We start from the raw sequence: 143,845 nt of genomic DNA on the forward strand, positions 1-143,845 counted from the left end.
CTTTTACTGCAAGTGCCTGAGGATTTGTTACTTAGCATCTGTTTCCACATACTCACTGATAGGAGTAGGAAAAACTTACTGGCATTCCCAAATCAATTCACAATTAGAAATGGATGTTCAAACAAGTGTTGGAGAGGATGTGGAGAATGGGGAACCCTCTTACACTATTGGTGAGAATGCCAGTTGGTGCAGCTACTTTGGGATACAGTGTGGAGACTCCTTAAGAAATTAAAATTAGAGCTACCCTATGACCCTGCAATTGCACTACTGAGTATTTACCCCTAAGATACAGATGCAGTGAAAAGAAGGGACATCTGTACCCTAATGTTTATAGCAGCAATGGCCACAGTCATTAAACATTGGAAAGAACCAAGATGACCTTCAATGGATGAATGGATAAAGAAGATATGATCCATTTTTACAATGGAGTATTATGCTTCCTTCTGAAAGGAAGGATACCCAACTTTTGTATCAACATGGACGGGACTGGAGGAGATAATCCTGGATGGAATAATTCAAGCAGAGATTGTCAATTTTCATATGGTTTCACTTAATTGTGGAGCATAAAGAATAACACAGAAGACACTGGGTGATCAAGAGGAGAAGTGAGTGGGGGGAAATTGGAGGGGGAGACAAACCATGAGAGACTCTGAGAAACAAACTGAGAGTTTTGAGGGGAGGGGGCAGAGGGTTGGGTAAGCCTGTTAATGGGAGTTATGGAGGGCACATATTGCATGGAGCACTGGGTGTGGTGCATAAACAGTGAATTTTGGAACCCTGAAAAAAATAAAATAAAAATGACAAAAAAAAAAAAAAAAAAGAAATGGATGTTCAAATCATAAACCTATATGTCCAACATTGTTGAATAATTTTCCTAAAAGTTCCTTATATTAAGTTCTGTCTATATACAGGGTGCCTGGGTGGCTCAGTTGGTTAAGCGACAGCCTTCAGCTCAGGTCATGATCCTGGAGTACCAGGATCAAGTCCTGCATTGGGCTCCCTATTCAGTGGGGAGTTTGTTTCTTCCTCTGACCCTCCCCTGTCTCGTGCTCTCTCTCTCTCATTCTCTCTCAAATAAATAAATAAAATCTTAAAAAAAAAATCTTTCATATAACTCTCTAAATATTTGAAGATGGCTTTAGTTTTACATTTAAAAACTTTTATATAGGGGCACCTGGGTGGCTCCTTCATTAGGCATCTACCTTGGATTCAGGTATTGATCTTGAGATCGAGCTCCACATCAGGCTCCCTGCTCAGTGGGAAGCCAGCTTCTCCCTTTCCCACTTCCCCTGCCTGTGCTCCCTCTCTTGCTGTGTCTCTCTCTGTCAAATGAAATAAAATCTCAACAAAGTAAAAAAATTAAAAAATAAAAATAAAAACTTTTATGTAACCTAGCAATTTGCAAAACAAAAAATAAGCTATTAAATATTCTACAAAATTCTACAGTCCAATATAGTTTATTTTGTGGCTTCTAAGTGTTTAGTTCATTTCACCTCAAACATGCAAAAAATTTGGAAGTCATCACTCTCCATCCTATGACAAGCAAAAAACTGAACAAATCGAAAAGTAATGGTTTGTACCCATTAGAAAACTGAGGGTGCAAGGCTGTCTGCCACCTTGAAATCTATCAAGACGGAAAACCTAGAGTGTCACAGCTATCAGCTTACCTGGAGCAGAAATGCTAGAGTCATAAACTGGTAGGGACCCTTAAATGGTAAATTTGATTAACTTCTGGAGGCTGAGGGTAGACTAACATTACAGTGATAATCTCTTGGGGGCTTAGGCTTAGTGGGGTCTACACTTCTTGTGGTGGGGAGGGGGGTCCCCACCAACTTCTTATGATAAAAAGCCAAAAAAGATTCCCTCAAGACTGTGGCAGGGGAAGGGGAAAAATGACATTGTAAAATACACACAGGGAATTCCCCTACAAATGCCCACTCTCCAGGGGAAGGACTTTACCAGGGATCTAGCCAACTCCAGCCCTCTCTAGGTTTCCCGCCTCACCAAAAATTGTGGGGAGCTAAGAGACACTTCTGAAGTTCACACTGAGGGACATGGGCCCACTAGAAGACTGAGATTTATTTATTTTTTTAAAAAGATTTTATTTATTTATTTGACAGAGAGAGATTACAAGTAGGCAGAGAGGCAGGCAGAGAGAGAGGAGGAAGCAGGCTCCCTGCCGGGCAGAGAGCCCGATGCAGGACTCGATCCCAGGACCCTGAGATCATGACCTGAGCCAAAGGCAGCAGCTTAACCCACTGAGCCACCCAGGCGCCCAAGACTGAGATTTATTAATAAGACTATAGAACACTTCCCTCCCCCTACACTTTATCACCACACCATCAGGGCTTCATTATAAGAACAGTGGGATAGCTAAAAGAGATTCAAGACACAGATTCTATTCAAGAAAGAGTTCTTAGGTAAACCCTCTAACAACAGGAGAGCCAAAAGAAAGAACACTAGAGGGACGCCTGGGTGGCTCAGTTGGTTGGACAACTGCCTTCGGCTCAGGTCATGATCCCGGAGTCCCGGGATCCAGTCCTGCATCGGGCTCCCAGCTCCACGGGGAGTCTGCTTCTCTCTCTGACCTTCTCCTCGCTCATGTTCTCTCTCACTGTCTCTCTCTCAAATAAATAAATAAAATCTTTAAAAAAAAAAAAGAACACTAGAGAAATTTGAAGCCTCCAGCACCTACAGTTACAAATTAAACACAGCCCAAATCCTAGCCAGATTAACATTACAATCTTACACTAAAAGCCTATATAATAATTATTACCTGGCACATAGTGTTTGGCTATTAAAAAAATAAATAAAAGCCATGTAAAAGACAAGAAAAAGTACAGTCTGAAGAGATGAAGAAAGCATCAGAACTACAACTCGGGCATGGCACAGATTTTTTTTTTTTTTAATCAGACAGGGATTTTAAAATAATTGTGATTAATATGTTATGAGATCTAATGGGGAAAAATAAGCAAATATACAGAGGTAAGATAATAAGCAAATATACAGAGGTAAGATAAGATAGAGATGGAAACTCTAAGAATTAAAAGGAAAAACTAGAAATCAAAATGACTCAGTGGGGGCACCTGTGTGGCTCAGTCAGTTAAGTGTCTGCCTTCAACTAAAGTCATGATGCTAAAGTCCTGGGATTGAGCCCTGCATAGGGCTCCCTTCTCAGCGGGTAGTCTGCTTCTCTCTCTCCTTCTGCCCCTCTCCTCCTGCTTGTGCATGCTCTCTTGCTCTCACTCTATCTCAAATAAATTAAATCTTCCAAAAAAAAAAAAAAACCCCCACAAAACTACTCAATGGGCTTCAAGAGATGTCAACAGAAACTTCCCAAACTGAAAGGCAAAAAGAAAAAAAAAAAAGAATGAAAAACACAAGACCACAAGACAATCTAAGAACTGTGGGACAATTTCAAAATATATAACATACACATAATTGGAATACAAGAGGCAGAAGAAATAGAGAATGGAGCAGAAAAAACATTTGAAATAATGATGGTCAAGAATGTTCCCAAATTAATGGCTGACAGCAAACTAAAAATTCAGGAAGCTGAAAGAACACCAAGTAAGAAAAATACTTAAAAATTTACACCGAGGCATGTAAAATTCAAACTGTAGAAAACCAAAGATAAAAAGCCAGAAGAAGATAGAGGCTAACATTATATTATAGAGGAATAAGGATAAAAATTACAGCAGATTTACTAATCAAAAAACATGTAACCAAGTAGAAAGTGGAGTCAAGTATTTAAATGAACAGCACTATAGTAAGTGCTACCAGGAGGAGATGACGTTATCTGGAGCCTGGGTTAAATAACTGGAGAGACAAGATTAACATATTAAAAACAGATAATCCTAAGAATTGCAGCCATATCTAAAAGGTGAAAATTCCTCACTTTATTTCTCTTAATTCTGCTCCCTGGGTAATTCTTTGAAACTGGTGTGATTCCTTCCAAATAATTTTCCAGGCATATAAACAGATTGATGAAGTTTTAACTATATGTATAAATACATACTTCTCTTTTCCTTCCTTCTTTCTTTCACAAAATGGGATTATTTTGTACGATTTTGCAACCTGCAAAATCTATTCATGGCTGTGAATGCAGCTGAATTTTGCCCTCCCCCACTCTTTTCAGCAACTACCTGGCATTTTCCTATTGATGGGAATTCATATTATTTACAATACTACAAATTACGCTACCATCAGGACAATGTGTTTGTGTGTGAGTGTGTGTGTATCCTTGTACAACATTTTCAGACCAAAAAAGCTGTATCACTTTATACCATCATCAACAATGTGCCTTTGTAGTCCTTTATTTTCCAATTCTAGATAGAATGTAAATCTTTCTGGGAGAGAGGAATGGCTCCTAAGGGCTGTTTTCATTAGCAAATCCCTAATACTTCTGGGGAATGAACACTTTTTCAGGTGGTTATTACCTACTTGCATTATTTCTTTTGTAAACAGTCCATTCTCTATTGGCTTATTTGTTAGAAGGCACTTTTTTTTAATTTTTTATTTTTTATAAACATATATTTTTATCCCCAGGGGTACAGGTCTGTGAATCACCAGGTTTACACACTTCACAGCACTCACCAAAGCACATACCCTCCCCAATGTCCATAATCCCACCCCCTTCTCCTAAACCCCCTCCCCCCAGCAACCCTCAGTTTGTTTTGTGAGATTAAGAGTCACTTATGGTTTGTCTCCCTCCCAATCCCATCTTGTTTCATTTATTCTTCTCCTACCCACTTAAGCCCCCATGTTGCATCACCACTTCCTCATATCAGGGAGATCATATGATAGTTGTCTTTCTCCGCTTGACTTATTTCGCTAAGCATGATACGCTCTAGTTCCATCCACGTTGTCGCAAATGGCAAGATTTCATTTCTTTTGATGGCTGCATAGTATTCCATTGTGTATATATACCACATCTTCTTGATCCATTCATCTGTTGATGGACATCTAGGTTCTTTCCATAGTTTGGCTATTGTGGACATTGCTGCTATAAACATTCGGGTGCACGTGCCCCTTTGGATCACTACGTTTGTATCTTTAGGGTAAATACCCAATAGTGCAATTGCTGGGTCATAGGGCAGTTCTATTTTCAACATTTTGAGGAACCTCCATGCTGTTTTCCAGAGAGGTTGCACCAGCTTGCATTCCCACCAACAGTGTAGGAGGGTTCCCCTTTCTCCGCAACCTCGCCAGCATTAGAAGGCACTTTTATAGTAGCAATATTAATCTTTTGCACATGTTACATAAAAAGGGCTCAACATCACTAAGGAAATACAAATCAAAACCACACTGAGATATCATACTTGTTAGAATGGCTATTATCAAAAGACAAGAAATAACAAGTATTGGCAAGGATGTGGAGAACAGGGAACTCTTGTGCACTGTTGGTGGAAATGTAAATTGGTGCAGTCACTATGGAAAACAGTATGGGGTTCTTCAGAAAATTAAAAATAGAACTATTATATGATCTAGCAATTCTACTTTTGAGCATTTATCCAAAGGAATCAAAATCACTATCTTAAAAAGATACCTATACTCCCATGTTCACTGCCACATTATTTACAATAGTCAACACAAGCAAACAATCTAAGTGTCCATTAGCTGATGAATGGATAAAGAAAATTACACACACACACACTCAAGAAAATTTTATTCAGCCCTAACAAGAAGAAAATCCTGCCATTTGCAACCACATGGATGGACTCTGAAGGCACTATGCTAAGTGAAATAAGTTAGAAAGACCAATACCGAATGACCTCACTTATAAAATGAAATCTTAAACAAACAAACAAAGCCCCAATTCACAGATACAGAGAACAGATTGATGGTTGCCAAGGATTGGGAGCAAAGGGGAATAAACACAGTTGGCCAAAAGCTACAAACTTGCAGTTATAAGATATGTAAGTCCTGGCGATGTAATTTATAGCACAGTGACTATAGTTAACAATACATGTGAAAGATGTAAAGAGATTAGATCTTAAAAGTTCTTATCAAAAGAAAAAATGCAGTGGTGAAAGTTAACTAAATTTATTGTAACCATTTCACAAGATACACGTCTATTAAATCGCTATGTGGTACACCTAAAACTAATACAACGTATGTCAAACGTATCTAATTTTTTAAAAAAGATTTTATTTATTTATTTGACAGACAGAGATCACAAGTGGGCAGAGAGGCAGGCAGAGAGAGAGGAGGATGCAGGCTTCCCGCTGAGCAGAGAGCCCGATGCAGGGCTCGATCCTAGGACTCAGGGATCATGACCTGAGCTGAAGGCAGAGGCTTTAACCCACTGAGCCACCCATGCGCCCAAACATATCTAATTTTTTTAAAAAAAGAATCCAGCTCTCTCCACATCATGTCTCCAACAATGACAAAATAACAACAAATGATAACTCTAATTGATAAATCTAATTGTGTACTAGAAACTTTAAGTTGAAGTAGGCCATCAGTAAAAAAGAGAGATCAAGAGGGCTGGGGTAGCCATGAAGTCTTTATGGAAGAGAGAGTTTAAACTGGGCCTTGCCTTGATGTGTGAATGATATGTGTATTGTTGGGAGGAAAAGAACAAAGACAGGGAGGTAGGACTATGCCTGGAATATCCACTTGATAGTAAGACTGACTAGATCACAAGTATCCTGGAAGTAGGATGGGTCATTCACAGAGAGATGTTGCTAATGCTATAAGAACAATGGATTTTTCTAAATGTAAAGCAGAGGAGTCCAGTCCTTCTTTAAAAGATTTGCTCTCATTTTAAATGAAAATGACTCAGGGTGGGGTACCTGGGTGGCTCAGTCATTAGCTGCCTTTGGCTCAAGTCATGATCCCAGGGTCCTGGGCTGGAACCCTGCATAGGACTCCCTGCTCGCAGAGGAATCTGCTTCTCCCTTTCCCTCTGCCTGTTGCTTCCCCTACTTGTGTTCTCTCTGTCAAATAAATAAAATCTAAAAAAAAAAAAAAAAAAAAAAAAAAAAAAAATTTGCTCTTTACTTCCTTTAACCCATGAGATCAAGAGATAGGAGCTGGTGGTCTCTGGTAAATTGGAAGAGAAGTGGCACAGCCAGCTATGCTCTTCCTCTTCCTGATGGATATTCAGAAAAAGTGAAGATAAGGTTATCAGGTGGCAGCTTGAGATCCACCAATCAAAAGTTTGAGATCTGCTGATCAGAATATCAAGGACTGAGTTTTGAACACAATTTTTTAACTGTGAGGGGCATGAAGCAGAATGACCATGAAGTCAAAGGGGGAAGAGTAACAGAAACTAAGGAAGTTTTCCAGAAAGTGATGATCAATACCATCAGTTGTAGCACAGATGTCAAAGAAAAGGTACTAGATAAAAATCTATTGGATTTGACAAAGTTCTGGTAGCTCTGTTCTGTTTTGCTTATAATGTCCCTCCCTCCAGTTGGGAGCTGTTCTCTATCCTCCTCTCAAACATACACATATCTTGAACCCAATTGTTCTATTGGTAGCTGCCTGTCATAGAATTGCAGCCAAAGTGGACATGCTAAGCCAATGATAGGATTAAAGTAGAAATGACTCTGAGAAGGGACCCACAGAATAGGAGGACCAGAACTATTACTGGTGGTTTCTTTCCACATTTAGAAAACTGATCTGTATAGGAGAAACACCACTAACATACAGAAAGCTATCAGGAAATGAGCATGCTGGTGACATTAAAATTTCTGGTTCCATTTGTTTCTGACATCCAGCTGCATGCCTATCCTTCTCTGGTCTATAAAACCAACGCCAGTATCATTGAAAACCCCCTCTTCATATAAGCTACTTCAAGGCAGGTTCCTGTAATCTGCAGCCCAAAATAGTTACGAATAATATGAGTTTAAATGGAAATTAATGGGGGCACCTGGGTGGCTGGCTCAGTGGGTTGGGGCCTCTGCTTTCAGCTCTGGTCATGATCCCAGGGTCCTGGGATCGAGCTCCACATCGGGCTTTCTGCTCAGTGGGGAGCCTGCTTCCTCCTCTCTCTGACTGCCTCTCTGCCTGCTTATAATCTCTGTCAGGTAAATAAATAAAATCTTAAAAAAAAAACCAAAAACGTTTCTGCTTGGTTGATTCTAGGATTATTTGGATAATTTTCTTCCAAAAGGAAAGAAAAAGGTATTTCCTTTGTGCCTGGTAGTTCGTGTTTCCCCAAAAGGGAAGAATAACATGATTCAACACTTTGGCTGTATAATGTCATGAGGCAAGAGGAGATAAGTGAAGGGGAGGTGCCAGAGGACGGTGAGAAAGACTCAGTACTCAAAGGAAAGTACTCCTTTCCACAAGTCCAGATCAATTACTATACTAACATTACTTCTCAGTAACCTCCTTTGACATATTGTGGGTTTCCAACCATTGTAATAAAACATAGTATTTTAGAAAATACGTCCTTTTGTTGCTCTCAGAAAGAAAGCAGTGAGAGCAAAACAAAGCAATAAAATAAAGCAAACATTTTATGGAACTGATATGTGATTTCATTTTTAAAACATATTTAAGTTAACCTTCACATTTTTACAGATGAGAACTTTGAGTTCAGAATGGTTAAATAAAATTTACAGCCAAATTTTACAGTTTCATAGAGTAGGATTCAACTGAAGCCTAATTCTAAAGCATAATCACTTTGTTTTATGCCATATTCCTCTCAAAGAAAAGTAACAAGAAGAGAAATGCAAATATATTAGAGTTTAAGCTAAAATTTGTAGCCTGAATACTTATTTAAGAGTGGTTATCTCTTGGGGTGTCTGGGTAGCTCAGTAGGTTAAGTGTCTGACTCTTGGTATTGGCTCAGGTCATGATCTCAGTTTTGAGATGGCCTAGGCATGGAGCCTGCTTAGGATTTTCTCTCTCCCTCTCCCCCTGGCCTTCTTCCTGCAGTCTCTAATAAATAAATTAAATAAATTTTTAAAATAGTGGTTATCTCTGGATGTATTTTGCGGATTTTTTCCCCCTCGTGCTTTACATATTTCTTGGCTAATTTTCCTTTTGTTTCCTTTTTGTTATTTAAATGAATGTACTTCAGCAAAAAGAACATTAAAGAGATACTAAATTATGTATGTAAAACTGAACTAGACTAGTAAAAAGGAACTTAATGATTATCTAGTGTTGGTGAGAGATGCAGGGAGAAGAGAGTGTACCATACACTGTTGATGTGTAAACTGAGATGAACTTTTTGGATGGTAATTTCTTTCTTTTTTTTTTTAAGATTTTATTTATCTATTTGACAGAGAGAGAGATCACAAGTAGGCAGAGAGGTGGCAGGTGGGTGGGCAGCAGGCTCAGTGCCAAGCAGAGAGCCCGATGCGGGGCTTGATTCCAGGACCTTGGGATCATGACCTGAACTGAAGGCAGAGGCTTAACCCACTGAGCCACTCAGGTGCTGTGGAGGCTAATTTCTACCAAAATGCATAATGAACTTACTTCTGACCCAATTTTACTTCTAGAAATCTTGCACAAATATTTGTACCAGTGCACAAGGATCCACATGTATGTTCACTACACCACTGTTTATAACCCAAGGAAGTGGGGGGGGGGGGGGGAGAAGGGGAAGGTTGGGGATGGGAGGAGAGGAAAGGAGAAAAGCCTAAACTCATTAACAAGGGACTGATAAAATAACATATAGTAAAACCATATCATAGACTATAACATGATCATTAGAAAGAATAATGAACATCTATGTGCAATGCCATAAGGGTATGTATTTGTACTGACTAGGAATATATATATACACACTGATGTGGAAATTAATATAAAATATAAGTGAAGAAAGGAGGTCAGACTATGTATGTGATACCATTATCTTTTTAATGTATAAATATAAGGTTTAGATACATAAAGATATATATATATATATATGAGCAGTAATGTAAAATTACAAGGATTATAGTGACCAAAAAGACTTCTTAATAATTTTAATGTTTGTTGTATTTTGAAATAATATTTGCATATAATGGGTTCAGTGAGATAGATTTTTGTTGAATCTCACCTGTTTCTTTTCATTTGTTTAATACGGCAGTTAGAAAATTTAAAATCAGAGATGTCTAGGTGGCTGGGTCGGTTGGGCATCTGACTCTTGGTTTTGGCTCAGGTCCTGATCTCAGGGTTGGGAGATCAGCACTGTGGCAGGGTCCATGCTCAATATGGAGTCAGCTTAAGACGCTCTCCCCCACAGTGTGGAGATTCCTTAAGAAATTAAAAACAGAGCTTCTCTACGACCCTGCAATTGCACTCCTGGGTATTTACCCCAAAGATACAGATGTAGTGAAAAGAAGGGCCATCTGTAACCCAATGTTTATAGCAGCAATGGCCATGGTCGCCAAACTGTGGAAAGACCAAGATGCCCTTCAACGGATGAATGGATAAGAAAGATGTGGTCCATATATACTATGGAGTATTATGCCTCCATCAGAAAGGATGAATACGCAACTTTTGTATCAACATGGACGGGACTGGAAGAGATTATGCTGAGTGAAATAGGTCAAGCAGAGAAAATAAATTATCATATGGTTTCACTTATTTGTGGAGCATAACAAATAGCATGGTGGACATGGGGAGATGGAGAGGAGAAGGGAGTTGTGGGAAATTGGAAGGGGAGATGAACCATGAGAGACTATGGACTCTGAAAAACAACCTGAGGGTTTGAAGGGGTGGGGGGTGGGAGGCTGGGGGAGCCAGGTGGTGGGTATTATGGAGGGCACACATTGCATGGAGTACTGGGTGTGGTGCAAAAAACAATGAATTCTGTTATGCTGAAAAGAAATTAAAAAAAAAAAGACTCACTCTCTCTAGTAAATAAATAAGTAAATCTTTAAAAAAAAGAAAATTTAAAATCATACATATGGCTCACATTGTATCACTCTTGGACAGAATTGCTCTATATACTTAGATATTATTTTTAGCTTGTTTTGCAGTAAGTTTCTATTACTTTGATAATTTTAGTAATACTAAGCTGACATCAATAATTATTGCCTGTAATCTACAAATCAAGTATTTATAATTCACTATAACTTGAGAAATTATATTGTTACTTTTTCTAAGGAAATAATTTTAGCAAGTATAGGAAAGAAACACCTTTATCACTGCTCTCTTAACTCTACTTACAGTCACGTAAAACTTCCAAACTCTCTGCTGTCCTTATAAAGAAAATGTATACAAAACAAACATCAAGTTGAATAGTAAGTTTATAAACTTTCTATAGATAGCCATCAAAATAGTGTGACTGTGTAATAATAGTCTCATTAACAATAGCTACTCAAACACTGCATAAATTCTGATCCATGATCAACCTTGCAAAGAGGCAGGAAAGCATTATAAAGAATTTTTTTGAGATCTCTTTCCCCACTCCTTTTCAAAATATTTTTCACTTGAATTCACTGCAATGTCAATCATACTTTAAGTTCTCTTCTATTATAACTATTAAATGAAATAAACACTGAAAGTTCATGAACTTGCCTCACACATTAGCAACATTAATAAATGTTCATAATTTAGGATATTAGCCTTATTCTTCACCTTACAAATGGGCTATACACTAAAAAGCTCATTAGTAAATCAACTGTTTAGAACTTGGCCTGTATTCTCATACATACATATATACATACATATATTCATACACATACACAAACATAAAAACATAAACATAATTTAAAATAATAAAGTGATGCATATATACATATAAAAGTAACTGTTTCAAGATCAAGAAATGTACGCCAAGTTTCTGCTCTGGTATAAGGGAGGTTCTCTTGAGAGGCAGGGCGGGGAGTCATGGGGAGAAGGGAGGGGAAAAATGAAACAAGATGAGATCTGGGAGGGAGACAAACCATAAGAGACTCTTAATCTCAGAAAAACTGAGGATTGCTGGAGCGGAGGAGGGTGGGAGGGATGGGGTGGAGGGGTGATGGACACTGGGGAGGGCGTGTGCTGTGAATTAAGACTGATGATTTACAGACCTGGACCTCTGAAGCAAATAATATATTATATGTTAATTTAAAAAAAAGAGAGGCTCTCTTTCCAATTTTCTATAGCATTCAGGACATTTTTAAGCATTTAGTAATCACTTAACAAATTATTGGTTAATATAATTGTCCATGTTCATTTCAGATTTTTTTGTTTGTTTGTTCTGGGGGCTTTTGTATGAAAAGGAGAAAACATAAGAAAATATGGTAATAATATATCTTCTTATATTTAGAGGGCTTTATAGAAAATTATAGAAAAAGGCTAGACTTACAATTTAGCATGAAAGGACTGAATTAGATACAATTCTTATAAATCACAGTAACTTAGTTAGCCTCAGTATAAGAACGTTCTAATATCAAACAGTTGAACACTATTGTGGTTTTTAGGAAGTCTTTGAAAAGTATGGAATTCATTCCTGGAATATTAGAAGGCTACAAACCCGGATCATATTATTTTGCTCCCATCTTTCATTCAGTTACCTTAATTAAATTGATTTGCAGCTGGGGTCTCAAATTTTTGAGGAATGGCCACTACAGTGAGCCAACCTTAAGGAATAACTCCATCTGCTATAGAACTATTAAGTATTTTATAATCAGTGTTCCTCATGTGAAGTCCTCCATGAGGAATTTCTAAGTGAGGTGTTAGGTAATGCCTCTTTCCCTGAGGAATCAGGTTTTTTCTTCCTAAAAATAAAAAAGGTGGAAACTGGCTTTTTCAATTGATCACTGGAAAGCTTCGTGTGAGTTTCAACTACACGAGGTTCAGATTCTCACTAAATGCTAAAAGCACAAAAATATATTTATAAATTGCCTCATGTCCTTTATGAATCAATGTAGAGGAAGAATAAATACATAATTAAGCTTTTCTCTATTGCATCACATAATTAATTCATCCTGAGTCTCTATGTTAAAATATCTATGTAAGAGAGGGGCACCTGGGTGGCTCAGTTGGTTAAGCATTTGCCTTCAACTCAGGTCATGGTCCCAGATTCCTAGGATGGAACCTTGTGTTCCCTGCTCAGTGGGGAGCCTGCTCTATCTTAAATAAATAAAATCTTTTTAAAAAATATCTATGTAAGAGAGATACAACTTACTGCTTGAACACATAGAAATATAGCAATCTATGTGTAGAAAAAAGCTAAGGACTCTTCATGATTAGACGTACTTGGTATGAAAAGTGTTTGATTTTTGTATTTACATTTGTTAACTTACTACCAAGAAGTTAAAGGCAACCCCATTTGGAATACTGAATATATAGAACATTCTCCATTACTCTTTTTCAAACAGGTATAGTATAGATACTCCAGTTTGTTCATTCAAGATCCATGACTAGGTATTCATCATTTCTGTTGGAGGGGACTGGAGGAGATTATGTTGAGTGAAATAAGTCAAGCAGAGAGAGTCAATTATCATATGGTTTCACTTACATGTAGAGCATAAGGAGGACACTGGGAGATGGAGAGGAGAAGTGAGTTGGGGGAAATCAGAGAAGGAGATGAACCATGAGAGACTGTGGACTCTGAGAGACAGACTGAGGGTTTTGGAGGGGCTGGGGGGTTGAGTGAGCCTGATGGTGGGTATTAAGGAGGGCATGTATTGCATGGAGCACTGGGTGTGGTGCATAAACAGTGAATTCTGGAACACTGAAAAGAAATAAAATTACACACACACACACACACACACACACACACAAATCCATGACTGGGGCATCTGGGTGGCTCAGTCAGTTAAGTGTCTTGCCTTTGGCTCAGGTCATGATCCCAGGGTCCTGGGATAGAGCCCCACATGGGGCTCCCTGCCCAGCAGGGAGTCGGCTTCCCCTTCTCTCTGCCCTTACACTCTGCTTGCGCTCTCTCAAATAAATTCTTTAAAAAAATATAATAAGATCCATGAACAAATAATCTTTTTGCCACATAAATATTTTTCATGAGCAGAGCACATACACAACACTTGGACTTACTAAACCAGGGATTTATGTGAATGATCTCAGAGGATACCAGAAACCCCAGGCTTCTTTTCCATCCTCCAGTGTCTTTAGAAGGCAATTTCTAAACTACCATTTCTACCAACGCCCTTTGAATCTCAGCAAATTGTTCATAAGAGCTGCATCAAGGCAGTCTGCCATCAATTATGTTCACAATAGTGGCTCAATCATATATGCACTATCACTGGTTATTCTAAGGAAATACTACATTTCAGAGAATTAAGTCCAGATGAAATCATCACACATACCAGACTATTTATAGAAAAATACAATTTCATATATGAAAGTTTTCATTCAGATCTTTCAGAATATTTTATGTCTTCAATGTAAGGAAATAAAGCACAAATTAAAACAATAATAAAGTATTTCATTATGTAATTCCTAGAATGACAACTATGTACAACATTCAGACTTAAAATACCCTTCACAGTTCATATTTATTTATCCCATTAAGAAGTGAACTTTAAACAACTGCAAGTTCAATTTTAAACTTTTTTTTACTGTATAATTTTATTTTTTTAAGATTTATTTGAGAAAGAGAGAGAGAACAAGCAGGGGGAACAGGAGAAGCAGACTCCCTGCCAAGCAGAGAGCCTGTCACAGGTCTGAGGGCCTGATCCCAGGACACTGGATTCATGACCGGAGGCAAAGGCAGAGGCTTAACTTACTGAGCCACCCAGACACCCCATTTACTGTGTAACTTTAAAGTATTTTGCCCATTGAAGTTTGCCATTTATTCTTATGGCTAAGTTAGTTGTTCCCCTTTTTAAAAAAATTTTATTTGATATATACACTTTTTATTTTGGAAGAGATTATTGCAAATGTTTTACATTTCTTCTACTAGATAATTCTATATTACCCTGTATGCCAATGATAAGTTCCTTTCATTCAAACTGGTACTTATTTTCTTAAGCAATTCTTTTTTTTTTTTTCAAAGATTTTTATTTATTTATTTGACAGACAGAGATCACAAGTAGGCAGAGAGGCAGGCAGAGAGAGAGATAGAGAGAGAGGGAAGCAGGCTTCCTGCGGAGCAGAGAGCCCGATGCGGGGCTCGATCCCAGGACCCTGAGATCATGACCCGAGCCGAAGGCAGCAGCCCAAACCACTGAGCCACCCAGGCGCCCCCTTAAGCAATTCTTATTTGGCATTTTTGGCCAAATTTCAATAGCTTTGTAGCTTATAGCATTTTTCTAAAATTTTCATTATTTCTAGTTCAATTTAAAACCAGCCTGAATCACTTTTTCAGTATCAACCTGTTGACATTCCCTGCATGGAAATCAAACTACCTTCTAAAATTTAGTGTTGTTTTCCGTTTTCAAAAACTTAATAAATATTAGGTTTACTGAAGAGTCAGATGCCATTAGTAGATTACTTCACAAACAGATTATTCAGTTCTTCTCAGACTTTTATCTGTTCTGTTCTCTTTATGGCATTTAATATCTTTATGTCATTTAAAGTAGATTAATAAAATTATGTATATATTTTAAAGCAAATCACTGAACCAATAACTAAGTTGTTTAAAATCTACCAAAACTGGGTTGCCTGGGTGGCTCAGTAGGTTAAGCGTCTGCCTTTGGCTCAGGTCATGATCCAGGAGTGCTGGGATCGAGTCCTCATCAAGCTCCCTGCTTTGCAAGGAGTCTGCTTCTCCTTCTGCCCTTCTTCCCATTTGTTCTCTCAATCTCTCCCTAATAAGTGGGTAAAGTCTTTAAAAAATAAAAATAAGTTAAAAAATAAAATCTACCAAAACTCCTACTGATTTGAGGTGAACACTAGCCTATTGCTTCAAACACAGTTCTCAACCTAGAATGCAGAGAGATATATACAAGTATCTGTAAATATATCATCAACATTACTGGTACACAGGACAAAAAAGGATAAAGTTGGGCAAATTATTCTAAAATTATATTATCATCATAGTTACTTCTTCCAAAATGTATATAGTAAAACTCTAATAATAATAAATGTAACACATAATTTATTAAAATGTCAAAAATGAGAATTTCTCCTTCAAGCGATGGCAACAAATAACCCAATTATACCCAAGTTAGGTGTAAAGACTCTTACCTTCCTTGATAATTACAATTCAATTTGTAAATGTAAGGTGATACACATCTTTAATGGGACTTGCTGAGAGAAAGAGATTTTACATTAAATTCACTGAGCCTCTTATGGAAAAATTGAGGGTATATGAGAAAAAAGTTACAAAAATCTGTATTTTTTAAAAAGCTATACGTATGCCCTCTAGTCAGGTATAAGGCAGAGATATGGTTAAACCTTTAGAATGACTAGCTCTTTCCACAAAATAATAGAAATATGTTTTGCCTAAAATTCAAAGAATCATTTTTTCTTATAAAAAAGCTATTTAATGACCTTCCAAAATATGTAAAAATATGTCAAAGATACTGTTCAATGGAAATGTTATATTCTAAAAAGTCTTTTTTTTTTTTTAATTTATTTGTTAGAGAGAGAGAGACAGAGAGCGAGCACAGGCAGATTTAGAGTGGCAAGCTAGAGGCAGAGGGAGAAGCAGACTCCCTGCGGAGCAAGGAGCCTGAGGTGGGATTCAATCCCAGGACACTGGGATCATGTCCTGAGCTGAAGGCAGCCACTTAACCAACTGAGCCACCCAGGTGTCCCTATTCTAAAATGTCTTAAATTTTCTAGGTAAGCAAGGCACAGAAGTAAACTTGTTATTCAGAAATAAAAAATGGGGTGCCTAGGTGGCTCAGTTGGTTAAGCAGCTGCCTTTGCTCAAGCTTCCGGCTCCCTGCTCAGGGGAAGCCTGTTTCTCCCTTCTGTTTACCCTGCTTGTGCTCTCTGTCAAATAAATAAAATCTTAAAAAAAAAAAAAAAAAAGGGAAAGGAAAAATATATTTCAAAACTGCCGTTGTTTTCACTATCATGTATTTTATTGCTCTAAAAAAATGTTTTAAAACACACAAAAATTTGGGGCACCTGGGTGGCTCAGTGGGTTGAGCCTCTGCCTTCGGCTCAGGTCATGATCCCAGGGTCCTGGGATAGAGCCCCACATTGGGCTCTCTGCTCTGCAGGGAGCCAGCTTCCTCCTCTCTCTCTGCCTGCCTCTCTGCCTATGTGTGATCTCTGTCAGATAAATAAAGAAAAAATCTTTAAAAAAAAAAACACACACACACAAAAATTTAAATTTCTACCTCAAGCTCATAATCCCAGGGTGAGAGAATTATGACATACTGGTCAATTTTCATATATTTACATTCCTGATGTAGCCTAATGTTATACTCTATGGAGACTGTAAAAACTAGTTTTACAGCTTGACTCCAGAAAGATAGGCTTCTGGTTTTTGTTTTTCAGGAATCAACTGGACCTTATTATTATGATAATTTCAACAACAATATCATCTTTAATACCTACCATTTGTTCTCACATTGTATTTATAGCCATCAACTTAAAATGTGTTCATTGGTCAGAAAACTATTTTCAAAAGTACCTGAATCTTAGGAAACAGTAACTCAAGATTTTTTAATAGGAGATAAATTGCAAAAAGTTTGCATTTTGTGGAGAAAATATGAAAGGATGATTGCAGAGATGAGGTAAGGGTACCAAGTTCTCTAGCCTCTCCTTGTTCTCTCAAGAAGAGACCTTACATTTCTCCTCAGCCCTAGGCCCTAGCTGTACTTCAGTGTACCATGGAGAGATGGACTGAAGATTCAGAGAGGGAAGTAGGGCAGAGAGGGATGCAAGTACTGCAGAAATCTTACCTCTGTTGTACCCCATTGGAAGACGGAAAGAGAAATAACAAAGTCACATTAATCCAAGTGTAATATTATCATAAGAGATTCAAGATAATGAAATGAACATTTAAAACAAAAGGTCTTTATGACTAAAAAGAAATAAGAACCAAATTTCAGAAATTGATGGGAATCAGCAAAAAAATTTTTTTTAAGATTTTATTTTTAAGTAATCTGTACACCCAATATGAGGACTGAACTTCCAACCTTGAGATCAAGAGTCCCACACTCCACAGATTGAGCCAGGCAGGCATCCCAGCAAATTTTTTTAATTTTTTAAAACTTTTGTGTTTTATTTCTATAACATTTTGTTTCCTCTTTATAATCTCAAATTTTGCTTCAAAGTACTATTCTGACATGTTTCTTTATTCCTTCTCTACTGTATTTTAAAGTTACTTCCACAAAATGGGAATTTTACCAATCAAATAATATCACAAATATTTTAAACCAATCACAAATGTAGCAAGTGTCTCATTTCTAAAAGTCACTTACTATCTTGAATATCAAGCAGAGAGTTATATTTTCAAACATAGTATGTCTTTATTAGGAAATCTGGGACACATAAGAAATCTATTTGCTAGATAGAAAAGCGACGATTTAAAGAAACATTTCCCTTTAAGTACTGGCTGGATATGTCAGAAGGTTTTTCAACTTTTCTCGGGGCCCCTTTCTCTGAGCTTCTCACAACAGCAAATCCCAAATCTGGAAAAGGCTTCTACTTCCGAATTTTTTTTTTTTTTGCAAAATATCTTTAGACTTAAAGTTAACTAACACATCAGATAATCTCAATAAATACCACATTTTTCACATTTTTGTCCAAAGCCAAGAGATCCCACTGAAACTTTTTGTCTAGGAAAATTTTCTATCTTTGCCAGAGCCCATTTATTTCTTAAGTTTCCAGTGCTAAATGTGATGTGTAAAATTACAAAAACCTAAACTATGAAAAGGGCAAGGTACCAAACCATATAAAACATGTTACACCTAGTGTGTAAAATGGTCATGTTTCAAATTGTACAGACTATCCCAGGGGGAAGGGGGAAGGAAAAAAACAAAACAGGGAAAAAGGGAAACTGAGAGGCTGGAGGAGAAGAGTAGGAGGGCCATCTCTTTTCACTGTATTCCCTTTAGTGGTATTTGCTTCTCTCCTCACCCCACCCCTCCCCAGCCTGCCAGCATTGTTTTTAAGGAAAGCAAACTCAACAAAAAACTTTCTTTAAAAATACATTTCCTATGAAATCCAATTTAGTCGATAATATTTAAGAAACTACGGAGTATAAATTTCCATACATAATTGGGACAGACAACAATCTGATGAAGTGAATTTGATGAAAAGCTTTAATGGAATATCAAGTGGACTGTTTTAATTTGTGTCTGTATATAAATGTACATATACATCCTCTAGACATCATCTGCACATATCCAGTGTTTCCAGCATGAAAGTATGTCATTTCTAGAATGAGGCACAAATAATTGATAAAGAGAAATGTCAAAGATTGTGATTTTTTTTTTAACTACTGACCTCCAGTGAAAGAGTAACATTCAGGGTATCAAGCTCTCCAGCAGCCAGTAAGTGACTCTCTGCAGAGAGCCTCCAGATATGATAAAGTACTTTTTATTTAAAAACGGGATCCTTCCATATGTAAATGAACCTGTAGCAGGACTCAGTACAGCTGAAAAACAAAATAAGCAACAACTTGCAGTATAACCACTTCATGGGAAATGCTATCCTGTAGTTCTATAAAACAAATTACACTAGATGAAATGTATAACCTGAAAACAGACTAAATAATAACTGGGAAAATGTAATTATAAACATTCTTCAATTTGGGTAACTAATTAACATGAACATTATGACCAAAGGTTTCATTTCTGAGACATGTTTGAACTTGAAAAATAAAATATAATGGTTCACATGGACTTTTTTTATCCATAGATGCCATCACACAATGATTTTTGCTTCCTTGTTGTCTCTGATAAAAGTTTGAAATGTATTTCTACTTTCTTTTGTTTCAAACTACAAGGAAACAATTTAATTTTTAATTAAAACAAAATTTAAAGCCAAACTGCAGTTTCAGGGTTCCAACAATCACCTAAGTACATATATAAATGCTTCTTTGTGTGCCACCAATTTTTTAAAAATTAATAGGCTCTTCCAGTTGCAGGTGAAGATGAAGACCTAGCCCAAGTGTTTCAAGTTCAGCACAGACCTGTAAAAGTAGTATCATGTTAAAATTGTAGCAATACTAACCTTGCTAAATCAATTAACTGACAACTACAAACAATTCATGTAACTTTGCCTTTTGTTCCTTTAGCATTTTAAAATACTCCTCTACACACTTGCCTGGTTGATACTTTGTTCTCACAGATGACCATACTGGTCCCTTCCCACCCCCTCACCCCCAGAGAGAACACATTCTTTGCAAAACTGGTTGAAATGAACAAAACAATGATTAAAACAGTAAGAGCAAAACTCTGGAAGACATTCCAACCAAAGGGTTAAAACCAAACAGGAAAAGGAATAGGTAACACTGTTCTTGTCTTCAAGACAGGTACTGCTAAGTTAACCTAGAACGTTTTTCACACATTCTTTTCTTCTTCTTTTTGAAGAATAAAATTTCGCTTAAGAAAGCATACCCCTTGTTCTTTTTCCTGCCCCACCAGTATGCAGGAAAACTTAAAAACTGTATTCTCATTTCCCCATTTTCATTTTTTTAACTGCAAGATTGTTTTCAACATTTATTCACTGTGCTTTGCACACTTCTTTTGTTTTGTCATGTTCAGCATTTGGTGGAGAGTTCACAATGTCTAAGTTCTTTGCTCTGCAGGTAAATTTGAAAATTAAGAAATGACAGTTTTTTAAAAAAAATCAGTTATCTATGGTTTTCTATTTTTCAAGACAAACTATCTTTTTTACATGGTTTCTGCATCCATTTCATATTCCTTAAACAAATTACATATTTTCTGACAACAACAAAAAGATCCATTTTAAACAGCTAGAAATACTTACGTTTTGGGTTTTTTTCTTTTCTTTCTCTCTCTCTCTCTCTCTCTCTCTTTTTTTTTTTTTTTTTGATCATGGCAGTGATAGGAGAATAAATCCTAAATTGAATATTTACTTGAGACAGAGATATGAGGCGGGAAGAGAGAAAAAAACGGGGAAGGAGGGAGCGAAGAAGAGAGGAAAAGAGCAGCAGCAACGGAAAGAAAATTGTGGAGAACTTTACTAGTGTAAAGTGAACATGAAACCTTCTAACAAATAAAAATGTACCCTCTTTCCCTTATCCAACCTCCACCCCCACAGATTAAAAACAGAATACTTACAAGTTAGCATCAGTGTATCTGTGTGCATGTTTTCTCTCTTCTTTGGATTTGGACACTTTGAACTAATTTGGAAGCGCCCGTTTGGCTGCGCACAAAATGATGCTTAAGGGTCTAAAGATGCATAAATTAGAAGTCCTGCAATGGCAGATGATGGTCATTGTACCTCATCTCTTTATGCGCTTTTACGGTGGGACCCAAGAGCCTTTTCTTTTTTCTGTCTTTCCTTCTCTTTCTTTCTTTCTTTTTTTTCAACACTTCGGATGATGGAGCGAATGAGGCGCTGGTCGCTGTAGAGGACCAGGTGAGCCCTGCATAACCCCTGCAGCTCAGCACCCATTCCCGATGCCCAAATATAGTGGACTTTGCTACAAAGTCCCTTTAGGGAAACTCCGGTCTGGTAGGAAAGAAGCGTTGAGTTCTTGACGTCAAGCCCCGACGCCGACCTCGGAGTTTCTAATTTCTGGTGCTTGAGGGCTTGGGTAACTGCTGAGGATGGAGGCGGGAAGGATGGAGAAAGCAGAGGGGTGTGATCTTCTCAAGAAACACCCAACTGCCCCCTTTACCTTTTTTGCCTCCATTACGGGGGTGGGGGGGGTAGAGAAAAAGATGTCAATGACCATTGTTTGCTCGTTTGGGATGTTGCTCCGCCCCCCGAGTCTGTCGTAAACCTGGCGGCGGACTAAAATAAACCCCAGATCCCGCGGCTCGGGGGCTCGCCGCGCCGCCGACTCCTCGTCACAGGCGCTGCCGCCGCAGCCGGGGTGGCGGCGACGAGCGGCCGCCGCGTCCCGCCTGCGCCCGCCCCGGGCCCCCCTACCTGGCCGTTCGCCGAGCCATGTCGTTGAGCCCCAAGCACACGACGCCCTTCTCCGTGTCCGACATCCTGAGCCCCATCGAGGAGACCTACAAGAAGTTCGGCGGCGCCATGGACGGCGCGCCGCCCGGCCTGGGGGCGCCCCTGGGGGCCGCGGCCGCCTACCGTGCGCCGCCGCTCGGCCCCTCCTCGCAGGCGGCGGCGGTGGCGGGCATGCAGCCGCCCCACGCCATGGCGGGCCACAACGCGGCGGCGGCGGCGGCGGCGGCAGCCGCGGCGGCGGCGGCAGCCGCCACCTACCACATGCCGCCGGGCGTCTCGCAGTTCTCGCACGGCGCCATGGGCGGCTACTGCAACGGCGGCCTGGGCAACGTGGGCGAGCTGCCCGCCTACACGGACGGCATGCGGGGCGGTGCGGCCGCCGCGGCCACCGGCTGGTACGGCGCCAACCCGGATCCGCGCTACTCGTCAAGTGAGCGGGGCGGGCAGCGCGGGACTGAGGGCAGGCGGACGGCGCGGGCTTTGCCCATCGCAGCCCGGTGCGCGCGCGGAGCCGAGGGTCCCGGGCGGGACGGGCGCGCGAGAGGTCCTGGGACGCGGCTCGGGCGCGCGGGGCGTCCTGGGACCCAGCCGGGGGCGCGCGGTGGGTGCCGGGCTCCTGGGCGCGCGGAGGGTGCCGGGACCTGGCTGGGGGCTCGCGGAGGGTGTCCTGGGACCCGGCCCGGGGTGCGCGTAAGGTGCTGGGACCAGCGGGGGTCCCACCGGCGTCGCGGGCCGCGCGGTGTGAAGAGCTTGGGGCGGCGGCGGGAGCAGGATCCCAGCAGGCCTGGCGCTCACCCGGCTTCTCCCCTTGGGGCCCTCCCCAGTCTCCAGGTTCATGGGGCCATCAGCGGGCGTGAACGTAGCCGGCATGGGGTCGCTGACGGGCATCGCGGACGCCGCCAAGACGCTGGCGCCGCTGCATGCAGCTGCGGCGGCGCCGCGAAGGAAGCGCCGCGTGCTCTTCTCGCAGGCGCAGGTCTACGAGCTGGAGCGTCGCTTCAAGCAGCAGAAGTACCTATCGGCTCCCGAGCGCGAGCACCTGGCCAGCATGATCCACCTGACGCCCACGCAGGTCAAGATCTGGTTCCAGAATCACCGCTACAAGATGAAGCGGCAGGCCAAGGACAAGGCGGCGCAGCAGCTGCAGCAGGAGGGTGGCCTGGGACCGCCACCACCCCCGCCGCCGTCCCCGCGTCGCGTGGCGGTGCCCGTGCTAGTCAAGGACGGCAAGCCGTGCCAGAACGGTGCCAGCACCCCGACACCCGGCCAGGCCGGCCCGCAGCCGCCCGCCCCGACGCCGGCGCCTGAGCTCGAGGAGCTGTCACCCAGCCCGCCAGCGCTGCACGGGCCGGGGGGCGGTCTGGCGGCCCTGGACGCGACCGCGGGGGACTACGGCGGCGGCGTGCTCGGCGCCAACCTGCTCTATGGCAGAACGTGGTGACCGCGCGGGTGCCCCGGGGCGGGGTCCGGCCTGCGGCGCGCAGGCTGTGTAAGAAACTTCGAGAACGGATGGGGGAAACACACCGAAGCGGACTCTTACGTACACGGCTATCAGAAACTAATGAACGGGTCGTGGAGAGGGGCAGCCTCGGCACCTCTTTGCTGGGGGTGGGGAACAGCGACAGTCCCGGGACTGACACCAGGAGGCTGTGAGGTGGTGATTTACTCCTTCAGAAGTTCCTAAATTATTCGGAAAGCTGGCTGAGTCCACATCCACCACGTCCTAACCAAAGCTCTCAAGAGTTTTAAAAGTTGGAAACTTTGTTGGTGTTTGTAGCTCAAAAAACCAACCCAGCTTTAATAATGAATTCTTTTTTGGAGTGGAACTTGAGAGATTAATTTTCAAAGGCCTCCCCATTAAGTGCAATTTCATTAATGTTTGATTGAAAGTACATTGTAGCTCAAGATGGATCATGCACATAGCAACATTATTGCAGGGGAATTATTGCCATTTAGGTAATAGAGAAATGGAATAAAAATAATCAAAATAACTGCTTATATGGATTGATAAAGCTTTTTAAGTTTAATGGCGATTTTAAAATGTTTTGATCGTTATTTGGCAAATGAGTGTTTCTACATTACTCTAAAAGAGGATATTTCCTACCGTAAGAAGCGGCTCATAAGAAGGAAGGATTGTAAACTACTTCTTATGTGGAATCTGGTCTCCCAAAATCAGCTGATAAAATAAATGCACGCTGTCTTTCCGTAGATCTGTTATTTGCTCTAAGTTATTTGCTTATCTGAATTTGAATACCTTGATAAAATACTAGAACAAGCAAGCAAATTTGCTAAAATTGACATCAATCTCTATATTTCAAAGCATGTCAAGAAGGAAGAGAAGGTGATTTGTTGAATTGTAATAAGAATGTAAAGAGTAAGAATTATTTATAATTTTCCCATCATATTTACAACTTAATAGGGGTTGCACACCGATTTTGTTGGTGTTTTATTGTACAAATAATGTATTTACTCTTTAATATGGCAATTTATATTTCTTATGTTTCAAATGAATATTTAAATATAACTTAAAAGAATCTTAAGTACTTTTTTGGTTAAAGTCAAGTGGTCATTTCTTTTTCACTAAGTTGTATAGGTTTTATTTTGGTTTGGCTTTTTTCTCCACCCCCACCTCCTGGCATGACATGACACCGCAGCTCAGTTTACTCATGATTTAAATAACTGGTATTGGAGTTAAAATACCAAAAGCAAGCTGAAGATTGTTAGCTTATAAAACGAATGAAAATTAAAGACCTAACATGGATGAATTGTGATTTATAGATGATCACAACTACTTAACAGAGACCCTAAAACTCTTACACATTTGAAGTTTTAGAATTAGTTTGAGACTGAAACATTTCATTTCACTTCATTGTTTGGGTGTTTTTCTGAATGTACAAAGTGAATCCTTCAGAAGGTGTTTTAGAAATTAAACCTGCACTTTCTCTAAACTGTATTTTACATAATAATAATAAAACTCCAGTCCCTTTCACAGAGGGAAAAAACAACCACTGAACAAGTAAGGGATCAGCTTTATCAACGGCATGTGAATGCATTTTTGGGAAAATGAGAACTAATTTTTTTAAAAAACTATTTACATAAAAGGAAATAATTTGAGCAAGAAAATAATATAAAAATGATGCAATACACCTACAGAAAATTCTCCCACTTTGGGTTTTTGCATATTGATAGAACTGACTTTCAAAATTTTTGCCAAGCTAGCGTAATTATTACTGATATGCCAAATTTCAAAATGCTTTTCTATATTGATTTGATTCCCTCACATCAGTACCAGAATTCTGAAATTTAACTTCTAGGAAATGTGTTCCGAAAGTCCACATGGTTTGCGATATATATACCTATTACAACCCAATACTTACCAATACTAGCTTATGGACTAAAGGCTCCAAGTAACATTTTTAAAGAAAACAATCTTCATGGACAATTTTTCCATTGATAATTTATTTCTGGAACAAAGAGTCCCTTAGATTAAGTGAACTCTGTATCCAAAAGATCATTAAGAAAAAACAGCCTTCTTTATACAGTATTTTCTAAAGTGTATTTGCTGTAGGCATGTTTTTTCCCTTCAGCATTCCTTTAAGTAGTAAAGGAACCACTGCCAGAAGTAATCGCTGCAGATGGCTTAACATCCTACACCCAGAAATTCACAGAGTTTATGTGTGCACATTCTGAAATTAGGATAAGGTTTGGTTCTTGAAACATTGGAATAGAAAATGTTTTTACTATAGAATTCTGCATTCTGATTAATGCAAAGCAAGAGCTTTTTTTCTTCTGTTGCAATTAGTGCTTTGCAGATCTTTTATAAAAACACAAACGGCCAGACTAGGTGAAACTCATTAACTGAAGAGGAGGATAAGTGTCTTCACAACCAAGAGGGAGGGCCGAGGCAGGGTCTGAGTGGAACAAAGCCCTCTCAAAGTTTAGCAGAGGCCAGAGCAAAACTGGGTTCCAGAAATGCTAACTGCAGATGTGATATTTTCCTAAATGTTTTGGGGTTTCACAACAAGCTTATCTTTTCCAGTTGAGGCACAGAAACAAAAACCCAGAAGCAAAGTTGCAGAGAGGAACAGCAGGGATTGCAGGTACTTTTCTGTAATCTTCATTGGGATATGAATTGAAGCTTTGAATGTGTGGCAGTGTGCAATGTTGAAGGCGCAGGAATGGTGTTTTGTATAGAAAGCATAGAGGGTGTAACCCAGTTTTCTATTTAAGGTTTTGCTTAGAATTAAAACCCGATGGTCAAAACAAGTAGCCAGACTTTTATCAACACAGATGTTGTGTCCAAACTCCATTCTGCTAGCAATTGTTTACTTTCAATTTAAAGCAAATCAGAACCTCTATCCTGGTCACTAAATGCAAGCACCTTCCAAAGAATGTCTTTGTTAGCTGCATTGAATACTGCTGATTTAAAAGACTTTCGGAGTAAATTTGCGAACCACAATCACAAAGACCCATGGACTGGGTTTTTAGATATGAATTTGTGCATAAATAATGCATTATGTAGTGGCAGTACAAGTTTCAGATGTTCAAAGCATGAATGATATTGCCCAATGATTTAACACAACAGTAGCTTGTGTGAAAACAACCCTTTATGTTGACATTTTCGGTCCAGTTTTTTAAAATGCTGCTACTTGTCATGCCCAAACCCAATGAGACAGGGAATTAGGATACAATTTACTAAAAAAAAAAAAAAAAAAAAAAAAAATTTAGATAGTTTTTTTTTTTAAACTGCTAGTGAGAATGCTAGTGAGAACTGGTGAGCATCTGGAGAAGATTCAGAGAAAATGCCAGACAGGCTCTGCATTCACATTCCATCAGGAATTTGCTCTCCCTAGTAAGTACTTAGAAAACTTTGTGATTTCAGGATCACTTTTATTTTATCATTTTTCATTTTGGGGTAGTGGAAGCTTCTGGGAGAGTTTTTTGGTTTCATTGTTTTTGCTTTAGATGTATACACGCAACTCGATGAAATGTGTACCCAAAATTGAATGAAATGCCTTTTATTTTATTTTTTAAATCCCGTGTAACCTCTATTTCAGTTATTGTTTAGGTAACTTCTAATAAAGGTTTAACCACGAACATTGCGTAACTCTAAGTTGTGCTATTTTGCAGTAGTGAATATAGCTCTATTCCCATTTCACATAAAAAAAAATCAAAGCATGTTTCCTTTTAGCCCTCCTCATTCCGTAAATACGAAATCCAGAAACAAGCAACACAAGAGATTAACTTTACCCTGAGTGGAGGAAAAATCTGTCGAGAACGGGCCATTTCTTATTTTATTGTTTGTTGACTTTTTTCCTAATTAGAAATTAGAAGAGTCTGGCGAGAACTCCGCTCCCTGACCCTCTGGAGCGATCAGAAAGAGGCGTCGGACTAGCGGGACGGAGCCTGGCAGCTCTCAGCAGTCCGGGAATGGGGAATCTTAGCTGACTCTTAAGAGAATGTCTGAACTTCAGATTTCTAAGCTTAGCTAGGTTTGGTTTACGCTCAGACTTAGAACTTAAAACTGCAGCCTTGGAAGGAAGAGCTCCGCTATCCCCTTACAGGCTCGGTGTTTGCATTTCGTGCAGGGAGTTGAGACGCTAAAACGAGCAGGTGAAAAAGCTGCAGCGCCACTTCCAGGAACCGAGGGCTGCGGCTGCAATAATTCACTTTGAGCTTGGCGGCGGCGGAAACCACACTTCCAGACTGCGGGCCGGGGGTTTGAACTTTCCTGTGCCCACCATACTAGACACCGGCGGCTCGCGGGGCTCCCGAGCCGGCGAGCGGCTGGACGCGGGGTCGGAACGCGGGCGCGAGAGGCAGCGGGCGCCGAAAGGAGCGTGTGGATGGGGTGCGCTAACTCGCCCCGCCGGCGCGCCTGCCCGCGGGCCTGGGACCTTGCCTCAGAGCCCGTCTGTCCCCGCCGCGCCAGGCCAGTGGCTCCCGGACGCCGCCACTGTCCCGCCCGGCTGCGATGTCACCGCGCCCGGAGGCCCTCGACTCGGTCGGAGGTGCGCCCCGCGGAAAATGGAAGCTCACAACCCTCAGCTCCACCCCGGCCCGCCCAGACGTCCCTCGCCCTAGGACGAAAATTAACCATAGCTCATTACACTCAATTTGCCTTTGTAACGCCAAATGGCAATCTAATAGTTTGTGGATGGCTTTGTTATTTTAACGTGCATTACCTCATTTGATCCTTAAAGGGAAGACAACTGCTCATTAAGGGCCCTTAGAGCTACAATAGTATCACTGTTCCATGTTCTAAGATTTTTAAGCATCTTTAATAGAAGACCCTGAAAACCTGTCTCCTACTTAGATAGTATGAGTAGTTATTTAAATGGGGTTCATTAACTATTTTTATATCCGAATATGGAGGGAATGCTTATAGCTTTAAATATTCTATTTGAAGTTCTAAGAAGCCTTCATTTGTTGAAATAATGGGACATTTTTCTGGCAGATTCAGACTTGGGGAGACAAGTTGGAAGGAGAGGAAGGAGGAGTAAGGAGCAAAAGGAGGGAGCAAGGATGAAGGAATGGAGCAGGCCTGTCAATGAGGGTTTATCTAGGGGGAAGGTGTCCTCCAGGACACCTCACCAGGTAGAGGGAATCTAGCTGGCAAAGCTTTTCCACAGGCTTTTGGCTTAGACGCCTTCAAAATACTTTAAACATTCAAATTAAAACATTTTAACAGTTATATGTAACTGTGTATAGGCCAACCAAAAACAATTATTTTATACACATTTATAACAGCTAAAAATTAAAAAAAAAAAAACCAAATCTGAGAAAATATAGGTTCTGTGGAAGTGTGGGTTTGAGGTATCTATGAAGCTATAGAGAGTAGGACATTTATATGGGCTCCTCTGGAATATGAAATACTTGATTTAGGTGGCTATCCATTTGTAGTTTTTGGAACATAGAGAAATTTAAAAGGTGTTATCACTTTAACATATTGTGAAGGTTATAATGGTTGTGTTGTTAATTCCCAGCAGAGAGGCTTTGTCTTAACAATGAAGGACGTCACCAGCAAAGAACTCAACAGCTTCAAAATACCTTCTTATTTAAGATTAAGGTGGCCTTTTCTCTGCATAGGCTAAGATTAACAAGTGTGCCTTAGTTGAAGTATTAAGCGAAAATGTCCTAAATCAGAAGGTCAAAGAAAAACCTTATTCTACAATCTTAGGCTAGAATAAGCAAATAGTAACAAAGCAGCAAGTCTTTACACATGTGTGTAAATTTGTTGTGGCAAACAAATGAAAGTGCATATGAAAATGCCATGTATGAACATCAAGAATAAATTTAAGGAGTAAGTGTGCTGACTAGCAAAAAAAAAAAAAAAAAATGAGTACAAACTGAAATTATTACAAAATAATGCAAAAAATACACTAAGGAGCACAGGCTAAGTAGCTACAAATTAAACTTTTCAGCTTTTCTTAAAGATGTAAAACAAGCCTTAAAACTGAAGGACAAGTCTATATGAAATTTATAAAACATAAGTAACTTATTCTTAGCCAAGTCAGTAGCTCACATACTAACATAAGAGTTCGTTGGGTTGTCTTCCTTCTTCATTGGTGTTCTTTTGACATCTAATTATAGAAATGATTGTCTGAAAAAATGACTTAAAACAACACATGGCCAAGATTTTCAATGTTGAAATTCTATAATAAGGACACAAGACACCAGAGTTTTCAGTTTTTTGTCTTTTTTCTTTTTTACTAAAGTCCCGAAATTTCCATAAGACAAGTACATTAATGAAATGTTTCCAAAGAAATACTGAACAATATATACTCTAGTTAGTTGAGGGTTCCAGCTCAGGAGTTCATACCTAATTCTTGTGCATTAAAAATCAGCATGGATCTTAGATGATCTAGAATATACTGTGTTTTAAAATCCACAGCTGGTTTGATTTTAACCATAATGAAAAACCAGTATTCCTATTCCATCAAATGTGTTTTACAAGCAATAATAAATTCAGATCCACTGTATTATGCAACACACATCTTTGGAAAGCAACATAAACAGTGAGATCAGGTCAGTAGAAATATACACAGTTAAAAGAAATACACAAAGTACTGTAGTTTTATTAAAAACTACTACTTGAGAAAGAAATCTTTCCACAAATAGCATAGAATTGTAGAATGATGAAAGGATTTGGGAAAACTTTACAAAAGCCTAATTCCAACTGTATCTTCCTGAGGGTGGTGGCAAAGGGTATTTCCTTCCTTCTCTGGGATATCCCTGTAAATAAGCAAAAGCAAGAGTTTATCTTCTGGATTAACACCCCTTCAAAGAAATTAATTTTATATCTCTCTGGAAAAACACACCATAGAGAAGCTGAATAGGTCTTAAAAGTATTTAACATGGAAGGTCTTTCATAAATAGAAACCCCCAGTTTCATGCAAAGCTTGCTATAAATGGTACCACTGAAAACTACCCAAAGGAGCTATAACATGCACTTAAGAAACTCCTTAAAATGCACACAAATGAACTACAGTGAAGGGACCTGTGTAAAAGACTAGTGGTTCTCAATCTTCCCTGCCACCCCTAGCAGTAATTCAAGTCACATTGTGGTAAGATGTCCACATCAACTTTAGACATACGCTGGAAAAGTCATTTTGTTTAACTAAGACAAGAGCTTGATAAAGCAGCTGAGGCCTAATGAACTATTAATTTTAGGGATTTTTTTGGGGTATGTTTAGCTATAAATAGTAGAGTATTAAGTAACACATTAGATTATTACATAATTACTAGTGACATTCACAACATATCCTAGTAAGTTTACAAATAAAATTTCTGTACAAAAAAACTCCCTCACAATTCCCTTTCTAGGCCTCTAGGATTCTGAAACAGACTCTCCACCCCACTCCCTGGCCCAGTGTTGTCATTCAGTGGTTTAAAAATTAGAATGAGTATGTGTAGACCATTAAGGCTTTATTTTTAGTCATATAAACATCACTAAATAGAGTGGTCATAATTACACTTTTTTAACAATGAACTTCTGCAATTTAATAGTACTTCAAAACCCGTGATTTAAGAAAAAGTATTTGTAAAAAAAAAAAAAAAAAAAAAGAGTGAGAAAAAGAAATGTATTTGTAAAAGGTCCTAAAAGAATTATAATTTACCAATTGGTTTGTATCTTCTAAATGAATAACGATTTTACCTGCTGTAAAAACAGAGAGTTTCTTCCAGGGAAGACCTTCTCTGAAGGAGATGAGAAACCAGAGGAACTGGGTTCAGAAGAACCCGGCAGCCAGGCCACAGCTCTGCTGCCAACGCTGTTTCCCACTTGGAAAATGAGGTAATCGGACTAAAAATTCTCCAGGGTTTCTTCTAATTTATAAGTATGTCCCCATTTCAGTAATACTCATTTTGTAGACTGCCTACTATCATCCCATCAACTCTTCAGCATAAAATGGCAAACTACTGATATGATTTTTAGACCTCTGGGGCTGACAGTAATTCAAAATAAAATTCTATGAACAGATTTTAATAAATTTTAACAAAATTCTCTCAAAAGATAATTATGATGATTATTTTCTTATAAAGTGAATAGCCTTGTAAAAAGATAAACAAAAATGTGTAGAAAAAAAAAATATCTTTCTAAGCTGTCAAAAGAGAGGTCTTACACAAAGGGACCACATGCCAAGAACCTGTGTAAAATTAATATTTGAAGCAATGCAAAAGGCCTGTAGGCAACACCAGGTAAGCAATTTTAAATCCACTTCAAATCACCACAGGTGCTAAACTCCATGAACATTGCACACACTAAATCGTAGCATTCTGACCCTGTTCTCTGGCAAGGATTTGATTGCAGAGCACGTAAATACTAGCCAGGCGTCAAATGGCTGGGGGGACAAATAGACTGAGGCAAACAGACCTCTGTCTTAAATTCTGCTTAAACTGGATACTTTACAGAGAAGGAAATGAAGCTCACACATGCTAAATAAATTTGTCTAGGAATTGTTTTACTCGTTGTAAAGCTATTTAAATTTAGCTAAAAACATATGTGGGAAATAATGAAGGAGATATTTCTTTCCATGAAAAGGGGTATCCCAGATGAATCAAGACAGAGGAGACTTCTAAGATGAATAAAGGTAACAGCTAAAAGGGTAGACTGTTACTTTCAGTTTCTATAAAATTATCTACTATGAAATCTAGTTTCTACTACTACAAAGAACATCCTTAAAGGATAAAAAAATGTTTTGGCAACTGACTCTATTTGTGCTAAATATTACTGACCGCTATGATTAAAAGAGCTCTGGGGCTGGAAAACCTTTAGCATCTTCAGGGTGTAGCAGATATAGTAAGGTATAGACTCACTCTATATACATTTTAAATTGAGGGAACCAAGTTCAGCTGACCGACACTACCAGTATCTCATCCAGAAATGTTCTTAAGAAAATACAGTGTCCTGAGAAGCAAGGCTAAGTACCAAGTGTACAGCATGCTTTTCATCCCACAGCCCACACTGTATCACCTGTCTCCCTCCACGATCATCGCGTCTGGGTGGATACCCGCCAGGTCCAGCTAGCATCTGGTACTGGTTTGGCTGGAAGGCTGCATTTTGGGTTTGGAGCATCCGGTTCCATGGCAGCAGAGGTTCAGCCCCAACGCCTCTGTGGAGAAGTATTATGTCTGCATTATAAGTCAAACCTGTTACATAGCTCAAAGTCTCAAACTGGCTAGCATCATCTCCAACTCTTAGGACAATCAAATTTGCCTGCATTTGTCAAATGGGACATACAACATCAGAGCGATCTTTACGCCCCTCATATTCAATGTAGTCTAACATGTTTAAGTATCAGCATTTAAAGAAGAGGGATCTAAACTCGAATGAATCAGGAACGTATGACTTAAAATATTTTGTTCATTTTCAACTATGAAATTTCCTTTTCGGTCACTTGAATATTTGGACCCAAGATCACCAAGTTGGTTACATTTAAGATGCTATCCAAAGAGTAAACATGTACAAGACAGGAAAATGGGCTTTATTTTTAAAAATGTCTAGACTCGTTCTTGGAGTCCATTCTTTCTATTAATTGCAGGTTGCAAATGAATTCTTACTGCTCAGTATTTTGAATCTAGGGTAGGGGACTTGGCTGTTTTTTCCCATCCATTATTCTGCTCAATATGTCAGAAGGTCTGATCGGGAGGAAACCTTTTCAAGTTCTATTGATGCAGTTTTCAATTGACCATGGTGACCTAGCAACATGAGCACTAATTGGCATGGGCTGACTGGCATTTGGTGTACAGTTTACATGGGAACACAAATTCAACAGCTATTAGAACCCAGTTTGCCGGCCCGGATTACTAGTCAAAAGAAATGTTTTAATTGTCTTCAAGTGCCTATTTTAACTTTGCAGATACAAAGCAACAGGTATGAAGTATTAAGTAATAATATAAAACTGTCACATAAACAATGTAGCCAAGATACACCTTCTAAAGATAATCACCATGTAAGAAACAATTTTATCGAGGCATTTTCAACTTCCATTTTACAGAACAGTCACTATAAAGAATAGAAGCAAAATTCTCCAATATATTTTAACACCAGATGCTTTGAGGCCATTACAGATTTTAGGAAAAATCACAGAATTCTAAAATTGTTAAAGCATTAACTGCAATCATACCAGCATATGAATTTCACTTCCCAGGTGCTGGGGGTGGGGGGAACAGCTTGAAGTTGGGCTCACTGGGTAATGCTGGGTAATGCATTCTTCTCACAGCTATTCAAACCTGAATCCATCCTCTCTACCCTCCCATTTTCTTTGCCTTCACTTGGAGCTGTTTTTTTTTTTGTTTTTTTTTTAAATACCAAAGATAATTCTTTTTGTGTGATGACTCAAAGAACAACTCCTTGAAGAACTATAGAGAAGCCAATACTATTCTTCACAGTTAGTGGTGAAACCAGAGCTTTAACCAATAAAATCTGCTGTACTCAAAAAATATATTTCAGAGGGAATATCCATATATTCAGGGCTTTTATTATTTTTCAGGCTCATTACTAATACAAATATATTTTAGTAAGAGTGTCCCATCTCTTTGGAAAGAACAATTATGCAGAGAGATAGGAATGTTCTCTTCTGCTCTCTAAGGAGTGAGGGGTTAATGTTTTGTACTGTAACCAAGGAGGCTTATCAAAACTGGGCCATTAACATAAAGCCCACATAACATACCAAAGATGCAACTCACACATTGTGTTAACTGTAATCAATTTTTATTTTCAGTTCTGCAATGATCAAACTCACTCAACTGGGTTTCTGGAAAATCTGCTGGTATGGACGATATTATAAATGCAATTTTACATTATTTTATATTCTAAAAATAGGTTAGAAACAAAGCCACAGTTTAAAAGCACAAAGTCCTCTTTTTGTTCAAAATAATTACTTAAAATGTTTTTGAAAGATAATTTTTATAAAAATATTTAAATTGAAATTAAATAAAAAGAACAGTAGGAGACACAGGTACCATCCTCTTTTGCTTTTTACTGGCAGTCCTTTCTTTTCCACAGGTCTACCATATTTCTATACTAATTGTATTAATTTGCAAGTAGTTACAAGTAAATTTACCTTCAAAAATACACTTTAAATCTGGGACCAAAGTACTGAGGTTGACACATTTTACCTTTTTTAAATTAGTAGCTATCTACTGAGACAACTTACCTGAGGCATTTGGCATCATGGATGGCAACTACATATATATATTTACATTACTGCCAACATTCGATTTTCTTTTTTTTTTTTAATGTTTTTTTAAAAAAATTAATTCCAGTATAATTAAAACACAGTGTTAGTTTTAGGTGTACACACAGTGATTCAAAAATTCCATACATCACCTGGTGCTTATCATGACAAGTGAGTGCCTTAATCCCCATCACCTATTTCACCCATCCCCCACCCACTTCCCCTCTAGTAACCAGCAGTTTGCCCTCTATGGTTAAGACTCTGTTTTTTGGTTTCTATCTATGACAACAATATTCTTAAGTTTTGGGATACCTGGGTGGCTCAGTCGGTTAAGAGTCTGCCTTCAGCTCAGGTCATGATGCCAGCGTCCTGAGATGGAGCCCCTCATCAGGCTCTCTGCTCAGCGGAGCCTGCTTCCCCCTCTCTCTGTGCCTGCCCCTCTGCCTACTTGTGATTTCTCTCTCTGTCAAATAAATAAATAAAATCTTAAAAAAAAATTCTTAAGTTTCTAAATTCCCATTTTGGAAAGTAGCTTACAATATGAAGTCACTATGACCAATCTGGATATTTGAAATTTACATATATGGCAGTTTTTAAAGATTTTCCATGACTGACTAAGCCTAATGCCCATAAGTTAAAAAGTAAATGGCCACCTTGGATATGGCCAGAAAAGAGAAGTCTTCCCTGGCAAGAATTACACACACAACAGGGCAGAACTCTAGCGAGGAAGAGAACTCAAATACTCTCTACCATTCACTCAGTTTGAGCTGGCTTGTCTCTGCATGAGAAGGCAAGGGTGAGGCAGTTCCTGTTGTATTTTTTTTTTTAAAGATTTATTTATTTTTGAGAGAGACAGAGAAAGAGAGCATGAGTGAAGCAAGGGAGGGGCAGAGAGACGGAGGGAGAAAGATATCTCAAGGAGACTCCCTGCTGAGCACGAGCCTGAGGTAGGGCTCCATCCCACAACCCTGAGATTATGACCTGAGGCAAAATCAAGAGTCGGGAGGCTTAACCCAATGAGCCACTCAGGTGCCCCCTGTTGTATTTTTAAATGCAATGAACATATGGAGTATAGATACTACTTCAAACTAGGAAAATTCAAGAAACAGTGTATTTTAGCAAAAAAAAAAAAAAAAGTACATTCAACATTTTCTTTTCTAGTAGGGTTCTCAACCAAATACCCAAAATAGTGAAATGGGCAAGTACTGAACTAATAAGAAGGATCAGGGCTGCCTGGGTGGCTCAGCAGGTTAAGTGTCTGCCTTTAGTTCAGGTCATGATCCTGGGGTCCTGGGCCCAAGCTCTGGGTCAGGCTCCCTGCTCAGTGAGGATCCTGCTTCTCCCTCTCCTTGCTGCTCCCCCTGCCTGTGCTCTCCCTGTGTCAAATAAATAAATAAAATATTTTTTAAAAAAACAGTAAAACTGGTTCCAGTAAGAATTCTACTACTTACCAGTTGTGTCACATCTCAGTAAAGTCAAAGTGACTACAAGTTTTTATTTTCACCTCTATGCTTTGTGAAGTCAGAATGGTTAGACACACTTGTCAGTCTGTATCTGCTAACAGGTTAATGGACAAATTTCACGTGGCTGAATTCAAACTTTGTTTTCTTTATGAATGTTACGTTTCTTAAATGACATGGTCTAAGAATTTTCTTATGCTCACATTTAACTTCTGCTTTAAGGTAGTATTTCAAGTTTCCAAATGAAACTAGACCAAAAATGAATGCTCCACAAAACTTGTCCCTAACCTGCTGGGTTCACAAAGACAGTCAGGATACAATACAAGTACTTGGCTAGGGCAGAAGAACAAAAACCTGATGGAAATCAGGACAATGGTGATGATCTTAGGACATCTTTCAGTGTCTAGAGGGAAGCAAAGCTACTGGAAAGGAAGAAAGAATGTCTCAAAAGTGGAAGGAGATCCTTTATTTCCTCTAAGTCCCTACAGCTTTACTATAACATTATGTTCACACAGGCATTCTAAAAAGTTCTGTTTGTTCAAGTCAAAGTTTCTTAGTAAAGAATGGTACAAAAGAGAAATGTATGGAAACTGCTCGACTGCTGTGTACCTAGGTTTCCTCATCTGTAAAAAAAACAGCTACTTCAGAGGCTTGCTAGGAGGAATAAATGAAGTCTTTTCTAAAGGCATGTTCGCTTACAGTGCTGACACTTCGTAGGCAGACTGTAAAAGTTCGTGATTATTAACAACACGGGAGAGAAGCAAGCAACAAAGTAGGGAAACTGAAAATCAAACTCAACAAACTTAAAGCAGAAAGACAGTTATTTAAAATGAGATCAGTTCCAATGTGGTAATTTGTAATTTAGGAAAAATTTACGCCTTACTCATTTTCTAATTTGTCTGAAAATGGTCGTATCCCAAAGATGTGGAAGTAGGGTATGCTTGGGGCACTTACATTGAAAACAATACATAAATTCAGGCATTGTATGAGTCATCTTAAATTTAAAAAGCAGCTTGCACTAAGTAGTTGCTACTATTAATACATAATTTAGTAACATGATTTCTTTTATCTTCTTGAAGAAAATCGTGAAATGAAGTTTGGGAATCTCCAAAGAAAGTTTTCTTAAAAGGGGAGCAACATTTATAATTCCGTTCATAACAACACTTTTATTCATTTCAGATGATCAGACTGCTAAAACAGTAAAAGAGAGGGGAACAAAACAGATTAGAATTGGGAAGGCAAAGAGGGAAACGTTACTATAGGTTTAATTGGTTTCAGCATTTACTGATGCTGGCAAACCAGCATAAAATGATAGGTTTGAAAGCTGCCTTGTAAAAAATTATTCTACAGATGTTAATATAATTATTCATAATATGCCTAGCTGTCTTGTCATGTAGAAACCACCTGACTTAGGAGCACACAACTTATCAATGAAAGAACGTAAGTCAAACATCCCTCGTTATTAAACCATGTCACACTCTTCCTAGTCCCCAGTACTTATTAGACTGCAGATCCCATAATCCTTTTCTGAGTCCCTTCTGCGTTTAATTCAGTTCAGTCTTAAGCAGTTAAAGAAACTGTTTTCAGTGGCAACTAATAACTACTGACCTACAGTGACACTGCCCTACAATAGGCTTGTCAGCCCTGAAAAAGTTGTACCAAAGAAGCTGATTAGGACTTCAAGAGGTCTGTAGCAAGAATCAATGGTTGGTCTGTACTAATGCGGTGTTGCCCGCACAGAAATGATAAAAGTGGAACACCATTAGTTATGCCTCATTAAGCTGCACAAGCCTTATAAAAAGAAATTTGTTTAGCCTGACCAAAACCTAATACAATTTTAAGCCCGCTGTGTTGCATTTTTCAGGCCACCTTAAAACATTCACTAAAATAAAGGCCAAGGACCAAGGGAAGTGGGAAAGTATATAAAGAGGAGTCTTTTAATTCAATGTGTTTGGCATCTATTTTCCTAAAAGAAGCACAACATAAACTGTTCAGAGGGAAGAAAGTACATTTCAAACACTGGAGAAAGCCCAAACCTCAAATGTTGATGTGGAAAAATATTTAAAAGTCATGTTTGCTTTAATATTACCTGTCAAATCTTTGCTGCTGGAAAAGAGGAGGAGGACCCCGCCAGGAATCTTGCGGCCTCATATCTGGAAAATAAACAGGGAAGGGTCAACAGAAGATTTTAAGTAATCACAACCATAAACATCCTAGAAGAGAGCACAGGCAGTAATTTCTCTGACACAGGACACAGCAACATTTTTCTAGATAGGTCTCCTGAGGCATGGGAAACAAAAGCATAAAATAAAACTAGTGGGACTACATCAAAATAAAAGGCTTCTGCAGACTGAAGCCAACAATCAAAACTAAAAGACAACATACAGAACCAAAGATATTTGCAAATGATATATCTGAAAAAGGGTTAGTATCCAAAATATATAAAGAACTGACACAACTCAACATCAAAGAAACTCCAGAATTCAATTAAGAAGAAATCACTATTCAGCTACCCATATTATAATCTTATAAATAAAATTTCTTGAAACAAAAAAAGACAAAATACAAACTAAATAAACTAGCATAATTATACAAACTACAAATGTAAAAAGATACAAAATCAACAGTAAATTTTTTATTATTTTTCCTTTGATAATGAAACATAGTTTCAGGAGTCTTAGTCATTAAACGCCCACATTTCTCTCTTATTACCTATGTATGTGTGTATGAGTATGTAAAGGTATGTTTTTCATATTTTTATTTTAAATGCTGTGCAAAAGAAAGGAATTTAGGTTCTTTTCCATAAATACAACTGAAAGAATAGTAACTTCAATAGAAATCCTGAGAATTTCCCCCTTAGCACGGAAACTGGAAGGAACTCTGGCTTACCTAGCTATCACAACAAAGTGGAGGGCACACATTTCTCCAACACAGGCCAGAAGATGCTAATAAAGGGACCACCCACTTTTCCATGGTTTTCTGAGACTCAAACTTCCTCCTCTAACACAAAGCTGAACTGGCAACATCTGACTCCAAGGAACAACTAAATGGCTGCTACTCCTGCACGTAGCTGAGCTGAAAGGAGCAGCCCCAAACACCGGTCAGGCCGGCACTCAGCAGCTCAGCAGGTCATGTTAACCAAGTGCTGTTCTGCTCCGGTTTCCAGTCTTGCAGTCACCTTGGCCACCCTTCAGCAGGGTCTGTGTGTGACCTAATTAAAACAGCTGGTTCCAGGAGTTGTCTAATGAGTTCACTGTGTGAGGACAGTAACCTCCTCCAGACTCCTGAGACCCAAGGACAACAAGGCTTACCATAATGTATTCAGACTCACATTTTAATGGAAACACAAACTAGAAACATGCTTTTCAAAATTACTTCCTTAAAGGAAAAAAGAAATGAAAGCTTATCTCTGGTTAGGAACCAAAAAAATGCAATCTGGGTTTACTTATAAAAGGGGGGAGGTGGAGAGAAAAATGGAATTATGCTTAAAAGCCCCACAAAGGAGAACATGGGACAAGCAGAGGATCTAGCTGTTCACATGATTATGGTGTGAACAACTACTACTACTGTTTTGGGCTCTCCCCACCTCAACAAGGCTGACATTGCCCCCTGAAGACAGTTTTCCTAGAGACAACCACCCTTGGCCAGAGCAGGGGGGCAGCCAAAGCGCACTGCGCCTCGGCCAGCATGAAGTGTCCAGCAGCCAAACCCACAACAGATGCTTTTCTTGGAAAGCAGCAGGAAGCCTTCACCACCATTATTTTCATGCAGAGACCCATTCTGAATTGAAAGGTGGCATCTCATTAAAAAAAAAAAAAAAGAAATCTTGCCATTTTCAACAATATGGATGGATTACTTTAAGGTAATTACTTAAGAGGGTATTACTTTAAGCGAAATAAGTCAATCAGATAAATACAATTATCATATGATCTCACTGATAGGTAGAATCTGAGAAATAAGACATAGGATCATAGGGGAAGGGAGGGAAAAATTAAACAAGATAAAACCAGAGGGGGAGACAAACCACAAGAGACTTAATCTTAGTAAACAAACTGAGGATTGCTGGAGGAGACGGGTGGGAAGGATAGGGTGGCTGGGTTATGGACACTGGGGAGGGTATGTGCTATGGTGGGCGCCATGAATTATGTACCCCTGTAACAGACCTGTACCCCTGAAACAAATAATACATGTTATATGGCAATAAAAAATCAATAAATAAAAATAAAATCTAAAAAAACATAAAAAGGAAGGTGGCACCTCTAGTCGATTTCAGTTAAGACCCTTTCCATCTCTTAAAAGCCATTACTAGTAGAGGTCAAACTGAGGAACACTGCTGAGGAGTTTTCATGCAGTCATTAGATATTCCAAACCTGAATGGGGACACGGGGGTTATCACCACAGAACCCACAACCAACAGGGAAAGAAGGATCCCTACAGGCCCAGAATAATTTCTGAATCATTTCTACAGACCATATATAAATAGGAAATCATAATCATTAGAGGTAAAACCAGAAATTCCTACAAAAACAGCAATGATAATGTGTGGTTTATTACTATGGAAAAACGTGAAATACACTTACTTCAACACATATATGATTTTCAACACATTACCATTCATGAGAAAGCAATCTACTGAAAGTAAAATAAATGGTTAGGCCACTTTTTCTTTTTTTAAAGATTTATTTGAGAGAGAGTGCAAGAACGAGAGTGAAAGAGAGAGAAAACATGCACGGAAGGGAGGAGGAGCAGGAGCCCAATTTGGGGCTTGATCCCAGGACCCTGGAATCATGACCTGAGCCAAAGGCAGACACTTAATGAACTGAGGCAGACACTTAACCGACTGAGCCACCCAGGTGCCCTCTGATCATTACTTTGTTAAACATGGAAGTCCACTGGTCTATTCAGATGTTGTACACAAGTTAGTTTCATGAGAACTGGTTAAAATGTTTCCAGAAGTATATTTTATTTTAGTGTCTTACATATATAAAATTAGTTAATTTAACTAACCAAAATCAAAAGGAATACAGTGAATTTCATTTGGACCCCTGTCTAGCTCTGTATTTCTCATGTCCCGGAATCACTTATAGTCATCCTGGACACATGCCTCTTTTTACCATGAAGACTTAATTCCATGATTTTGGTTCCATGGGGTCTCTATATACATGGTATCATCACAGAATACATACTCTCCATGGTACCTGTAGAAGCTTCCAAACAGGATCCCTAATAAATTTTAAATCAAGCAAAAATAAGATACATCTAAATCAAGAAAAACCTCAAAAATGTTTCATGAAAAATAAAGGCAGAAAAAAATCTTGTATATTTTCTCCTAGAAACAGAACAAATAAATGGAGGGAAAGTCACCATCATCCAGAATACATATTCATTAGATTCATATATGCTTCATGTTAGATTAAGCACAACAATATTTCTAAGTGGAATTGGAATGTAAAGTTCATTAAGTACAAATACTGTCTGTAGAGAGAAGGAATCCTTCTTAATAGTCTACCTACGCACCTGCCTAGACAAATGGCAAAAGTCCTTATTTCCATTTTTAGTATGCCAGGTACTTCACACTCTATTTTGCTTTTACTATTTCTCACTTCCAGAATAACTGCTTTCACATAAACTTAGCACATGCAAAAACTATAGTTTTTGTTAAAACCTAAGCAAATTTCCTAGGATGTAAAAATTCTGTCACACACTTACTAAAACATCTCTTGCTTTCAACCAAGAAAAGAAAAATAAAAAGGATCAAAGAAAACCTTCAAGGCTACTTTTAAACAAATCTCTTCATGTGGCTCCGAGAAATATATATAACCCTTAAGTATTCATAAAGCAGAAATATTTCCTGGCTGGTAAGTAATGAAGTAGAAGGTAAAACAAACTTATTATCATTCATTTGTATGGCTCTAACAGAAGATCCATTGAGAGGAAGAAAAAAAAATTCTGAGGTAGTGAATTGCACTTCAGAAAGGTACCAGCGAGAGAGGGAAAATGACAGTTAATTTTTTCCTTTGGTCTTTAAAAACTTATCCCTTTTCTAAAGCTCTAAGGCCATATAAACCAAGGCTTCGCCAATAGCTCCTCAAGTGACAATTTACCTAATCAGCGCGGCAATCACAGGAAAGATTCCATGTTTACTGATTGCACTAATCAAAAATCACTTTCCAAATGCAGCTAATTGACAAGTTTACCAACTGAAATGAAGAGAAGTGACATACTGGGTTCTCTGGGTTACAGAAATGAAATGCTTTATTCACATGGAGCACTCAAGGCTGCACTTGACTCCAGCAAGTTATCAGTACCCAGACAATTACTCATCAGCCAAAAACTGACACATCAAAGACAAATCAAAAACCAACAGTGAAAAACACCTATAGCAGACACAGAGTTTGACCAAATGGCCTGCCTTGGGTGTTATTTTGTACCACATAAAGAAAATAGCTATGATACTACAAACATTAAAAAAAATTAAATGGCTTAGATCTCAATTTTACTGTAACTACTTCTGACCAAATTTCACAGTTCACGATTTTATAAAAAGGAAAGCTGATCTTTTAATATTTAATGCCCTCATAGCACTTACTGTGTGCTAGGCACCATTTCCAGTACTTAATAACAAACTCCTTTATTATGGATATTCTGTGAGAGGGGTATTCTCAGTACCATTTTAGAAATGAGGAGGGGGGTGGCGGGGATGTCACAGGGCTCCTAAGTGGCATGGTAAAAGCAGGGGCTATGTTCTCTTAACCACTCTACATGCTACACTATGCTACTCCACAGTTCAGATGAACTTGTGCTGTTGGTATAGGTGACTCTCCAGGTTACTTCAGGAAGATCAGATGAGAGCCACTACCTTAACCAGGAGGCTCACAAGCTTAGGGTTTGTGAAGGCAGGATCAGGGATTTAAAACTACTTTCAACATTTCAGAAGTTTTGAATTAACATTATTCCACACATCTAATTAAGACAGGAAGGAAAAATAAATGTACTTAACACATGCACTTTGGTTACCATCTTGACTGATTTATGGGGAGAAAATCAGAAAAAAATTTTGGCTAAAACATCTGAAAATGTTAATTAAATATCAGCAGAAGACCACTACCCATCCAACAGAATGGCTACAGGTGTAAAGACTGACAATACCAAGGGCTGGTAAGAATGTGGAGCAACTGGACCTTCCTTGCACCGCTAAAGGAAGGTAAAATGGTATAAACTGAATTTAACTTGGGAAATGTGTCTGGCATTTTTATTCACAAGAGCTGAACATGCATGTGACCTGAACGTGCACGTAGCCTTGCGATTCCACTACTTATACATACCTACCCATCAGAGATGTTTACTTATGTGTGCTCAAAGACACAGGAATTTCATAGCAGTACTACTCCAGAAGCCCCAAACCGGGAACCAACCCAAACACTATCCCGAAGAGAGAGAAATGACGACATAGTCACTGATGGAGCAGGGGAAGCATGAGAATGAACGAACTGCTGCAGAAACAATGCAGATAAATCTCAGAAACAAAATATGGAACAAAAGAGGGCAAATTTTCAAAAAGGTCAATCGTGTTAAGAGTCCATTAAACAAACAGATGAAACAAATCTATGACATTGAAGTCAGGAAAATAATTACTTTAATGGGCTGGAGTGGCACCTGGGCCTTCTGGAGACTGGTCACTTTCTACTTTTTGCTCAAAGTAGTGGTTACATGAATGTATTCATTTCATAGAAATTAATCAAACTTCACACCTGTGACTCAGAACTTTATATGTTACATTGTAGTAAAAAAGCATATGAAGATACATGTATAATAATCCAATTTTCAAAAACTGCATGTAAGAATATAATGAAAGAAACTACTGCTTTATTGCAGGACCGTGGGATTACGGGTGTTTATATTTTATTATCTGCCATGTTTCCTTTAATTAACATGTATTACGGTTAAAATCCATTTAAAATGTCACTAGAAGTATGGAGGGGAAAAAAATCAGCTTTCCCACCCTCATAATTGGTTCCCATTTATGCTCCCAGAATTTTGTACTAGTTATTCTAAGCTTTTCTTTTTTTTAAGATTTTATTTTTTTATTTGACAAGAGAGACAGCAAGAGAGGGAATACAAGCAGTGGGAGAGGGAGAGCCCAATGAGGGGCTTGATCCCAGGACCCTGGGATCATGACCTGAGCCAAATGCAAACGCAGAATTGAACCACCCAGGCGCCCCCAGTTATTCTAAGCTTAATACCACCTGACTTTTTGCCATATACCTTAAACTCTTTTTTTCCCCCCCATCAAGCCAGAGTAGCCCAAATTCCCCTCAGTAGGCTCAGTTTGAATAGCACATTCTTGCTGATTTTTTCCCATAAACTTTTTCATTCCTACCATTCGCATTCCCTTTGAAAGTCCCAGCATTACACAAGTCACCAAGCAGAGAGGGACACTCATTTCTTGCCCTAAATCAATCCCTACTTTACAAAACATATTCCCTATTTTTAATGATATAATTAAAATAGAGACTCTGAATGAAATAGATTCTAATTAAAGTCACTCATAAGACCGGTAACAATGGCAAATGAGAGACTCAAGGTAATAAAAAGGGAGAGGTGACCCTACTATTTGAAATAAAATGCACAGATGCTAATCTGGTAAGAGCTGACTGTTGATGAAGATGACAAACTTAAGAACTATAAAAAATTACAGGCCGTGAAAGACATGAATTCTTTACCTCTGATGTGACCTTGATAAATAAAAGACCTTCCTGACTTTCTTCTTACTCTTACTGTTGGAGATGGATCCTGCAGGATGAAAGGGGGCCTGAGAATGAAGCACTTGGATTTACATGAACACCATACTGAGTGAGTGACTTATTTTCTGTGAAGGCAGTCCATGGTTTTTATAGATTCCCATATGGGTCTATGATTCCCTAGAAGATCTAGGGAATATTTCCCAAAGTGTGGTATGCATACCACAGGTGGTATATAAGATCAGTTTCTGGGGAATGTGAACAAACATTTTATCTTCATAATTACATACTTATTTTTATGTATATCTGAAAAAATACAATGTCATATCCTTTGATATAATCTTATATTTAAAGTCAATCAATTTAAGTGGAAAAAAAGGATTCTAAAAGGCTTTAAGTAGTTGTCTGGGTGATAATCTGGATTATGATGACAGCAGGTCCAGAGACTGGGCCTTAGGAAACATGAAATGAAAGGAAGCTACATAATGGAGAATACCTGCTTTCACCTTTGCTGATCAAACCTCTCTCCAAATTTCTCAAAGTTTACTAAATGGAACAACCTCAGAAATGCCTCATAACCATCATTTTGAGAAATACCAGCTAACCTAAGCCATAGAGAGTATACTTGGTTCTAGCACTCTGCATCTCATTTTTTTCTTCCTATTTGGAAGCTATGATACCATTATGGATAGAAGTACATGGTGAAGAGTCATAAAAAAAAGGAACTAAAAAGGAATATGTCAAACAGCTGGCTTTATCAAAAGCTGGATATGCTTTCACCATTTACTAGTAAAATGTCAGGGCATAGGTGACTCTTCCAGAGTAATTAGACCTCTCTGTTGAATGTGGCATAGCTTGATATATATATGGAAATATTCAGAAATGTCATTTGCTAAATCTTAGGGGGAAAGCAGCTAAGTAAACTACTGCATAAGCAGATCCCCACAAGGCCCATTAAACTCTGTGCCCTTTCTGTGTTTCACTAAGTAGAATAAAACCTCTGAACTCCATAGTTGTCATGTAGTCTTTTTTTTTTTTAAAAGATTTTATTTATTTATTTGACAGACAGAGATCACAAGTAGGCAGAGAGGCAGGCAGAGAGAGAGGAGGAAGCAGGCTCCCTGCTGAGCAGAGAGCCCGATTCGGGACTCGATCCCAGGACTCTGAGATCATGACCTGAGCCGAAGGCAGCGGCTTAACCCACTGAGCCACCCAGGCGCCCCTGTCATGTAGTCTTAATGTTGTTCCATTCAATATCATAAAGCCACAGAGAGAGAGAGAGACAGAGATAGGCAGAGAGAATACACTGAAAAGAGAGAGCTCTAAGACAGAATGAGACCTTCAGAACCAATTTCTTCCTGGATACTGTACCAGGAAAATGTGGGTAGTATTAAAAAAAAAAAAAAAAAAAAAGTGGGCCTGTAACTTAATTAGCATGAAATCAGTGGTAGGCACATAGGATAAATACTTCCCAACAATCTTCACATTAATCTGGTATTTCTTTCACAACTACAACTTTGGTTTAAAAAAGATTTCTCAGAGCAGCCCCCTGTTTTTGTTAATTTAATTTGGATGAAATATTTCCAACAATCAGAAAGAAACTTAATAAAATAACACTTAGATTTAACAAAGGTTTAGCATCTTGCCACAGTCACATGTCCTGTCTCCCCCACCACCATGCTGTCCCAGTTTGGTTGGGCAGCAACCAGATAATCAGGAATGGAGAAGCAAAGGCTTTATGAAGAAGATGGTTTTTAGAACCTGGCACATGACTTGAACACAGCCACAAAACTCAAAAAATAACAAAATGGGGACACAATTTAAAATTAATACAAAATCTATAAAAAGCCTAACATTTAACTCCTTCTTCTCCTTTTCCAATATAATCCAAATGCCATGTAATTATTTTCAATGGGTAACATTTCTGAACCACTTCTATCCACAAAACAGGTTACAAGGGGTCAGGGAAAGGCCAAGATTTTCAGAGAACCACGAAATTAAAGGAGTATTCCTAAACCAATACCTGGCTTTATCTTAACATGCATCACAATATACAATGTGCATCATGAAAGGGAGATACTAGTGCCTTTCAGTTGATTAAGAGGTTGCAATTCCGTATCTACTGCACCAGATTTAACTGCCCCAGTACTTGTATTAATGGAATAAAAAGCAATTCACTCCACACACCTCCTTCTGCACAGGTTCACTGTGGCATATTTATAGATAAAAGTAAGAAATCCAATTCATATTATTTAATTAACTATATACAGCCAAAATAAAAGTATCTGAAAACTTTACATTCCCTTATAATTCTTCTAAATTATATGTTTTTATAGTCCACGATCTCTGCCCTGATAAAATACATCTTTCTAGCAATGAGATTAGAAACCAACCTTTGCTGTAATATTTCATTTAGCATGTCAAATATCAATTTGTAAAAACTTACTTGACATAAGTTTTGGAATCTGGGCTTGTCCTCTCAACAGCGGCCTGTATAAGTTCCCTTGATAAGTTGCAGGTGGTGGTGCAGCATTTCCATAAATGCCAGCCGCTGAGCCTCTTGGCATAACATGGCTGTAAAAGGATCCCACCAACCAGAAAAAAATTTATAGACAGATTCATTACATGACAGCTGATATAAATTAAATAAATGCTAGTAGTTGTCCCTTTACTACTAGATCTGATAAAGATAATACAAACTTAAAAGATTTATAATTATTGGGGAGGGTATGTGCTATGGTGAGTGCTGTGAAGTGTGTAAACCTGGCGATTCACAGACTTGTACCCCTGGGGATAAAAATATATATTTATAAAAAATAAAAAAATTTAAAAAAAGATTTATGGTCAACAAAGTTTAAAATAGTACCAATGGTAAGGGTGATAGCGTATGTTTGTTTGCCACACCAAGATTCTTAACTGATAATTAATTATTAATTAATTACTTCATGTAAAGAGGGAGTCTACTTTTCTTTTTTGTATCATATTTAAATCTTGCCCTCAGGGACCCATGCTATTGCTATCACTACATATACTTCTGTTCTATAACTTGCCATTTTCAATTCTATGAAACATTTCCCTATATTTTTCGTTGGCTTCATAATTATAGGATGTATACCTATTGAGTACTTCACTATGGTGATGTCTCATTTTATTAAATTATTCCTCTCATTTAGTACTACTATTATTAATAATGCACTATAGATTTGGGCATATAACTTTATGCCCCTCTAAAATTATTTTCTCAAGATAAATTCCAAAAAGTAGGAATATGGATCAAAGTTGAGTTATCTTCATGTACTGATCATATACTTTATTATGTACTTGTTATGTACTATGCATCATATATTGTAATGTATTAACACTTTATTTTTTTTAAAGATTTTATTTATTTATTTGACAGAGAAAGACAGAGAGGTAATACAAGCAAGGGGAGTGGGAGAGGAGAAGCAGGCTTCCTGCTGAGCAGGGAGCCTGATGGGGGGCTCAGTCCCCTGGGATCATGACCAGAGCTGAAGGCGGACGCTTAACTGACTGAGACACCCAGGCACCCCTTGATTAACACTTTAAACAGATTCTGCCATATATTAATTCAGCTAAAACTTTCTTGAAGGTAAAGAGAATGTTTTATTCCTTTGAAAGATCTGTCAGAAAGACAGGAGAACCTTTTAAGAAAAAATAACAGAATTCTCAAATGACACATAAAGCATAAACCAAAGAAACAAAAGTGAATTTTAAAAATGAAGAGCATGAGAGTATCAAAGTCATTAAAATATTTGCCAAGTAGTTTCAATTAATGGTCTCTTAAATATTTGTAGGATAAATACTAACTTAATCCTTGTGAATGATTCAAAAAAAGCAAAACATACAAAGGATAGCAACCTATTACTCACCCCAAAGTCCTAAATGCAGCCTGATCCAGGTGGACAGGCCGCCGGTCCCGATTAAAACCAAGCTGGGGCTTCCACTGCCGTCCATTGCTGGACTTTTCCCAGTCACTAGGTTTCAGTACTGGTGCTGGTTTTCTGACCATTTGAAAATACAATATTTAGTACTGGAATAAACACTGTTCATACAAAATAAAATGAGATAGTTCATATTTTATAACCGCATTATTGTTACCTTGCTCCTGGAAGCATTACAGCTTTAAAAATGTAGTCTTCAGCAAACTGTGGGTCTTTAAAATTAATACTAGGAGAGAGCAACATACAATTTAATGACTTCATTATATTCCCTTGGCTCAACTATTATGTAAACTGAGGTATTTTTCATGTTTAAAAAGAGTAACTAAAATTCAAAAGTCTTCTCTCCAAAAATTATTTTAATCAATAGTTTGACCAAAGAGCTAGGTATCTTTTTCACCAAACTGCTGCTAATCCCTAGTACATAGCCTACATGTAAATTTCTCTGTGGGAAAAACCATGCTCTAGCTAACTGTGGGTGATCAGAGAGAAGAAACAGACACTGCTTCAAATCTTGAGCAATTCCAACAGGATACTGGAGACAGGGGTAAGAGGTTTACAAACAACAAAAAGACAATAAAAGAAATACCTTTTTTTTTTTTTTTTAAAGATTTTATTTATTTACTTGACACAGAGAGAGACAGCACAAGTAAGCAGAGAGGCAGGCAGAGAGAGAAGGGGAAGCAGGCTCCCTGCTGAGCAGAGAGCCCGATGTGGGGCTGGATCCCAGGACCCTGAGATCATGACCTGAGCTGAAGGCAGAGGCTCAACACACTGACCCACCCAGGCATCCCTAAAAGAAATACCTTTCATTTTGTTTAGTGTGGGGCAAAGACTTACCCTCCAGCACCTTAGGGAAAATTAGTTCTTATGGCAAGAAAGAAAAGATGCAAATGCCACTAGAAATACTCACAAAATCAGAAAGTGAACACAAATAATCTATGGGGAAAAACGTTAAATTTCCCAGTTGGAGCCCTCTATCGTGCTCTCTTAATGCTTCCCTTGTATCAGGAACAGTCACAATTTGAAAACTATACAAAAGGCTTATTGTATTTTATAAATCTGTACACTCAGACTGTTGAGTATAAGCTGGATCAAGCTTCCTTTCTGGTGGGGTTTGCATGTCCCGAAAGCTGGTAAATATTTAAGTTTTCCTTTTGATATAGCAATGCCTCTTCTAGGATTTTGGATCTGTACTCAAAGGTTTATACCTAAGGATGCTCAAGATATTTGTATTCATGCTGAAAAACTAAAACCTAAGTGTGGGATTTAATAGTGTACTGGTTAAAGAAACTATGATTCTCCACAAAAATGGAATCCTCAATTGACATTTCAATATGTATACAACAGCCTAGGCATATATTCAAAAAAGTAATCAGTGATATGCTCTGTATAATTATCTCCTTTCCTTCTTTGTGCTTTTTATTTTCTAAAATTCCTCCATGATTACACTTGAAAATGGTTTTATTCGAGAGTCCAGATGGGGACCTGCAACTCTATGGTCAAATAATCTTCAACAAAGAAGGAAAAGATATCCAGTGGAAAAAAGACAGTCTCTTCAATAAATGGTGCTGGGAACTGGACAGCTATGTATAGAAGAATGAAACTCGACCATTCTCTTACACCATACACAAAGATAAACTTGAAATGGATAAAAGACCTCACTGTGAGGCAGGAAAACGTTTCTACTCAAGAAGGTTTTATTGAATTGGTTGACATTTTAGATAGCTAATTTTTTCTCTTCAAATATTGCCACTTTAAATTATTAGGACCTACTTTTGTAGCACTGGGATTTAACTACATTTTAAGTACACAAAAATAACTTCATTTATAATAAAAATGCTGATCTCAAGAGTAGCTAAACAATACTTCATTTACTGAATCAATTCCTCTTACAATTCACTCTTCACTGGCAACTGTCTTTATCTCAAATGTTCTCTACTGGGCAAAGTGGCTTAGGGCACTGTTACAGGTTTAAGAGGGTGACAAAGAAAATGGTAGTTAAATATAGAGGTTCGTTAGGGCCTTCCAGATACAAAGTAAAGAGAGAAAATCAGTAATAAAAAGCAAGACTTGCAACTAGAATGTCTCAAAGCAGTTATCTTTGTGTCAGGAGAGCTTTTCAGCAGTTTACCAAACAAACTTAAAGAGTTCCCACAGCATACACAGTCTCAGGGTGGGCGTGGGGATACAAATCCTGGCCAGGCATCAAGCTTGTCTCCCCTTCTGATAAAGGAAATAGGAAATATTTAATAACATTTTCATAAGAAAGTGGAAAAGGCAACAACAGACACAGAAAAGATGCTGAGTCAAAGGATGTGTGTACACATACCTTCCACTCATGTCTTTGTTAATATGGGATAAAAGCATGTGTGCAAGGGGGAGAGGGAAGAGGATTCTTTCACCTGGGACCAAGGAAAACATCATCCAAGAGGTCATGATATAAAGTGAGACAGGATTGGTTACAGAATGGGAGGAAATAAATGTAACCAAGACATGGAAAGGGCTTCCAAAGGAACTAAGGAATAGCTCAGTTTAATTGGAGCAGCCTTCTCAATAGGGATCTGGGAGAGAAGCCATCCCTATACAAATGATCTAAGTGATTACATCCTAAATTCTCCCAAGAAAGACATATAACTACTCCCATTCTAAAGGAATAAGACACAAACTGACTGGTTATATGAAATGAATGCTTTAAGTTTGAGAACTGGCCTGAGGGCCTTTTAGAAATCATTTATCTATTTATTTATGTAAAGATTTTATATATTTGAGAGAGAGAGGGCACAAAGGAGGCAAGGTTAGAGGGAGAAGCAGACTCCCTGCTGAGCCGGCAGCCTGATACAGGACCCGATCCTGGGACTTCCAGGATTGTGAGCTGAGCAGAAGGCAGATGCTCAATTGACTGAGCTGCCCAGGCATCCAGGACTTTTTTTCTTTTTAAATTTAAGTAGAGTTGGGCATGGAACAGGGCGTGGAGCAAAACACAGGAGACAAACACATGACCCTGAGATCAGGAGACGAACTCATGACCCTGAGATCCAGATCTAAGCTGAGATCAAGAGCTGGTCACTCAACTGAGCCACCCAGGCATCCCAACGTCTCAAGCCTTAACTCCCAAGTGAAACCTCAGCTGAGAAGAGCTAGATTGGAGCAAGCAAGTTTGTGAGCAGAGGTGAGCAGGAACATAGGCTGGCCAAACTGGGTTAATATCATTGACAGCCAGTTCTACCACAATGTGAAATCACTTCAGGTAGTCAGTCAGGGAGTAAACATGATCAGGAATGCAACTCAAAAAGAAATTCCTGGCAACAGTGTGTAAGAGAGAGCTAAAAGATCATCGACACAGTCTAGGTAAGGGCCTTCAATAGGCGCTGGAGGTGCAAATGCTGGGCAGGCAAAATAAATAGCAGGGCTGGAACTAGAATGAAGATCACATTCAGGTGAGGGCTTGAGATGAAGATCTGTAAGTGATGTACAGAAAAATGGAAACTAAATGAAAGAAACAGTCAAGGTAATGGGTTCCCAGGCAGAGTAGAGAACCCCAGGTTTACAGGGATAATCTCTCCTGAAGGATAATGGTTACAAGAAACATAATAAGACAGCCGAAACCAGTGTTTGAGAAAACAAATCCATTTATTTATGAAATATGTGCAGTTTACTGTCAACTGTCCCTCAATAAAACTGCTTTAAAAATTCCATCATTCATGGTCATGTTCTAAAAGGGAAAAAATTTCCAAGATAATGGGAAAAAAAATCTCCAACATCTCCCCTACTTACCCTCAGAACCAAACTCAACAGAGTGATCTATATACTTCATAGGAAACAAACTATTAGGAGACAGAAAAGGAGCATCTAAAAATAAGATTGGAGATTGGAGGTCCCCACTGAAGAGATAAGTGATGCTATTTTTGATCTCAAAGATTAAAGCATTCTTTTCCCTTGGATCTTGGAGAACAATTTGAAGACTTATTCTCTCCTAAAATGAGTTAAGCTTTCATTGATTCAGGGTGGGTTTTTTTTTAGTAATTTATTCCCAAAAATATATACTAAGAACTATTATATTTTTAGAAAATAAAACAAGAAAAGTACAACTCAACTGTACTTTTCCAACGTGAAACACCAGCCACAACTTAAACAAACCTCTCCAAAAACAGAAAATACAGGGATGCCTGGGTGGCTGAGTGGGTTGGGCCTCTGCCTTTGGCTCAGGTCATGATCTCAGGCTCTGCTCGGTGGGGAGCCTGCTTCCCCCTTTCTCTGCCTGCCTTTCTGCCTAACTTATGATCTCTGTCAAATAAATAAATCAAAATCTTAAAAAGAAAGAAAAAAAAGACAAAAAACAAAACCTGAAACACATAAACCAGGCAGGAGCCCATTAGTCAAAGTCCCAAAGGGGAACTTTATTGAGACCCAACCTTTCAAATTTCCTTCATTTTTTTCAGGTTTATGTAATTAAAATTCTTATAAATAGAAAAACTAAAATAACAAAAATGATGTTATTATAATAAAATACATAAATAAAAATAGAAATAATAAAGAAGAAAAACAAGATTAATCTTTGACAATTTCTACCACCAGAAACAAAAGAGCTTAACTGTGGAGCTAGTCAGGGGAGAGAAAGCAGTAACACTGAGATAACACAAAAGCACCTTCAGGGAGGAAATGAGTTAACAGAACAGCTTATAGATTCAACAGGTGGCCCTTCTGAGGTAAGAGAACTGTGTTTAGATGTGTACTGCTCATCTAACTCTGTAAACACAAGTGTTTTTCACTACTTCTTCCAGGTGGCACAGAGCTGACTTACAAAGCCTAGGCTTCTATCTACCAGACCATCATGTCCAGGAGTAGCATAATGGATCCTTCCATTGGTAGGGAACCTCCCTGTTATTTTAATCACCTAATTGTCATCACAAGCACATTAAGGACAGAATATAAAAACTATAAACCTAAGCATGGTTGAAAATAACAAAACTGAGCAGTGCTTTTATTTGTATTACAAGTAGTACTTTAGACACCATTAGTAAGAAGAAAATACTATAGCAAAGTCTCAACAGAAAAGGAATGGAATGTACAACACCCCTTTCCAACTCAATTCACTTTAAGAATTAGCCTTAGAAATGCTATTTTAAGTACTATTACTGCTTGAGTGCTAGCACACTTCACAAAGATAGCAGAAAACTCCAAATATCAAGTTACATATTTTTACTCTACCTTCCCGACATTCCTTAATTAATGCTAAATCAGCATACCAAGGCAAACTGCTCTTGTAAAAAAAAAACTTCATGATTCATATACTTGACATTTTAAAGCACTTAAGTTTATAGGACTTAACATATCTTTTCTGACATTCTATCAGAGGAGGCTAACCAGGCAGTGGAAATTAAGCCCTCCCAAGAGCTTTCACCATCAAATCTGTGACTGACTGTATATATTCTCCTTCCTCTAGGCTTCTGATTTCAAGTTATCTGCTTGCCAACCATGAGTCTTACAAATACTGCAGTAATGGTTACATTAAAAATTCACATTTTTAGAAAACCTCCTTGAAGAGATAAAACATTCTACCCCTTGCCTGATTCATAGAAAGTCTGAGAAACCCTCCTCTGAAGGAATAAGCGTTGCTGGAAGATGATGGCAAACACTGGGCTTTGACACTATGAACACTATGAACACCTGGGCTTTTACACAAGTTTAGAACTATGCCAGGTGCTAGGAGGAAAAAAACCAAAACCAAAACCAAAACCAAAACCACCAAAATCTTAACAGTGCTACGGATAAAAATAACATATAAGACTAAGTAAATTTCAGATTACATTTCAGAAGAGAAGAAAAGCTATGAAAGATAGGATATAAAGGAACGAACATTCCAAACAATGTAAGGAAGGCACAAAAGTCAATGGGATACTCATGGGAAGAGCCTGCATTGAAGGAGGAGGCAGGTGTCCTTGAGGAACTGTGGGGATTCAGGCACAGAGCTATAGCTCTGCCAAACCAGGACAGGCCTTCAAAAAGCAAAGAGGTATAATTCCAGTGACAATACAGAGCGAAGATTTCTGAGGAGCGGCAGTGTTTAACAAAGATAAGCCTCATAGCATATGCCAGTAGATTCAGTGGGAAGGTGGAATCAAATAAATTAGCTGGGAGATCATTACAGTAATTCAGAAGAAACTCAAAATAAAGGAAAACAAAACAAAACAAAACAACAAAACCCCCTAAAACACAGGCTCACTGGGAAGAGCCAGAAACAAACAACAACTGGGAAAAAGAAAATCCAGAGCAGTAGTATAGATATAGGAATTAAGGTAGAATGAGAAGCCAAAGCACATAATGTAAGAGAGCAGAGCAGCAGGACGGTCAGGGATAGAAAGGGGAGATCAGCTAGGAGAATTGATGGGGGGCACTGGACAAAGAAGGCCAGAACGCTGAGTCTGAGGTAAAACAAAGGGTGAGTGTGTGTGTGTGTGTGTGTGTCTGTCTGTCTGTCTCTCTACTCCAGATGAACAGAAAACTGTGCCACTGCAGTGGGAAGAAAATTTAATTTTAAGATCATATGAGGTTTTATATATATAAAGCCCCCCCCCTCCAAGATTTTATTTATTTGAGGACAGGGAAGAGCACAAGTAGGGGAAGAGGCAGAGGGAGCAAGAGAAGCACATTCCCTGCTAAGCAGGGAGCCCGACATGGGATCATGACCTGAGCTGAAAGCTGACGCTTAACTGACTGAGCGACCAAAGCGCCCCTATATTTGAAGTTAACAAAGAATTAGTCTAAAAATATTACATCTAAGCAAATTAAAATGGTGAAGAATGGGATCAGGAAAAATAAGGGAGATAGCTCTATTCTATTCAAAGTTAAGCTACTAATATGTTGGCTGATTTATGGAATCAGAATTGGGGCAGAGGGAGATCTCCTAGGTCACAGCTGACTGTATTTTTCTAAGAGTCCTTCTAGGAACTTAAACACTTCAATAACCTCTTATCATATGCCTTTTTAACACTACAGGTAAGAGCTATGTGGTAGGAAAACCCACCTAAACTCAACTTGAAGAACTTCTCAAATATGGGATGGAATACTGGATGCATACAAACAGAGAAGGGAAAAAAAATTTGACAGGAGTCAAAATGGAAATAACCAGCAATTGGAACCAAAGCCTGCATTCTCAGATTTTCATTTATAAAACAAACACAAGACTGGGATGAAAAACAAGCCCCCAAACACACACACAAAAACTGCAATAAACTGGATCAACCTCATTACCCCTCATAGGAAACACTGAAAATTAGCTTATAAGGTAAAAGTTAATGTGGTCTTTCATAAATCTCTAGGACATTAACTCAAATTGATTTTATTATAAAGTTTTCAACATATGTCTGAATTTCTACCTAGATCTGGTATTTGTCTTGTTAAGTTTAATAATCTTAGGAGAACACAAGGGATACCAAATAATACCAAAGGCCTTCTTCAGGCTCAGAACCAACCAGCCAACAATAACACCAAAATACACACAGAAGTTAGAGGATTTGCCAATTTTATAATTCTTCCCTTGGACAAGTCTTTCTGTCCTAATTGTAAAGTTAAGTAGAAAAAAAAAGTTAAGTACTTCTAAAGGGCTGGGCAGAAAGGCCCCTGAAAACATGCAGAACTGGGGAGCATAAGCAAGCATGTGACAATCCAAGGAGGGAACTGGTAGGATTAACTGGCCTGAAGCACTGTTTCAAGGCAGAGAGATCCCATGGGTTAATAAAATGTCCACACTGGATCTACCTGAACCAGACTATTTGTGATGGGTGCAAGAGCATGGCCCACAATTCTAAACTCCACCCTTAACAGAAGAACCCAAAGACAGAGAGCCAGAACAAATTACATGTAAAGATAAATTAAAAATGTGTGTAAAGATAAAAGCAACTAATTTAGAAAGATTTTCCAAATTCATGACAGTTTTCTTTAAATAAAAGCTCCTCTAAAGTGGCAGTTGCTATCTATCTAAATCTATTAATAGGAAAATAAATATGCTCACACTTTAGAATGATAAATTTAAATAAAATCCAAAATACTTCTGAAGAGTAAGAGAAATAGTAACAATGACTTGGAGAGAAGGATTCAGTAACAGTCTTCGCAAGCAGGCTTTTACAAAATCCTTGAATTACTAGGATGTGTTTTCCTTAGTCTTGCCCAAAGACTGAAGAAAATGGTAACATAAATCCTGCAATCGAGATTTGTAATTACATATAAGAATTAAGCAAATGAGTAATAAGTGTGTTGGTTTTTATTCAAAACAGTCACATTATATTTTACACATACAGAATGCTGTATGGCTGGGTGTTGGACACTGGGGAGGGTGTGTGCTGTGTTGAGTGCTGTGTGTTGTGTGAAGACTGATGAATCATAGACCTGTACCCTGAAACAAATACATTATGTTAATTTAAAAAAATTTGAAAATAAAAAAGAAAGAAAGAAAGAAAGAAAGAAAAGAAAAGAAAAGAAAAGAAAAGAAATGAAATACATTTTTCCAGGTAGCAGAAATGATCTAATTTTAGTTTATAATAATTATTGGTAAACATTTCTGCAAATTTATTCTATCTCAACCAAAATAAAGTATGTAATGTTTTGTTTTTAAACGCTGCAGGGCCACACCTGTAAATATAATTAAAATAATCTGTTATAACACAAGAGAAGCTGTGTGGGTCTCTGGGGTAAAGAGGTCTGTTTGCTCCTACATAGTAAACTACTCTTAGAAACTCCTACTTTCTACCTCCTACTTTCCTAATCCAGGAAGAATTAAGAGGTTGTCAGGGGAAACCAGTAAGCAGAGAAGCAAGCTTGTTAAATCAGTAACCTTAACAATATACATAATTTAAAGTCAAGAGGCTCTGTTCTGAGGTCTGCAACACAGGGACTCTCCAATCTCAAAACACTGGTGGAATAATAGCTGCCATTTCCTTGTGATTCAGGGATCTTCTTAAACTTATCTGGAAGTTCAGAGCTGTGTTTTGATCAAACGACATTAATTTTTGAAGACTTACCTGATTGCAGTGTTCTGTGTCAGATCCCTTAACATGGGGACAGGAGAACATACTATCCTAAAGAGAAAAAAGGGAGTAAGTTGTAACCTTTTGGACAAGTGGAATTAAAACGTTGCTTTAGGAAAGAGAAATCATTAAAATGTACCAACAAAAAAATGACACAACCAATTACATCTTTAAAAAAAGGACCCTGTCTTCCTTGCTTGTAATCTCAACAGAAAACTATTTTGGGCAAACGGTTCATATCAGAATTTGTAAAGGATACAAACAAACCAGAAAGGGGCACAGAAGAACAGAACAGGTACTTGGTAAATGAGGGAAACCTAATGGCTAATAAATATACCATATGGCATTCAATTTCATTAGTAATTAGAGAAATGCATCTATAAGACACAAGGTGCCAATAAGCATCCACTAAACTGACAGAAATTAAGGTCATGACAATCAATTCCAAGGGTTTGCAAGAATGTAGAGCAACAAGATCTCTCACAAACTGCCACTGAGATTACAAAATAGTATAATCACTTTGGAAAACCACCCATTATCTACAAAAGAGGAAGATATGACCGACCAGCAATTCCCAAACAACTGATCTCAGAATCCCTTTAAAACATTTCTAAAAATCAAGGACCTCAAAGAGCTTCTGGTTATGTTGGTTATGTGTATCAATATTTACCTATTAAAAATTAAAACTAAGAAATTTCTAAAATACTAATTTAAAGATAACAGTAATAAACCTATTACATGTTAACATAAATAACATTTTTAATGAAAAACTATTTTACAAAGCAAAAAAAAAAAAAAAGAAGGTCATTGTCTTACATTTTTGAAAATTTCTTTAATATCTGGCTTAATATCTATCTTAATAGCTGGATTCTCTTATCTGCTTCTGATTCAATCTCTTGAGATAGCTACCACACTACATTCAGCTTCTGGACAACTCCACTGTACACTCAAGAGAGAAAGAGAATGAGAAAAGCAAATAATATCATAGCATCTTAGTATTATTATAAAAATAGCCGTGAACTCATGGATCTCCTGTAAGGGCTTTAGGGACCCCCAGGGGCTCCCTGCACACAGTGATACAGCTACTAGGCTGAAGAGGTGGGCTCTGACCCCAAGTATTTTTATAGTCCAGCAGGTTCTCTGTTGTTTTGTTTTCTTACTATTACTAGAAAATAAAACATTTGGGCAATAAGGAAAAAATGCTAGCTAAACTTCCTCCCAGTCACCCCAATGTGCACAAATGAATGCTTACTGATCTGGAAGAACAGCTTCTTCATCCAAAGAAAACTTTCCTTGAATCCCATGACATAGTTCAGGTGGTACATCCACTGGCTGTAGAAAAATACATTCCTGATCATAAACCCAAAAGAATGGAAAGCAGGGATTCACATATATACGTGTACACCAAAGTTCAGAGTAGCATTATTCTTAAAAGCCAGGAGGAAGAAACAACCCAAGTTTCCACCAACAGATAAATGGACAAAGAAAATGCAGTGTATACATACTATGGTCATAAAAGGAAGCCCTAATACGTGCTACAACATGGATGAACCTTGGAAACATTACACGAAGTAAAATAAGTCAGACACAAGAGGACAAATATTATAGGATTCCATTTATTCCACTTCCAAAAACAGGTAAATTCAGAGACAGAAAGTAGAAGACAGGTTATCAGAAATAAGGGGAGAGAATGGAGAGGTATTGTTAAGGGATAACAGTTTCTATTTGGGATGATAAGTTCTGAAAGTGGATAGTGGTGAATGGCTGCTCAACACTGTACATAGATTTAATGCCACAAAATTATATACTTTTAAAATGGTTTTTAAAGATTAAAATGGTACATTTTCTTATTTTCCTTTTTCTTTTTTTTAAAAGATTTTATTTATTTGACAGACGGAGATCACAAGTAGCCAAAGAGGCAGGCAGAGAAGGAGAGAGGAGGAAGCCCGCTCCCTGCTGAGCAGAAAGCCCATTGTGGGGCTTGATCCCAGGACCCTGGGATCATGACCTAAGCCGAAGGCAGAGGCCTTAAACCACTGAGCCACCCAGGTGCCCTCTTTTTCTTTTTGTAAAAGATATTATTTATTTATTTTTGAGAGAGAGCAAGCATGTGTCCACGAGCTTTGGGAAGCGGTAGAGGGAGAAGCAGACTCTCTGCTGAGCAGGGAGCCCAATGTAGAACTTGATCCCAGGACCACAGGATCATGACTGAGCTGAAGGCAGAAGCTTAACTGACTGAGCCATCCAGGCACCCCACTTGTTTCTATTTTATCTAAATTTAACAAATGTGGGGCGCCTGGGTGGCTCAGAGGGTTAAGCCTCTGCCTTCGGCTCAGGTCATGATCCCAGGGTGCTGGGATCGAGCCCCGCATCGGTCTCTCTGCTCAGCGGGGAGCCTGCTTCCTCCTCTCTCTCTGCCTGCCTCTCTGCCTACTTGTGATCTCTCTGTCCAATCAATAAATAAAATCTTTAAAATAAATAAATAAATAAATAGATTTAACAGATATATTTCTGATGAATTAACCGATTATACTGTCTAAAAGCACTTCATGATGGAAAAAGAGACCATACCTCTGTGGAACCTGTCTGGTAGAGTTCTAAAATGAAGTCATGGAGTGGGTGATGTTTGCCCACAAATAAGATGTCACCTCCAAGACTGTTTCTTTTAGCTGGGGGGAAAATAAGGAAAGAAATAAGATCAAACAATTATATCTGCAAGAGCAACTTTTATGAGAATAAAATAAAAAGAAACATCTAAATTTTAAAAACTTTAGTATAAGGTCTACAATAAAATACACTTTTTATTTCTTAAAGATTTTTTTTTATATGACAGACAGAGACACACCGAGAGAGGGAACACAAGCAGGGGGAGTGGGAGAGAGAGAAGCAGGCTTCCCACTGAGCAGGGAACCCGATGCAGGGCTTGACCCCAGGACCCGAGATCATGACCCGAGCCAAAGGCAGACAGACACTTAAGAGCTGAGTGTCCCTACAAAAAATAATTTAAAAGTGACAGACCTAAATGTGTGAGGTCTCTGTAGAAGAAAAACAAGTTTGACATTAAGGTTTCAAAGATCAAAGACTGTCAGAAAATATTATCACTAAAACATATTTCAATATAGTACTGTAAGATAAGGGATAAACTTATATAGAACTCAATTTCTTACTGTAAGAAATACATAACCATTTCCTGAGCAAACCCAAACAAATTACACCATCTGATAACAAAGACTACTCTAAGGATGGCTGACAGAGAAATTATTTCTATAGGTTTATTATACTGGTATTAAATAAATTTTCCAATAGAGTCTAGCTTTGCAATTTTCCAACACTTTTAACTGTCAGTATTTTAAATGCGACTCCATACCAATAACATTTCAGATTAGCATACTAAGTAAATGCCTTTATTTCAACATAGCTTTTCAAACAAAGTTAACTTATTGGAGGGGATGAAGGAAAGAAGGGACACAGAGGAAATTAATACACTCACAGCATGGAAAATTAGTTTTGTGTGTGCATGTCATGTAAGAATCAAAAAGTCAAGGGGCAGGCACTTAGGTGGCACAACTGGTGAAGTGGCTGACTCTGCATTTCGGCTCAGGTCATGGTCTCAAGGTCCTGGGATTGAGCCCCACGTTGGGCTCCACACTCAAGGCAGAGCCTGCTTGAGGATTCTCTCTCTTCCTCTCCCTCCTCCCCTACCCCTGCTCATGCATGCTTGCCCTCTCTAAAATAAATAAATAAATGTAAAAAGGAAAAAAAAAAAAAAAAAAAAAGGAATCAGAAAGTCAAAGGATATTCCTGAAACGCTGTTTTTGCGTGTGTGTGTGTGTGTGTTTTTTAAAGCAGGCTCGACAACTAGCATGGAGCCCACTGTGAACTTTGAACTCACAACACTGAGACCAAAAAGTGAGCTGAGATCAACAGTCAGATGCTTAACTGACTGAGCCACCCCAGTACCCCTCAAAGTATTGCTTTTTAATAAATCTAACACTTGTAAGTTAAAAAAAAACAACAACTGTATTTACTATTCAATTTGGATAATGCATTTTAAGAAGCAAAGTTGACTTTTCTTATGAAGAAGTAAAAATCAACAGTTTATGCCCCTTGTATGTGAAATTTGACAAATGGAAAAGAGAGTCTAATACTATACAGAAATGTAATGTCTGTAAGATACAGACTCAATGTTGAGACCAAGTGGAAGCAGAGTTCTTACTCTCTTCTGGAGTGAGGTCTGGGTAAACCTCTTCTAGAGCAGCTCGCAGCCTTCGCTCGTCCACAAAAGGCAACAGAGCAACACCTGGAGAAAGAAACGCACACCAACCACTGAGCTATTAGGATCACCCAAATTCAACTTATTACTCGTTCAAATAAACGATTCTAGTAGAATATCCCTGTTGGCGTAAAAACATTTTGGAATTGAACTCTATTCAAAACTCAGATGCAAATACTTTCCATGTGTTCAGAGAAGAAAGAAGTTTCATATATTTTCCATCCTTAAGATAGCTCATATAAAAAACCATGTTTGCAGAATCTTAACTCCATGATGATAAAACTTTTAAATTAAATGAACAAGTGGCCACCTGGACACCAGTCTATGTTCTCTTGCCTTACTTATGAGGATGTCCTTGAGCAAGCCAGTTAATCTGCAAAGAGTCTGAACTTGTCCTTTCATCTTTCTAGGACTTTGTTTTCAACTAAAATATTCAGAAGGTCTGTTCAATGTGAATAAATACATGGAATGTCTTCCAGCTCTAAAACTGCACAGCATTCTGTTTTTTACATTTCAAAACGTTATAACTAATTTAGATATAAAAAGTGTTTAAGGACTTCCTTAAGTAATCTTGGGGGCTGGGTAGGATCCAAGCTGTTCATATTCAGGCTGAAAACTGTCCTATGGAATGTGCTGGAATTAAAGTAATTGTTTTGTTTCAACCTACATTCATAATTTTCAAAGCAGCACACCAGTAATACAGTATCTATTTCTAGAAAGATATACAAAGTTATTGAACCACATGTATATGTTATACTGTATACAGTAGTCTTTTGACAAAATAAAAAGTGTAAAATAAACAGCAAAGAGAAATGCTAATTAGAGCTAATTTTGAAACTATTGCCAGTCCAAACTGCCACAATTGTGACTGTTCCCTTTAAAATGAGAGAAATGAAAGGTTCCCAAAGTTGTCATTAATTATTTAGCTACCATATTTTCAAAGTTTAGAAACAGGTTCAATTTCATTATCTAGAAGGGAAATATGCATTTTTTAAAGTTTAAAAGAAACTAAGTGAATTCTGAAGGGCCTAAAAAGTGATTTCAAGAATATTATCATCTATCACCAAAGTTAGGCTGTTTCATCTACTGGTGAACATATACATGGAAAAAATGCAGGGAGTTGTTCAAGTTTTGTTTAGTCATACACTTAAGACCTAAACAAATTATCAGAAAGACTGTCCTACAATATCAACTCTAAAAGCCAGCTCCAACTGGTAAGCAACTTGCAGTGCTAATGAAAGCAATAAGGTTACTAAACAAAAAATCAGCCCTACTGTGCAAGACAGAAAGAAATGCCTTATACCCAGATGTGATAAATTTAGTTCTTGAGTGAGCTGATAGTAAAAATGACATTTAAAGCTAATTTCTCCTGAGTACTTATTTATTACGTTAACATGCACTACCTCAACAACATAAGTAACCCAAGTAGTGACAGCACTTAGGTAAATACACAGTAGTCACACTCCCTGGGTCCAATCTTAGTTCAGCCACTGTGTGACTTTGATCAAAGGACTTAAAATACTCTGTTCATAAAATATGTAGCATTAGAAATGGGTATTCTATATTCCTCTTACATATATTAAGGAAATACTACAAAAACACAACATTGCAAGAGTTCAGTAAATGTCAAAAAACTACCCAGATATATTTTATCTTCTATCATTTTAAGATACATGCAACTTAGGTAAGAACTTAAGTATTACCATTACTTTTAACAAGTTTTAAAGACATGGGGAATAACTATAACTCCTCACAGTACTAAATTTGACCTCAAAAAAGTTATGTTCTTGCTGCAGTCTAATAACTGAAAATACTTACATAAAATATAAAAGTATTAAAGGTCTGAGTTTCAACTCATCCTAAAATTCATTTGGAATCTCAAGGGCCCCCAAAGAGCCAAAACAACTTTGAAGAAGAAAAATAAAGTTGGAGGACTCCCACCACTCGATGACAAAACTTACTAAAGCTACAGTAATTAAAACAGTTTGGTACTGGCGTAAGGATAGGCATATTAGGCAGTGGAATAGAGAGCCCACAAGTAAGCCCTCAGATACACAGTCAAATGATTTCCAATAAGGGTGGCAAGATTGTTCAATGGGGAAAGAGCAGTTGTTTCAACAAATGGTGCTGGGGAAAATGGATATCCATAGCAAAAGAATGAAGATGGACTCTAACCTTACATCCTATACAAAAGTAAACTCAAAATGGATCAAAGACCTAAATGTTAACAGCTAAAACTATATAATTCCTAAAACGCGCGGGGTGAGGGGGAGTTTTATGACACTGGATTTGGCAATGACTTCTTGCATATAACACCAAAAACACAGGAACGACAAAATAGTCCAACAGAAACTGAATCTCCCTCATAATTAAAAACTTTGTGCATCAAAGGACACTGTCAAACAGAGTAAAAAGACAATCACAAAAGGGAAGAAAATAAATACAAAATCATATATAAGAGACTGGTGTTCAAAATATATAAAGTACTCCTACAATATAAAAACAAAAACCGGGGTGCCTGGGTGGCTCAGTGGGTTAATGCCTCTGCCTTCGGCTCAGGTCATGATCTCAGGGTCCTGGGATCGAGCCCCACATCAGGCTCTCTGCTCAGCAGGGAGCCTGCTTCCCCTCGGTCTCTGCCTGCTGCTCTGCCTACTTGTGATCTCTCTCTCTCTGTGTGTCAAATAAATAAATAAATAAATAAATAAATAAATAAATCTAATTTAAAAATGAGCAAAAGACTTGAAAAGACATTTCTCCAAAGATACGGAAATAGCTAAGAAGAACATGAAAAAAATGCTCAACATCACCAATAATTAGGAAAATACAAAAGCACAGTGAGATACTGCTTCATTAAAAAAAAAAAAGATACTGCTTCATACCCCTAGGATGGCCATTATTAAAAAAAAAAAACAGACACAAATAAATGGAAAAGATATTACATGCTGATGGGATTGGAAGAATACTGTTAAAATGTCCATACTATCCTAAGCAAACTATATATTAAATGCAATCCCTATCAGAATACCACTGGCATTTACCATAGAACTAGAACAAGGAATCCTAAAATTTGTATGGAACTACAAAGACACCAAAGAACCAAAGCAACCTCGAGAAAGAACAAAGCTGGAGGTCTCACACTCGCTGACTTCAAATCATACGACAAAGCTATAGCAATCAGAACAGTATGGTATGACATGAAAACAAACACATAGATCAGTGGAATAAAACAAAGAGCCCAGAAAAACCCCCAAATATATACAGTCAATTAATCTATGATAAAGGAGGCAAGAATATACAATGGGAAAAGACAGTCTTTCAAGAAATGGTGTGGGGAAAACCAGAAAGCTACATTCAGAAGAGTAAAACTAGACCATTTTCTTGCACCATGTGCACAAATAAATTCAAAATTAAAGACTTGGATGTCAGACCTAAAACTATAAACCACAGGCAGTAAGCTCTTTGACATCAGCCTCAGCAATATTTTTTTGGACCAGTTTCTTCAGGAAAGGGCCACAAAAGCTAAAATAAACAAATGGGACTACATCAGACTAAAAAGCTTTTGTTTCAGCAAAGGAAACAATCAACAAAATGAAAAGGCGACCTACTGAATGGGAGAAGATATTTCCAAATCATACATCCAATAAGGGGTTGATACCCAAAACATACAGGAAACTTACACAACTTAATACCCAAAAATAAATAAATAAACCCAATTAAAAAATGGGCAGAGGATTTGAACATTTTTTTCCAAAGAAGACATCCAGATGGGCAACAGACACATGAAAAGGTGCTCAACATCACTAATTACCAGGTAAATGCAAATCAAAACCACAATGAAACATCACCTCACATCTTTAAGATTGGCTATCACCAAAAAGAAAAACAACAACAAAAAAGTGTTTGTGAGGATGTGGAGAAAAGGGAACTCTTACACGCAGCCACGATGGGAAGCAGTTTAGATGTTTCTCAGAAAGTTAAAAATAGAAACACCATTCAATCCAGCATTTCCACCCTTGGATATTTATCCAAAGAAAAGAAAAATAGCAATCTGAAGAGATAAATGCACCCCTATGTTCCCTGCAGCATTATTTACAATAGCCAAAATATGGAACTAACCCAAGTGTCCATCAACAGACAAATGGATAAAGATGCGGTGTGTGTTTGTGTATACACACATATATGTGCATATTGAAAATGAAATATTACTCAGCCATAAAAAAGAGAAAGCTTACCATTTCCAACATCAGTGAACCTACAGGGTACTATGCTAAGTGAAACAGGTCCTGACAGAGAAAGAAAAATACCATACAATTCACTTACATATGTAATCTAAAAAACAAAACAAAACAAATGAACAAACTCACAGATAAGGAAACAAACTGTTGGTTACCAGAGGGGAAAGAATGTGAGGAGATAGGCAAACTAGGTGAAGTGGATTGAGAGGTACAAACTTCTAGTTATAAAGTAAGTCAGTCATGGAGATATAATATACAGTATAGGGAATATAGTCAGTAATACTGTAGTAACTTTGTATGGTGATAAATGGTTATTAGACTTATCATGGGGATCACTTCATAACCTATAAAAATACCAAATCACCATGATGTACATCTGAAACAGGATATTGTATGTCAATTATACTTCAACCAAAAACACTTAAATATATAAAAGCCATTTACTGAATAAAAAAAGAAAGTAACAAATGTTGGCAAGGATGTGAAGAAATTATAACCATTGTGCACTATCTCACTTTTCCTCTGGATGATTATATATAGAAAGCAAGACATCGGCATGTTTATATATTTACTTATTTATTCGACACTTACTTATGTACTTACATTTTTACTTTACTGCCTCTTAGCCCTTTCCTTCTATTAATCAAAATACCCTCCACAAAGCACCTTAAAAACAACCTAAGACTCCAACCAATTTACATACAATAAAATATGACCATAGAGCACAATACCTGCTAACCCCAATCAGTGGGCTGCATTTCCCATTATCAATCCACTAAAGTAGTATGAAATTTCCTTTACTACATAAACCCAAAATCAACCCTAAAATCTCATAAAATGATTTTCAATTTGTAAATTATTACTTATCCCTCCTCCCATCTCACAATTCTCTGAGTCATGTTACCAGTCATCTATACCACAGGAAATAACCAAGCAGGAAGTAAAAACATGGTTTTCCCAAATGAAATTATCTTAGAAAAATATACAGTGGAAGCAAAGTTTAAAGTGATTTGCTGAAAGGGCTTCTGGCATGAAATAATAGTGGACTTACTATGTGTGAGACTTCTTTATTGTGTTTTACATTGTCATCATCACACATGTGCTGAGTGGTAAATAACACATTAAATTTAGTAGTAATTTAAAAATGACATTCTTATAAAAACTGTAAACCTGTATTTCTCAGCAACCTTACAAGGTGCCAATGAGCTACTAAATGAAAGCAATTCCCAAGTCCCATTAATTAATCAGAGAAGACAAAAGAACGATCGGTCTACTTTAACTCTATTTACTGTTTATCAGAATGTTACTATTAATCATTGCCAATGCCAGGGTAGATAGAAAAAAAAAATCAAATTTTGACATCCAAGTCTTAAAATATTTATCTTTTACAGAAATTCTTTCATTACCTAAATCATGTTCATTTACAGTTTACCAAAAAGTGGAAACTGTTTTAACAAAAAGGAATAATGTCTAAATTTTACCTTGCCATGCATATTTCTTCCCATTCAAATCAATAGCAAAATCTTCTGGGTAGAAGTCAATTATACTAGAATCCTATGTCAAGGAGAAAAATAAAGATTCAAAACAAAAGTCACACATGTCTGAGTTTTAAAGAATCTGACATTTCTTTCATTCATGTTATCAGGCCTGATGAGAAAATACGGTTTCATTTCTTTAAAAAATGTTAATAAGATTTCAGGTCATTAATCCCAATAGTAAAACAAAATTAACAATTTTATTTTTAAAAAATGAAAAAAAAAAAAGGGCATTTTTAGAGAGGGATTTTATAACTGACAACTGTGAACCCAACACAGTCAATGAAGAGTTTACGGACTCTAACGATTCCTACTTCTTGCCTGGCTCTCCTTTCTATCTGGCACACAAAATAAGCTCAGAGATGTCTGAACAATGGTAGCCACCACACATGGCTGGAACAAAAGAAAAAAAAAAAAAAAAGACTTACAGGTAGGCTTAGAACAAAATAACAGTTTTAAGAATTGCTCCTAAACACAAATTAATTTTATTTATACCAGGTAGTGTTCTCACAGCCAAGGAAAGTAGGGGGGGGGGAGGTGAAAAACATACAGAAAAACTCAATACTTTCACTTTGTTTTTGGACTTCACTGTTTTAACTATCAGATGCAAAAGCACTTGTGACTAATGTTCGTGAAACATGACAAAAATCCAGTTACTAACATACTAAAAATACTAAGACACTAACGGGATCACTCATGAGCTTCCGCCATGATGGAGGTAGAAAGTTACCACTTGCAGCTGGAAAAACTCCCATAAGTTGTTCCAATGGTTTAAACTGCAAGAAAGAAAAAAGGTTTAAGATAAGACACACAATTTTTATCTAAGCCAAAATTCTATGAATTTCATGACTCTAAATAATTAAGCTTACTGGTTTAGTGCCCTTCTCAAAATCAGATGGCATGTCTGCAATACCTTCAAAGTCTGAAGCAAATGGTGCATAATGGAATGGATAATACCACTTCCAGGAAGCACAGCCCTAGAATCATAACAAAAAAGAAAAACCAAAAACAAACAAAAAAAAAAACCAAAAACAAAAATCTACGTTCAATACGGACACAGAAAAGCAAATAAAAATTAGAGTATTAGCCTATAAAATACATAACTTCCAGTGTACATTCCATATATTTTTTCCCCATGAGTCCTAAGAGTTGTTTTGATTAACTGAACTTTTACTTTGTATCAATAGCTCCTTGATTTAAAAACTACTGCAAAGTGTCTTTAATAATCAGTAAGTTAATACCAAACTTTGTAAATACAATTTGTATAGTACAATTTGGTGAAGATTTTTACCCTTAAAATGTGCTTGGTTACATTTATTTCCAATTTTACAGCAGCCATTATCAAATAAAATGAAGAGCAGTGATAGCTGGCACTTACTTACTTAGCATATAGATGGGAAGGGACATCACACTGAACAGGGACTAAATAAAATTACCGAAAGTTTCATTTTATAATTCTTTATTGTATTTTATTGTGACAATTTTCTCTTTATTATAAAAATATTTAAGTAAACCCATCAAAAAGTAGTTTTTACTGATAGAAAAAACAACTCTTAATATGTATTTTGATTCTATGCCTAAATGAATTAAAATCCTGAGAACAAAAGTAAAACATGAATTTATTATTATACAGTTGACAATACATTAAATTATACTCTCTACTTAATAACAAACTTCATCTTTTCTTAGATCACACCAAACTTAACTTGCCTTGCTCTCAGAGAATGAAACCAGATATTAACAACTAGTGTTAAAATCCCCTATATATCTACCTAATCTCTCACCAATCTGACATCTCAATTATCAAAGGCTTTAAGTCAGATACGGATTACTCCAATTAGAATGCATTTCATGTAACATCACTACACTACACAGAGGAAATTTTATCATTCAAATGCCTTTCAAATTCTTACTAGTATTTTCTAGTCTTTGTCCTTTGTTCAGTCATTAGTGACTATTATTTTTTACTTCCAATTAAAAAACCACCATACTTAATTATATTAAGACAAAGTACACTCAACCCACACTACTTGATGCTGAAATCCTTAAGCACAGCAAAAATTATCTTTACTTATATATTAACACCTGAGAAGTGTAAAAGCCTTTATAAACAAATATTTAAGGTAATGAATTTCTGAACAGGAAGCTTTAAAAGAATGAGTCTGGATTTAATTTCATTAAAGCTCAATAATACACAGAAATTATGATCTTCCTAAAATGATTAGCTAGGTTTAGAGGAAAATATTCTCTCTGTACCTGGTAATAATATCGAAGAACCCAGCAGAGCCCCTCAACATAAGACTGTACAACTTTACGACGGAATTTCTCATCAGCTGCATCGACGTCAAATTTGTTCTTGTAGTACCGCTGCTTCCAACCAGCTTCCCATAGCCTAAAACCCAGGCAAAGCCGGTTCATGTTGAATTAATACTTTCCATAATTGTCCACTGGTTTATCACCCAAATCATTTTATACTTAATATCCAGGTGAAATGTGAATGAGTTAAACAGTAATGCTAACACAGCTTCATTTAATTATCTAAAAAAGCCCACTTTCACAGAATTTATTAAGACAATCAAACATCAAAAATCCAAACACTAATTCTAATGAGACCATTATAAAACTACATTTTGGAAAAAGAGAAAAATACTACTAAAGGAGATACTGAACACTTGTTTGCTCAAATTTTAATACTGTTTTACTTGTTTTTGATTGTAGACCAATTCTCAAACTATACCGTAAGATTCAAATATTGAAGATATTTTATGTAAGTTCCTCAGTTTGTTAAAATACATCTAAACTAAACAAAGCAGCCAACCAAATTACTTTAAAAAGAAAAAAAAAAAGTTTTGCGGGGTGCCTGGGTGGCTCAGTTGTTACATGTCTGCCTTTGGCTAAGGTCATGATCCCAGGGTCCTGGGATCAAGCCCTGAGTCTGGCTCCCTGATCAGGGGGAAGCCTGCTTCTCCTTCTCCCTCTGCAAGGGCTTGGGTTCCCTCTCTCACTGTGTCTCTCTCTGTCAAATAAAGAAATAAAATCTTAAAAAAAAAAAGAAGAAGAAGAAGAAGAGATTTGTATGGGTAATTTTTTAAAAGATAAAAAGTGGTTTGTAAAATAACATTCCAGGAACCAGGCAGAAAATTATGTTTATACCAATTCTCCCATCCTTGGGCCTCATCCCTCTTTCAGCTAAGAGTTGTTGGCTTAAGTGAAGGAAACATACACACATGTTTGTATGTTCTGGTAGAACTCAGAAGCAGTCAATACACTAAATTATTATTAATCACTGAAAATACATGTAAAGAACCACTTTTTCAAAATGCTTTTTTAAGTACTCATTATTCATTCTCTAAAAGATTTAAACATAACACAAAGAAGCCAAAGAACACTAAAGAAACAAATTAGGACAGATCAAGAACATCAAGATGATTCTCATTAAGGACTATTTTCCACCATGTGCCACATCTTACTAATTAATTACAGTCATGTTCCAGAATACACCACACCAATTTTAATTCCCTCCCCTGCCCCAATGCATTCACAGAACATCAATTAGGAGAAATATCCTCTATGATGTGGATTATAACTGTTTTACAGAAAATAATGAAATACACGTCAAGTGTCTCGAGCACTTTTTGACAGAAGCATTTCTACCTTGACTATTCTCAGCACTGGGATTACACAATGAAGTACTAAAAAATCAATTCAACTATTAAGCTGGTATTGATCAAGATGGCTACCCAATAAAACAGATAACATACTCCAAGAGGAAAATCCAGACTTGCAGAAACAGAGGATAAGGAAAATGTTCAATCACAAGCCATCAGAGATCTCAGAATCTAACTTCAAAGGACATTAGGAAAATACAGAACCATACACGACACCTGAGAAGTTTCTCATCATAAATGCAAACATACCATCCATGTCCTATAAAAGAAGCACGAGTTGTGGACCACCATTGTTTAATTTTGAAATATACCATTTTGCTAACTTCTTAATGAATTACAATTGTTAAGATTATTGGCCTTTTGCATGCGGAACCCAGGGTTCAAATCTGGATTTAATTATAAAAGAGATTATTAATCTTATATAATGATCTCAAATTTCTGGATAAAGAATCAAAGTTTCCTATTAGAAATTTTAAGTATATAGCTAAAGGGAAACTTCTTTGTCATGAAATGTAATTGTATACACGCACATTTGTGGTTTTAAAAAATATACATATTTATCTCTTAACTGAATGACTTTTGCATATTTCATTTGAGGAAGAACCTTTCCAATTGAGAAGATTAAAGTAAACTATGTTAAGTATCCAAGTGTAACTGAACTTCCTGTGTTAAGCAGCTTGAAAATTTAATCTCAAAACAGTAACATTCAGATCACATAGTCAGAGCTAAACACCGCATGTCTAGCTGATCTAGTGCCTGGTCTCAGAGGGAAAAGTGGCTTGGAGGACAAAAACCTGCACGCATACTAATCTAGATACTTAGATTTAACAGATATAGCTTACACATCTCACTGGAATTTACTGACTATTCTAACCCTCCACATTAATTACTGGTGGATAAAAAGATCACAGGCAAGCATCTGAAGGCACTGCTGCTCTAAGCTAAATAGCATTAATTAGACAGCATCTATTTCAGCAATTTCATAACAAAGTGTTACCAAAAAATGGTTTCACCTGACGTTATCCTCAGGCTCAGGTTCACTGTCACTGTCTTCTGCTTTTCGCTTAATTCCTCCTATTGGAGATGGGGAGCCATCAGAAGTGAAACTCGTATTAGGAGATACTGAAGGACTCTGCAAACAATTATGATATTACAGAGGAAGGATTTAATTATTCATTTCACATAAGAAGTTACATCCAACTGCTATTATAATCATGCTTCATAATACAACTCTTAAAGCTATTAAATAGATATGGTAAGTACATTTAGAAAATATGAAGACTGTTCTTGGCATACTCCTTCAGAAAAAGAATTATATAGTTCTAAGCTTCCTATGCTTAAATTCAAAAGAATCTGAACATTATTAGAATAAAAATTATTTCAGAAGAAAAAAGAATTTAATTTTATAGATTTTTAAAAATTAAAGGATGGGAATTATTTTTTTCTTCGGTGGTTCCCTCATGTTATGAGTTTGTGATCAGTTTCTACCAATCAAACAGCAAAGCTATAAGGAGGAAAATACAAATGTATTAATTATAATACACAAAATAGTGCTGGTGAGAATGAAGTTAAATGGTAAATGCTCAACCTCACACAACCATCTGGAAAGCAAAAGTTTGACAAAACTCTGTCAGATAACTGCTAAATTATTTTATAGATAATGTTTAAAATTCAAGGTCCAAGTAAAAATGTATTAGTAACTTAGAAAAATGCAAACATTATTTCAAAGACTTAGATACCACTTTAAATTCACTATTTTCTTCCATTTGTAGCCAATTCAATGAACACAGTTAACACCTGAAAATATTTTAACATTTAAGTAAAAAATTCAAATTCTCTGCAACTTTAGTTTTATGTTAAGAGACCAAAACCACAAGTGGCAAAAAAGGTTTTCATGATAAAGTTTCTCTTCTATTATTCACAGCATATTAGATATTGTGATTAAACTGAATTATTTTTAAACTGAGAGCTTACGAGGCTACTTTAATGATACTACAACTAAAAACTCAGTATGAATGTAGTTCACACTATATGCCAAAAAAAGTTACAACAAAGCAAAATTGTATTTCTCAGTGAGTTTATAACTTATTTTTTAAAAATGTGTAATTTCCATTTTATTCCTGACACTTTATGGTCAATACTGTTCAAAAAAACCCGAACTACAAAACATAAATTCAGGAAGCTGCTATTGTACTTGAAAATGAGATGAATATTTTTAGTCAAATCTGAGTTTGACATTCCAACTCTAATCTTTACTGGTGTGTGGCCTTGGGCAATTTATTTAACCTCTGTCAGCCTCAACTTGAAATGGGGATTATGTCCTCTTAGTTGGTTACAGCAAGGATTAAATGAACCGATATGTATACAGGATCAACAGCAAGATGAAGGTGTGGCAATGGTGGCTCACCTTTCAGTAAGTTATCACTAATTTCTAAACCATCACTAAATCCATTTGGATTAAACGATGAAAGCAATATTCCTATCAATTGTCTAAGTACAGAGAAGCTGGGTAAAAAGCAAACTTTCCCAAACTGACAAAAATGATACAAACTATCTTTATCTGGTAACAAAAATAATATACTGGCAAAGGAAAACAGAAAGTGGTTTTTTAATATTAAATCTTTATTGCTCTTTTCTGCTCTCCACCAACCAAGTCTTTCCTGAACATACCACCCCAAATGATTCAAATTCCTTTTTATTTATTTATTTTATATTTATTAAAAGATTTTATTTATTTATTTGACAGATCACAAATAGAGAGGCAGGCAGAGAGAAAGGGAGAGGCAGGCTCCCTGCTGAGCAGAGAGCCCGATGTGGGGCTCGATCCCAGGACTCTGAGATCATGACCTGAGCCGACGGCAGAGGATTTAACCCACTGAGCCACCCAGGCACCCCTCAAATTCCTTTTTAAAAAGCTCTTTTTGCAATTACATTTTATGAAATGGTCACAGATATAGTCAAACTGTATTTCAGAATGCAAAATTTAAAAACACATTTATCAGGAAACAGAAGCCAGCTAGTAAAGCATTAACAGTATAGACCAACAGGCAGACACTACTCAGTACTAGATACTAATATGCCCAACAGCTCAAACAAACAAAACAACAATAAATCTATAACTTTAAAATCACCCTTGAAATGAAGTGGTAATTAGGCTTGTGATTTCCTTAAATTCATAATATTCTAGATGAAAATCCCTCTATGCAAAGACTGCAACAGAAATAATTATGTCAAGGGGAATTAAAACAGGATCAAATAAGCAACTTAATCATCAATCTCTCTATTCCTACTTCCATGGCAGACATTATTAATCAACAATGGGTCTAGTCCTGTGGAGCCTCAATATAATACTGGAAACCTTCTCAAAGCAAGCAGAGCTGGCAAAGTGTAAACCTCCCTGCCTTCCTGAGATTAAGAAAAAGCATCAGCCTTTTCTGTTCTATTCAAGTGTCTCACTGCAATCCCTTCACTGACCCTCCATATCCCACTGTTAATGGTGGAAGGAATAAGACAAGAACACAAAAATCAAACAGAACAAAAAACATAACAGAAACCCAGGCTGCTTCTCTCAGGAGATGCAAATTCTCATGAATTCTCAAATTCCATAGCTAAGGTCCTAAAATTTCAAGATGGGAATTTGCAGGAATATAAATCAGTCTCCTGATACGGCAAAAGTTCCATATACAGGATTGCCTTGTAATAAAAGATGTGGGGCATCAATAGGGTAACTGTTAGAATAATGAAATATCAAAACACACAATTTCCTTGAATATATCAAAACAAAAATTTACATTAGATATCAAACTTTACAAAATATATTTCCTCTCTTTATAACACATACTCTCTCTTATGCCTACCAGCCTGAAATAAGCAATAGCTTTGATTATTTGCTGTACATCAATTCATTGTCTGTTCCCTCACCCCTGTTGCTGCCCTGCCTTGTGCTCTGAGCTCATGGTGTGTTACCACTACAACAGGAAGCTACTGGACAGACTACAGCCTTGCTGGCTGAGATGATCTGCTTCTTCAGTCTGGTTCACTAAGTTCAAGCAAGGAGGGATACCAAGTGGCAGACCCATTCAATTCCTGAATTTCTAAGTACAGAGCAACCAGAATCTGCATAGTGAAAGCTACTTGAAAATATGTATTCAAATCTATTCCATGCCTGAGTTGGAAAGCAAGAATTTAGGCAGTGAGGAATACCTGTATTTGACAGACTGAGGAATATATATAATAAAATGCCCATAGCTGATCCCTGGAAAGAAAGGGGAAAACCCACCTTTCTCTCTTACCCCAGCTATGAGATACTCAGATGTCCCCATCATGCTTCTAGCACCCAGTACCTTTAGGGGAAGGGGGAAGCACTGTGGCCCATTCGCATTACAGAAACTCTGCTGCCACTTAGCTATATATATTTACATGCATTTTCTTTTCTTTCATAGCATTTAGATATTTACATATTGATAATCATGGATGCAACAAAGTTAAAAATATCTCAAGGAAAAAGAAATTGAGAAAAACTACAACACAAAACAACTCCAGACTTAGTAACAAAATTCACATACAACCACAAGAGACCTCTGATGGTCTCCCCTTTTCAGTGCCACGTAAAAGTCAGTCACTTACAGAGTTATTCTGCATCCTCATTTCATAGGCTGCTTGTCTCGGATTACTGGCTACTTGAGAACCTGGTGAATTTCTTGAACCCAAGGCATGAGGGGTTAATATTCCACCAGGAGAGAAAGCTGGTTGATCTCTCTAACGTAAGTGGAAACAAATGTAGAAATTAAAATTAAATCACAATACAGTCAGATGACAGGAAGAAAAGATGGTACGGGAATAGAGTCCTCACTGTAAGCACATAAAGGAGGAACCAGATTTCTGTTAGCATTTACAGGACTGTCCAAAATTTGATTTGATGGTAACTCACCCTGCAAACAATACTCTGTAGTATTTAATAATAACAGTTCTAAAAGTACATATAATAACAATGTTCTGATACACAGAATCTATTCAAGCCTCAGTAAGCTATTCCATTATGTTTACTGACAATTTCAGAATACATTCGACAAAGGATTTCAGGCACATAAAAATAATATAACAACGAAGGTTAAAAAACTAGTCAAGAGTTTGATTTATAGTTAAGAAAACCCACTTTTATTTACCCTTCACCTTGCTAGAATAAACTATTTCCAATTAATTAGAGCTATAATCATAGCTGGAATCGATGACCATTGTGGCTGACTGGTAAAACATACTTTTTATGCAGATATTGACTTAAAGAAAATAGTAATACATAAGGTAGAAAGCATATATTCCCCTCTCAACCTAACTGGTTTTGAAACTACGTGTAACAATAAATAACTCTACTTTTTTCCCTTCTAAGTTCCCCAACTTGCTTACTTCTAATAAAAGGAAATACTGTAAGTTTTAAATCCAGTTAGGACAAGAAAAATAAGAACTAAAGAAGGAACTATAGAACATTATGCAATGAGGTAAGAAAACAAATACCACAAGCAAGAAGCAGTGAAGTTCAAAGAAAAGGACTGCTCATCCTCGACTAGGGCCAAGGCCTCAAGGGAGGCCCCAGTGGAAAAGCTAAGATGTGAGGGAGTCATGAATTCCACGCGGAGCTGGCAAATATAGGTAACACTCTGAGTCGGGAGGGATGTGGTACATTTAGAGGACAGCACAGAAAAGCTCAGTGGCTAATATCGGACCATATCAGACTACACTCCACAAGCCAGCTTGAGAGAGAAGTGGCTCTAAGGGGACTACAAAGTCGCTTGTCATATCCAGACAAAGAAACAAGAGTTTCAGGAAGATTAATCTGACAAAGATGTAGACAGAATGCAGTAACTTAAAAGACTGTATAAAGGGTTGACAATTTTTATTGCAAAAATACCTGATTATCACAAAAAAAGTCAAATAGCTAAGCACCCCACACGCATCAAGTGCATCTTTTCAGACTCCAGAGTTTAGAAAAGACTTGACACCAGTATTCTTCCTCTGGGCAAGAAGGCAGCTGGGTAGACATTACACCCCTATTCAACTCCTACAGGATAAGGAATAAAGCTGCTGCAATAAACATCTTTCTCCCACACCGTAAACTTGTGCTATTGCCAATCTTATGAAATTAATTAAAACTCACCTTCATTCTCTTTCTTTTTTCTTTCTGTCGTCTTCTAAAACTGTCCTAAAAGTATAAAATCCACATATTCTGTCAAATATTACATACACAAAAAGTGCCAGAGATAAACATTACCAGGAATGATTTGGGAAACAATTCAGGTTTTAAAGGAAGACCCCAGAAACGTAGGTACATAGTTAAACTAGGCAAAGGACTATATGTTCAAAGTGTGTTTTATCAGAACTTCAGATGGATAGAGAGCATTCTAAACGAAGTTTAGATGTAATTTAACTGTTTCTCTTAATATTTTCAGATAGTTTTTGAAATCATTTCATGAAAGAATACAAGAGTCATGACAAAGACTCTTGGTTTTACCCTGGAGTGAACAGGCTGCCAACATGGAGAAGATACAAATAAAAGAAAACAATTCTTAAGTTTTAGCTGAATACAGTTAATAACCAAGATAGCCATTAAAAAAAAAAATTAACAAGACAATTTAATAATGAATTTGTTACCTAAAGAGGGCTCAATAGTTCCTAATTCTGTAGCACCCACAGCACCAAGTGGGTAAAGAGAGAAGTGGGGCTCTGTGCAAACATGACCCCCGCCCCCACCCAACTGCGGGGTCCAAAAAGTCAATCTCATGAAAGAAAGGAAAGAAATTCAGATGTTTATACTGCTCATTCTGAGCTACCTTAATTCACAGGAAAGGGTCCAGTTTGTATTGATTCTTCCCCTCCACTCATATTCAAAATGTAGTCATGGTTTCAATTAAACAGATTTGGGACTTATCTTGTTTCCCACTAACTGTTCGGCCATTCAAAGGCCTCCCTGGTCCCAGAAAGCACTCCTTCCATGCCCAAGATTCCTTGAGTATCAAGGCACTGGAGCAACTAAGGTCCTACAATAGCCCAAAACAAGGGCCAGTAGGTACTATACTGGCTGCCACCTGACTAGCTGGACTTCTATCCCTTTCAGGTCAGTAATGCCAAATGCAAAATAACACCCTTACTTAAGGTCTGAAAGGTATACTTTCTTCCAGAAGAAAGGCTGAATGTTGGATATATGGTGAATGGCTACCCTAAAACCTACTAAGATATGAAATCCACCAATTTCTTTAATCAAGCTTTTCCCTCTATCTTTAATTGAAATATTCCTTATCTAGGGTACCAACAAGCTGCAGACAGTGAAAGCCATTAGTCAGTTTTCAGTCCTTATCTGACCATGACTCTTTGGTCTTGAATCACGCTCTTTTCTTGGCTTCAAAACCACTACACTCACCTGGTTCTCTTTTTTCACTCTTGCTGTATGCCTTTGCTCCATGACTCCCCAGCCTCTCAATGTTAGTGTTCCTCTGTGCCTAATACTTAGACTTCTACTCTTATAAGAGTAATCATCTAGTCTCATAGCTTTAAACACCATCTATATCTATATAGTGATGAGTCTCTAACCGGGACCTCTCCTCATTCAACATCTCCAATTGGCTGTCTCAAACTTAATGTGCCCAAAATGGAATCCCCACCCCCAACTCAGCACCTCCCAGTCTTCTTCATCAGTTGCTCAGATCATTTTTCAACTGCTCAGACAAAATGCCGTGGAGTCATCAAACCAGCATTGAATCTATTAGCTAATCCAGTAGTTTAACCATCAAAACATATTTAAAATCTAACTACCTCTTATCATTTTCACTGCCACCATGCTGGCTCCCTTGAATGGCTGCTAAAGAGCTTCCTAACTGGGCTCTTGGCTTCCATCTTTGCCTCCATATAGTCAATATCCTGGGTACATGCCCTAGAGCCTCTGCACTGGCTATTCACTCTGCCTGAAATGCTCTTCTTGCAAACACCTACATGGTTTACTTCTTCATATTCTCCAGGTCTTTATTCAAAGTCATCTGTTGGTGAGGCCTTCGCTAATCACCTTTTCTAGAATCACAACATCTTCACCTTCCCAGATATTTCTTCACCTGCTTTAATTTTCTTCACAGCACTCATCACTCTAACACAGTACACAATTCACTCAGTTTTTGTGCTTATTGTCCATTTCAGGAAGAATGTAAGCTCCATGAGGTCAGGAATTTTTGTCTGCATTTTTGTTTTTCTTTTATATCAATGACACTCAGAATACTATCTGGCACACGAGAAACAATAAATGTTTACTGGATAAATGAAGGACATTTGCAAGACAAAGGGCAAACATCAAAGCTTATAATATAAAAAGCATCACTCAGTTTTAATAACAAATTCCTTTTCTACTATTTTGTGCTATGAACTCCTTTGGAAATTGGTCAAATGCCACAGACAGTTTCCAGGAAAACACATAAACGTAGATAATTTTACGTTGAATTTCTGAAGGTTCATATATTTCTATCAATGCCCAACCTTGCTGATAGACATCATTATGATGTCAGAACACCAAAAAAGATCCAAAGAGCTTTAAAATGCCCTCTCTGCTAGTCCAGTTGGAAACCATATTACTTAAGCCTGAAGCACTTTGGTACCTATCAAATCTCATACATCCTTCTCTAATGCCAAATATCACCAATATTTATTAGTACAGAGTCTGCTAAAGCCACATAAAAGGGCTGTTCTAAGGTTTTTATATCAAGTAGTACACAGTACATGCGTATAGTTTTTTTCTTAAGCATAAATGCAAGAACCAACTCCACTTGTTGAAGTCTCAGTTCAAAATGGCTACACTGATAGACATTTGATATCCCAGACAAAGTCAGTTATGTTATTGGAAAAAACATTAAAAAAAAAATTCTTGTAAAAAATTCTTGCTGCCATAGTGGATTACCAAGAACCAAAGGTTTTGGAAAGAATTACAGTCCACTCACTCTGTTACATAAAATGGTACTGAAAGTTCTAAGAAAGAGACCACTAGCAATAGTACACAAAGTTGAAGAAAATATAAAAAAATGATATGTTTTAATCTTAAGAAAATTATGAAGTAAAGTAGCAATATTTGCACAAAATAGGCATATGAATTTTTTGTTAAGATCAGTTTAAGGATTTCCTTCACTCTCTAAGAAGCACTATCTGTTAATTCTACCCACTTCTTGCCTCCTTTGACCCTCTCCCACAATCAACCTCCACCCTGCTTTGGCTCCAGGCTACTGCCCCTCCACCCACTGACTCCCCAGAGCCTCCGAACCTCTGGCCATGTACTAGGGGCCTGTCCATCTTGCCCTGACAAGACAAGAGAGCACCAATGGCTTCTCTCTTCAGGGATTTCCTCCCATCTCTCTACAACCAGCTCCTCTTTTTCCATAAATGTCCATGTTTCTCAACGTTTCTATTGGAGGCACTTTCACTACACACAGGGTCCCAGGGACTTCCAAGTTCACACTGACAGCTTGAAGTACCTACCCTCTACTAAGGGTTCTCAAATCTCCTTTCAAAAGACTTCTGCTTGAGCATTACACAAACCCATCTAACTGCTTCATGGACTTTCTTCTCTCCAATGTTGCCATATGGCATCTCAAACTTAGTATCTCCAAAATTAAACTCTAATTCTACCTTGTCCCCCACCTCAACCTGCTCTACCCTAAGCGCTTACTATCTCAGTGAATGGAACCAGCAATCTCCCAACTACCCAAGTCAGAAACCTGAACTTCTCACCAAGTACTCATCCTATTATATGTAATCATTTCCAAGTGCTTTGTTATTTTATTTCTTTCATGTATTAAATTTCCTACTCAGAGCTGCAACCCGCTGCCTTGGCTGATGCAATCCAACCCTGACCCCCTATACTCTACTACCAGAGTAGAGAACTGCTAAGTCTGAAACTATCTTCCAGGGCATAAATATTTCCTATAAAACATGGCAGCCACAAGTTCAATCCCAGGATTCATCTGGCCTTGGCACCCGCATCTCACAGCCTACTGATTAGACAGGTGTTTGGATTTTTATCTTTATTAAGATTATGAAGAGAGAAAAAAATTACAACCAACCACACAGTGTGCAATACATAGTTCCACACAGCAAGCATCACCACCTTTATAAAATAATCAAAGCACTGACCACTCATGATTACATTGGTGTTAGATACACTATAATGATATAACAACGCACTCAAAGAGGTTAAAAGTACAATCACAAGATCATCACAGCCTATTAGAGACAGGAGCAATTTAGCTACTGCAATAGAAACACTTTACCTCATCATCCTTTCTCTTTTTAAAAATGCTATCCTCAACTTCACCAACTGCTAACATGATCATCTGTACTCTTTGCAGATTGACATAACCACTTTCTGTAAGGTAACCCTGTAAGTGATAAAATACATGTAAAATGATCTTCTAATAAAAGCAAATACTTCTGTTTTGAAATTATTCAAGAGTTAACTTACCCCAGTTTTGTGTACCACATTTTTGTATATGTTAACCAAACGGTCAATTGCACCTTCCCTGCCACCAGGAAACAAATATTACGCATTAGGACCAGTGTGTACTATAAAGGCAAGAAGGCTAAAACACTAGTTTGAAAACCCATACAAACACACGTACCTAATTTCTAATGATGGCAAGTGAGGAAGGAAGTCATTTCCCACAAAGAAGCACATGAAGACCCAGTCATCAATACTCCTCTCAACATCAAATGTAAACGGCAGGCTGGCCATGGTGAGCTCTCTTTCCAAATACTACAACCAAGAAGGAACGTTGCCATTGTAAGTTATCAAAAGCCACCCTGCTTTAGAGAACTGATCCCCATGTTTATTACTACATACCTCACGAAGAACATTAAGACGAAGGAAGATAAATTCTCCTTCTGCACAAGGAAGACTATCTGCCAGTTCATCATGCTGCAGGAAAGGGGAGTCAAGATTAAACAAGTCTACTTTAAACCCTGTAACTTTTTCCAGTGAAGTAAATATTGTGAATTTCTCTAAAGCAAAATCCGTTTTAATATTATAAGAACTACCAAAAAAAAAAAAAAAAAAGAGAACTCCCCAAACCATTTTAAAAATAGAAAATTATCCATAATCCCAATCATACCTGACCAGGGATCAGCAAATATTTTTTGTAAAAGGCTAGATAGTAAACATTTTAGCCTTTTTGGAGACACATATGGTCTCTGTTGCATATTCTTTCATGTTTTGTTTTGCTGTTACAACTCTTTCAAAACATAAATACCATTTTTAGCTCACTGGTCAAATCTGGGGGGCTGGGGCTGTAGTTTGCCAACCCCTGACTTACATCCAGCCAATATTAAATTTCAAGGTATATAATTCTAGACCCTTCTCTATGAATATACAGTGTATTTATTACCTTTTTTCCCCACTCAGCATGTCTTTTAAAGAGGCACCATATTCTTAACCAGATGAAAACACACTCAAAGGGAGCTGGATATAATCAAGTGAACCCAAAATATATAGGAACTAGGAGTAACTTAAAAGTATCAAGCAAATTAATGTATTTTATTTATATTGTTGTAAAGAAAAATAATCATTTGAAACAAATACTTCTACAAACAAATCATGTGCAAGAGGCATTACTAACTAGGAGACCTAAGCTTCATGTAGACATAAGCTGTATCAGAAGTCAGAGGTGAAAGACAAGTGCATGCATGCTTTTGAATGTGTGTTCACTTTAAAGGGCTATGAAAGATACATTCCTATGAGGGCTAACAGAGCAAGTGGGTAATACAATACAGTCTTCTCTTTATCCATTCTAAAAATGAAACAATCTGAATGAATATACTTAAAAGCCACTAAACTGTAAACTTATAAATGGTTAAAACAGTATATTGTATGTTAAGTGTATTTTATCAAAACAAAAAATAAAACAGAAAAAATTTGAATGTGAGGCAATTACCATTTCAAAGTTCCTACCTTTCCTTTCTTTTCTCTTGGCAAACCTTCACAGTCTTTGACCTCATGCCCAAACTGATTACAAAGTCCACATGGTTTGGGTTTATTTGGTTTGAATTCTTCTCTAATGATGGTAAAGTTGGGTTCATGTGTAGCAAGGCCAAGCATAATGAGATCAGCTACCAACCAACAAGGATAAAACAATGAACAGTGAACACTCTGAGAAGACCCTACCACAACCAATGATAAAGGACACCACTGTGACACAAGATACAACACAAAGTAAAGCCGAAACAAGCACATAAATAAAGGTGATAAGGCTAAAAAACCTAAAATTTTTTAGTTTTCAAGCAACAAGCTGTCCTCCAGACACATGGGCAACGAAAATCTTCCAACTTAAAGGTATGCAATATCAAAAGGTTGAAAAATATTTTTAAAATTTAAGATAAATGAACATGAATCACAGATTAACCTTAATACCAATTCCTTCTCAAACATAAAATGAGCAAGATATATTAGAATTTCCAAGAAACCAGGAATAATCCACTACTACACACGAAACCATCAATTAGCTATGGTTTAATCCAAGAGCATCAAATCAAATGGTAAGAAGAAACTTACCATCTGCTCCACATAAGCAATGATGAGTATTTGGGTCGTGGTTAGGTTGGGCTAAAGATGGGAGAAAGATACATTGTATTTATATAAATGTATTTTACAGCCCAGGAATATCACATTCTACCAAATATTTCCTATATAATGGCTTGACTTTTTAAATAGAAGATATAATAAATATTTGTAAGGGAATTTTACCTCTTTGTCTTCTAATATAATCCATGATTTTATGTTCTCCTTCACCAGGAGCACTAGCATCAGATAAAATAACCTATCAAAACAGTTTTTAACACTGTCAGTGCATCCCCAATTTTCTAGCACAAAAATCAACAAAACTGAACAACTTAAAATAAATTAGGATAATTCCATTAAGACAGTGTTATTTATTAGAAATGTTTCATAAGGTACGTGTTAAACACCAAAATTAGTTTCACTGGTTAATTTACTACAGGAATAGAAAAAAAATGAAACGTTTCAGTCAAATTTAGCCAGAAGAACTAATCACTTTCTAGTATACTCACTGCTACCCAAAGATATAGCCCCAAACTACATAAACCCTGGGAGTAATCAATAAAAAATACCCATTAAATATAATTTACATATCTAGTTTATAGCAAAATAGGCCTTGAATTTATTTATTTTTTATTTTTATTATTTATTTGAGTGAGAGAGTGAGCACACATGAGCAAGGGAAGGGGGAGAGGGAGAAGCAAAATCCCCGGGGCGCCTGGGTGGCTCAGTGGGTTAAGCCGCTGCCTTCGGCTCAGGTCATGATCTCAGGGTCCTGGGATCGAGTCCCGCATCGGGCTCTCTGCTCAGCAGGGAGCCTGCTTCCCTCTCTCTCTCTCTGCCTGCCTCTCTGTCTACTTGTGATTTCTCTCTGTCAAACAAAAAAATAAAATCTTAAAAAAAAAAAAAAGCAGCAAATTCCCCACCTAGCACGGAACCCAATGAGGGGCGTGATCTCAGGACCCCAAGACCATGACCTGAGCAGAAGGCAGATGCTTAACTGACTGAGCCACCCAGGTGCCCCAACAAGCTTTGAATTTAAAATTACATGAAAGTACAATACAATTTTACTTAAACACGTAGGAGAACACAGCTATTCTTTAAAGACAGCCCCATGACTTTAATCTGGCTCTATTTCAATTTCTAACAGTAGAAATTTTCATTTAAAATTTACTTTCCTATATATACATATTTAAATGTAATATAAAATATTATATATATATTTTTAAATCATGGGTCCTGTTTTATAGCTTCAAAGTGATGGTAAGAAGACAAAATTGGCACTGAGAGAAAATTCAGCAGCCTAAAACTGGACCATGCAGGGCATCCCATCTCTAATAACCTGGAAGCTTCTCTTTCTTCTGACAGTCAACTAGCATTTTATGGGGTATCAGTCATATCAAAGTACAGCCTAAAATAATCACCCTTATCTTTCTGAAGTACCAAAATGTGAAACTTACTGTCAAGTTTTTCCACCCAGGGTCATTATTTAAACGATCAGCTATGTAATAGCGAAGGCATTTAGCAAGATTGTCCATGAACTCAGTTCCCTAAAATGATAGAAAGAAATAAATTAACCTACCATTTAGGAGTTAGCAATAGCTGGCAAAGTATGAGACTACTTACTGGTGTAATACAGTTGCTGTCAAATCTTTCTTTTATTTCTTCTGGAGGAAGAAAGCCACCTAAAGGAAAAAGAGGCAATGTTTTGTTCTCTCCATAAAAAGTCAGGTAAATTACTCAGTATTAAGCCAGAACAACAAAACAAGTCCAAATACAAAAGAAAGGGAAATACTGTCACCTGAGGAACAAATGCTCCCCCTCTGGGAAAGAAAATAAGAGTCATCCTCTCAAATTTAATATAAGCTTTAACATGACCATCAAACAATATATGGTATACAAAAGATACTATAGTTACACAGAAATATGGAAATTATGATATTCTTCATAATGCCCTCTGCAGCAGAACACACATACACATACACACACATACACAATTTAGGAGTTTTCTTTTGGATAGTAATTCCTGAGGTAAAGGTATCTTAGAAAAACAAAATTAAAGTGCTGAGTTTTTTGTTTTTTAAAGATTTTTATTTATTTGAGACAGAGAGAGGGCACGCATGTGTGTGCTCACGAACGAGTGGAAGGAAAGGAAGAAGACCAAGCAGACTTCCCCTCGACCAGGGAGGCCGACACGGGGCTCAATCCCAGAACTCTAAGATCATGACCGGAGCCAAAGAAAGATACACCCACTGAGCCACCCAGGTGCCTATAAACTGCCAAGTTTATTACAGCCTTATATGATAAGAAACAAAATCACCAGCTGTGATATAAAAGTCCTATTTGTTCTCTATATCACTGATTAGCTTTTTTAAAGACAAATATATTTCAAAATATCTTCAAGAAAGAAGACCTCTTTAAAATCAAAGATTATCTTTTGTAAGTACAAACAGGCCTTAAGCGCATTATGAGCTGCAGCTAAAGTAAATATATAGTCGCACGCTTCTAGCAAATTAAAACAGAAAATGTATCCTAATTGTAGGCCTGAGTTGACTACACTATGGTATCCTTTTACCTGCAAAGTACAATATCTTGAGCCAATAAATTGTTGCTTTTCTGGTCTATCGTACTGACCTTGTAACAAAACACCAAACAAATCACCCTGCCACTAAAACACCCCATCTCACAGACAGAAGCGTCTTAGGAGAGAACTGGTCCCATGGAGTATCTGGACTCCCTGACCTTCCGTCCCTCTGAGACTTGATCAAGGTCCACCTATTTATCCAACAGGAATTTCAAGCTCTGGGGAACTGCAAAGATGATCACACCCCACAATTTCCCCAAGTCAAGGGAACCCTGGGTACTTCACTGCCTTCGTGCCTGCTGCATACTCTTCTATTGAAGTGTGTCTGACTTTAGTGAAAGCCTGAAGATATGGATCACGTCATCCTGGGCCTCCTTTTACAGACCTTTGAGTTCTAAGGGAAAGTAATAAGCAAGCTACTCAGACTGATTTAAGGAAAATGTTTACGGAATTGTAGCTTTCTAACAGGCCCCATTGAAAAGAAAAGTAAGAGGCACTCTTAATATATTCCTCCTTTACAGATACATCAAAGTGAGCTGAAGAGCTGCACTTGCCTTGAAAGGGGCTGCCAAACAGCTCTCCCTACCAGAATTCCCTCCTTTTATTCCTAGGTTTCCCTTCTACTACAGAGCTGGGAAAAGAAAAGCTTGTTAGTGGGAACAAAGGATTCCATTAACTACTTTTGGACAGTGAACATAAATTTTCCTTAGATATTCTAGATCCCAATTAAATTAAAACCATACCTACTATGACAGAAAGCGGACACCTCTCCCTCTTTCTATATACATTTCTTAAGAAGTCCAAGTTCAAGATGCGCATTATTTACCTTTTGCCAATATTTCTTCCCTGACTCGCTGCTTCTCCACTGCTGCTTCCATTCCTTCTTTTGATGCTCTAAACCTTCTGGAACGCTGCTGGTTCATTTTAGCACGTGGTGCCTGAAAACATTATTAGATAGTCATACCATACCATTCAAAATACATGTAATAAAATCTATCCATTATTTTCAATTAGTTGTTCTTTTAAAAATAATACACTAAAATGGAAAAGTAATATGCCTAATATCTAATATATCTAATAATCTTTTCATGACAATAAATCCTGAGAACTTAAATTTGGATGAAGACCTTAAAAGCTGGCCTCAGTCATGTACATGAGTGACAGGTAAAATGGACAAACATCCTAACAAGCCACTTAATACTATAGAGCCCACAATCCAAAGCCATTTCTACTGGGCTATGGTGCTTCAAGGCACCCAAGGACAGCTCACTTTACTCAAACACCCAGCCAGCATAAAATGAATAGATACTAGCACAGAACCAGGATCAAGAAGACCTTATGTCCATGCCTAAAAGGAAGAATGGTCTCCAAACGAGATTCACCATGTCCCATAAAAACTAAAGAAAACAACTTCTTAATCTGTAGGACTTCAAGGTACTTCTATATTGTATGTCCCACAATAACCACTCTGTCTCTACAAGAAAGCAAAGCAACTAGAAAGGGAACAAGGTTTTAACTGAAAATACTTTTGAATTACTCTGACCAAATATAATTTAAAATCACTAGATAAGCTTGAATGAAATGAACTGGACTCTAAGATTTTGAAATTCCTGAACTGAGTTTTGGAACTGGAAGGGATTCAAGCATCCTGTCTACATAAAATAAGTTATTTTAAATTCTCTTTTAAATAGTTCCTTTTCCTATAAAATAAGACCACCTAACCTAACTCTTTCAAGTACCATGTTCTTTGATCCACACATCTATTTCAACAAAAACATGCTACGCACCTGAGCATACAGACAGACAGACATACAGACGCTCATACAGGTATGCATACAGTTTATACTTGATCTAGCAGTAAGGGAACACTGGATGTAAAGTGACAGATTTTCTCCAAGACCTTTCACTAATATGAATGGAAATAAGCACCAAATAAAATATTCCTGTTCCCTCTATTCTTCACTGCACTTCAACTGCAACTTACCAAGTTATCAAGTAACTATGATTTTTCATTGTATAAAGAGAACCTCACAGAAAAATTAATCTTCTAGATTTTTAAAATCATTCTATTAGCCACTAGGATTACTAAATCTAAAAGAAAGATAATCTGTTTGTGTATAGCTAAATAAATTTAAGGGTTATGATTTACCTTAATTTTCCTTGAATGCTGATATATAGTTTGCTGGTTATTTATAAGCTAAGCTAGTTGATATGGGACATATCACCCTAGGTCAGTAAATTATTGCCCTCTTAAAGTATTCTGAGGACTAGTCACTGCCCATAGGAGAAAATACAAACTCTTAAGCATGGCAATAAAGCCTTCTCAAGACATTGCTCTACTTCCCCTTCCAATCTAAAACAACTGTAATTGCTCAAATGTGTTAGTGTGGTCAAAGGCATGGGAAGTATATTTACTGGGCCCATTTGAGAAATCCAGAAGCTCTTCACTCTTCCTATCTATCTGATCCCCCTCCACTGCCCACCAATCTCCCATTATTCTTTATGCTTCAAGAAATGGGACAAAAGTCACCTCCTATCTCTTAGCTCCCTTAGTAGCACTGATTTCCTCTTCCCTCAGTACTGTGCACGTGTTATCTAATACCTATAAAGCCCACGAGTAACTACCTTGCTCATTTTAAGCCCTTCAAAAGAAAGGGCAGTCACCATTATCCCCAGTATCTCACAATATTTGGCACAAAACAGGTACAAGAAATGTCTGAATGCATGACTGAAGAATCAGGCTGCCTTTCTCAATTTCACCACAGTCAACATTTTCGTTATTTAGTTGACTTTAACTCTAGACACTCGGGAACACAGCAAAAACAAAAACAGCGGATTATAAGCTAACTTTTTCTTAGCACTTACCACTCCATCTATTGCCATGTATAGAAGTCGTCTTGGTCTTACAATATTGAAAAGTCTGTCAATGTACTCAAAAATTGCAACCATCATTTCGTCTTCATTTTTTGGTGCTGGTCTATAAGGACAAACAAACAACATAACAGAATACAATACTCCCCTGTAACTTCTGCTATCAGTGACAAAAATGGATTACGTACTTGTCTTCAGGATGAGTACAGGGATGGATGATTCCATTCATATCCAAATACAGATTATCAAACTCCACATCATTTGGATTTGGTTTACTGGCATCAACAGGGATCTTTACACCATTGCATTCTTTTGGCTACGAGAAAAGTGACAATAATAGTTTGATTGTTCATGTCTAAAATATCCTAGGCTCAGTATAAACCCATTTCACTTCTGAACTGGAAGTAAAACAGTTTAAGCCATCTTTAAACTATAAGGTAAGAAAAGATTTTCCTCCTTAAAGCAAACTAATGCAGATATCTGAACTGTGGAAAGTGGATAGTTTTCAACACAAGTTAATCTCAACTATGTGAAGGATATTTATCAAAATCTCAAATTGTTCAGTTGTCCAAGTGAGAAACCATGGGAATCATCTTAGAATTCTTCTCTGCCCCCAACCCATTATCAGTAAGTCCATCAATCTAACCTGAAAAAAAGGCCTCTCCACTTCATTTCCTCAGTCCCACTGCTATGACCATCACTGCATCATCACTTGCCTCAAAGACTGACCCTTACTAGCCTTCTGGCCCACCACAGTATCATTCAGGCCAACCCTATCTCTTCTAAGTTCCTAGAAAACCCTCTTCCATCTCCTGCCTCTGTGTAGTTTCTCCTTCCTGCCCACATCCACCTTCTGAAACCTTGCTGATTTTCCACAGTCTAGACTGAAATCAAATGTCACTCATTTTATAACTCTTCATACACATCCCTCAGAAAACTAACTGCTTCTCCTTCTGCATTTATTTACTTGAGAGAGAGAGAGAAGGCACGCGCGCAAGTAGGAGGAGGGGCAGGAGAGGGAGAAACAGACTGCCCACTAGCAGGGAGCAATCCCAGGACCCTGGGATCATGACCTGAGCTGAAAGCAGGAACTTCATTGACTGAGCCACCCAGACACTCCTCAATTTTATTTTTGTAATGAATATTACCTTTGTTTTTTCTTCCAGAGCTTCAGTGAATAATAAGAATATGAGACTAAATTTTTACTGTCAGTAAGTCATTAAAAAAAAAGTTCCCATAAAGCATATAAAAGCATCATTTGTTTTTTTTTTTTTAAAGATTTTATTTATTTATTTGACAGAGAGAAATCACAAGTAGGCAGAGAGAGAGAGAGAGGAGGAAGCAGGCTCCCCGCTGAGCAGAGAGCCCGATGCGGGACTCGATCCCAGGACTCTGAGATCATGACCTGAGCCGAAGGCAGCGGCTTAACCCACTGAGCCACCCAGGCGCCCTAAAAGCATCATTTGTAACAGCAAAACATTGTGAACTTAAAAGCCATCACGTACATCATGGATGAGCCTCAAAAACATTTTAAATGAAAGCCAGTCACCAAAGACCACAGAAGATTCCATTTATATGAAAAATCCAGGATAGATAAATCTATAGAGATAGAAACAGATGAGTTTCAATCTGGGGGTGGGGGAGGAGAAAAGTAATAGGAAATGAATGCAAATGGGTGCAACATTTCTTTGGGAGTGATAAAATGTTCTAAAATTAGGTAGTGGTAACAACTCTGTATACAAGCCACTGAATTGTACATTTTAAACAGGCAAATTTTACGGCATATAAACTACATTTCAGTAAGACTATTAAAAAAAAATTGAAAGGTCAACTTAATTAGTGGGAAAAAGAGCCCACAGAATGGATTAATGTTAAACTGTGGATGTCATATACCAGAATGTCAGACACAAGGGAGAGTCAAAGAAATAAAGGACAGTCACAAATATATTTATACTGAGCCAAAAACAGATAAACAAAAAACAAAACCAAAATCCACCAAGCTTCAGAAGAATAGAAACAGTACCATTTATAGAAAGTTCTAAAACAAAAAAAAAAATAATAACAGGTATTGTTCAGGGCTGAGTACAACATACACAGTGAATGCATAAGAAGAAAAGCAAGGGAACAATTTTGAGACCCTGGTTGTTATCTCTGAGAGAGGGAAAGAAATGAGACTGCATTTTAATGTACATTTATAATTGCGAGACAAGACAATCACAAAAGGGATTTAAGGAAGGAACAGAGAGAGCAGCAGCTTTCAGATACTGCTCTGTACACATATACTTGTGTATCAGGAAAAAGGGCCTGATCAGAATGAATACGATAAAAATGGTAAGGAAAGTAAGAGGTCAATTTTGGTGGCGTCTATTTCAATAGAGAACCACCTGATAAACTCTCCCCTCAAAAAACAAAAACAAACTCTACAAAGGCAGTCAGCTATAACCTCTCCATCTAGCCTCTACACTCCAAAGTCCACACATTTCTTTCTCTGCATGAAGCCAGATACCACTCTCAGGTGAATCAAGACTCACCATTTTTACATTCCCCAGGAAATCAGGTTAAAAATATTTTAGACTTGGCCATATGATATCAGTTGCAATAACTCATATCTGCTTTTACAGAGTGAAAGCAGCCATAAACAATATGGCTTCATAGCCAATGTGTTCCAATTTAACTGTGTGTACAAAAACAGGAGGCCACTGGCTTGCAATAGCCTCTGCCCTTTGTCCGTAGTACACCACTAGGCATATTGCAGCTCCTCAATGAATGCTGAGTATATAGCTGCATGAGAATTTCTATTTATACTACCTAGAAAATGAAGCATGTTTCGGGGAAGCGGGGGAGGAGGGGCAGGTGGGAGGGTGGCATTAATTTTGGGGAAATAAAGAGGGCATTCCAGGAATTTCCAGTAAGAAGACTGTGAATATATTTTCCTCTCAGAATTACTGCAGATATATTCAACATGCTAATTACACAAATTTAGAGTTTCTTCAAGAGAAGACTTTGATGCTCAACAAAGGAATTCACTCCTTAAAAGCCTTGCCAAATACAATGCCAACGTGTCTCTTGCTGGTTAAAGAGAGATCTTAATCAAAGGGCAGATAAAAGGAGCCACTCTGAACCCCAAAATCAATTAATGAAAATTATCTTTTGGGTTTTCCAAATGATAGACGGAGCATACACTGCAGGCTTCCCTTTCTAACCCAAGACCATGAGACTAACAACAAACAAACATCCACAACTCAGAATCTGTGACAGAAAACCAGAGTTCTCTGTGGCTGAAAACTTGTGAGGGATATCTGAAATGTGGAAAACTAGAACATCTGACAACTAAAACATGCAGACAGGAGCTTTCCTGCCAAGAAGTGGGTAAACACAAAAGGTCTCCAGACCCAGAGAGGGACTCAAGGGTCAGCTTCTGGATAACCCATCAGCACCAGCAGCACTAACAGCCAGGAGAGTCAGTACCCTGCATTCTCCCCCTTCCTTACCACTCAGGCCCCACAGGGACCAAGGAAGATGGGTGCTTGAGGAGGAAAGGCAGTGCAGTACCCAGGCTGACTCACTTGTCCCAGAGAAACAAGTACACCTACCCAGAAGGCTGGCAGTCAAGGCAGTTCTTGCCTAGCAAGAAGCCTTCTCCTTTTCATGGAAAAAAGGGTATATATATCCCAAATAGGCAGTTTGAGAAATCATCCTATTTGTTTGATAAAGATCCCAAGCAATCAAGGTAAAGAAAATATTTTATTTTTTTTTTTAAATAGAAATTCTTTTTTTTTTTTTTAAGATTTTATTTATTTATCAGAGAGAGAGAGGGAGAGAGAGAGAGCACAGGCAGACAGAATGGCAGGCAGAGGCAGAGGGAGAAGCAGGCTCCCTGCTGAGCAAGGAGCCCGATGTGGGACTCGATCCCAGGATGCTGGGATCATGACCTGAGCCGAAGGCAGCTGCTTAACCAACTGAGCCACCCAGGCGTCCCTAAAGAAAATATTTTAAAAAGTAAAGATAGTACAAAGACACAAATAGTGAGTATGTATAAAAAAATATTCCACAGGAGCACCTGGATGGCTCAGTCCTTAAGTGTCTGCCTTCATTCCGCTCAGGTCATGATCCCATGGCCCTGGAATCCAGCCCTGCATCAGGCTCCCTGCTATGCGGAAGGCCCACTTCTCTCTCTCCCACTTCTCCTGCTTGTGTTCCCTCTCTCACTGTGTCTCTGCCAAAAAATAATAAAACCTCAAAAAAAAAAAAAAGATACTCCACAGGTTTTAACATAAACCACTCAAAATTAATTTCACACCAACTTACTGTTCTACTTAACCTTACAAGGCTTTCTGGCTCCTCAAACGTGAGGCAGAAACCACTACTTTTAGTAATAGCTAAGTAGATGCAGTTCTGCTTAAGCCTGCCTAATATTTAACAGCAGCATTAGAAAAATCATGAATCCTAGCTGAGGTTCCACTGTAAATAAAGTTCCCGCTATTGAAGTCAGATACCAAACTACAGAACTCAGTTTTAGATTCCCTTAGTTAGATTCCCCAGCCAGCTAGTTTGAGAAGAGAACCAGGGTATAAGATAGCTGGGAGGAACCTTCGTTTGGTTGGAACAAATACCCCATATTAACCTCAGAAAGTAATCCCTGGAAAGAACCTGTTTGACTGGATTGTCTATAGAGAAACTTATGTCCCAGGGCAATAATGAAAACAAAAGAGCAAAGCGCCAAAATTAGCGGAGTTGAACGGCTGGGTGTGATCAGAGAAAGTGGGAGAGAGCCCCCTACCTGTACCACAGGTCATCCCAGGATGGCTATGGGCAGGCCCAAAACTATACCTCCCTAAGGAGGCATCTGATCTTTTAGAGCCATGTAACACAGTGAGAAAGAAAGGTAGTTCACTACACTAATCTAACCAGTAAGTAAACTAGGAACACATAACAAGCCCTGGAGTGGGGCAGGGAGGGGGCACCAGTACCCAGAAGTGCTACAGTATATTATCTAAAATATCCTGTTTGCATCAAAAATCTACTAGATATGTAGAAAAACAGAAAAGAATAAACCACAGACCAGAAAAAGACAAGCAACAAAAACCATATATACATATCCAGATTTCATAATGAACAGAAAAGATTTTAAAGTAGTTATTATAAAAGTATGCCTAAGGGGAAAAAGGTAGGATTACAATCTGTTTCAAATAGAGAATGTAAACAAAAATAAAAATTAGGGGGCGCCTGGGTGGCTCAGTGGGTTGAAGCCTCTGCCTTCGGCTCAGGTCATGATCTCAGGGTCCTGGGATCGAGCCCCGCATCAGGCTCTCTGCTCGGTAGAGAGCCTGCTTCTTCCTCTCTCTCTGCCTGCCTCCTTGCATACTTGTGATCTCTGTCTGTCAAACAAATACATAAAAATAAAAAATATCTTTAAGAAAATTAAATTAAAATTAAAATTAAAAATAAAAACACTGTAATTCTGGAGTTGCAAAGAACAATAACTTTAAAACCTCACCTGAGACACCCAACAGATTTGAACAAGCAAAAGAATTGGAAAACTCAGATAGATGAATAGACATTACACAAACCAAAGAGCAGAAGAAGAAAAAAAAGAAAAAGAAAAAGGAAAGAAAACCTGAGAGAATATGGGACACAATGAAATCATGAACACACATGTAAATGGAGTACCTACTAAGAGAGAGGAGAGAGGAACAGAAAAAATATTCAAGAAAATGATAACCCCAAAAATTCCCAAATGTATTGAAAAACAATAGCCTGAACATGCAAGAAGCTCCAAGAGCACCACGTAAAATAAAGAGAACCACAGATGGACACATCAGAGTAAAAATGCTAAAGATGAAAGATAATGAGAAACCTTTAAAAGAATCCACAAAATGAGTCACTTACAAGGGAACTGCAATGAGATCAGCAGCTGGCTCCTAGCAGAAATAACAGAATCAAGAGAGGGCAATGGGATAACATAAGTCCAGAATGCAAAACCTGTTAGCCAAAAGTCTTAAACCAAGGAAAGTTACTGCTCAGAAATGAAAGTGAAGAGACTGGCTGGCTCAGTCCTTAGAGCATTCGACTCTCAATCTCAGGTTAAGAGTTCAATCCCCATGCTGGGTGCAGAGCCTACTTAGAATTAAAAAAAAAACAAAACAACAACAACAAAAACGGAGACTGCCAGATAAACAAAAACTGGGAGAATCTGTTGATAGCAAAACCAACTTAAGAAAATAGGCTGAAGTAAACACAATAAAGGTAAATACGCATATCTTTAATCCTTTCTTTTCTTAACTGATTTAAAAAGCAATTGGATTAAATGTACATTAATGTACATTATTATATAATGTACTGAGGCTTCTAACACAATGTAATGTAAGTGCAATGTATTTCCCAGTAACAGCACAAATGGAGATGGAGTGGGAGCAAAGATGCCACGGGCTAAGAAAGTTCCTGTAAATAGTATAGTCATAATTATAATAATGCACTGTTGGGTTTGTAACATTAATAAGTCTAATATGTATCACGGCAATACCACAGAAAAGGGAAAGTGGGAATCAAGCTATGTAGCGGTAAAGGTGCTATAAATTAAACTACTGTAAGTCTAAAGGTGATAAGATGTACAACTGACCCTTGAACAACATGGGTTTGACTGCGCAGGTCCACTTATACAAGGACCTTTAAGAGTGGAGAGCAAAAGCTGTAAAACATTTATTTACAAATGCCCACCGCAGTCTTCATGGGACCAAACTGAAGGTGACCTGCTGCCCTCTGAGTAGCGGAAGAGGCCAGCTAAGCCTGTCAGGAGAGTCCCAGGAGAGCCCTCAGAGAACCCCAGGACCAGGTAGGGCTGCAGGTCACCACATGTGCTGATGGGGTGGTTGGACTGAGTGCCCTGGGCTGGCAGGCATGAGGTCAGACCCAAGCTGAGGAATCCACCCAAAGGGCAGGCACGATATTGCACAGGGAGCAGTCTTGTACCTCAGGCCCCTCTTGCATCAGGCATAAACTCCTCCCCACAGCTGTTGCCCCACTCCTGTGGCCTCCCAGAAGTTAGTACACTTACATATGGCCACAGCTATGGCCACAGGCTGGTGGTACACCCCCAAGCAGATGAGGCAGCTTTTCTGGGCTTCCAGATCATTGTTGCTGCTCGTAGGCCTGCTTGGTGGTTGCTGCTCCTGAGCCCAGGCCACCAGGCTGCAGAAAATCAGCATCTGTGGGCCAGGCCCACTTATATGCAGGTTTTTTTCAGTAAATATAGGTATGCTACTATAAATGTATTTTTTCCTTCTTTATGATTTTTCTATTAACATTTTTTAAAAGATTTTATTTATTTATTTATTTGACAGAGAGAGAGAGAGAGAGAGAGAGATCGATCACAAGTAGGCAGAGAGGCAGGAAGAGGGGTGGGGGGGAAGCAGGCTCCCTGCAGAGCAGAGAGCCCTTCCTATGTGGGGCTCAATCCCAGGACCTTAGGATCATGAACTGAGCTGAAGGCAGAGGCTTTAACCCACTAAGCCACCCAGGAACCCCTCTATTAACATTTCTTTCCTCTGGCTTACTTTACTGGAAGAATACAGTATATAATACAGACACAAACTATGCGTTTATTGACTATTTGTTATCAGTAAAGCTTCCGGTCAAGAGTAGGCTATTAGTAGTTAAGTTTTGGGGAATCAGAAGTTTATAGGCAGATTTTCAACTATGTGGGGGGCCAGTAACCCTAACCCTCAAGTTGCTCAAGAGTTGAGCAACCCTCAACTCTTGAGTTGGCAAACCCTAGAGCAACCACTTAAAAAAACACTCAAAAAAATATAGTGAAAAAAAGTCAGTAATGAAAGTTAAGTTTTACATTATAAAATAAATATGGAAAACAGAAAGTAAAACAATAGATATAAATCCAACTACATCAATAACATTAAATGTAAATGGATTAAAGAATCCAATCAAAAGTGAGAAACTGTCAGACCGGATTTTAAAATAAAATCCAATTATGTTATATATAGGTACAAGTGCTTACAGGAGACACACTTGTAATTCACAAATAGAAAATGAAAGTAAATGGATAGGAACACCATGCAACAGCAACCACAAGAAAGCTAGAATTGTCATATCAGTATCAGACAAAATACACTTAAAAAAAAAAAAAGTTACCAGAAATGGTATTTCATAATGATAAGAGGATCAATCCATCAATAATTAAAACAATTAAAAACATACATGCTCGTAGTAACAGAGCATCAAAATACATGAAGCCTTCCAAAGCCAGTGCAAGAAAGGAAACAATAGAACAGAATAAATCTAGGAGCTGGTTCTTTGAAAAGATAAACAAAAGAGATAAACTGTTAGCCAGACTCACCAAGAAAAAAAGAGAGAACTCAAAATCTGAAATGAAAAAAGAAAACTAACCAACATCACACAAAGGATTATAAGAGAATAGTGAAAAATTATATCCTGACAAACTGCAGAGCCTAGAAATTGGTAAATTCCTAGAAAAATATAAACTACCCAAGCTGAATCAGAAAGAAATAGAAAATTTGAACAGACTGGTTACTGGCAATGAAACTGTATCACTAGCGATGCCTGAGTGGCTCAGCAGGATTAGTGTCTGATCCCTACTTGCTGGCTCAGGGTTGTGAGATTGAGGCCAGAGAGGCTCTAGGATGGGTCTGGAGTCTGCTTAAGATTCTCTCTCTCCCCCTCTGCAGTCCCTTCCTATCCCCATACTTAAAGAAGAGTTAATACCCATTCCTCTCAAACTATTCCAAAAATAACAGAAGAGGAAGGAAAGCTCCCAAATTTATTCCAGGATGCCAGCATTACCCTGATAACAAAAGCAAATAAAAACTCTACCAAAAAATAAAACTACAGGCCAATATCTCTGGGGAACATAGAAGCAAATATGCCCCAACAAAATATTAGCACACCAAACGAACAATATAAAAAAAAAAAAATCATTCACCATAATCAAACAGGATTTATTCCAGAGATTCAAGGATTCAAATGTGATTCGATATTCATAAATGAATCAATATTATACATCACATTAAAAATATATATATATATTATACATCACATTAATAAGAAAAAAGAAGATATAAACCATACAATCATTTCAATAGATGCAGAAAAAGCACTTGATAAAGTATAACATCTACTGGTGACTTAAAAAAAACCCAAAAAACTCAATAAAGCAGATTTAGAGCACAACTCCACGTAATAAAGACGATATGGGGGTGTCTGGGTCACTCAGTGGGCTGAGCATCTGACTCTTGATTTCAGTACAGGTTATCTCAGGTCTTGAGATCAAGTCTTGCATTGGGCTCCGTACTCAGTATGGAGCCTGCTTGGGATTCTCTCTCTCCCCGCCACTGGCCCTCCCCTCTTCAAATAATTAAATTAAAAAAAATAAAAATAAAAAATAAAAACCATATATGAAAAACCCACAGTCAACATCATACTCATGGATGAAAACCTGAAAGCTTTTCTTCTAAGATCAGGAAAGAGGAGGATGTCTACTCTCACCGCTTTTATTCAACATGATACTGGAAGTCCTAGCCACAACAATCACACAAGAAAAAGAAATGAAAGGCACCCACACTGGTAAAGAAGTAAATCTATTACTGTTTGCAGATCATATATTATACACAGAAAACCCTAAGGTCTCCACCAAAAAACTATTAGAACTGATAAATAAAATCAGTAAAGTCACAGGATACAGGACACAAAACTAATATATAAAAATCCACTGTATTTTATGCATGAATAATGAAGTAGCAGAAAGAGAAATTTAAAAACTCATTTATAGTTGCACCCCAAATAATAAAATCCCTAAGAATAAACATAACCAAGAAGGTTTAAGGCCTTTGCTCTAAAAACTACAACGTATTGATGAAAGAAACTGAAAATGACAGATATTCCATTCTCAGGGACTGAGAAAACCAATACTGTTAAAATGTCCACACTATCCAAAGCAATCTACAGATTTAATGCAATCCCTATCCAAATACCAGTAACACTGGTCACAGAACTAGAACAAATAATACTAAAGTATGTAGTAGATCACAAAAGACCCCAAATAGTCAAAGCAATTTTGAAATAAAGGTGCAAAACTTCGGGTATCATGATCCCAGATTACAAGATGTACTACACCAAGCTGCAGTAATCAAAACAGTATGGTACTAGCACAAAGAAAAAGAGGCACAGATCAATGGAACAGAATAGAGAGCCCTGAAATAAACCAATGCATACATGGTCAATTAATCTATGACAAAGAAGGCAAGAATATACAATGGGGAAAAGACAGTCTCTTCAACAAATGGCGTTGGAAAAACTGAACATCTGCATGCAAAAACTGAAACTAGACCATTTTCTTACACGACGCACAAAAATAAACTCAAAATGGATTAACAAAGGACCTAAAGGTGAGATCTGAAACCATGAAACTGCTAGGGGAAAACACTTCCAATAATTCTCTGACACTGGCCATAGAAATAGTTTTCTAGATACATCCCCTCAGGCCAGGAAAACAAAAACAAAATTAAACTGCTGGGACTATACAAAAATGAATGCACAGTGAAGGAAACCATCAACAACAAAAAAAAGACAACCTAGCAAAACAGAAGACATCTGTAAATGAGATGTCCTATAAGGGGTTATTATCCAAAACATATAAAGAACTTATACACCACCAACAACCACCCCCCAAAATAATCCAATTTAAAAATAGGCAAAGGCCGGGGGCACCAGGGTGGCTCAGTGGGTTGAGCCTCTGCCTTCGACTCAGGTTGTGGTCTCGGAGTCCTGGGATCAAGCCCCGCATCAGGCTCTCTGCTCAGCTGGGGGGGGGGGGTCTGCTTCCCCCTCTTTCTCTGCCTACTTGTGATGTCTGCCTGTCAAATGAATAAATAAAGTCTTTAAATATATATATATAGGCAAAGGCCCTGCAAAGACATTTTTCCAAAGAAGACATACAAATGGCCAACACAGGAAAAGATGCTCAACACCACTAATTTTCAGAAAACTGCAAATCAAAATCACAACAAGATATTCCATATCTGTCAGAATGGCTAAAATCAACACAAGAAATAACAAGTGCTGGCGAGGATTTGGAATAAAAGAAACTCTTCTGTACTGCTGGTAAGAATGCAAATTGGTGCAGCCACTCTGGAAAGCAAGCTGGAAGTTCTTCGAAAAATTAAAAACAGAATTACCATATTATCCAGTTAATTCCACTACTGGGTATTTACCAGAAGAAAACAGAAATGCTAATTTTAAAAGACACATGCACCCCTATGTTTACTGCATTATTTACCACAGCTAACACATGGAAATGACCCAAGCGTCCATCCACAAATGAATGGATAAAGAAACTGTGATACACACACACACACACACACACACACACAATGGGATATCACTCAGTCATTAAAAATGAGATCTTGCCATTTGCAACAACATGATAGACCAGCAGGATATAATGCAAAGTGAAATCAGTTAAATAGTGAAAGACAAGTACCATATTTCACTTGTACATGGAGTACTAGGAGCAAAACAAAAAACAAACACAAAAAGACCATCAAAAAACAGACTCATCTAAGAATACAAACTCATGGTGGCCAGAGGGGAGATGGGTGAAGGGATGGGTGAAACATAAATGGGATTTATAATGCATTTTTCCTGACGAGCACTGAGTAATGTACAGAATTCTTGAATCATACTGTACATGCAAAACTAACAATGAGTACATCTGAATACCACTGTGTTCTAATTACACTTAAATTAAACAAGAGCTATTATAAAAAAAACTTTTTAAAACACAAATCTTTTAATAAATGACAAAAGTGAAAAAATAGACAATTCAACAGTAATAGCCTGCTTCCCCTGCCCCTCCTGCCTCTGCCTACTTGTGATCTCTGTCAAATAAATAATTAAAATCTTAAAAAAAAAATAAGGATACAGATGACGTGAACAACACTCTTCCTTTTCATTTCTTTAACTAACATGTAACATTTTATTTGCTTCAAGGGTACAGGTCTGTAAATCATCATTCTTACACAACTCTACTTACACAACGTACTCTCCCCTGTGTCTATAACCCAACCACCATATCCCTCCCTCCCCACCCCCCAGCAACCCTCAGTTTGTTTCCTGAGATTAAGAGTGTCTTTAAAGTTTGTCACCCTCCCTGGTCCCATCTTCTTTCATTTTTTCCCTCCCTTTCACCATGACCCCCCGCCCTGCCTCTCAAATTCTTCATATCAGCGAGACCATATAATAATTGTCTTTGACTGACTTATTTTGCTTAGCATAATACCCTCTAGTTCCAACCACGTCGTTGCAAATGGCAAGATTACATTTTTTGATGGCTGCATAGTATTCCTGTGTCTGTGTGTGTGTACACATACAAACATACATACACCCCACACTTCTTTATCTGTTCATCTGTTGATGGACATCTAGGTTCTTTCCATAGTTTGGCTATTGTGTACATTGTTCCTGTAAACACTGGGGTGCACATGCCCCTTCAAATCACTACATTTGTATCTTTAGGGTAAATACCTAGTAGTGCGATTGCTGGGTCATAGGGTAGCTCTATCTTTGACTTTTTGAGGAACCCCCATACTGTTTTCCTGAGTGGCTGCACCAGCTTGCATTCCCACCAATGGTGGAGGAGGGTTCCCCTTTCTCTGAATCCTCGCCAACACTTGTCATTTGCTGACTGGTTAATTTTTGCCATTCCAACTGACGTGAGGTTGTATCTCACTATGATTTTGATTTGTATTTCCATGATGCCGAGTGATGTGGAGCACTTTTTCATGTGTCTGTTAGCCATCTGGATGTCTTCTTTGCAGAAATGTCTGTTCATATCTTCTGCCCATTTCTTAATTAGATTCTTTGTTCTTTGGGTGTTGAGCTTGGTAAGTTCTTTACAGATTTTGGATACTAGCCCTTTATCTGATATGTCATTTGTAAATATCTTCTCCCATTCTCTCTGTTGTCTTTGGTTTTGTTGACTGTTTCCTTTAATTTGCAAAAGCTTTTTATCTAGATGAAGTCCCAACAGGTCATTTTTGCCCTTGCTTCCATTGTCTTTGGTGATGTTCCTAGGAAGACTTTGCTGTGGCTGTCAAAGAGGTTGCTGCCTGTGTTCTCCTCAAGGATTTTGATGGATTCCTGTCTCACATTGAGGTTCTTCATCCATTTTGAGTCTATTTTTGTGTGTGGTCTAAGGAAATGGTCCAATTTCATTCTTCTGCACCTGGCTGTCCAATTTTCCCAATACCATTTGTTGAAGAGACTTGTCTTTTTTTCCATTGGACATTCTTTCCTGCTTTGTCAAAAATTAGCTGACCGTAGAGTTGAGGGTCCATTTCTGGGCTCTCTATTCTGTCCATTGATCTATGTGTCCGTTTTTGTGCTAGTACCATACTGTCTTGATGGTAACAGCTTTGTAACAGAGCTTGAAGTCTGGAATTGTGATGCTGCCAATTTTGGTTTTCTTTTCCAACATTCCTCTGCCTATTCAGGATCTTTTCTGATTCCATATAAATTTTAGGATTATTTGTTCCATTTCTTTGAAAACACTGATGGTATTTTGATAGGGATTCCATTAAATGTGTAGATTGCTCGAGATAACATAGACATTGGACCATTTCTCCATTTTTTGTGTGTGTGTGTCTTCCTCAATTTCTTTCATGAGTACTTCATAGTTTTCTGAGTACAGATTCTTTGCCTCTTTGGTTAGGTAGGTTTATTCCCAGGTTATCTTATGGTTTTTTTTTTTTTTAATAAAACTTTTTTTAATGATTTTATTTATTTGTCAGAGAGAGAGAGAGAGAGAGAGAGCAAGCGCACAAGCACAGGCAGAGAGAGTGGCAGGCAGAGTCAGAGGGAGAAGCAGGCTCCCTGCGGAGCAAGGAGCCCGATGTGGGACTCGATCCCAGGACGCTGCGATCATGACCTGAGCCGAAGGCAGCTGCTTAACCAACTGAGCCACCCAGGCGTCCCTATCTTATGGTTTTGAGTACAATTATAAATGGGATCAACTCCTTAATTTCTCTTTCTTCTGTTTTGTTGTTGTGTATAGAAATGCAACTGATTTCTGTGCATTGATTTTTTATATCCTGACACTTCACTGAGTTCCTGTATGAGATCTCGCAGTTTTGGAGTGGAGTCTTTTGGGTTTTCCACGTAAAGTATCCTATCATCTGCAAAGAGTGAGCGTTTGACTTCTTCTTTGCCGATTCGGTGTCTTTTATTTCTTTTTGTAATCTGACTGCTGAGACTAGGACTCCTAGTACTATGTTGAATAGCAGTGGTGACAGTGGACATCCCTGCCATGTTCCTGACCTTAGGGGAAAAGCTCTCAGTTTTTTCCCAATGAGAATGATATTTGCTGTGGGTTTTCACAGATGGCTCCTAAGATACTGAGGTATGCATGCTCTAACCCTACACTGTGAAGAGTTTTGATCAAGAAAGGGTGCTGTATCTTGTCAAGTGCTATTTCAGCATTTTTTTAAAGCGTATCATATGGTTCTTGTTCTTTCTTTTATTAATATACTGTATCACACTGATTAATCTGCAGATGTTGAACCAACCTTGCAGCCCAGGAACAAATCCCACTTGGGGAATTTGTGAATCATCCTTTTAATGTATTGTTGGACCATACTGGCTAGTATTTTGGTGAGAATTTTAAAAACTGTGTTCATCAAGGCTACTGGTCTGTAATCCTCCTTTTTTTTGGGGAGGGGGTCTTTGTCTGGTTTGGGGATCAAGGTAATGCTAGCCTCATAAAATGAATTTGGAAGTTTTCCTTTCATTTCTATTTTTTGGAATGATTTCAGAAGAATAGATATTAATTTTTCTTTAAATGTATGATAGAATTCCCTTGGGAAGAGGTCTGGTCCTGGGCTCTTGTTTGTTGGGAGATTTCTGATGACTGCTTCAGTCTCCTTACTGGTTATGGGTCTGTTCACGTTTTCTATTTCTTCCTGGTTCAGTTTCGGTAGTTTATATGTCTCTAGGAATGCATCTATTTCTTCAGATTGTCAAATCTGCTGGTGTATAGTTGCACATAATATGTTCTTATCATTGTATTTCTTTGGTGTTGGTTGTGATCTCTCCTCTTTCAGGATTTTATTCACTTGGGTCCTTTCTATTTTCCTTTTGGGAAGTCTGGCCAGGGCTTTATCAATCTTATTAATTCTTTCAAAGAACTAGCTCCTAGTTTCATTAATTTGTTCTACTGTTTGGTTGGTTGGTTGGTTAGTTTCTATTTCATTGATTTCTACTCTGATCTTCATTATTTCTCTTCTCCAGCTGAGGTTAGGCTTTCTTTGCTGTTCTTTCTCCAGCTCCTTTAGGCGTAGGGTTAGGTTATGTACTTGAGACTTGTTTCTTGAGAAAGGGTTGTATCGCTATATACTTTCCTCTCAGGACTGCCTTTGCTGTGTCCTAAAGATTTTGAACAGCTGTGTTTTCATTTTCATTTGTTTCCATGAATTTTTTAAAATCTTTAATTTCCTGGTTGACCCATTCATTCTTTAGTAGGATGCTCCTTAGCCTCCATGTATTTGAGTTCTTTCCAATTTTCCTCTTGTGATTGAGTTCTAGTTTGAAAGCATTTTGGTCCAAAATATGCAGGGAATGATCCCAATCTTTTGGTACCAGCTGAGACCTGATTGGTGACCCAGGATGTGATCTATTCTGGAAAATGTTCCATGTGCACTAGAGAAGAATGAGTATTCTTTTGCTTTGGGATGGAATGTTCTGAATACATCCTTGATGTCCATTTGGTCCAGTGTGTCATTTAAGGCCTTTATTTCCTTGTTGATTTTTGCTTGGATGATCTGTCCTATTCATTTAGGAGGGTGTTAAGGTCCCCTACTATTATTGTGTTACTGTCAATGTGTATTCATTGGTTTATATAACTGGGTGATCCCATGCTAGGGGCATAGACATTTAAAATTATTTGATCTTGCTAGACAGACCCTTTAAGTATGCTATAGTGTCCTTCCTTATCTCTTATTATAGTCTTTGGCTTAAAGTCTAATTTATCTGATATAAGGATTGCCACCCCAGCTTTCTTTTGATGTCTATTAGCATGGTAAATTGTTTTCCACCCCTTCGCCTTAAATCTGGAGGTGTCTTTGGGTCTAAAATGAGTTTCTTGTAGACATTATATCAATGGGTCTTGTTTTTTAATCCATTCTGACACCCTGTGTTTTTTGATTGGGGGCATTTAGCCCATTTACATTCAGGGTAACTACTGAAAGATATGAATTTAGTGTATTGCCTGTAAGGTGACTGTTACTGTATACTGTCTCTATTCCTTTCTGGTCTATTACTTTTAGGCTCTCCCTTTGCTTAGAGGACCCCTTTCAATATCTCCTGTAGGGCTGGTCCAGTGTTTGCAAATTCTTTTAATTTTTGTTTGTCCTGGAAGTTTTTTTTAATCTCTCCTTCTATTTTCAATGACAGCCTAGCTGGATATAGTATTCTTGGCTACATATTTTTCTCTTTTAGTGCTCTGAATATATCATGTTAGTCCTTTCTGGCCTGCCAGGTCCCTCTGGACAGGTCTGCGGCTAATCTACTATTTCTACCATTGCATGTTACAAAATTTCTTATGCCAAGCTGCTTTCAGGATTTTCTCTTTATCGCTGAGACTTACTATCAGATGATGGGGTGTGAACCTATTTTTATTAATTTTGAGAGGGGTTCACTGTGCCTCCTGGATTTTGATACTTGCTCTCTTCGCCTAAGTAGGGAAATTCTCTGCTATAATTTGCTCCAATATACCTTCTGTCCCCTCTCTTTCTTCTTCTTCTGGGATCCCAATTATCCTAATATTGTTTGTCTTATGGTATCACTTATCTCTCGAATTCTCCCCTCGTGGTCCAGCAGTTTATCTTTCTCAGCTTCTTTATTCTCCATCACTTGGTCTTCTATATTACTAATTCTCTCTTCTGCCACATTTATCCTAGCAATAAAAGCCTCCATTTTGATTGCACCTCATTAATAGCTTTTTAAATTTCATCTTGATTAGATTTTAGTTCTTTTATTTCTCCAGAAAGGGATTCTCTTCTATGCTTTTTTTGAGCCCAGCTAGCACCTTCATAATCAACATTCTGAACTCTAGATCTGACATCTTACTAATGTCTGTATTGATTAGGTTCCCAGCTGTCGGTAATGCCTCGTTCTTTTTTTTTTTTTTTTTTTTTTTTGAGGTAAATTTTTCTGCCTTGTCATTTTATCCAGGTAAGAACAGATGGCTGAGAGAACAAAATACTAAAAGGGTAGCAATGACACCAAAAAATATACACTAGCCAAATTGGAAAAGACCCAAAACCAGGGAGTGGGGGAAGAATTTTTGGGTGTGTTTTGGTCTGTTAGAAGAAAATACTCCCAAAATTTTAAAGAAAGAAAAACTTACATATACACAAAAGTAACAGTAAGCACAATTAAGGGATGAAATATGATTGTAAAGATGAAAACATAAAAAGATTCTAAACAAGAAAATAGTAAGAAAAAAAAGTTGAAAAAAGAAGAGGAAAAGAGGAAAGAATGTGATCAGGCTGGAGACTAGAACAAAGCCATGTGCTAGATTTAGGGTATATTTTGATCTGTTAGAAGAAACTGTATTCCAAAATTTTAAAGAAAGAAAAACCTCTATGTATACAAAAAATAAGGCTAAATACAATGAAGGGATAGAATAGAATTATAACAATGACCATTCAAAAAGATTTTTAAAAAGGTATTGATAATATAGAATAGTTAAAAATGTTAAAACAGGAAAGAGGTAAATTTTTTTAAAAGATTTATTTATTTATTTATTTGACAGAGAGAGAGAGAGAGAGAGAGAGAGAGATATCACAAGTAGGCAGAGAGGCAGGCAGAGAGAGAAAGGAAGGGAAGCAGGCTCCCCACTGAGCAGAGAGCCCAATACGGGACTCGGATCCCAGGACCCTGAGATCATGACCTGAGCCGAAGGCAGCGGCTTAAACCACTGAGCCACCCGGGCGCCCCGAAAGAGGTAAAATTTTAAAAAATAGAATAAGAAAAGAATAAAATTTAAAAAATTTAACTTTGAAAGACTAAAGAATCATGGGGGAAAAGCCATGAATTAATTCTATGTGCTGTATTCCTGTAGCTCTGAAGTTTTGCAGTTCTCATTGATTGGTGAACTTGGTCTTGGCTGGATGTTCTTGTTGACATTCTGGTGGAGGGGCCTGCTGCATTGATTCTCAAATGTCTTTGCCAGAGGAGGAACTGCACCACCCTTGTTAAGGGCCAGGCTAAGTAATCTGCTCAGTTTTGTCCTTTGTGGTTTTTATTCCCTGAATGCTTTCTGTACAGCTTTGGAGGAAGGGAATGAAGATGGCAGCATCCCAATCTCCAGCCCTGTAGGAGGTGAGAGCTTGGGGCCCCACTCCTCAGAGAAAAAGCAGTCAATCACTCCCATGTCCCCAGTCTCCAGCCGCACTCTGTGCTCACCTAGCCTGTGACCTATTGTTTTTATTTCTGGCACAGGGCCGTGTTTAGAGTCTCCAAACCCAGCAGATTCCTGCAGCGCACTCCTGTGCCACTTCTCCCAGAGAAGGAAGGAGGAGGTCTCCCCCAATCTACCACACGTGTGGTCCTTGCTCGAAGAGAAACGGCCAGACTGTGCCTTGGGTCATGATTTAAGGTAATCCTGAGCTGAGAGCCCACTCCTTGTCTCTGTCTCTGCAGCCAGCTTCCCCACTCCAATACCTGGGAGCTCTTCCACATTCAGGCACCCCTGGTCTTTTTGTGACCCCACAGGTCCTGAGACCACACTGTCTCAGCAAGGGCTCCATCTCCCACTTAGCCTCTAGAGTGACGTCTCTCAGGGGAGCAGACTTCTTTAAAAGTTCCAATTTTGTGCTCCGCTGCTCTACCGCTTGCTGGAAGCCAACCCCTCCCCCTGCAATGTGTCTTCCCATATATCGCCTGGGATTCACTTCTCCGCATGTCCTACCTTCCAGAAAGTGGTCGCTTTTCTATTCCTAGAATCGCTGCTCTTCTTCTCTTCAGTCTTCTGTTGAGTTTGTAGGTGTTCAAAATGGTTTCATAACTATCTAACTGAACTTCTGGGACCCGATGATATTTAGGTCTATTCCTATGCCATCTTACTCCTCCTCTCATGAACAACACTATTAACAAACCAGATCTGACAGACTTCTATAGAATACCCCATCCAACAACAGAACATACATTCTCAACTGCATATGGAACATTTTCCAATGGACCAAACGCTGGGCCATAGAACAAATCTCAAAAAATTTAGAAGCATAAAAATAATTTAAAATATGTTCTCCAGCCACAATGAAATGAAATTAGAAATAACAGGAGGAAATCTGGGAAATTCATAAATATGTGGAAATTAAACAACACACTCATGAATAAATAACCAATGAAATGAGAAAATCAATAGAGAAATCAGAAAATACCTTGAGATAGATGAAAATGAAGATAAAACATACCAAAACTTATGGTATAGAATCGAAGCAGTGTTCAGAGGAAAATCTACAACTGTAAATGTCTATATTAAGAAAGACTTCAAATCCACAACCTAACCTTATAGGTTATGTACCTTAAGACACTACAAAATAGGGGTATCTGGGTGGCTTAGTCGTTAAGCATCTGCCTTTGGCTCAGGTCATGATCCCAGGGTTCTAGGATTGAGCCCCTCATCAGGCTCTTCTCAGCAGGAAGCCTAATCTCCCTCTCCCACTCCCCCTGCTTGTGTTCCCTGTGTCTCTATAAAATAAATAAAATCTTTTTAAAAATACTAGAAAATATATGTACTTTAAGACACTAGAAAAATGATAGCAAATTAAACCCAAAGCCAACAAAAGAAATGATATTAAAAGAAAAATAACAAAACTGAAAATGAAAAGATTAAAAGAAAAAAAACCTTTGAACCAGAACTTGTTCTTTCAAAAGATCAACAAACATTTAGTCAGTCTGACCTAGAAAAAGAGAAGATTCAAATTATCAGAATCAGTAATAGAAGACAGGATGTTACACCACCTTTATAGAAACAAACTAAAAAGGTCATGAATAGTACACCAAAAAATTAGATAGCTTAGATGAAGCATACAATTAATAAAAAGACAAACTATAAAAATGACAAAAGAAATAATCTGAATAAACCTATATGAGGCAAAACCAATTAAAAAAAAATTAGAAAACAAAACTACCCACAAAGAAAAGCCCAAGCTTAGGGATTCCTGGGTGATCCAGTCAGTTAATCATCTACCTTCAGGTCAGGTCATGATCCCAGGGTCCTGGGATTGAGTCCTACATTGGGCTCCCTGCTCAACAGGGAGTCTGCTTCCTCTTCTTCTGCCTGCCACTCCCCTTGCTTGTGTGTACCCATTCGCTCACTCTCACAAATAAAATCTTAAAAAAAAAAAAAAGTAAAGCCTGAGCCTAAATGGTTTCTCCATTCAATTCTACCAAACACCCAAAGAAGAATAAAAATTCTTGGGCTCCTGTGTGGCTCAGTTGGTTAAGCGACTGCCTTCAGCTCAGGTCACGATCCTGGAGTCCCCGGATCTAGTCTCACATAAGGCTCTGAGCTCTTGGCAGGGAGTCTGCTTCTCCTGCTGACCTTTCTCCACTCATGTTCTCTCTCTCTCAAATAAATACATAAAATCTTTAAAAAAAAAAAAAAATACCAATTCTTCACAAATTCTTCCAAAAACAAGAAAAGGAAGAAACATTTTCCAACACATTTTACAAGGCCAGTATTATCCTGATAACCAAAACTACACAAAGATGTCACAGGAAAACAAAACCACAGACTCTCTAATGAACAGGGATATAAAAGCCCTCAACAAAATACTAGCAAACTGAATCTGACAATACATGAAAAGAATTATATAGCACTACCAAGTAGGATTTATCCTAGCAATGCAAGGCTTAACATCAAAAAATCAATTAATAAAATGTAGCACATGAATAGAATGAAAGACAAGAATTACACGACCATCTCAATAGATGTAGAAAAAGCATCTGAGGATATCTAACACCTTTTCATGGTAAAAACAGAAACCAAACAACCACTCAATAAATTAGGAATGGAAGATAAGTTCCTTACATAAAGGGCATCTACAAAAAAAAAAAGTTAATATCATACTCAATGGTGACGAAGTAGGTGGTCTCCCTTTAAGGTTAGAATTGTCATGGAGGTTCTACCCAGGGCAATTAAGTAAGAAAAAGAAATAAAAAGCATCTATATTGTAAAGGAGGAAGTAGAACTTTGCATGATGTGATCCTGTATATAGAAAATCCTAAATTAACTACCAAAAACTATTAGGATATATGAGTTCAGCAAGATTGCAAGATACAAGATCAATATAAAAAAAATTTAATTTCTATACACTTGCCATGAACAATTGAAAAAATAAAACAATTCCAATCATAGTAGTATCCTAAAACTAAAGTTAATCAAAGAAATGTAAAATCTACACTATGAAGTGGATTATAAAATTCATATGCAATTGCAAGGAAGTCGAATATACAAAGTAATCCTCAAAAAAGAATAAAATAAAGGACTTAGACTTCCAGATTTCAAAATTCACTACAAAGCAATGGTAATCAAGACACTATGGTAGTGGTACAAGGATAAACATATAAATCAAAAGAACAGAAATTAAACACAAGAAATAAACTCATACCTCTATAGTCAACTGATTTTTAACAAGGTGTCAAGACCATTCAGTTAGCAAAGAACACTTTTCAACAAATGGTGTTGTAACAACTGAATAGCCACACACCAAAGAATGAAGTTGGACCTTAACCTCATACCATATGCAAAAGTTTACTCAGAATGGATCATACATGCACATTTAAGAGTTGGAAGTATAAAGCTCTCAGGGGAAAATACAGGCATAAATCTTCATGACTTTGGATTTGGCAATGGATTCTTTGATGTGACAAACAAAAAGTCCAAGCAAACAAAAAGTAATTTAGATTTCATCATCAAAAGTAAGAACTTCATGCTTCAAAGGACACTGTCAAGAAAGTGGAAAGACAACATAAAACAGGAAAAAAAAATTTGCAAGTCATATATCTTTTAAGAGGCTTGTATTCAGAATATGTACATTTTTAAAACTCTTCCAACTCAATCAAAGGATGACACAATTTGAAAAACAGGCAAAAAATATGAATAGACATTTCTCCAAGAAAGATCCACAAAGGGCCAATAAGCTCATGAAAAAAGATGCTCAGTATAATTTAGTCCTAAGGTAAATATAAATTAAAACTACAGTGAGATATCAACTTCATACCCATTAGGATGGCAAAAATAAAGTCAGATAACAGGTATTAGTGAAATGTGGATAAATTAAAACCCTGAAACACTGCTGGTGGGAATTAAAATGTTGCAGCCATTTTGGAAAACAGTCTGGTAGTTCTTCAAATAATCAAACACAGAGTTATCCTATATCAGAGTTTCCAATTCTAGGTATATACCCAGTAAATGAAAACATGTCCATACAGAAACCTGTATGTGAATGTAATACCATTACTTATACCAGTCAGAAGGTGGAAACAACCCAAAAGTCCATTAACACACAAATGGAAAAACAAAATGTGGTATATCCACACCACACAATGAAGCATTATTTAGCCATAAAAAAGAATGAAGTACTGATACATGCTATAACATGGATGTACTTTAAAAACATAATGTTAAGTGAAGGAAGCCAGCCAGGTAAAAAAACATGATAGACTACATGATTCCATTTACATGGAAGTCACAATAGAGACTCTACAGAGAGACAGAAAGTAAACTAGTGGTTGCCTATGGATAGGAGTAGCAGGGGCAGGGGATAGTGGGTTGATAGCCACAGGGTATAGGTTTCTTTCTGAGGTGATGAAAATGTCCCGAAACTGACTGTGGCGATGGTTACTCACATCCATGAATATACAAGAAACCCTTTAATTATAAACTTCAAGTTGGTGAATTAAGCTACCTAAAAATGTAGTAGCCATCTCCCCCAAAAGTATTATACTGATCAAAACTGCATGCAGAATCAGGGACCAACAGCCATCCTGTTCATTATTGTCCCTCCTGCCCTTAAACTAGAGCCAGTCATAAAAAAGTACTCAATCAAATGGAAGAGAAAAAAAAAAAAAAAAAGGAAGGGTAGAGTACTATCTTACACTACACAATATTACCAAAAGTTAGACACAAATATATCCCCAATTTTGCTTGGACATAGAACTCTTGAAACTTAATTTAGCAGTAAGATTCTGAAATACCAAGTGTCTATACAAAGCAATGTTTGAAACAACTTAACTTGTATTAATTGATTTAATTCACACAACTACCTGTGTGGCATATATACCACTGATCTTCATTATTCATGAATTCCATATTTGCTAATTCACCTACTTACTAAAAATCTTTTGGTAACCCCTAAATCAGTATTTGCAGCACTCTTAGTCATTCACAAACATGAGCAGAGCAGTGAAAAATTTGAGTTCACCAACATGCACACTACCAGCTGAAGTCAAACAAGGCAACACCAACACTACCTTGTTTCAGCTCTCACAGAAATAACCAGAAAATAGAGACCGGAGGGAGCCGCGGAGTATAATGCAGAAATCACTAGTTCTTTAGAGTTTAGGAGAGTTTAAAGAATTTTTCTTTCTTTCTTTTCTTTTCTTTTCTTTTTTTTTTTAAGGTTTTTATTTACTTAATGACCCGGGGTGGGGGGGGACGGAGAGGACAAGCAGGTGGAGCAGCAGGCAGAAGGAAAGAGAGAAGCAGGCTCCCCACTGAACAGAGAACCAGATATGGGGCTCAATCCTAGGACCCTGGGATCATGACCTGAGTCAAAGGCAGAAAGATGCTTAACTGACTGAACCACCCAGGTGCCCAAAGGCATTTTTCTTAAGAGTGTAAAGCTAATGGAGCCCTATATAAGCCAAGGACACAAAGTGAAAAACTGATGGTTGAATGAATAAATAGTTAAACCAAAGGAAGAGATAAAATGAAATGAAAAAATACACTCAATCCAAAAGAATTGGAAAATGAAAACAAAAACTGGGTATGACAGAAAACAGCTGACAAATTTAAATCTAACCATACCAATACTCACGTGAAATGTAAAAATCCTTAATACCCTGCTTACAATGCAGACTAGGAAAACAGTTTGACAGTTCCTCAGAAAGGTAAACAGAATTACCACAAGATCCAGCAATTCCACTCATAGTTATATACCCTAAGCATTGACATGAATACAGATAATTATACACCAATGTTGATAGCACCATTATCCACAGTAGTCAAAAGGTAAAAATAACCCAAATGTCCAAACAAAATGTGATCTAAACATACAATGGGATATTATTAGCCTTAAAAAGGAATGAATTTCTGGTACATGCAAACATGCGTAAGTCTTGAAAACATTATGCTAAGTGAAAATCCAGACCCAAAATGACAAATATTATATGATTCTACTTTCATTAGGTACCTAAAACAGACAAATTCACAAGGCAGAAAGTAGGGGCTGAGGAAGCACAGAGAATTATTGTTTAATGGGTAGAGTTCGTTTGGGATGATGACGAAATAAATAATGGTAATAGTTTCACAATATTGTGGATGTACTTAATGCCACTGCATTCTACACTTTAAAAAGCTTAAAATGGCAAAATTTATGTTACGTGTATTTGCCACAATAAAAAAGGGAAGAGATCATCAAACAGCATATAAAAAAAAAAAAAAAAAAAAACCAGCGACACCTGGGTGGCTCAGTGGGTTAAAGCCTCTGCCTTCGGCTCAGGTCATGATCCCAGAGTCCTGGGATTGAGCCCCGTATTGGGGTTCTCTGCTCAGCAGGGAGCCTGCTTCCCTTCCTCTCTCTCTGCCTACTTGTGATCTCTGTCAAATAAATAAAATCTTTGGGAAAAAAAAAAAAAAACTGTATGTTGCCTATAAAAACAAACACTTTAAATATAAAGACAGAAAAAGAAATACACCTACCAGAAGACCTGGCTATCTCAATACTGAGCAAAACAAATTTCACACCAAAGGGGCAGGGATGCCAGGGATAAAAAAGATAATTTTTAAAAAGATTTTATTTATTTAATTGAAAGAAACCATGAATGGGGGAGGGGCAAAAGGAGAGGTAGGGAATAGCAAGCAGACTCCACGCTGAGTCACCCAGGAGAGCCAAAAAAGTTAATTTTGCAACAATAAAGAGCATATTTTTCAAGAGGACAAAATAATCCTACCCATTTATGCACAAGAAACAGATGTATCCAAATAATTATATGTAACAGATTTCCACACCCCAACAGTAATTGATAGTAGAAACAAAATCACTAAGTATTGTTCGAGTCTTCCATATCCTATAAACCAGCATGATAACATTTATAAAAACACTCCACCCAACAGAAGAACTTGTATCTCTTTTAAGGCAAAATGACATTTACCAACACACATATTCTAGGCCATAAATCAAATCAGGTAAACTTTAAAAAGATTCAAATAATGCAAAGTATGTTCAATGACAGTGAACAAAACTAGAAATCAAAAACCAAAAAATGCCTAAAACCACCAATACTTGAAAATTAAGTAACAGCTGTAAATAAACAATGGGCCAAAGAAGTAAAAAAGTCTATTAGAAAGTATTTGTTACTGAATAAAGATAAAAACATAACATGTCAATATTTGTGGGATGTAACTAACACAGTAGTAGCAGGCACTCCAAACCTATGAGAAGAAACAATGTATCAAAGCAATGACCTCAACTGCCTCCTTTAGAAAGGAGGACAAAAAAAGCAGTTAAACCCAAAGTAAGCATAAGAAATAAATAATGAAAATAAGGATAAAACTCAATAAAAAGCAGAAGAAACAACAGGAAAAAAAGATTAATGAAATCAAAAGCTAGTCCTTTGAGATCACTCTAGCAATACAGATAATGAAACAAAAAAAAAAATTAGTATAGGAATGAGAAAGATAACATCACTACCTTTTCCACTGGGAGCAAAAAGATAATAAGGAATCCTATGAACAACTTTATGTCAACAAATTTGACTACATAGATGAAATGGACAGAATTGATGAAACATACAAACTCATTTAAAAAAAAAAAGATAATCTGAACAGCTTTATGTTCACTTAAAGAAACTGTATTTGTAGCTAAAAGAATCCTTCCCAAAAAACTTCAGGTTTAAATGGCTTCACTGGTGAATTCTACCAAATACATAAGGAAGAAATAATACCAACTCTGCAAAAACTTTTCTCAGAAAACTAAAGAGAGCATACATCGCAACTCAATCTGACATCAAGATTACTCTGATACTAAAAATGGACAAAGACCTAAGAATACCAGAACACAAATATTCTTTTTGAACATAAAGGTAAAAATTCTCAAGAAAACTTTGGTAAACTGAATCTAACGATTCATAAAAATAATACACCATGATCAGGATTTATCCAAGGAATGCAAAGTGGGTTTGACAATTAAAAAAAAATCAACGTGGGGCACCTGATTGGCTCAATCAGTTAAGCAGCTGACTCTTGATTTTGGTTCATGTTTCATATCTCACGGTTGTGAGATCAAGCTGCATTGGGCCTGAAGCCTGCTTAGGATTCTTTCTCTCCCTCTCCTTCTGCCCCTGCCCCCCTTCTCCCTCTCTTAAAAAAAAGGGGGAGGAACAAAAGATCTGAATAGACATCTCACTCAAGAAGATATATGGAAGGCAAATAAGCACCCAAAAAGATGCTCCACATCATTTATCATTAAGGAAATATAAACTAAAACCAAGAGATAAAACTACATAAGAAGGACTAAGACTTTTAAAAAAAAAAAAAAAGGACTAAAACTGAACAAACTAACCATACCAGGTGTTGGCAAAGAAACAGAACAACTAGAACTCTCATAAACTACTAGTGGCAATACAAAATTGTACAATCACTTGGGAAAACAGTCTGGCAATTTTTCCTTTTGAAATAATCACACATCTACCATACAATTCAATCATTTCACTCCTAGGTAATTTCTCTAAAGAAATGAAAGCATACATTCACACAAAGGTTTGGACACCACTGTTCATTAGCTGTTCATCGTTTTTTTTTTTTTTATGATGGCCCAAAGCAATCCAAATGCTCCTCAATCAGATGAATGAATAAACAAAATGTGATATATGCACAACACAGAATACTATAAAAAATAAAAAGAAACAAACTTCTGATACACATAACATGAATGAACTTCAAAATAAGTATTCTGAATGAAAGTAACTGAGCCAGCTCAAAAAAAAAAAAAAAAGAGTGCCTACAATATAATTTCATTTATATTCAACTGTAAAAAATGAAAACTTATCTACAGATTCAGAAATACACCAGTGGTTGATTAAAGATGGTCAACAGGGAGGGACTTTAAGGAGAAATAATAAAGAGGCAGATGGAATATTTTAGAGTGATGTTTATTATCTCGATTGTGGTGAGGGTTGCATGGATGCACACATATGTCAATATCTATTAAATTGTACATATGAAATATGTACAGTTTGCTGTAGGTCAATTATATCTCAATAAAGCTACAAAAGAGGAGGGGGGAAGGGGAGAACAGAAAGAAAGAAAAATAAATCAGTCAGAGGTCCAGTATCCAGTATCCAAAATCTGTAAAGAACTTATCAAACCCAACACCCAAAGAACAAAGAATCCAATCAAGAAATGGGCAGAAGACATAAACAGACATTTCTGCAGAGAAGACATCCAGATAGCCAACAGACATATGAAAAAGTGCTCCACATCACTCGGCATCAGGGAAATACAAATCAAAACCACAGTGAGATACCTCACATCAGTCAGAATGGCAAAAATTAACCAGTCAGGAAATGACAAGTGTTGGCGAGGATTCAGAGAAAGGGGAATCCTCCTACACTGTTGGAGGGAATGCAAGCTGGTGCAGCCACTATGGAAAACAGTATGGGGGTTCCTCAAAAAGTCAAAGATAGAGCTACCCCATGACCCAGCAATCGCACTACTAGGTATTTACCCTAAAGATACAAATGTAGTGATTCAAAGGGGCACGTGTACCCCAAGGTTTATAGCAGCAATGTCCACAATAGCCAAACTATGGAAAGAGCCTAGATGTCCATCAACAGATGAATAGATAAAGAAGATGTGGGTGTGTGTGTGTAGATATCTGTACACATGTGATTATGGTGAGTGCTATGAATTTTATAAGACGGATGAATCACAGACCTGTACCCCTGAAGCAAATAATACATTATAGGTTAAGAAAAAAAAAAGAAATCAGAGACCCAGTATCCAGAATTCAGAGGGCAGAGGAAAAAAGTCAGGGGAAAAAAAAAAAAATCAAAGAACATTTTCTAGAACTGAAGAACACAAGTTTCCAGACTCAGAGAGTCAGCCAAGTTCTGATCCAAATGAATTTAAATTTTAAAAAACCCTATACCTAAGTACATAATCATGAAAGCTTATACTACCAAGGATACAAAGATCTTTAAAAAATTCAGAAATAAAAATAAATCAATTACAAAAGAGTGAAAGCAGAAGAACACATAAATTAAGAGCATGTTCTTCCTGGTTGACACTGGCTCTGACATTAACTGAGTGACCTTAAGTATATTACTTAACCCCTCCGTCCTTTAGTTTTCTCATCTGTAATAGTAATAATAATGAGTAATAATCATATGAGTATGAAGATTTAATAAATTAATCTGTAAAGTGCCAGAACAACACTCAATACATGTTAAACGCTACTTAAGTAAAACCTGCTGGATCTCAGCAGTTATACTCATAAATGTAGCTGAAAAAAAAAAATGAATTAAATGCTAAGTCCCAGCTAGATACCATTTTTTAAGTAGAGTGAACTCGTTATGCAAACCAAACACCGTGAGGTCAAAATATTTAAAATTACTCCTTTTAATAGTTCAGGTACGTACAGTGTTACAAAACCAGGAGAAACCAGGAAGGAGAGTTGACGAGTGGGTTTAGATGCTCTGATTTTGTCAACTGAGAGGTGAGAAACAGGTGATCAAACCCATAAAGAGCACCCAAGGACCAGCTGAGCGCCCGGATTGCGCGACCCAGGGGAAGCTGCGGTGAAGGCACAGCCTGGGGGCCCACACAAAAAGCTGTCTCCAAGAAGAAAGAGGACTTGATAGAATATCTGAGACAAGAGGGAGATTGAATAGGGAATGATGTAAAGAGGAAAAGAGAAAAGCAACACCAAGGAAAGGACAAAAGTAGCACATAACCTGAGTCGGCACAGTGACAATACTATTTGATTTTTTTCAGCTTTTATTGTTTTTCAAAGTATGTATGTATGTATGTATTTATGAATGAATGAATGACAGATACAGAGGAGGGGCACAGGGACAAGCAGACTCCAGGCTGAGGAGCAAGATCATGACCTGAGTAGAAATCAAATACCTAACGGACTGAGCAACCCAGGCACCCCTAACTTTTTTAGCTTTTGAAATAAATCAGTATTGCCAACGCCCTGACAATTTAATTTTGGATGCCAACAAGGGAAAAGTATAACTGACACGCTGCAGAAGGGCAGCCAGAGTAGAAAAGCTAATACCTAAGCTTTGACAGTGAAAAGTCAAGGGATACTTTATATAGGAAATACAATTTTTCAAAAGGCATAGTAAAATTATCAAGCTTACCATTAGAAGAAATGAAGACAGTGATGTACTATTATTTGGAGGGGGGAAGGAGATTGCAAGAGGGACTAAACCGTCTTCTATCATAGCTGCAATTCCACAGCTAGATCCAAAACCAGTAAATCAGGTATAAGCATGATACTCAGAAATAGAACCAAAAGAGTTAGAACTGGTTATCACTAAAGTAAAAATGGAATGAGATGTACATTATGTTTGAGAAAAGTCTTAAAAAAACAAAGGAAACAAGCATTAAGTTACAGTTTCCCTTTCAGGAAAAAAAAAAAGAATACTGGGAATACCATCAAAACAAGGTTTTCGATTCCCCCTTTGGATAGCTAATAAGCAAAAATTAAGATCTCACGGTTCCAGGAGTAAACAAAAGTAAGTTTTCACAGTCACAGCTGGGTACTTCCTTCAAAAACGAAAGGGTGGAAGGCATGATGTGCCCCCCTCAACCTTCCCAACCCAAAAATTATAATTAAGAGTATAAAATCGAACTCGGACTGGTAACACGAAAACAATAACTACAAAACTGAAGAATGGACAAAAGTCAATGTACTAACAAACTAACAACAAAAAGTGTACTGTTCGAGTGCATCGAGAAATTCCGAAAATTTTAAGAAGTAAGCTGTCCGACAGGAGAGCATCTAGACAAGGGGCACTTATCAGACTTCTATCTTGTCCTACCATGTCCTGGATGGCTGCTTTCGCCGTGGAATCTAACAAATCTAGCAACGAATGGCCTCTGGCACTACGAAGCCTTTCAGGCACGGACAGTAAACAAGAGAAAAGCTCGCCGCCAGTTATTACTTTACAAGGTTGTTAAAGGCCAGGATCAGCATCTATGCAGCCCTAACCAGCTAATTCTGTGGAACCGCCGGGAGCGGCTCAATAGACTTTAAGACTCTTCGGAAAACCAAACACACGGGGCCGGAAAGAAACAAAGCCGTGGGCGGGGCCTCCCGGTCCCGGAAAAAGCGGGCAAGGGAGGAACAGCCCTCAAGTGAGTTCGTACCCCTTTCGGCTCTTGCCCCGCCCTGCCCGCTTTCCCGGGCCCTGATTCCGGGTGCCGGTGCCCAAAAGCGTGTCGGGCCGCCCTGTCCGCGGGGCCGACAGGGTGGCGCGGGACCCAGCACCGTGCCCCGGGGGCAGGTGGCGGGCGCCGAGGGCCGCGGCCTAAACGCGTCTGAGCCCCTGGCGGCCGTCAGGCGCCTCCTCACCTTCTCTTCCACGCAGTTGACAATGATGGACGGGTACTTGCGGCTGAGCCAGCGAAAGAAAGCCGGGACTCCCATTGCGGCTGCCCAGCTGGAATAAGCGGCCCGGCCGGCGGACGAACGTAACCAGAGAGACAAGCAAGAGCGGCGGCCGCGGGCACCGGCACTTCCTCCCACGTGCGCGCCGGCGACAGGAAATGGCGTCACGACCGCGCCGCTAGGGACGTTGACCGGCCGGGGGGCGGGGCAGGGTTCTTTTGCAGGCGGAGTGGTGAGGGCTGGGGGAGCCCCCATCTTGGGTTGCTCTTTGTTGCTGGGGCCAGGCGTAGATTCCGCGCTCCTGCGCGTCTGAGTTGTGTGGGCCCCCAGGCTGTGCCTTCGCTGCAGCTTCCCCTGGGTCGCGCAATCCGGGCGCTCAGCAGGTCCTCGGGTGCTCTTTATGGGTTTGATCACCTGTTTCTCACCTCTCAGTTGACAAAATCAGAGCATCTAAACCCACTCGTCAACTCTCCTTCCTGGTTTCTCCTGGTTTTGTAACACTGTGCGTACCTGAACTATTAAAAGGATTAATTTTAAATATTTTGACCTCACGGTGTTTGGTTTGCATAACGAGTTGACTCTGAATACTTAAAAAATGGTATCTAGCTGGGATTTCGCATTTAATTCTTTTTTTTTTCAGCTACATTTATGAGTATAACTGCTGAGATCTAGCAGGTTTTTTGAGCCTTTACGATGTGTGAAAGCATTGGCTTCGGCATTATCTCATTTAATCGTTACTTGAGCCTTAAGGTACCATTACCATCTTTATGGGGCGGATGAGAAAGTCAAGTTGGGGATTTAGTCACTTGTTTATTCACACAGCTTGTGTTTCAGTCCAACTAAAGATCATTTAATCCTCTAACTTTGCACTGAAAGGATACTTTTATCCTTTGTTTTATGGTGGCATCAAATACATTTTTGCAGAATATAAAAAGAGAGTTCTGGAAGAGGAGGTATTTATGTCCATTTGTTCAAGCTTGGAACTCTCTCTCTCCCTGGAATCCCCTCCTGGCTTGACAAATCACACTCAATCCTAAAGGCTCACCTCAAGAGGCCTCTCGGAAAGTATTTCTCATTGCTACCTGGCATGCAATATTTATTGCCCCCCCCCCCTCCCCGTGATCTGATGCCGTTTTGCTTAAAGTGTTGCAGAAATTAGCGAAAATGTTATCCAATATTTTACTTAAGGATTGCTGAAATTATTAATATGTGTGGTGAAATCCCTCATTTCTCCTGGAAACAGCCCCTCCTCCTCACCTATTTGGTTTCCTTGGGAGGTGCTGTGTTCTTATATGAACACACACACATCATATGGGGGGAAGGACAGCTGGGTAAGTCAGAACAGTGAGAGTCCTTGCCCAGCATTTTTGAGCTTTGAACGGTAAGGAAGCGAAGGCACCCCTCCCAGATGGTTGAAAGCTGAAAGATAAGAATGGGATTTGTTGCCCATCTGCGAGGAGAGAAGCAGATTTTAGTTCCTGGTTCCAGTGATTTTTGAGTACAGCTAAATTCCTCTTCCTGCAGTTTGGTTGCTAAACCTGTCCCTTAGTTCCATGAACCAATAAATTCTCCTTTTGCTAAGCTGGTTTGGACTAAGTTCCTATCCCTTGCAAAGGAAACAATACAAACAAACCAGTAACAACATTTGAGGAGTACACAACTAATTCACTGGGTGCTAAATTTGCTTTGCCTGAAAGATGTACAAAAATTGAAATTTGGGGCAGAAAAGATGAGGGTAAAAAAGGTAGAGAGGGGAGGGAACCTGAAAGGTGGGAGGAGCATATGAGCTGTGTTCTGAAATATGTGCTTGAGTTGGTTTCTCCTAACATCACTGAACAAAGTTGGGGAAGAAAAAGATGAGCTCAGGGATTCAATTTCTCAACTCAAGCATCACATAAATGACCTAATAGTGTCTATATATGCCCAGAAAGAGACTTTTATCACCTACAGGAGGGCTGAAATTGCTGAGAGCCAAACTCAGAACCTCATTGTTTGAGTGACTGATCTACAACACACATTGAATTCCCAGCCTCACAGGGTGTCTCCTATTAAGGTAAAGGCACTGACTGGGAAAGAATGAGATCCTAGAAAGTGGGATGGGGACATGTGAGAAAACCGATGGAGTTAGGAGCTTTTTTTTTTTTTTTAAGATTTTATTTATTTATCAGAGAGAGAGAGCACACACAAGTAGGCAGAGGAAGAGAAAGAAGCAGGCTCCCTGTGAGGAAGGAGCCTGAGGTGAGACTCGATCCCTGGACTACTGGGATCATGAACCTGAGCTGAAAGCAGCAGCCTAACCAACTGAGCCACCCAGGTGTCTTGGAGTTGGGAGCTTTAAGACCGTTAACTCTGATTTGTCTTTGCCTGTAGAAATAGTCTCTCTATTCCCACCTGAGAGGATTTACTCTGCATTACCTGCAGAAACTGTAATGGCTTTCCCTCAGGCAGATGCCCTGAAAGACAATACTGATTCTCTTCAGGACCCATTCTCACCACTCCTCTTTGCTTCTAGGCAATGTCTTAGTCTGTTTGGGTCACCATAACAAAGTGCCATAGACCGGGTGGTTTATAAACACCAGAAATTGGTTTCTCACAGCTCTGGAGGTTGGGAAGTCCAAGATCAAGGAACTAGCGGGGTCGAGTGTCTGGTGAGGACCTGCTTCCTCATGGACAGTCCTCTCCTCACTGTAATGTCACGTTACAGAAGAAGAGGCAAGGATCTCCTTAAGGTCTCTTTTATAAGGGCACTAATCCCATTCATGAGTAGCTATCTCCCAAACGCCCCATCTCCTAATGCCATCATCTTGGGGTTAGGATTTCAACATATGAATTTGTGGGGAGCACAAGCATTCATTCTAGCTATAGCAACCAATAATTAAACACAAGTCCCAGCAGGCCACTAAAAGTGAGGTGCAAAGTGTGACTCATGAGGTACACTACCTTCCAGAAGAACTGCTTGAGTTTTCTAATTTATCCAGACAGAAATCCAGAGAGTATGTGTGGGAAGGGATATTAACTGTATGAAATAAGGTAGAAGAAAGTTGGATCAGGCCACATTTAGTGAGATGGGCACACTGAGCAGGGATTCTGTATTGAATGTTGCATCTCGGGGGGTTAAAAAGGGCTCTGACAGTTTGGTTGGTTGGCTAAAACATGGATAAAAAGATGGCCCACTGTGAGAGAGTTAGAAATGCTAGACCTGGCGTAATGTAAAAGAAGAGAAAACTAAGGCCTGGTTCATAGATGGTTCTGCCTCATACGCAAGCTCACTTCATATCAATGAAGTGCAGCAGTAGCCTATGCTCATAAAATTCACTGGGCTTTCTGTGTTCTCTACCATCCTGAGGCAGCTGGCTTGATAGAACAGTGGAATGACTTTCTGAAACTCTTTTAGAGTATCAGGTGGCAATCAGTACCTTACAGGACTGAGACAAGGTTCTCCAGGAGCCTGTATATGCCTTAAAACAGCATTCAGTATATGATGCTAGTTCTCCCATAGCCAAGACTTGGTAGTCCTGGAATGGAGGGGTGGAAATAGGAGTGGCATCCTCACTATTACCCACAGTGACCCACTAGCAAAAATTTTGCCTGCTGTTTTTGTGACCTTTTACCCTGCTGACCTATAGGTCTTAGTTTCAAAGCAAGGAATGCTTCCACCAGGATACACGGTAATGATTCCATTGAACCATAAGTTAAGACTGCTACCAGGTCATTTTAAACTGAGGCAAAGAAGGGACTTACTGTGATGGACCATGACTACCAGGGTAAATGGGGCTGCTACTCCATGGTGAGGGTAAAAAACAGTGTGCCCAGAATATAGGAGACCTCTTGAGCATTTCTTAGTATCACCATGCCTTATGAATTAAAGTCAATGGAAAACCACAACCCAATTCAGGCAGGACTGCTAAAGGCTGAGACTCTTCAGACGTGAAGGTTTTAGTTACCCCACCAAGTAAAGAACCAAGTAAAGAACAAAGTAAAGAACGAAGACCAACTGAGGTATTTGACGAAGGCAAAGGAAATACAGAGCAGATAGTGGAAGAGGGTAGTTCTGACTACCAACTACCCAGAAATGAGAACTGTAATTGTTGTATTTCCTCATTTTGTTATGAGTGTTTGTGTGTGTATAATATCTTTATATTCTCACTTCTTTTTATGTAACATAATATGCACTGACTATACAACACAGTATTTAAGTATTGTTAATTCTATATAGTAGTATTTAAGTTATGGAGTATCTAGAAGAGTAAACATGATCCAAGGAACTTGCATCCCCTTCTGCTTAAAGGGTTAGTAATGTTTGATAGTTGGATCATGTTAGGAGAACTATGAACTTACTATTGTGTTTTTTTGAAAATGCATATGCATGGACCCGCACATGTATAAACACTTGAAAAATGATGGAGTTTGCATTGGAGAGAAGTGGGGAAAGGATACTTTTAAAAATAATGATGATAGAAGGGCATCTGGATGTCTCAGTCAGTTAAGCCTCCAACTCTTATTTTTGGCTCAGGTCATGATTTCAGGGTTGTGAGACCGAACCCTGCATCAGGCTTTGTGTTCAACAGGAAGTCGGGTGGAGATTCTCTCTCTCCCTCTGCCCCCCCTTCTTACTCTCTAAAATAAATAAGTAAATCTTTAAAAATAATTATTTTAGAGTAATTCTTTATATGAAAAACATGCAATTGGATAATCTACCCAAAACTAAAACAAAACAAAACTCTAGTCAGATTATAATCCTAAATATTAAAGGAAAAACTAGAAAACCTTTTTTTTTTATAAACATATATTTTTATCCCCAGGGGTATAGGTCTGTGAATCGCCAGGTTTACACACTTCACAGCACTCACCAAAGCACATACCCTCCCCAGTGTCCATAAACCCACTCCCCTTCTCCCAACCCCCCTCCCCCCCAGCAACCCTCAGTTTGTTTTGTGAGATTAAGAGTCACTTATGGTTTGTCTCCCTCCCAATCCCATCTTGTTTCATTTATTCTTCTCCTACCCACTTAAGCCCCCATGTTGCATCACCACTTCCTCATATCAGGGAGATCATATGTTAGTTGTCTTTCTCTGCTTGACTTATTTCGCTAAGCATGATATGCTCTAGTTCCATCCATGTTGTCGCAAATGGCAAGATTTCATTTCTTTTGATGGCTGCATAGTATTCCATTGTGTATATATACCACATCTTCTTGATCCGTTCATCTGTTGATGGACATCTAGGTTCTTTCCATAGTTTGGCTATTGTGGACATTGCTGCTATAAACATTCGGGTGCACGTGCCCCTTTGGATCACTACGTTTGTATCTTTAGGGTAAATACCCAATAGTGCAATTGCTGGGTCATAGGGCAGTTCTATAGAAAACCTTTTTTAAAAAAAGATTTTATTTTTTTGACAGAGATCACAAGTAGGCAGAGAGGCAGGCAGAGAGAGAGGAGAGAGCAGGCTCCCTGCTGAGCAGAGAGCCTGGTGTCGGGCTCGATCCCAGCACCCTGAGATCATGACCTGAGCCGAAGGCAGAGGCCCAACCCACAGAGCCACCCAGGCACCCCCAATAGGTTCTGGGTGGTGGAGATACGAAAAACAGTAACTATTAAGGGAAAGACATAAAACTGACTACATTATAGTTAAGAACTCTGTTCTCCCAAAACATGATAAAGACAGTAAGAAGACAAGCCCACCACAAAATTAGGAAAGATCATTGCAACACTTACAACTGACAAAGCACTAACATGTAGAATATGTAAGGAACACTTACAAATCTATTAGAAGGAGGCATAAAACTCAACACAAAAATCAGATAAAGATTTGAACCAGCCTTTCCCAAAGAGCAACTCTAAATGGCCAAGATATGTGAAAAAGTGCTCCGTCTCAATCAGAGAACTGCAAATTAAAACCCCGTGAGATAACATTATACATCTAATAGATTGACAAAAATTAGAAAGTCTGGGGCACCTGGGTGGCTCAGTTGGTTGGGCAACTGCCTTCAGCTCAGGCCATGATCCTGGAGTCCCAGGATCAAGTCCTACATCAGGATCCTGGCTCCACGGGGAGTCTGCTTCTCCCTCTGACCTTCTCCTATCTCATACTCTTTCGCATTCTTTCTTTCTCTGTCTCTCTCTCTCTCTCTCAAATAAATAAACAAAATCTTTAAAGAAAAATTCGAAAGTCTGACTATACCAAGTATAGTAAGAATGTAAATTTGTAGAATCTCTTGGAAAAAGAATTCCATGTGATCCACTAAAGTTGAAGACACACATACTCTACTGTCCAGCAGTTTACTCCTGGAGGAATGCAAGAGTTGAAATTTATTTTTTGAAACAAGATTAACATTTAAATGGGTAGACTTCAGGTAAAGCAGTTTCCTCTCTACAATGATTGGACCTCATCTAGTCAGTTTAAGGTCTTAAGAGAACAAAGACAGACTTACTTTGAGTAAGAGAATTCTGCAGGCAGATTGCCTTCGGACTTGAACTGCAACTCTTTCCTGAGTCTTCAGTCTACCAGCCTCCCCCATTAGATTTTGGACTTGCCAAGCTCCACAACTATGTGAGCCAATGCCAGAAAAAAAGTCCTGAAAGCTTATTTCTCTCTTTCTCTCACTGTTTCTCCGTCTGTCTCTCTCTGTGTCTCTGTGTCTCTGACACTCTCTCTTTCTCTCTCTGTCTCTCTCACACACACACATACCTGTTGATTCTTTTTCTCTGGAGAACCATGACTAATATATTGGCCTGTTTTCTACACCTTCGTTTTCCCAACAGTAAAATGAGGATTATATACTTCGCAGGATTTCTGTGAAGATTCATTGATAAAATACTCAGAGCACAGCCCCAAACATGCTAAGCACCGAGCAACTCTTAGTCATTGAATGGTTATCCATTGGGTTTTTGCTTTGAAGAAACCTATCTATTTTATTCATGAGTTCCACCTAAAAGATTTTGGACAATTTAATAATCTAGTAGAGCTTCATTATTCCAGCCCCCATCTACTGTTAACTCCTTAATGTCAAGGCTGTCTTCATTCTCTCTCTCTCGTATTTCCTACTCATTCCCATCTTATTGAGTATATGCTGCTAGTCTTCCCACCACCTTTCTGCCAATTCAAATTCTATTTATTCTTTTTCCTCTTCTGCATGAATATCTCCCACAATGTGAGCCCAAATTTGTTCCTGTCCACTCTCATCTTCCGTAGCACTCCCCTGACTTCCAACATGGTACTCCCATCTACTATTTCATTATTCCTCTTTCCTATTTCATTAGTGAGCATTCTCCTTGATCTATCAGGATACGCTAGGCTCTGCTGAGGTAATAAATAATACCTGAAATCTTATTAGCTTACCATATGTGGGGTTGCGTGGCACCCCAAAGGTGTCCTCCGTATGGTGAATCAAGGATCCAGCTGCTTTCTTCCTGTAAGTCCGCCAGTTCAACATGTGACCAGCACCATTGCTACAAAGGAAAGACCTAGCAGGAGGGCAATCTTGGGTATTTTTAAAGGCCAGGCTTGGTTGTGACTTTTTTATTTCCATTTTGGTCCCTTTGATCAAAATCCAGTCATTTAGTCCCAACCCAGCTGCAGAGGAGATAAGGAAGAATAGTCTTCCTGAATGCCTGAGGATAAGAGAAGGATACAGGATTGGTGAAAATGTAGCATTATCTATGTCACAATCCTTAATAAAGTTGCAAATCAAATTGTTAAATAGATATTTAGGGTCCACAGTCTTTGCTATATATGTTGGGCACCATAAGCAAAATAAATTATTTCTCAAAGAGCCTACTGTCAGTAGCAAGGACAAGATACAGCCACAAAATATGAAATAATAAGAGGTACCTAGGTAGCTCAGTCCATTAAGCATCTGACTCTTGATTTTGGCTCAGGTCATGATTTCAGGGTCATGGGATCGAGCCCCACGTGGGTTGAGTCTGCTTGTCCCTCTCCCTCTGCTACTACCCCCACTCATGCTCTTTTTCAAATAAATATGTAAATATTTTAAAAATATGAAATAATAAAATAAGTCACAGTTTTACCAAAACCAAAGTCTCATACCACAGTGTATGATTGAAATTCCAAATGAACTGCACAGACAACAATTGCTGCAGACATTTAGAAAAGACAGAAATCTAGTTATTTACAGGGTCATCAGGTGATAGAGAGGAAGTGGAACACACTGAGTCTTGAAATAACAGTAAGATTTGATTGAAAATAAGGAGGTGTGGAAAGAGACACTCTAAGTTCCCTGGAGGCCAATTTGTGTCTTTCCATTTACCTTGAGGTGGGCATCCAGTAGATTCAAAATAAATATGTTTATTGAATTGAATTCTGAGACCAATAGTTCTCAAAATGTGGTCCAGAGATCCCTAGAGTCCAGGAGACCCTTTGGGGGAGGGGCCATGAGGTCCAAACTATTTTCATAATAATATTCAGATGTGATTTTTCCTCTTCACTCTCATTCTCCAAGTGTAGAGTGGAATTTTTCAGGGGCAATGGGATGTGATATCTTAATAGATTGAATATCCGGAGCAGATGTGGTGGCAAGCCAGTTGTCCTCTCTGAAGCCAGATGTTGAAGGATTTCAAAAAAGGTAAAATAATGTCATTCTTCTCACTAAATGTCTTTTGTTGGGGAAATAGAGTTATTTTCATAAACTATGTTAACAGGAACAAGTTTTTTTCTATTTTTAAGTGAACTGATAAATTAGCATTTTAGAATTTTCTCAAGGTCAATTTGGAACATGGTAAACATTGATAGATACAAAGCACACAAACAAAAGCTCCTTGGGGTGCTCAATAATTTTTAAGAGTATAAAGGAGTCCTGAGACCAAACACTTAGAGAATCTGTGTCTTATAACATAAAATGGAAATGGAGTCTATATGTTAGTGCTCTTAGATCAAGGCAAAGCTTTGTTTTTTCATATTTCTAAGATTTTTTATATATTCAGATGTTGTCTCAAATGCTCCTTGCTACCTAAAACATTCTGCACTCATCATCACCAAGTATAATTCACAGTTACAAATGAACATGACCTTGGTGAACAAACACACGAGCATGTTTGTTTATATGCAGTCCTGTCTTCATTAAACTTCAGAATTTAGATCAGAAATAAAGGTAGAAAGAGGCAATACAGTAATGTAGATAATCAAAAGATGTATTTTTAAGGCCTGAATATGTACACATTGCAAAATTTATTCATAAAGACTATTTAACTGCAAACCTTCTCACTATATACTCATACCTTAAGTTAACTAAGGAGATATAACAATGAGTAGTGCACCCCAAAGTGTGTGAGAAAGAGGATCCGTGGCCAAATAACTTTGGGAGCATTGGGTTAAATTTGAGCTAAAGGGACCATATTTCTATGGCCCCTTTAGAGGCTTTTTGTATGCCCCCATCTCTAAATTTCTCCAATCATGGGAACCTCCCCCACATCTTGCAAGGCATCTTGTAGGCTTTGTATCCCTCAGAAATGCAGGGAAATGGTGCTACAAATGTGTAAGTATGTACAGGCTGCTACTGAGGTTTTAGCAAGCTTTGGCTACATTAGGTTGCCAAGAACAGGGTTTGACCAAAACCATGAGTCTAAATCCTTACTTGTTATTACATGGATTTAAATGACAAATCCCATGCTCTAAAATGTAACCCCAAATAGTCAAAGCCTGCTAGAACATTATTCACTTGTAATGCCAGTAAAAGATGTCCTAGATCCAGCACTATGAAAGGGTCCTACTACATTTCATTTCCTAATATGACATCTGAGAAAATTCTGGGGGATTTCTGTTTAAGGCCACAGGTTGTACCGTCTCCTAAAGCAAAAGACAGGGAGTTGACAGAAGGCACATATTTCAAGGAGTTGAACTGTAATAATTCCCTCTGGGGGTATAAATGGGGAAGCCGGATGGAAAAGACCTTGTTTAAAGGATAATAAAGTGTAAAGCACTCAGAAGTGTTGAAGGTAAGACCTCAACCCTACAAGCTGATAAGCAGGCCCAGACTTTTATTTATAGTGACATGAGTGACATTTATCTGCTTTTCACTAGAACATCTAATCCACTTGTCAAGGTGTGTCTTGAACAGAGACCCGGTTTCTGGCCACAGTTGGCAGACTTCGCATACAAATGTGACTACCCTGGCTGATTCTCGATTGAAAAACACATCAGTGGGATATGAAATGATTGGGTAAATATATCAACTCAATTTCAATTTGATTCAGAGAAGACACTGTCTGAAAAGGGTCTTGACGTTGTGATAGAAATAGGAGTGGAGATGAATTAACAAGGGGTTCACAAACCTCGGTATCTTCCTTCTCAGTCCCAAAGTACAAGCGTAATAAGACATAGCTGCCTCTTCCTTACCCCCAGTTGTTAACACGGTCCAGTTTTAGGAACTGAAAATCTTATTGAGTCAAGAACACCTACAAAAATTGCCCACCTGCTAAGGTTAAAGAACTGTTAGAGATCCTGGATACAGTGCTCTCTTAAGGAGCTTGTTACAGATGATGAGATGAGGCATGACCACATTTAAAATTAAGTAGTGACAAGCAATTTGAATATCAGTTCAAGAAAAAGAAGACCATGTTTATCTCCAAACAAATTAAATACACAGAACTTACTAGCAGAATGCAGAGGAGGGAAAGAAGAAATGGTTGCTGTGGGTAGCTAGTCCAACATGTATTTATGGAGGAGGTGGGAATGGAAGCAGGTCTTGAGGGAAGAGCAAGATAAACAAGATCTTCAGCAAAACTGACATGTTATTAATTAATTCTGGTCCATAGAGATCCCTTCATACACACACACACACACGCACACGCGCACACACGCACACACACTCTGCTCTTTTATTTCTTCTTCATATCTACCCTGACATCTGTTGTTCTTCAGTATAGGGTCTGTGTTATGAGACTTTACCTCATCTTCATTCTAGATGACACATACTTTAGGGAAGTCTCTTCTGTCTCCTCTTTGCCTTGTGTAGAGCTGTACCCAAATGTAGTTTTTCCCCACCACTCACCTTTATTGGGGTATAATTTACATAAATTATAATGCATCCATTTCACATGTACATGTACAGTTCAATGAGTTTTCACAGATGTATATACTTGGATAACCACCACTACAACCAAGATATAGAACAATTCCATTGCCCCCCAAGTCCTCCTGTGGTTTTGTGCTATGGCAACTCCCTCCTCAACCCTGGCTTCAGGCAACCTTTGATCTGCTTTTTGTCCCCATACAATAGGTTGGTTTTTTTCTAAATTTCCTGTAAATGAACTCATACCATTTATAGTCTTTTGCCTGGATTCCTATACTCAGTATGATGTTTTTGAAATTGATCCATGCCGTATGACTCCATCATGTTTTTAATTGCTGTGTGGGATCTCATTGTGAGGAGGTACCACAATTTGGTTACCCATTCATTAATTAATGGATATTTGGGTTGTTTCCAGTTTGTGGAATAAAACTCCAATGGACCTTCTTGTACAAGGTTTTTTTGAGGAGGTACATTTTTATTTCCTTAGAGCAAATACCTAGGAATAATGATTGGATGGTAGGTATATGTTTAACTTTGTAAGAAACTACCAAACTGTTTTCAAAGTAGTTGTACCATTTTACTTAAATATATGCTTGATGATTATAGGAATGACCTCCATGAGCATTGTTGTCACTGTTGAAAAAAAAGCTCTCTGATTTCTGTAGAATGGATTTCACACTCCTCAGGCTAGCGTCCTTGGCCCTCTACAGTGTCCTCATTTCATTTTTTGGATTTTGTCTTCCACTGCTCTGGTATGTGCTAACTTCACTCACTCATGCCCCATCGAACTACTTGCTCACTCACAAGTGAGCCATATTTAAGTCACAGTGCAAATGGATACATACAAGTTCAGCTCCTCTGTTTGCCTCGTTGTCCACGTGATCAGTGTCTCATACTTATGAGCCACATGGCCAGGGTTAGGGCTCGACAGAGGCAGGATTAAGCACCAACTTACATGTGTGACTCAGTATATTCCTCAGACAGATTTCACAAATATTATTAATTTTGAAATTATATTTGTCTCTAAACATGCCAAACATGCATCTAGGATTTGAGAAATACTCTTTTTGAAGAGGAGAGGAGTACAAAGGCCATTCTGTCTTCATAGATGCAGTTGACAAACATTTACTGGGCATCTACAGTGTACAAAGCTTTATGAGAGATACAGATCTGTAGTGTCTCTGCAGGATGGGTGGGAGTCACTGCAGCAGTATGAAAGGGGGGAAATAGCAGATGGCTCTCAGAGAGCCTGAAGTATCTAAGTAGGCTGATGCGATTTTAACTGAAGCACAAACTGGAAAATTGGAATGTACGGTCCATGAAAATTATGAAAAGGAAGAAAAAAGAAAAAGAGAGCAATGCAGCCGATCCTGCCTCATTATTCATTCATTGCTTAAGCAGATAAACTTAAGATCATCCATTTGGTGATGCTGAATTTGAATTAAGTCTATTGCTATTAGAAACATTTTCATTGAGGGATACTGGAGGGGGAGAAAAACCATGAGAGACTGTGGACTCTGAGAAACAAACTGAGGGTTTGGAGGGGTAGGAGGTTGGGTGAGCCTGGTGGTGGGTATTATGGAGGGCATGTATTGCATGGAGCACTGAGTGTGGTGCATAAACAATGAATTCTGGAACACTGAAAAGAAATAAAATGGGGGAAAAGAGGAAAAAAGAGAAAAAAAAATAAAGCACAGGTAGTTTCCAGAAAAAATAGAAAGGAAGGAAGAAAGAAACATCATCATGGGCAAGATTTGGCCCCATAATGTCTCCTGAACTCAGCCTGTGGTTTCTCCAAAGTAATGCTAATCGTGAAGATGGGGACCAAGATAGAAAGGAGAAGAATTGTGTATTTTAAAAATCACCAATGGCTGATTTTGCTTGTGACACAATGATATCAATTTGAAGTAGAAAATACATTAGTAATTTAGTGTATAAAGTGTGCAAGCACCATTTCTCGTTTCTTGTCTCTTTTTTTTAAAAACCTGGTTCACACTGTTCTGTGGATCCTCATATTCTTTTCTGAAATGAATCTTCCACCTGAATTAGTGTGTTCCTTTGTCCTAACAGATGTTACTTAAATAGAATCATTCAAAAACCTTGAATAAGAGCTAAAACATAGAATTGGACTCTTGTGTTATGCAAAAATGAGTCATTATTTGGCTTAAGGCTGCACAATGTGTGCTGCTCATACTCCAGATGTAGTACAGCATAATAGGAGAATGTTTTAAATTAATTAGCACTCTCAGAAATGCAACAAAGATAGGGATCCCAAAGCTTTTTCATGAGTGAATAACCATAAACATGTTTCTATGTTTCTATCATGGAATCACTTTCTTGAGAATTGGCTCAGAAATCTTGAGCTTTTACAGAGAGTTCTTTAGCTGATGGTGGGGAAAAAAGAGGATTTTATGACTCTAAAGACCAGGAATTTTTTTATGCAGCTGATTCCACTACCCAAGGCAAATCAAATGACCTAAAAACTCCAAAAAGCATGCATTGCCCTTCTGTATCATAAACAGAAATTCTGCCAATATGTGAGCATGAATTTTATTGTCCGATTCATAGTCCCATTTCTAAAATTTCATTCATTTTTGTCCAGCCAGCATTGTCAGGGTAGGAATGATCCTTTCTGAAAAGGTGTTGCCCTAGAGGGAGCAGCTATCCTTCTCCAGAAGAATAAAACATCTGGAGCTTTAACTTTACCTAGTGACCCAAGTCATGCTGCCTGGCTCCTAAACCTACTGCTGTGTGACCTTAAATAAGCTTTTCCCCTCCTTTGGATCCTACCCTCCTCACCTGTAAAATGAGGAGCTACACCAAGTCACCTCTAAGGATCCTTCTGGTTCTAACTGTTCAGAATTAGATGCTCCTTCCATTGTCTGAATGGCTGTGACAGTTGTGATCTGCATTTAATATGTTGATATATATCGCCTATTGCCATTTGTTTTCTGCTGATGGTCTTCCTTTCCTGGAGCCATTCAACATACTCAGTAACATTTGACAAATCTTTACTGAGCAGCTGATGCATGCTGGACTCTGTTGTAGGTGCTGAGTGTTGGGCACAAAATGCCTGCTTTCTTAAACTTTGAAGTCTTGTTTAAGGTGGGAGAGAGATAGTAAATAAGTAAAAAAACAACATGCAATACTGTGTTGGACTGTGATAAGTGCTTTTATTTTACTTTAAAACAGGGCAAGGGGATGGACGGTAATGGTGGGGTGGAGCTTCTATTCTAGGGTCAAAGAAAGTTATTTTTCCATTTTTAAAATTGGGGTATAACTGACATACCATAAGATGAACAATTCTTAAATGTTCAGTCAATGGGTTTTGGCAATTGTTCAGACCCGTGGTTGCGTTAAAATGTGTCTAAAAATTCTGTGGCCTTTGTGACTTAATTCCAGTGCATAGAATGTGGTAAAAAGGACACAGTATGACTTCTGAGGCTAGGTTAGACAAGACAAAACATCTTCCACCTGACAGTCTCTCTCCCTCTCTTTCTCTCTGAACCCATCCATCACGCTGTGAGGAAGCCACACAGCCACATGGAGAGGCCAGTGTAGGTGTTCTGACCAAAGCCCCAGCTAAGGTCCTGGTCAACATCAACATCAAATAAAAAGTAAATGAGTCTTTGTATCATTCTAGCCCCCAGACTTCAGTTCTCTAGCTGAGATCCCAGACATAACAGAATACATTGCTCCTAATGTGCCCTGTCCAAATTCCTGTCCCACAGAAACTCTCAGAGTTAATAAATAGTTGCTTTGCATAACTGAGTGTGGGGTCAAATTTGTTACACAGCAATAGATAACAGAAACAATATCCACATGGGAATCATCATCCCAAATAAAGTACAGAACATTTTCATGCCGCCTGAATGTTCCCTTGTGGTCCTCCAGGCAATTCCACCTCCACCCAGAGGTACCTCCCCCTAACTTTTATTGTCATAGATTAGTTTTTCTTATTCTAGAGAGGAGGTCCTCAGGATGAAAAGTTTTGATTAAACACCTGCAGGAAGTAAGGGAGTGAGTGAACCAGGCAAAGATCTGTGGGATGTAGGCAGAGGGAACAGCCAACGCAAATGCCCCCAGACAGAAACGTGACTGGGGATTTTGAGAAACATCAAGGGACTAATGTGACTTGAATGAGGTGAGTAGCCGATGAGAACTGGGAGGGGGAGCAAGGATCAGATGAAACAGAGTTGACAATCATGATGAAAAACTTCAGTTTTAGTCTGGACAAGAGAAGAAGCTACTAAGGAGTTTTTAGAATAGGAGTGACATGGTCTGACTTATGTTTTCAAAGAACAAAGTCGTGAAGCTATGTGGAGAATTATGGGATGAGAAAAATGGAAGCAGGCAGAACTGTGGGGGTTAAAAAATGACCACAGATTCTTTGCTGCTCTTCCCATCCAGAAGTGGAGTTTATTTCTCATTACTTGAATCTGGCTGGTCCTGTGACTGCCTTGACTAAAGGAATGCATAGCGGTAATTCTGTCTAACTTCCAAGGCTGTGATTTAAGAAATCTCCATTTGCCTTTCAGGGTAGCTCCTTCATAGAACCCATGTTGTGCGGCAGCCTAAGTAGTTACATGGAGAGCTGAGGTTCGTGTAGAGGAGCTGAGGCCAGTGTGGAGGCCAAGAGCTAATAGTGCACGCTGAGCTCCCAACTAAGCTGTCATCACAAGCTGCTAGCTGCAAGAGTGAGATCATATTAATCCTAGCCATCCTATACCCCAGCTGACACCACATGAAGCTGTGGAACTGCCTGGTCAACCCACAGAATCATGAGAAATAATAAATAAACTGGTGTTGCCTTAAGCCATTAATGTGGGGACTGTTTATTACACAGCAGTACATAATTGAAATAACCTGTTAGGACAGTATTAGTCTGGTTGGGGAATAATGATGGCATAGCTGAGGGTGGTAGTAGCAGAGGCCATAAGAAGAAAGATGACAGGATTTGTTATTGTGCGATGAGAGAGAGAGAGAGAGAGAGAGAGAGAGAGAGATATGATACAGGAAATGCCAAGGATTTAAGCCTGAATATTTGGAAGAATGGAGTGGTCATTTACTAAGGTGGGAAGAATGCTAGAAGAGCAGGTTTGGGGAAAAATCAAGAACTCAGATTTGGACATGTTGAATGTGATATGCTGATTAGACCTCCAAGTGGAGAAGGCAGTAGGCAGGTGGATCTATCAATCTGAAACCCGGGGCAAGAATTTGGGCTGGAGACTTTAATTTGGAAGTCAGCAGTATATATGTGTTATTTAAAGTCATAAATATGGATGTAATTACTTTGGGCTAGTATTAAAAAGGAAGGGAAGAGTTGTGAGCACCGAGCCTCCAGGGAACTTCAATATTTAGAGATCAAAAAGATGAGGAAAAATCTCAGAGGAGACTGAGAAAAAGCTGCCAGTGAAATGAGAAAGAACTCAAGAGACTGTGTCCTAGAGGCCAAGAGAAGAACATGTTTCAAGAAGGAAGAACAACTATGACCAATGCAGCTAATGTACTCTTTAAATGCAGCTATGAAGTCTGCTATTGTACCAATCATTCTGTATTTGTTGAAACTTGCTCTGTGGCTGAGGATGCAATTAATGTTTATTAATGTGTCTCCTGCAGCAGAGGGGTGCAGTATTCTGTACAAGTCAGATAAAGCCTGCTAATTGTGTTCAAATCCTTTATATCTTTCATTATTCTTTTGGTGTGTTTGATCTATCCATTACTGAAAATAGCTTGTTAAAATTACCCACTAATGGGTGATTTTATATATTTCTCTTTGTAGTTTTGTCAATTTTCTTTCTTTATATATTTTGAGGCTATGTTATTAGGGGCATTCAGTTTTAGATTGCTTAGATTGTTACAGTGGTACATCCTTACGAAGTGATTCTTTATTTCGAGAAATGCTTTGTGTCATGAAAATCTAGTTTGTTTAACATTCATACAGCTATACTAGCTTTCTTTTGATACTTGTCAGATATATAATTTCCCATTCTTTCCCATTTCTTTCACTCATTCTGTATTCTTATTTTTTATGTGTTTCTTTCAAATGAAAAATGGTCTTTTTTTTTTAATCCAGTCATCTCAGTCCAGGTGCCAGACAGAGTGAAGTAGCCATCCTGGACATCCAGTCCTGGTAAGCATTCAGATGACACCAGTTTTGACCATGGGGTTACCACATGCAAGATCCCACGAAAGCACAACCAAGTTGATCCCATCAACCCAAAGAACGATGAGAAATAATAAATCATTGTTTCAAGCTATTAAGTTTTAGAGTGGTTTGCCACATATCAATAGGTAACTGAAAAGAGAACTTTCTAGTATCAGAATAAATAGAATAGTGGACATTAAAAAAAGGAACACTAATGATTTGACTATATATAAAATATTAAACTTTAGTATGTAAAGTTTAAAAATATAGAAAGATAGAGGCATGTTTGTCTTCCAATATCATGAAAAGCCCAGGGCTCTGGGCATACTTAACCCCACAACAGCTAGATACTACACACTCTCTGCGGCATTGCTAGGGTCACAAGAACTTGGTATGATCTCCAGGGGCCTTTCTCCTTGCTTATCCTCCAAACAAACCACAACCAGAGTTGAGCCCGGTGGATGTGGGAGCCAGGGACCAGGCAGTCAAAGGCCAGAGTAGGAGTGCTTGAGGTTCGAGGCACAGAAGCAGGGTGGAAGCAAGAGAGAGTGGTGAATCATGTGGCAGGCAGGGGTGGCGTCTAGCAGCTACAGCCCATCAGGGACAAATCTAAAGTTCAACAAAATTAGATTTGATAGCATGCTACAATGGAGGAGTCCCTAACCAACAAAGGAATAGGCAGGGATATTCTAGGATTGGGGAAAAGAGGAGTTTAGGCAATCTGAATAGAGCAGTATTTTGATAAGCTTAAAGCAAAGCCAGGTTGTGTATGAAGTTTATATTAGTCTGGACTGAGGAGAGGGCCCAGGATCCTATTTACTTGGAAACTACAAAATTGAGGTAAATGGTACTGTTGTATAGGGTGGAGGTGGAGGCCGTTGTCAAAGTGACCCACAGTGCTCGTCCTCAGAGCAAGAGAGATGCTATGTTCTCACTGATAAGGGTTCAAGAGGCAGAATTTCTTTTTGGGGGGAAAAGAACAATTTTAGAGAAGAAGGTTTATCAGCACCTTGTTCTTTTGTTGATTAGTGAGTTGGCTTTTATAGGTCCTCACCAGAGTTCTTTAGTGACTGTTGGAGCAGCAAGGAGGAGAGGAGGCTGAGTCTCAGATGAACATTTTTTATCTAAACCCTCCATGGTTGCTGAAGAGGTAGGTACAGAACATTTCAAGGCAGCACTCTGTGGTAAAAAGGAGAAGGGAGAAATGGTTAGCTAAAAGGGGTATATTGATATAAAGGAATACTATAGCAATTTAAAAAGACCAAGGTAGACTCTTAGGTAGCAATATTTTGTCAACTGCAACACTTTTGTAACCAGAAACAAGAAACTTAAAATTCCTAAATATAAGGGCATATTTGTAAATGCACAGCAAAGCACCTCTAAGGATACTTACCTATTTATGGTTTGAATATTATAGAGTGAGAACCTACTCATATGTTACTTGGACAATTAAAGATTTCATAGGGAAACTAAAAACAAATGAAGCTAAAATTTCTACTGCTTGCTTGGGAAGCAAAGGGTATAGTGTTTATTTTCTTCTGTGTTTATATGTTTACATTTAGTAGATTTTTAAAATATGATAACTAGGGTAGTGTTGAAATAACAATCAAAGTAAGAAAAGAGATTATCCAAAATGAAAAATAACAAATAGAACGTGTTCATTAAAGGGGATGTGAAATTGGAGAACAAGTGCTCCTGAGCACATTCCAAACTCTTCCCCTCACTGGGTATAAATACTTCCCAGGGGGCGCCTGGGTGGCTCAGTGGGTTAAGCTGCTGCCTTCGGCTCAGGTCATGATCTCAGGGTCCCAGGATCGAGTCCCGCATCGGGCTCTCTGCTCAGCAGGAAGCCTGCTTCCCTTCCTCTCTCTCTGCCTGCCTCTCTGCCTACTTGTGATCTCTCTCTGTCGAATAAATAAATAAAATCTTTAAAAATAAATAAATAAATAAATACTTCCCAGGGACTGTGTACATGGTGGTGGGGGCAGAGAAGGCATGAAGGACCTCTGGAACCATTGATCTTGGTTCTTGGTTCTTGGGTCTTGGAGGCCAAGAATTGGCATAGTAGCCTAAGATGGATGGCCAAGAGGTCCTCTAAGAGTTAGGAGCATCTCCATGGGGTCCATTTGGCTGGATCCAGAGAGAAAACAGTTTCTGTGGATAATAACTGTGTGGTCAGGACCATTCTAACTGGGATACAAGCTGCTTGCTGCAGTGGGGCCTAATTGCCACAACTACTCTCCCTTTCTTCTCCACCTGGTTCTACTCCTCCTGCTCAGCTGCTTGGCTCGTGGCAAGCTGGCAAAGCTGGTATGCAGGCCAACTGCACGGCTGCAGCTGACCAAGTATGACACACCCCATCTATGTCCCCTCTTTGTAACACTGATCTTCTGAGAACAGAAGTAAAATCAGAGCCTTCCTTCAGATGAAGGTTGCTCACTTTCTACTAATACTGGTTTAGAATCTAGACCTCCCCATTTCCCCTTTGGCTTCCTCAACCTCTGAATTCCAAGAATCTTAATCAATATTAATTGACCAATAGAATGGACCTTGGCAGTGCCCAGAGGTCAGACCAGGGGATGTCTCTGGGCAGCATAAACAGAGTGTGAGGTCTGAACACTAACCTTCCATTTGTTAAAAATTCCTTCCTACTCCAGGCCCAAGACCCTCATTTGGACCAAGAGAAAGAGAGTCTCCTGAGAGACTAGGCAAGAGTGTGCACTCAAAGCTAGAAAGATTCAAGACAGAAGGAGTACAAACAATGCCCCAGGGGGAGGCAAAAAAAATTGCTTTGCCATCTAAATAAAACACCTTATAGTGTTTATCCCATTTGGAAGTGAGAGGATGATCCTGACATTGTCCTCTGAGAACAAATAAGAGTTAGTAGTGCCCAGTATGAGGAAGCAAGAAAACTTACATTCTTAAAAACTTGTTTCATTTTGAAATAATCTCAAACTCTCAGGAAAGTTTCAAGAATAATACAAAGAATCACATTTGCTCATTTTTTGACATTTAAATTATTTTTTAAATTTATTTAAGTAATACATGCATATAGTTTATGAAATCAAATAGTCCTAAACTTTTATAACAAAAACAGTGGCTCCATGCCTCACCTCTCTCCTCTTCCTTAGGGGTACTATTCTCATATTTATACATGTCTCGATCTCTAAATAATATGCACATCATCTTTATCATGTCCCCTTTCCTTCAACCCTTATATTTTAAACTTAATTTCATTTTTTCAGTGTTCCAAGAGTCATTGTTTATGCACCACACCCAGTCCTCCATGCAATACGTGCCCTCCTTAATACCCACAACCAGGCTCACCCATCCCCCCACCGCACTCCCTTCCAAAACCCTCAGTTTGTTTTTCAGAGTTCACAGTCTCTCATGGTTCGTTTCCCTCTCCGATTTCACCCAATTCACTTTTCCTTTCCTTCTTCTAATGTTCTCCATGTTATTCTTTGTGTTCCACAAGTAAGTGAAACCATATAATAATTGAATTTCTTGCTTGACTTACTTCACTCAGCATAATCTCCTCCAGTCCTGTCCATGTTGATACAAAAGTTGAGTATTCATCCTTTCTGACGGAGGTGTAATATTCCATTGTATGTATCCATTCCTCTGTTGAAGGGCATCTTGGCTCTTTCCACAGTTTGGCGATTGTGACCATTGCTGCTATGAACATTAGGGCACATGTGGCCCATGGCCCTTCTTATCACTACATCTGTATCTTTGGGGTGAATACCCAGTTGTGCAATTGCAGGGTCATAGGGTAGCTCTATTTTTAATTTCTTAAGGAATCTCCACACTGTTTTCCAAAGTGGATCCACCAACTTTCATTCCCACCAACAGTATAAGAGGGTTCCCTTTTCTCCACAAGCCCTCCAACACTTGTTGTTTTTTGTCTTGTTAATTCTGGCCATTCTAACTGTTGTAAGATGGTATCTCAATGTGGTTTTGATTTGAATTTCCCCCATGGATTATGATGAACATTTTTTCATTAGTCTCTTAGCCATTTATAAGCTTTCTTTGGAGAAGTGTCTGTTCGTGTCTTCTGCCCATTTTTTGATGTGATTATCTGGGTTTTGGGTGTTGAGTTTGAGGCATTCTTTATAGATCTTGGATATCAGCCCTTTGTCTATAGTGTCATTTGCAAATATCTTCTCCCATTCCATGGGTTGCCTCTTTGTTTTGTTCATTGTTTCCTTTGCTGTGCAGAAGCTTTTTATCTTAATGAAGTCCCAAAAGTTCATTTTCGCTTTTGTCTCCTCTGCCTTTGGAGACATGTCTTGAAAAAAGTTGCTGTGGTTGATGTCAAAGAGGTTATTGCCTAAATTCTCCTCCAGGATTTTGAGAGATTCCTGCCTCAATTGAGGTCATTTACTCTTTATTCAGATTCATGACTGGTCTATATTTTGCCACATGTGTTTTAGTATTCTTTCTCTCTCTTGCATGCACTTTCTTTCTGATCTCTTTGAATACAACTTGCAGATATCATGTTTCTTTACCCCTTGATATCCAAGTGCTTTTTCTCAAAACAAAGAAATTTGTGGGACATCTGGGTGGCTCAGTCAGTTAAGCATCTGCCTTTGGCTCAGGTCATGATGCCAGGGTCCTGGGATTGAGTCCTGCCTTGTGCTCCTTGCTCAGTGGGGAGCCTGTTCTCCTTCTGCCTGCTGCTCCCCCTGCTCATGCTGTCTCTCTCTCTGAAAAATAAATAAATAAAACCTTTAGAAAAATAAATAAAAACAAAGAAATTCTCTTAGACAATGATCAAAATCAGGAAAACTACTGACAGTACTTTCATTTTTTTTTATTATGGAAGTATGGTCGACATACAATATTATATTAGTTTAGGTGTACAACATAGTGATCTGACAATTGTATATGTTACTGTGTTCACCATGATAAGTATAATCATCATCTGTCACTGTACAATGTTATTATAATGTTAGTGACTTTATCCCTAATGCTGTGGTTTTCATATCCTTGACTTATTTTATAACTGGAAGTTTGTACCTCCTAATCCCCTTTACCTATTTCACTCACTTGCCTACCTGTCTCCCCTTTGGCAATACCAGTTTGTTCTTTGTATTTAAAAATCTGTTTTTTGGTTCTTTATACTTTTGTTTTTTTTTTTTTTTATTATACATATGAATGAAATTGCATGATATTTGTCTTTTACTGTCTGACTTATTTCACTTAGTGTTATGCCCTCTAGGTCCATCTATGTTGTCACAAATGGCAAGATTTCATGCTCTAATGACCAATAATTGTTCCATTGTATGTGTATATATCACATCATTTTATCCACTCATCTATAGATAGGTGCTTTGTTTAAATTTAATATTATTATTATTAACTATAAACATTCATTATTCAACTTTTACCCTCTGTCCTAATAGTGTCCTCCATGGCAGATTTTTTTCTGGATTGGGACATAATTCTGGATCACACATTTGCATTTGGTTGGTATAACTCTTTAACCTCCTTCAGTCTGGGACTGTTCCTAATTCCTTCTTTGTCTTCCTTAACCTTAACATTTTTTTGAAAAACAGGCTAGTCATTCCATAAGATATACCTTAGTGTGGGCTTGTCTGATTTTTCCTCATGATTAGTTTTGGATTACACATGTTGGGAGGAAAAATCCAGAATTGACACTGCTTTCTTCTTGGTGCATCTGAGGTCGATGTGTCCCATTGTTGGTGATGTTAATACTGATCTCAAGTTTCTCCATTATAGAGTTACTATTTTCCCTTTGTAACTAATTAATTATTGGAGAATGAACATTTTGAGAATAGATATACCATTCTTTTTTTTTCTTTTTTGTGTAAATTTTTAAAATTAACTTTTAAATTTTTAAATTAACATATAATGTATTATTAGCCCCAGGGGTACAGGTCTGTGAATTGCCAGGTTTACACACTTCACAGCACTCACCATAGCAATACCCTCCCCAATGTCCCTAACCCCACCTCCCTCTCTCTACCCCCCTCTTCCCAGGCAACCCTCAGTTTGTTTTGTGAGATTAAGAGTCTCTTATGGTTTTTCACTAGGAGCTGGTTCTTTGAAAGAATTAATAAAATTGATAAACCCCTGGCCTGACTTATCAAAAAGAAAAGAGAAAGGACCCAAATAAATAAAATCATGAATGAAAGAGGAGAGATCACAACTAACACCAAAGAAATACAAACTATTATAAGAACATACTATGAGCAACTCTACGT

The 143,845-nt window shown here is 38.2% G+C and overlaps 2 protein-coding genes across 2 annotated transcripts; one reads left to right on the forward strand and one right to left on the reverse strand.

Annotated features, from left to right (window-relative positions):
- The first annotated feature begins 21,848 nt into the window (after nucleotides 1–21,848).
- NKX2-4 (NK2 homeobox 4) lies at nucleotides 21,849–23,607 on the forward strand. Its single transcript, XM_059407888.1, has 2 exons — nucleotides 21,849–22,330; nucleotides 22,725–23,607. The coding sequence occupies exons 1-2, from the start codon at nucleotides 21,880–21,882 to the stop codon at nucleotides 23,339–23,341; spliced, it is 1,068 nt and encodes a 355-aa protein (XP_059263871.1). The 5' UTR covers nucleotides 21,849–21,879; the 3' UTR covers nucleotides 23,342–23,607.
- Nucleotides 23,608–29,582: 5,975 nt separating this feature from the next.
- XRN2 (5'-3' exoribonuclease 2) lies at nucleotides 29,583–120,944 on the reverse strand. Its single transcript, XM_059406443.1, has 30 exons — nucleotides 120,403–120,944; nucleotides 89,692–89,819; nucleotides 89,498–89,609; nucleotides 87,459–87,570; nucleotides 85,675–85,733; nucleotides 85,509–85,598; nucleotides 84,238–84,310; nucleotides 84,046–84,096; nucleotides 83,446–83,603; nucleotides 82,342–82,416; nucleotides 82,121–82,254; nucleotides 81,964–82,021; nucleotides 81,773–81,880; nucleotides 77,632–77,676; nucleotides 76,107–76,238; nucleotides 72,494–72,612; nucleotides 70,069–70,204; nucleotides 68,682–68,789; nucleotides 68,499–68,588; nucleotides 67,759–67,831; nucleotides 61,983–62,066; nucleotides 60,338–60,435; nucleotides 59,019–59,098; nucleotides 57,761–57,817; nucleotides 48,901–48,969; nucleotides 48,672–48,803; nucleotides 47,228–47,355; nucleotides 38,130–38,193; nucleotides 32,375–32,513; nucleotides 29,583–30,135 (listed from the first exon to the last, which is right to left on the reverse strand). Exons 1-30 carry the CDS (start codon nucleotides 120,691–120,693, stop codon nucleotides 30,070–30,072), a joined length of 3,069 nt encoding a protein of 1,022 aa, XP_059262426.1. The 5' UTR covers nucleotides 120,694–120,944; the 3' UTR covers nucleotides 29,583–30,069.
- Between the last annotated feature and the right edge of the window lie 22,901 nt (nucleotides 120,945–143,845).

This window comes from Mustela nigripes, chromosome 7 (genome assembly GCF_022355385.1).
Source record: "Mustela nigripes isolate SB6536 chromosome 7, MUSNIG.SB6536, whole genome shotgun sequence".
NCBI lineage: Eukaryota > Metazoa > Chordata > Mammalia > Carnivora > Mustelidae > Mustela > Mustela nigripes.

Excerpts from the sequence above, each read along its gene's own strand:
- NKX2-4 (XM_059407888.1), top strand. The coding sequence starts at position 21,880 with ATGTCGTTGAGCCCCAAGCACACGACGCCCTTCTCCGTGTCCGACATC. Across the intron at positions 22,331-22,724 it reads GGATCCGCGCTACTCGTCAA|TCTCCAGGTTCATGGGGCCA; the intron begins GTGAGCGGGGCG and ends GGCCCTCCCCAG.
- XRN2 (XM_059406443.1), bottom strand. The coding sequence starts at position 120,693 with ATGGGGGCTCCCCCAGCCCTCACCACTCCGCCTGCAAAAGAACCCTGC. Across the intron at positions 89,610-89,691 it reads TGTACTCATCCTGAAGACAA|ACCAGCACCAAAAAATGAAG; the intron begins GTACGTAATCCA and ends TTGTCCTTATAG. Across the intron at positions 68,790-70,068 it reads TTCTTCGATATTATTACCAG|GGCTGTGCTTCCTGGAAGTG; the intron begins GTACAGAGAGAA and ends TTATGATTCTAG.